The 127,404-nt window shown below is 46.9% G+C and overlaps 1 protein-coding gene across 3 annotated transcripts; it reads right to left on the bottom strand.

The window, feature by feature from the left end:
- Positions 1 to 34,407: 34,407 nt before the first annotated feature.
- Positions 34,408 to 118,689, bottom strand: LOC144124714 (uncharacterized). 3 transcript variants are annotated; one of them, XM_077657562.1, is made up of 5 exons: positions 112,361 to 112,813; positions 77,823 to 78,007; positions 73,789 to 74,084; positions 71,276 to 71,423; positions 34,408 to 36,212 (listed from the first exon to the last, which is right to left on the bottom strand). In XM_077657562.1, the coding sequence occupies exons 3-5, from the start codon at positions 73,952 to 73,954 to the stop codon at positions 35,705 to 35,707; spliced, it is 822 nt and encodes a 273-aa protein (XP_077513688.1). In that variant the 5' UTR covers positions 73,955 to 74,084; positions 77,823 to 78,007; positions 112,361 to 112,813; the 3' UTR covers positions 34,408 to 35,704. The 3 variants fall into 3 exon arrangements, with proteins under 3 accessions (XP_077513688.1, XP_077513689.1, XP_077513687.1); XM_077657563.1 differs by lacking the exons at positions 77,823 to 78,007; positions 112,361 to 112,813 and adding an exon at positions 118,524 to 118,689; XM_077657561.1 differs by lacking the exon at positions 77,823 to 78,007.
- Positions 118,690 to 127,404: the final 8,715 nt, after the last annotated feature.

The following is a 127,404-nucleotide window of genomic DNA, read 5'->3' as shown; positions in this document are numbered from 1 at the left end:
ACTAATTAAATCAGTAGCATGAGTGACTACAAGTTAAAACGCACAGCCTTTGATCGCCCAAATCAGTTGCAAATGGTGCCCTGCGCCATAGCGCCAGTCGTCGCTCAAGAATCCAACCCCTGTAAGGCCTTCTCACGGCTCCTTAAGTCGCAGCATATCGGTAAGACGGCACGGATAACATGTAGATTGTAATGAATGGCACCTTGTGGCCACACGTCTGGTGAGGTCCAACCACACGAGACATACCAAACTGCAGTAGATTCGACAAGGCTTTAAAAGAGTTTAACCTTTATTAGATAGTATAGTAAGTTTCTAACCATCAACAAATCGCAATTTTGTCATTCCGGTGAGCAGCACTGCAAAGACTCACATTGAATGTTGTGATTGGTGCGTAGCACATGCTATCTATTAAATCGCCATCTTTGTAGACATCGTGTTGTACCCAATCGTTCTGCCCTTCCATATGTTCGGCAGCGGTAGTACTGCAGCCGTGGCCAATCAATGCAGCCGGATACGTGGAGGTAGGAGAGCTCGCCTGTTTTCAACGGTCCCTTTTGTCCCTGCGCACTAAGGCGGGAAAGTGACCAAGGCGGATCAACGCGGCCACTAAGGCCGATGAAGACCGAGCGAATGCTACGGTGCGTCATGCAACGAGGGAGGCTGAGCGCACTTCCTAACACGAAAAATAAAAGCGACTGAACGCAGCGGAACGCAAAGCACCGAATGGGGCTACAGAACGCCATCAGCCGTTGAAGCGCGGGTTGGACTGCCAGCAGATGCGGGCCTTCGAAGAAATGAAAAAAACACAGGCGGTGATTCGTAGTTGGGGTATGCAGCAATGTCCATTTACAGCATGTTCTCGCGAAATCTTTGAAATCATTGTACCCGGCATAGGGTCGCATCGTTTCGCTTGCCCCCGTCCCCCCAATTCAGTAATGAAGGTTCCACACACACGCACGCACGCACGCACGCACGAACACGCAAGCACACACGCGCACACACACACGCACGTACGCGCACGCACGCACACCATGCGAGTCAATACGATATTTCTGTGGAGCGATTCTAACCACGCTCGGCATTTGCTACGGTGTTCGAGATTCTCGTCGATATTGTTGGCGCTTTATCTCGAGTGCTCCTATAGTGACCTCTAAATTGAGCGCGGCGGAGAGCGAAGGCCATCCTGATCGTTCACCGGCCATTTCACTTAGTGCTATCGCCGCCGCCGACCTCAGCTGAAGTAGTTCGAGAGCGCTGCCCTGTTGGGAGAGAAGCGGCTGATGGTGACAGCTCCTCAGGACGCGAAAGCGGAGACGCAAAGCAAGCATGGTGCACAGTTTGAAGAACACAGAAGGCAATACAATGTCCAGCTGGAGAGGACGAGGCGGATACCAATTGAACGAGTGCGGCTATTACCATCCATGAGCCACCCCAAATTCACTACGCCTTCCCTACTCTTGATTTAATGCTTACACATACAGTTGACGCGATATATGTTGCAGTGTTCTTTGAATCTGTTCTTTCACTCCCTCCTTTATCCCTTCCCTCACGGCGCAGTTCAGATGTCGGCCGGTATGTGAGACAGATACTGCGCCATTCTCTTTCCACAAAAAACAATTTTCATTTTTCTGTATATGAAATAAATGTGGTACTGTGCTGTTTTATTGGATTTTTATTCTTGCCTGCAGCTAACGTTGTGTGGTTCTTATTCCGCTGCTAACGTTGTGTGGTTCTAAGTCACATTTTGAGCTACTAACTCATTTCTATTGGAAGTTTTGCGGAAGCTGTTGAATTCTGCTTCCCTAATGTGCAGCGTCGGTTGTCACTGCTGCTTTAACTCATGGCTCCTCAGAATTAAAAAACTTTAAATAAACATCCAGGAAGCCAAAGGCCAGGAGGCTGAGGCAACGGTATGCCGCCATTGCGGAAACTACATGCGGTCTTGGTCAAAAGTCTTAAGGTCAATGGCAATTCACTTCAGCCGCAGAAAACAACCATTACGACACTATTACAGCCCGAATGACCTTGAAATGCAGAAGGTTTTTCTTTGCGGTAGAGAAGCTTCGTGCTTGACTTTTGCTCTGAATGATCCGCTACACGGTGCATTCTAGGAACATTCATTTCACTGTAGCCTAATCCTGTGGCCTTAAGACTTTTGAACAAGTCTGCACATTCTAGCTCAGCAGTGTCCTACGGGAATTTTTTCATGAACCTCAATCGCTGATGAGCGGTGCGGGGTCATGAGTGATGCCGGCGTTCGACAGAGCGACCACGGCAGCCAATTGGGATACAAGGTTTTCAAGGCAAGCTTATTGACAGAAGTGTTGGAAAATCTCTTTCAGAGAAGACCACAAATATAAACAAAAACTACAAGGTCTTTACAGCTAAAACGCTATTTTTTCGGCCTCTCAACAATGCGTCTAGAGCGGTAATTCGGTGCTGAACATGAAATGAAATTGCGCAGTATCTGTCACATCTAGGCGGACACCTGCCTCGAATTCAATTTCAGCTCCACAAAACCAAAGCGTCGCTGATTATAGTTTTAAACTGACATCTCTGGCGATCTTCAATTAAAAGTACGTCTTGTTCAAACATTAACACCACGACCCAAATCCTTCACCATGAAGCAATGAGTGAATGTGCCAACAGCAGTTCTAAAGGATCCAGTGGAGCTTGCTGCCACCAAAAACTAAATGACCATCACACCTTCGGTGCACAACGTACGTGGTCAGTTGCTGCCATCTCAACTGAAGAGCGGTGTTACAGCTTATCTTCGAAATTTCCATGCTTTCCTTACTCACTCAAAAGAGGCCTTCGGTACTAGTTATGTTGGTTATATCAGGACAGAAATCTGTCAATACAGCTTAACACATTTCGTGCGGCAGAAGCGAGAAATTGGATGCAGAGCGCATCATATATTAAACGGGGGCCTAGGAATAATGCTCGACCCCGTCATATTTTTGCCAAACAGGAAGATGTCAGCTTGCAAAGTATGTTTGCAACACGTTCCGTTGAAAGCAGCAGCCAGTAGTGGGATCAAATCACGTGACTTCCTGCTTAATAACATAGCGTCATGGCCATTGAGTCCCCTTGGCGGGGATTCCGCTGAGCTTAATGCTTGCCTACAGTTTCTAAAGGCGGTACCATGAGTGCATTCTTTCTTTGTTTTTAGCACCATCACACACGTGCCCTTCGAAGATACCCCGCCGTTTCACCTGTTGTTTTCAATCGTGTTTTGACAACACGATCAATTTCCGACGAACCAATTGTTTTCCCGCTTCATTGTTTTTTCGCGACAGAAGGCACATGCGTTGCAGTGGATGTGCAACATGTGGCGCCTGCTCGTCTTTTGTCACAACTTCACGGAATGGAGCCGGTCCTGTTGATGAAGGTCGCAGCCATGTTTATGTGTTTCATTAGTCCATCTGCTGTCATAATACTGGCCTGGAGGGTAGCAGGATAAAGAAGTTCGAAAAGCGCGGCTTTCACCACAGTGGCTGCATCCCAGTCATTCCGGGTCATACTAAATGCGACTGTGCGAAAACACAGGCTTTAGAACCGAACACGATTGTGAAAGCATCGAAAATAATGCTGTCATAACACAAAGAACTTGGCGCTCACAATGTGTACAAAACGGAAGAAATGACTACTTTAAAAATACGTTACCATTGCAACTAAATGTAATGCCAACGCTTCTATCGTTCAAAATGGTGTGTGTTGCCAGGAGAAAGAATGCGATACTCCCCGACCAGTGCACCCAACAGAGGCCGTAGTCTATTTTTATTATTGTGTCTCGTAACATTAGGTGGCGCTGCTCGGAAAGGGGACTAAAGGCGAAAACGTACACTGTTATCCAAAACTCCCTGTCAGCTGACAATTCGCGAGAACCATAATTAACTTTGGGCAATGCAAATAAACTGAATAAACCGAAATTAAGCGAGCTTTGGCAGTCATGATCTTTCAGTTTTAATCAGCTACGTTCTAATTTCCTACCGCCGTTAGGCGCCATGTTCGGTGGCGCCGTCATTTTCAGTCCCATTTTTTTATTGATTTGTATTCGTTTAATTTATGGCATACTGGAGGCCGTGAAGCCCAAGCAGGAGACAACAAAGAACAAAATTACTCTTATAAAAATTAACGGTGATGAGAAAGAGGGCAATAGCGACGGTTTTGTTCAGTCATTTGTATTATTAGGTATCGTGCAAAACTTTTTTCTCCGTTCGCGGTAAAATAGCGAATGCAGAAATCTTTGGCACAGAAATTCGCACCACGAATGCAGCGTCGGGGGTAAACTGTATTGAGTTAAAGCTTAGGCTCAAACCGTTCCACCGTGTTTCGAAGAAAGTAAAACGGATAGCTTTTGTTTGTATTTTCTAAAGCGCATTTATGTTAGTTTTGGGGGGTTCCACACAATATTATCACCAAGAGCCGGTAGAAAGGCCAGAAGGGCACACCAGCACTAGCACAACAGGCACACTGAGCCAACCCACGCTGGAGCAGGGGAAGACGAGGAATACCAGAGGGTGCTATCGCACCGCATGGCGGGCCAGTATGTGGACAACAGTGTGGCATTGCTCCCCCCTTTGAAACGGCATCGACCCGATGCCTCAGGGAGAGGCAAGGAGGTGCAGTATTACGAGGGGCCGGAACAGTCTATGGCGCCGGAATTGGCCGAAGAAGTAGGACTTAATCCTGGCGACGTGTACATACTGCCTGCCGCCTGGAGGAGCGAACAGACTCTTGCGGGAGCACTTCGTAATTAGCGTCACTAAGTTTCCGCAGTGCCTCGTAGGGGCCGAAGTAGTGGCGCAGAAGCTTCTAAGAGCGACCCCGCAGGCGGAGTATGTGGCCGGCTTCACCGCAGTGGAAGCACAGGGGCCGGTTGTTTGGTCTGCGGCATGCGTGTGCTTTGCGGAGGGGTGGTCGTGCGTGAGAGAGAGCAGGTGAAGTCAAGAAGCTTAGATGCGGTGCAAGAGGAGCAGGGCAGTAAAACACCCGTGCTACTGGCGGAGAGATGCTTAACGCTTCACTGTACGTCATCACATACGACGCAGGCGGCAGCAGGAGACAGGCCATTGGCTGCGTCGCTCGACGGACTTTGTCATGACCGACATCCGAGATGGCTCCGACACCCGGGTGTTGGTCGACGGGGCGAAGCTTCTGTAGCTCTTCCCCCAGAATGCTCCTGACAAGCTCACGGAGGGCGTCACTCTCGGTGCTGTGCACCGGCATGTGGGAGTCCGTTGCTGTTACATGCGCCGGACGGCCTTAATGCCCTAACCTCTGCAGCAAGGCGCGCTCCATGCTCGTCGCCTCCCGAACAAAGTCGACCACAGGCTAGGTGGTTCGCGCACGAGTCCTACGAAAAGCTGCTCTTTGACCCCTCGCATAAGGTGGCGTACCTTTTCGCTTCAGACGCGGCAGGATCTGCGCGGTTGAAGAGCCGCGTCATGTCTTTTACGCCCTTGGCGACGCTCTCATTTGGCCACAGCAGGGCATCTTCAGTTCGCTCCTTCCGTTCGTTGCAGCCGAAAGTGTCGAGCAACTGTCGCCGGAAGTCTCACCAGGTGGGGATAGCAGACTCGTGGTTTTCAAACTACGGCTTGGCGGAGTCTTCCAGGGCAAAATAGACATTGCGTAGCTTGCGGTCCTCGTTCCATAGCTTAAAGTCAGCGACTCGGTCGTAGCTGGCCAACGAGTCCTCCCCGTCATCGAACTTGTTCCCATGAAACGACGCGAGAGTGCGAGGCGCACGGAGCAGCAGCGGTGGGAAACTGACAGCATTCTGAATGGTCTGGCTTGCCGCAGTGGACGTCACTGTGTGGGGTGATGTTGTCAGGGGTCGAAATTCAGGATCCAAGCCCCACAAGCAGCGGCTTGCCTTGTGGGCAGGTGTCGTGGCCACATGGTGTAGCTGGGTGTCGAGGGCTCCCGGGAGCTCTTCGTACACCAGCAAATTACCCAGCACCTGCATCAAAATGTCATCGAGAGCCGGCAGAAAAGACAGAAGGGCACACCAGGACTAGCACAGCAGGCACACTTAGCCAACCACTCTCGAGCAGGGGAAGACGAGGCAGACGAGCGGGCGCTATCACACCGCTTGGCGGCGCCAGTAAATAGACAAAAGTGTGGCAATATGTGCGTATACTTACAAATGCCAATCATGCCCGTCTAACTCTACCCTCTCTCCTATTCACTTATTCGCTGACTAGTGCGTTACTTACCATGAAATCACAGCAACACTCACGTTTTGCAGTTAATGTTCTTTTAAACACTTTTACATTTATTTATTTATATCAGTACCCTCAGAGATCGACGGAATTACAAAGGGGAGTAGGTATAATAGACAAAATAAGAAAAAAGAACAACAGTCACTAATACTACAAAATGTGAACAAAAATATGGCCCGCACAAAACATTAGGTTACAAAAATGCAATGAAACAAATTAACAGCTATTAGCACAAAATTATGAGTAAACAATAAAAGCAGACATGTATACCCCGCAAAAAAAACATAAGGAGCAATTTTTCGAATAGGCAGGAAATAACTGTTGCTCAAATATACTCCCATGCAGAATTTGTAAAAAAAGAAGCAAGGTTTGTTTTAATCACCAGATGAGCTGAAAAGGAATAAACAAATGGCAGCGCGCAAGAATTACATGTACTATGTTACGATCAGGTTAGTTAAAGTAGATTTAAACACAGAATGGTCACATATTTCGACGACCTATCGGGGAAGGTTATTTCATTGTGCCGATGTGCTGGGGATGAATGAGTGGTAAGTTATTTGTTTGGCATGAAAGAATACCAACTTTATGACGATGATCGATCCGAGCTTAAACTTAGCAAGGGGACGTAATAAATTTGCTCTTAAGGATGGGGTTATAGTAAACCTTAAGAAATGGACAAAGGCGGAATATATTTCTACGTTGGGACAGTATGGGCAGTGATAAACTTCATTTCATGGCAGTGACACTAGAGTTACGTTGATTATTCGAGAGAATGGCACAGACCGAATTAACGCTTGTGTATAGATTCGAGTTGGTATATTAGTGTCTCTTGGTATGGGATCCATATGGATGAAGCATATTCCGGTTTAGTACGAACAAACGACTTGTAGAGAAGCAATTTTGCGGAGCTGGAAGAAAGAATAAAGTAACAGCGTATGTAGCCAAGCATGAGGTTACCGTTCATGGTGGGTGAACAGGGCAACAAAGGCGGGACAAAGGCAAGACAAGCGCTTACTAGCAACTGAGTTTATTGAAGAACGAAAAGTGTTAATATAGCGTTGTTGCTTACATGATCTATATGTGCTTTCCAAGAACGATTATGCAAAATAAATACACCTAAATATTTATAAAAAGGCACACACTCAAGTCTATTATTATCAAGACGATATAAAGGTAATGCGGTGTTATGACGAGAAACACGCATGTACTTGTATTTTTTTATGTTTAGTTCCATGTTCCGCTTGTTAGTAGATTCAAGAGCATGATTAATATCCGACTGAAGAAGAGCTAAATTAGAGTCACTGTTAAGTTCGCGGTATATGACGCAGTCATCTGCAAAAAGATGCCTTGTTGAACATAGGTTGTCAGATAAGTTAATGATTATATAAGAAAACGCAGAGGCCCTAGAACAGATCCTTCTGGCACTCCAGATCCGACTGGAGAAGTGAATTAGGAAGGGTTATTAGTGGTGACAAATTGTGAACGATTAGTGAGAAACTAATGCAGCGACCTAAGAACGTTACGATCAAAGTTAAGTTTACTTAGTTCAAGAAAAAGCAGTTAATGAGAGACCTTGTCAAACGCCTTTGAAAACCGAGGAATATGCAGTCGACAGCGGAACCCCTGTCAAGGAATGAATTTAGATTATGCGTGAAGGACAAAAGCTATGTTTCACAAGAAAACAACTTCCGAAATCCATCTTGACTCTCGGTAAAAAAGGCATTAGAATCAAGGAATGATGCAAGGTGAGAAAATAACATGGTCCATAATTTTACACGGAATGGTGGTAAGTGAGATGGGTCGATCACCAGTAAGATGGGTTGATCACCATACCTATGCAAGGGAATCACCTTCCCGACCTTCCAGTCATCTGGTATGCAGGCTGTTTCGAGATATTGCTGAAATAGATGTGAAAGTATTACTGCGTGGTACGCTTTGGTTTTAATCAAGAACATAGAACTAATATTATCAACACCACACGACGAAAAAATCTTTTCTTTTTGACTATTTTTACCACTGCAGCAGGATGAAAGACAATAGAATCCATAGGTAAAAAGTCAGCACTACTATATGCAGGGGTTACAGAACAAAAATTGTTGGAAAAAGCTGAAACGAATACATTGTTGAGGACATTTGCACGTTCATTAGGTTGGATTAGCTCGTCACTGGAGTCTTTAGGGCGGATGGATGAATTATCTTTTTTGTTAAGTATGCTCCAAAATTGCCTATGGTTATTTCTTAAAAGGGAAGGTAATGTGCCATTTCAAATTACATCCTTGACATCCTTGAGTGCACTTTTATATTCAAGGGCCACGGCCTGATAAGCAGTCCAACGTTCTGGGAATCGGTTAGTTTTGCAGAGCGTAACATGCGTTTTTTTCTTATTACAGAGTGCTTTTAACGATTGAGTGAACCATGGTGACTGTCGATCAGGTGATGACTACGCGTGGATCATATTTTTTCAGTGTGCGCATCAACTTTTTGTTTAGACAAGCTTCAGTTAGCATTCACGTAGCGATCATGAAAGTAATCATAAGATAAACAGATAAGATAAGATAAGTAAGTAATCATCTAGATAAACAGACAGTTCACGGTTAATAGCGTCAAAATCAGCTTTTTTGTAATCACGGATGTGTTTCAAGTGGTTACGCTGATGGGGAACTGCGCAGGTCAAAGAAAATTAAAAGAGTAGATGATCACATAACAGTGCCAAGTATAATATGAGCTGAAAAAGATCAGGCGATGTGGTAAGTACCATATCCGGGATATTAGACGCCGTAGGTGAAATTCGAGTTGCCCGCATTACAAGCTGGGTAAGTTGAAATCACTTCACCAATTCAAGAACAAGTCGCATTCACTTGAAAAAGGATCACAATAAGAACTCAAATTAGACCACACTATGTTGGTGAAATTAAAATCGCCCAATAAAATAAAGGTACTGCTCGGATAACGGACTGTAATCATATGGATGACATCATGAATTTCGTTGGCAAATATGAGGGAGGTAGACGGCGGACGATAGGGAACGCCCAATATCAATTTCCTTGAGCACGCGCGAATTTCGACCAATGCGCTAACAACGCGCTTACAAAGTGGATCGGAAAAGACAGAACAGCATGAGTAACAGCTACACATCTAAACCCCCCGTCGCACAGATAAATGTTATAGCACTTTTTACACGTAAGCAGTTCACTGCTATATATCTTCGCGGATAGCCGGGTTCCAGTTAGACCTACAATGCCAGCATCGCAAGCATCGATCACAGAACAAAGATCATCGCATTTAGGCATTATGCTACGAATATTTGTGAAGAAAAAATAAAGTGGGGCAATTGCCGGAGAATTAGTTGCACTGCCCCTTGTGCAGTGCTATTCGATAACAGATTCGGTCGGTGGCGCGGAGGCACTGCTGGTATCATTCGTATAATCCTCAGAACGTTCGGTCGGTAACAGGAAGGGGCTTGGGATTTCATGAACGGAATTATCAGAGTGACTGTGGGTGTAGCACTTGTTTTTTTTTTATGAAAACCTTATTGAAGCGAAGCTTGAATGTAAACGGCTGCGATTTGGCAAATTCGATGTTTTTTTTCTAGCTTGACGAGCGGCGTAAGAATAATTTTCGCTAAACGTAATCTTTTCATCCTTGAGCTTGGAACCATTAAACAGTATTTTCTGCTTTTCCTTGAAAGATGAAAATTTGCCACTAATTGATCTGCAGTTTTTCGATGCGAACCCACCGAGCCCGTGTGCTCTGTCGATCAAAATTTCAGAGGACGGAATTGTCAAGCAGGATGCCAACAGGGATTTTCTCCAACATGAAGCTTCTCCAACAGGGCATTTCTTGAACAGAGAGTTTCTCAAAGAACACTGACTCGTTTTTCTCATAACTGAGCCCAAGACTCTGGCTGCGCGTCAGAGATGCCATAGAATAGGAGGTTGTCGCGTCGCTGCCTGTCTTCAAGCTCAAACAGGCGTGCGCGTAGTAGAGCGTTTTGACTTGAAATTTGGCCGACTGCTGTTAATGATGTACTTTCTTCTCGACTACGTCAACGGTAACAGTTTTGCGCTCAACGTCCGCTAGTCTTTTGTTCATTTCGATCAAAATTTCTCCCAATTTATGTTGGGACTTCTTAAGTTCATCAACAGACTTTGTAAAAGCATTTTGGTGCAGTTGCATTTTCGCAGTTCGCGTGTTCACAGTTTCTAGAATTGCAGACATCTTCCAACTTTTTAGACGACGTCAGGAAGAGAGCCCTGTGGTTAGTGCCTCGCGTTAGCCCCAGGATTGAGCTCGACGTCCCCGGACAACGCTAACAGTTGTTTTCCAGTACCAAAGCATTCACTCAACACAAAAAGCATGACTCCCGGGCGTGGGAACAGCAACAGGCACACGTCATTTGATTTCTTAGCGTACAGAGAAATAACAGGACTAACCTGGACGAAGAAACAAAGCGGATTAGCTAGCCGCGTCCTGGTGCTGTTCTCAAGCACACTAAGGGCGCTGGGGTCCCGCCGACTCTTCATATAGGCAGCATATGATGTCGCTGTTGATCCGGATCTTTCATGTGATGGAGGGACGGCGGTGAAAAGGCGCCTGTCTTGCGCCCATGCGGAATGAGACGGGTCGCTGAAATGGCAGGGCAGCTTGCTGATATCACGGATAGATGACGATAGTGGCGCGGCGCTGAAGAGAGCCCATGCCATAACCTGGACGAAGGGGCAGAGCGAGTTAGCTAGTCGCATCCTGCTGCTGTTCTCACGCCCACTCTTGGTGTGAAACGTGGCTAATACACTTAAATATTAACAAATGAAACCTTATGTGCCTGTCACACATTAATTTTCTCCCTGCTAAATAACTTCTCAAGAAAAGTAACATGGAACCGGTTTTATGACATTAGTATTCATGCGTGCACATAAAACCTGACCTCCTTCACCAAGGCGAAGACAAGTCCGCTTGTCGAAATGTTGGCAAGCATCCTGAGGCCTCCCTTTCCCTTGTTCAACCCATCTACCTGCCCTTTCTCTACCACTAACTTCGAAGTGCCACATGAACTACATTATTAAAAACTCAATCCACAATCTTGGCTATCTGCGTCGGAATTTTGTTAATGCACATGCGGCAGTCAAAAAAACAATGTGCAAGACATTACTTACGCCTAAATTAGAATATTCGCCTTCGATGTTGGACCCTGAACTTCAGACATCTCCAGGACTGGGCATCACCTCTCTTATCGCCCTGAACCCCAACAAACACAACCCACGCATCTCTCGAATTAATTCAGAAGAACCCGGCACGTTTCATGTGGCCCAACTATAACCGTATAAGCAGCGTCACAGCTATAAAAAAACCTTACCGCTTCTACTTCTCAAACGCCGCAGAGAGGTATCCTGGCTCTGCTTACTTCGCAGCGTGCTTTTATATCTCACCGCGCATCGGTATCGTTTAGAAATTCCATGTTGTCACGTGTACCAGAAACTATATACTCATTCATCACGTGCACATCAACTGACTGGAACTTCCTTCCGCAAGACGTCGTGTTAATTACAGATCCCGTTCTTTTGCACAAAGCATTACGTCATCCTTTCATTAGCAGCCTATTTTAGCTTGCCACCATACCTCTGTTTGTGTTGTTTACCCCCGTGGTTTTGATGCTTTTTTTGCAACCTCCTTGCTCAACACGACGTGTAAAGTACCCGTTCTGTTCTTTTTCACAATTGACTATGTCACCTTTTCTGCATTAACCTGTTTTGGCTTACCACTATATTTCTTTTGGTGTTGTTTGTCTTCGTGCTTTCTATCCTTTTATGCTGGAGCCGCCTGCCACAAGAAGCCGTGTCAAGTAAACATGCTGTTCGTTTTCACAGTTGACTACGTCACCCTTTCTACTGTAACCTGTTTTAGCTTACCAAGGCCATGTTAAGCGCTACCTGGACAGCAGATGACTGGATCTCATTGAAAAGCACACAGTCATCCGTATATTTAGGAGCCTGCACAGGTTCATTAAGCGCATTTATAATCTCCTTCCAGAACCCAAGTACTCTTCCCTAAGGGACACAAGATGTGACCAGAGAAACGCCTAAATTTCTGCGCGGATAACTGCATGGCCTTTCAGATGGATTGATACCCAACCGACAAGGACATTTGAGAGTCGGATCTTTGAGATTTTAAATAATTGTTTTCAGGAACGCGTTCTAAACCAAAGAAACCAACTAAACCTTGCCAGCTTTATACACAACGGAAGAAAGAAAGTGATGCGTGGTGCGCAACTGGGTAACTGCCGGCAATGCTTTACTGAAGCCACGCTCGTATTCCCCCGAAACGCTGTTTGCTTCAAGAAACTTTGAAACTCAGCCACAATGTTCTCGATGAACTTACGCGAAGAACATATATAAAAACTTGGCTCTAGGTAGACACAGCTAGTCTATGACCCTTCTTTATGACAGGCATAACACGAGCTGTTTTCTAGTCATCGAGTATAGATGCGTATTTAGTAAAGGCTTGAAGTAGGACAACCAGCAATTATGTCAGTAATTAATCTAAATGTTTTGCTAATTCGCTGCAGCTACATCGTCACATCTTTGGGAAATTTTACTTCAAAGCTTTACTTTGTATCATATTAAATGCTCCTTCATGTGAGATCAAATCAGGAACATTGGGGTAACACAGGTAATGTTAGAAAATTACGGACAAAGATACACGGTTTGAACACTCTGAAAGTGTTTTATTCTTATTGCTCGATTAATAAGGTTTTCACCTGGGGCCAACACGGGGCATATCTCTTTCTATATGATTGTAATAAGTCATAACCATGAATTATTGAGAAACGGGTAAAAAGAAAGGGTTGGGGAAGGCTCGTTTTCTGGTAGGAGTTCACCACGTTTTAGGAGAGTTTTTTCATTTATTCAAGGTACCTACAGCGCCTTGAGAGGCATTATTGTAGGGGGGGGTAAGTACATTAACAGTAAAATTCAATACAGCACAAGAGAACAAAACAGAAATAAAAGTTACAGAAAAATGATAAGAACTTCCAAAAAGATAAAAGCATTCTGATTGCACCCGAGACACAGAACCAACACTGACAGCAGCATAATCAGAATATTGCAAGGTCAATTGCTGCCTGGAAATTCTCGCTCTCAAACACTTCATTAGGCAGCAGATTCCAGTCACTTATTGTGTTGGGAAAAAATGAATATTTAAATGTATTGATCCGGCAGTTATACCCTCTAATTTTCATGGTATTGTCCCTTCTACTCGAAACGTAGTGAGGTTGCCTTAAATAGAGGCTTTTATTAATTCCTGTTTTATTATTGTAAATGTCGTACAAAAACTTTATTCTAAAAACTTTTCTTCGGTGGGATAATAACTTCCAACCAAGAGCTTCCCGAAGTTCCGAACCTCTAACCTTAAAGTTGTAATTCCCAGTTACGAACCTTGCTGCCCGCTTCTGAACTCGTTCTAGCTTGTCCTTTAAAATATTTGTGAACGGGTCCCAACATACGCATCCATATTCGAGAATTGGCCTGACATTCGTAAAGTAAAATGTTTCTTTTAGGCGTGGAGTCGTATGTTTAAAGTTTCTTTTAAAAAGGTTGAGAACGCAGGAAGCCCTGGCAGTTATCGCGTCGACGTGTGCAGTCCAATCCAACTTCGCTGTAAATGTGATACCGGGATACTTTACTCTGTCCTTTGTCTGTAGAACAGATTGATTTAGATTATAGTTGCCCCATATCTTCTTTTTTGTGTTTGTGAACTGCATGAGGTAACATTTACTGGTGTTGAGAGTCATCTTCCGTTTGTCACACCACGCACATACCTTGTCAAGGTCAGACTGCAACCGAATGGTATCATTTGCGCACGTGACAGAACGGTAAAGAACACAGTCATCAGCGTACAGCCTAACACGGGAGCACAGTTCACTCGGCAAATCATTTACAAAAACAAGAAACAACAAAGGCCCAAGTACTGAGCCTTGCGGCACACCCGATAAAACCTGAACAGACTGCGAAGTGACACCGTTAATAAGTACCCGTTGTCGCCGTGCATACAAATAATCTTGAATCCATCCAAGAAGTCTAGAAGGTATACCTAAATACGATAACTTTGTTAAGAGTAGAGAATGCGAAACCACGTCAAAAGCCTTGCGGAAATCAAGAAAAACTGCGTCTATTTGAACACCCCTATCTATACCTTCCGCAACATCATGGATGAACTCGGTGAGCTGAGTTGTACACGATAGGCCCGAACGGAAACCATGTTGAGCGGTAGTGAAGAAATCATGACCATTAAGGTGCTTCATAAGACCAGAATATATTATATGCTCCAGTGTTTTACAAGAAACAGAGGTGAGGGACACCGGTCTGTAATTGCATATATTTGCGCGATCACCATCTTTATGTATTGGCGTTACATTTGCAAGCTTCCAGTCGTTTGGGAGTTTTTTATAATCCAGGGATTTATTGAATATTGCGACCAAAAATGGAGCTATTTCTATTGCACATAGCTTCAAAATATGATTAGATATACCGTCTGGGCCGTGGGCAGAATGGGAATTTAGATTAGACAGCAGCGTCATCACACCCGTCTCAGTTATCATTACATCTTCCATTTCCGGCAAGTGTGTGAAATTTTGCGTGACTAAATTGAGATCTGCTTGATCACTGACAAATACTGAGTGAAAATACGCATTAAAAATTTCAGCTTTACTCAAGTCGTCTGCCACAACGCTGTTATTGTGCACCAAAGACGGAATTCCAATGTTATCTTTTTTAGTATTTTTAATATGCTTCCACACTTGTTTTGGATTAACCCTTATCTTTTCCGATAAAGACGAGAGGTAAAGACGCTTAGCACTTTTCAGTTCTGTCTTAAGCGAACACGTCAATAACTTCAGTTTTGTGAATAAGGAGGGGCTCTTAGTTTTACGATATTTCTTATACAGTGTGGCCTTTCTTCTAATGGATCTACGTAATTCCCTTGAAATCCAAGGTTTGTCAGCGCGTAGTTTCCCTGATACAGTCTTAGAAGGAACGTACGATGTAATCAAGTAGAGAAGCTTGTCCTTAAATGCGATCCACAAGCCATCCACGTCACACGTTACGCTATAACTGAGAAACAAAGGAAAGTAATTTACTAAAGCATTTTTTACAGCATCGTAGTTCCCTCTCTCGTACAGAAATATTTTTCTTGAACGCCCTTTTTGAAATTCGGGTTTCTTGCAAAAAACAGTGGCGGCAACAGCTTCATGGTCACTTATTCCCGGTGCCACTGTAACAGATTCAACTGTACCATTTTGATTGCTAAAAAGCAAATCTAAGACATTTGCACCAGTTGTGCATAAGCGAGTCGGAAAATCCACAAATTGAAAGAGCCCATCGTTGCGGATCATTTCATAAAAGGCTGAGTGTAGCGCTGATCTACTTTGTTCGACAGGAAGCCGGTTGTTCCATACGACATCAGGCATGTTAAAATCGCCTCCCAGAATAATCATATCTGATGATAAGCTTGACAGCGATCTCGATACCCTGTGAAATATTTCCGTGTTGTTTGAACTAGGTGGCCTGTAGAATGATCCCACGGCAAGGCTCTCCCCATTTGACAAAATTATTTTGCACCATACAGATTCTGCACCATCATGAACATCGCTGATTGGTACACTTTGGATGTCGTCGCGTACAAGAATAAACACTCCACCGCCATGCGCGTCTCGATCCTTTCGATATGCTACATAACACGAGGGAAAAACTTTAGAGCTTGTTATATTGTGGTCAAGCCAAGACTCAGTTCCAATAACATGAGCCTGTGTTACCCCTACTAAACTGGCAAAATCAGCAGTCTTGTTCCTAACACTCCGACAATTCACGATAAGAAAAGATAGCTGGCTCATAGAGTGCCTATTATGACGGGGAGGGTACATGACTGCTATTGCACGAATGCACGAACAGAATCAGTAGCGCTGTCAAAAATGTATGCTTTCCCATTGATTATTAGTTTATCGTACTTTAACGCATACTTAGCGTTTAGACCTCGGGTATACGCACTTAACCTGCTCCTTAACTGACGCACACTGGGCGAGTAGTCTTCACTCACTGAGTAACCGGTATCCTTAAACTTAGATGCAACAGAAAGAACCCGCTGTTTGTCCTTAAATAAGTTAAATTTAACAATGATTGGTCTCTTTTTGTTTTCATCATACCTGCCTATTCTATGCGCCCTCTCAATTGCAGCGGGATCAATTTTAACACCCAGTTTTTCGTCGCAGATTGATATGACCTTAGCCTCCGAATCATTCCATGATTCTTTGTCCGTATCTGAAGCACCAAAAAAGAGCAAGTTATTTCTACGGGACCGGTTTTCCATGTCATCTTGTTTTGCTAGCACCGCATTTACAGCACTTGTCATCTGGCTATGTTGGGATTTCAACTCATCCTTTTCAGCGTTGGCTGGCTGTTCAAGCAGACCTTCAATTTTTGAAGATAACGTTCCGATTTTGTTTTCAATTATTTCTTGGTGTTCTCGCAGAGCTCCCAATTCTTTAGGAATATTTTCTTGAACTTCCAGAATTCGTGGTAGGCACTTCACGGCAGCAACAAGTTCACTACTCGTGTCTTGGGGGGTCGGGCCTGGATTTAGCTCCACGTCACCACAGAGCAGCAGTAACAAGAAGAAAAATGCAGCGTTTCTCAACAGTACGAACCGGCGTCTAACTTGATGTCTAACTACGTGAGAACCATGCATGCAACGAAACAACATGTGGGGCGTTACCGGCAAAAAATAAAAACTAAATTTTGCAGAACGTAGACCAACCTGCGTCAGCAGAAGTAAACGTGTGAATCGCAGCACCGACATTTCGCCGGTTCCACGCCCCGATGTCGCTGTGACGCCAGCCGGTATTTGTAGCCGCCAGTCTACCACACCCACCGACAAGGCAGCACAATGTTCGTGGCAAGCAGCGTCGAATCCGTCAGAATAGTCCGTGGGGCAAACTCCGCAGCCGTAGTGATGGAATCCACTTTTCTTCGGGAATGAAGCGTCCAGGCAGCCACTGTCATGCCTAGTTAACAGGAAGGCCTGCGTCAGCAGAAGTAAACGTGTGAATCGCAGCACCGACATTTCGCCGGTTCCACGCCCCGATGTCGCTGTGACGCCAGCCGGTATTTGTAGCCGCCAGTCTACCACACCCACTCCTTAAAAATGCTTGGTGCAAGTTCACTAGGCTCTTTAATGTCACATGTCTATGATGCATAAAATGTGTGTTTCACTGAATAAATCATTAGTTGCGAGTCAGCGCTCATCTGTGCCACCTTCCACTTCTGTCTTTCGTCAGTTTCGCGCTGTACAATACATAATGAATTATTATTATCAACTTGTCTAGCTGTTCACCTTTTATAGCACACATCAGCAGGCATGCTAGACCACATGGTGCACCACAAGACAAAATAGGCTCCCATTAACCCTGTCAAACGAACGTGCCCCAATGGCCTAGGAGCCGAGTGTCTGACTCCCAGCTCAAAGATCATGGGTACGGTTGGCAACCAATTAACCCCGTTTTCTTTTCAGCGTAATTAATTTACCCTACGTATTACATGTATTAATAACCCCTGGGTCATGCTACGACCTCATAATCATAATTTAACTCAATTTTTAATCGTTTTTATTTTACAGCTCCGCGTGGGACGTCAAGACTCTCTCGACCAATCGTGATTTTCTCGACACGCCAACGCCAACAATACTGTGGTTTCTCTCCTGAACAGAAGCTTCACACAGTGGTGTAATATCTGCCAGTGGTGACCTGATATCGCGGCACGAATGGTGGTGCAATCTATTTACTTCTTCATTTTATCCACACAGCTGAACTTCATTGCAGAAGAAAGCAGGTACAAAGCACAAAGCATTTACAAGTACTTAAGGTAATGGAACAATTAGAAGTAGTGTAGCCGAAATGACTGTCGCTCTCACAATGTTGGCCGAAGCGCTCTATAACAAGTGGTGATTTCTTACAGTTGCTGTTTTTGCGCAAAGTGAGTGCACTCTGCGGAAGTGCATGGCAGAAATGACCCAGGAGAGGATATAGTTCTGTGGCATGCAGGAGGAAGGAGGGAGAAGTGGAGGAGAAAAGGTTGGGAAGTTAAGCGGTAGAAAAAGTCAGTTTGCTACCCTGCACTGTGGGAATGGATGAGGGGATATAAAGGTGAGGGAGAAAAAGAAGTGATTAGAAAAAGCAAAAGGCGAAGAAGCTTCGCTAAAATCACAGCCTGTCGTGCAGGCCCTCACTGTCGATGATCGCCGCGCCCAGTGTCCAAGAATCTTGAACTCCGTTAGCGGGTGTGAATCGATGTGCTCCAGCGCACGGCGTAGAGAAGGTGTTTTAGAACTGTACGCTGGGCATTCGCAAAAAATATGAGATATGGTCTCATCGCGGAATTTACAGTTATAGATATCTACCTGACTTAATGAGACACGCACGTAACTTTAAGTTGGCTTACTTTCGCCAGCGCCCAAACCTTTAGGTATCAGAAGGGCTGGGATCCTGTCAGGTATTGAATACGCTGCCATAAATTTTTTATTCGCATATATAAAAAAGAAAATACTGCCGAAGTATTCCCTACCATCCTGGTATTATGCTCAATATGAAACGGACAAATGAAGAGGAACACAGTAAAATTTACCCGAAAGACGCGGGTTCGATCCTGGACGCGGTGGTCGAATTTCGATGGAGGTGAAATTCCAGAGGCCCGTGTACTGCGCGAATTCAGTGCACATGAAAGAACCCCAGGCGGTCGAAATTTCCGAACCCCTTCACTACGGTGTTCCTCATAGCCTAAGTCGCTTTGGGACGTTAAACCTCCGCATACAAAACCAAACAGCAAAAATTAACGCAAATAAAATTTCAAACTGTCCCATTTTGCCACACCCCGTGGGGTATAATGGGACGCCCATCTAAAATCAATATATTGCTCATCCTTTCAAAGAATTCACACGAAGTTGGCTCTACGAACCTCTACAATGTTCGGAAGTTTATTTGAATGACAAACAGCGCACTACTACCGAACCTGATACTATTTTGCTCCATGACCCACTACGGCTTACGCAGCTCTTCCGCCGGGATGTGTCTGTAGCCTGGCTGCGCGATGTTTTGAATTTCCTGTCTTCATGACAACATTTTTTGGGTGTGCTTTAATGTCACAGATGGCACTCTCTTCCTCACCGTGTTAATGGAGATGCGATTTGGTTCGGTCCGTAGCACGTGAAAATGAATGTTTTAGTATTATTGTAGGCGAGAGCAAACAGAGTTGGCTACGTTTAAAAAAGTGTGCCAAATTGCTGTTCCTGGCCGCCAGAAAGAGAGACACTCTGAGGTTAGCGAGAGTTCTTTTACTGGTTCTGTTTTTCATAATCTGTCATTTTCATGTCATGTATATGGTCGGCACTTTTGTGAAACAAAGGCCCTTGACGGCGTCGGCGATGGTTGCACCTCGCCAGATTTTTCATCGCGTTTTCTGCGCGCTGGTCGGCAATCATTGCTCTATTTCGTATATTCAGACCATCACAGAGACCATGAAAATACGGATATATAGAGCTTTAGAGTACGCAATAAAACCAGTACATTTCCTTTAGTCTCTCCACATCATAACGCCGTGTTTTGACCCACATGTGGCCTGGGGCTAAAGTAATTTTCTCACTGTCACGGATCCCCGGAGAACACTCGACCGAAAGAATGTACTAGGCGACAGGTGTACCCACACAGACCCACATTTAATACACCCTACGTGACACAAACACTAGCACACAAAACTAACTACCAAACCTAACACAAAACACAAAGATTAGCAATACCCACTACCAGGGAACACCCAGTCTACTAGCGTTCGACGTTCGTGCTCACGGTTCTGCCCTCATGAAGCGGTTGCATGGGTCCAGTAGCCGGCGTCGAGGCGTCTTTCGAAGTGCTCAGGCTGGCGTCGCTGGCGGCGTCGTACGCTGCGTCGTACGAGCTCCCGGTCCAAGTGCCCTATGAGGTAATGCTGGTGATGTTGGCGTTGTGGGCACCACCCGGATGGTTGGCAACAGTGCTGGAGGCACCCCTGGCCGTAGCAGGAGGTTGCGTCATCCGTTGACTTCCCGGAACGGGCAGGAGGTCCACGGTCCGACGCCATAGAACCCGACGTCACCGGAGCAGTAGCCGGCATTGCTCTCTTCCAGCCAAGGTGTTCCTCACCTACCGGAACCTCCGCTTCTCTGTTCTTCCGCCTCGTGCCACGCTATCTCTCACGCTTTTATAACGTTAGCTTTGGTACACGCGTCATCCTTGTCGTCGTCGTCTTCGTCTTCTCTTCTCCACCAATCACCTCTTCCCACCTCACCGAATACTTCTACTTCATCTTATTTATTATTGGGTTAATACACGTCATGCTTATCGTCACCCCCGTCATCTTTTCTTTAGTTTACACTTCTATTTCAAACTTCCTATTATATATGACACTCACAGTTATTCGAAGCGCAAAAATTATCAAGCTTTGCAAGATGTAAGGCTAATAAGCAAGTTTAATAACTAAACACTTTCCCTAATCTAACACGCCTGGTTAATAGAGCTGCAGAGTTTTTAAATATGTGGCGTTCAAAATTCCGCGTGTTTTGATCGCCTTCTTGCTGACCAAGGTTCATTTCGCAATTTTTTTTTGTCGGCATAGATGCGGTCAGTCTCGTCAACCTATAAAACGTTCGTAGAGAACATGTGGTGGTTGGCACGACCTGAACATCAGGTTAATATAATTTATCATTGAATTGTTAGGGTCACTAAGTAGCAAGATATCTCGTTTTGCCCTCTGTCGCGAATTTCCTCCACTGTCCCCTATTAGACCCACGCGACCGAACTCGGTGCAAGCTCCTGTTTCGGTCCGAAAGATAGGAAGCCGCAAGAATCGTGGTTATTTGCGCTTAAAATAGGCAAAACTGCTAGCTCACACTGTCATGTGTGTAGCAAGCATTTAATGGAGCACGATTGCAGTCATTGAGTTGTCTTTTAACTGTTCAATAAGCAGTAGGCGACGCCAGAGCAGCTGGCTGGAATACACCTCCAAGGATTGCTCTGTGTCGTTTATTACCTGATATTGTCTCCATTACCGTACTCGCCTACTCCAGAATAGCTCGAGGGAGCAGTTTAACGACGCCGCATCTTCCGGCAAAAACTGCAACTGACTTGCCCGCATGTGATTTGTTCTGCATCGGTATGACTTGGCGGTCTGCACAACTCCGCACCTTGAGCGTAGAAATTCTATTTTCAGCGCGATTTAGTGACCTAGTGGCCGGTAACCTCTGTCTATTGGCGGAGCTGCTTCAGTTTTGTCCATAACAGCGGCAACACATGCGTTGAACGACAGCACCGGAAGGTTGGTCGCTGCCCAGCTTTAGCTTCGGATAAATCTCATCGTGCTAACCTGCGACATCTTGTTCACTCGGCGAGAGGCCCTGTCGCCGAAAAAGTAGAATTAATGACCTAGCAAATCTTGGTAGAAAACCACAATGAAGTTATAATCGCCAAGCAGGATGTAAACATTCTCTTTGTACCGTCCCGCTTAGCAAACGTCTAAATTCTCCGCAAACTTCTTTTTTTTTCTGTTCGTAACAAGGACGACCATATTTCACCCGTCCGCCTCCTTTTAATTATGATTATCACGAATTTTTTCTAGGCCTTGGCATCTGTTACAGACTTTCATCGTTAGTTACAAGAGTTTCAGACACAAAGCCTGTAACAGACGGAAAGCTACTCCCAGTGTTGCTGGTTTGTAGACATGTGCTTCATTGCTGCACCAACGGTAAAGTGCTGTCTGTTGTCGTCTACGAGCGCGACACCTGTGGTGTTTCCTCATGGTTTTGCAGCTGCACTCAAATTCTCCACCTGCCAAGTTTCTATAGCTTTTTTTTCTCCTAAAGGTTTTGATGGGACGGATATATGTGCGACTTGCGTTCGTGCGTGCCTATACAAAAAGTACGTTTTACCCCGCGCACGTCATAGCATCTCCCGCGAAACCTTTGCGCTCGCCATTTGGGTTCGCGGCGGCTAGCGAAAGACCAGTAATTTGTACCAAGTGTACAAAATATGTACAGATAAAACACAACGAAACGGAAGTGCATTGGCTTTGAATGACGGTATCCCGGACGAGCGATGTGCGTAAGAGTGACAACAACATTAATGGATCTTCAGGGATCGTTTTATCGAGCACCATCTCCGCTATTTGTGGCGTTCATTCTCCGCGATTCATGTTGTGAGCTAAAACTGTCGCTTTCACTAGATGGCCAAACCAGACCCCAATTCAGGCGGGCTTCAAAGCTGGTGCTCTCGTGGCCACGGGGCTTTGATGTCCCTGACAGTGTCCGTCCTTAGCGCCGAGTAAGGGCATAGAGTAGGGGGAATGTCGGGAGGTATGCGACAAACAGAGCGTGTAGCGGAACAGTCGAATTCTTTTCTCTGTGAGCAGCCTCAACAAGCTGACAAATAGTCATATGGATGGCACTAAGAGACTGGCAACCCTGTTGGCAGTGGCCGACATACTCGTGCGCGAAACATTTTCTGCAAACAAAAAAAAAATGATTCGTTGATGCTCAAAATCAAAGACTGCCAATGAACGTAAGCGACACTCTAGAATCTGATATCGTTGTACTTCAGGCCACCGAAAATTAATGCGTAGCTGCAAATTTTCTCCAGGTAAACGCCTATGTTTTGGGCATGATGCAGTTGGGGGAGTGGGGAAGTAAAATGGAGGAAGGAACGGGACATTGTCCGATCCGGTCTCTTGGGCTCATTCGAAAGTAGCAGTGAACGGTTAAGCTATCTTTTGAAGGCCTAATGAGGATAGATTTTTTTTTACTAGAACTTTGTTGTTCAGAAGAGAGTTTTATGTTGAAGTAGGTCCTCTTACATAAGGGTGCTTGCGATAAAGAGGGCGAACAAAGTCACAAGGTGAGACGAACTTGACAATGTAGAGTAAATTCCCGTCGCTTTTTTGTAACTACCTGTTCTTGGTGCGTTTTTTCATTTGCTGATCCTTTCCGTGTAGAGCATGCCACTCAAAATTATTTCATATAGGCATTAAACGGATCGCATTGGGCTGTCGCATTAAAGGCAAAGAAGAGCTAAAGGCTGCTGGCGAGTTCGTGCCTGTTCATGAAGCGGAAGGGCTGAAAAAGAAACGACACAACACAGTAGACAACACTAGCAGTTATGTTCTCTTCAGGGATTTTTATAGCGCTTAGCTCTACTTCTCGTTTCGGGTCTCAGCGGTGTGCGCTATAACGTAAATCGTAACCCAGTGGTTGCCATGGTAACCGAGGTGGTTACATAACAGCATAAATTAACCTGGCGGGAGCCTGATGCCCGAGCGCCACAACTCGGAACTAAACTTTGTCGATCCGTTATATAGTATATCCCTGTCCGGCAGGCGCCAAAGTCGGGCCACTTAATCCCAACAATCGTGCAAACTTTGTGGGCGACCGTTTGCCGCAGAATGTTCTGGATGGTGTCATAGAATTCACGCAGCATAAACATGCTAGTTAAGTTAGGCCCTTGCTCGCTGCAGGGATTCGAACCGGCGACCTATTTACCTTAAATTCCACGTATTTATGAATTTTCATATCAATATTGCGGCTCAACCGTTTGTCGCAGAGTGCTCGCGGTGGTGTAATGGGATTTCGCGTTTCGTACAGCATAAACGTACAAGCTAAGTCAGAGTCTACCTCGTGGCAAAGATTCGAACTAGCGACCCATGTTAGGTGTGTTAACGCTCGATATTCGATCGCTGCCTCAGCGTCGGCTCACGTTATTCCTTCTGTGGATTATCAATCTGAAACTACGGTAAAGGGGAAAATACAATCCTTGAAATTTTGGGGGGAAATTTACAAATTAACGGGAAAAAGAGGGAATCGTTTTTGACTGAAAGTATTTGGAAAAAAACATACAGATAACGGCCCACAAAATGCGTCAACCGGTTCAAAAACGCAAAAAGAAAAGAAGGAAACAATGCAGTTAATGCCAGCGCGTTTTTCTTAAGACCGCCTTCGAATCTTTTCAAAGTGCGGCAGTTTCTACCATTGCTACAATGCGCAGGTTTCACGCGAGACAGATTCTGAGATCAGACCAATTAGGCGATCATCACTGATCCCGCCGTTCAGCCACCATGCCTATTACGTGTTGCCTCGTTCTTCGATACATTAATGCTGTTAATGTGCGATATAGGTGACGCCGCGGACGTTTACGTTGCATGGCGAATTCTAGCAGCACAAAAAGAATACGGCTCTGTCTCTGACCTTATCTCTCACTCCGCTGTGTATCGGGTCTCGACACTCCTAATTTAGTTGAGCGCAAGCACAGCGCTGTCTTCAGTGACGCGTTTCTCACGGCACCGCTGCATCAGTGCTTTGTTATACGCTCTGCCGGTTCGCTCGGTGGTCCCACGTGTACGACATTTCCATCACAGCTTAAACTTTTGCGCCCGAATATAGGGTGTCCGCCTATGCAACGGATCGACCAGTGTGGGAGTAAGTAAGATAGTATTATTAAGCTGACACTAGCCTGAGTTGTGAAAGTAAGTTGTAAAAGACGTCATGGTAGTCGTTAACGTGATAGTATCGTTTGCCTTCATTAAAAGTGCATTAAGAATGAATAATGGTTTGAAATTGCACTCCTGACAGCTTCTTTTCTAATACGTGCCCTTAGCTAGTGATGGCGGCAACCTTTCTTTACTTGTTGTCCCTGCTTCAAATATGTGATGAATCGCGGTGAAGAAAACACAAAGGTGCACCGAGTTGTCCTTGGGGCATTCCTACACTCTGGCCATCATTAATCAGCACAACAGCAAGGGTTACAGAAAATAAATACTAAATAAACTACCGAAGGAAAGAGCGAAGGAACTTTAGCGCGAAAGCTGTACTTCTCAGGGTACCGCGGTCGCTGTGACGCGGCGAGAATCGGCGAGAATCAGGGAGAAGAGGAGAACGAGGAGAAAACTTTATTCTACTCTGCGGTTTTGCGGCATCTTTAGAGATGTTCTCTCCTTGGTTGCATTCCCAGGAGTATTCTCTGTCGAGCTCGTCCGATTTTCAGAGATCAGCTAGAATCAGCGAGAATCGGCGGCAAAGGCGAATGCCCAATAAGCATGGCCTGCTGCTCTTTCTAGAAGCCCACGCCCCTGGTGCCACCTATTCTCGTCATCAATCGGCGGCCGCTCTTAACGAAACGCGGAGGCCACGCGCTGCCGTGTTCCCTCTCATATTGCTTCTACTTGCACATTAACAAAATATTGCACGGTATTTTGCACGTGGCTTATTCGTCCCTCTCTGCGTCCGACTTCTAGCTGAGAGGGTGAAATGGAATAAAAATTACTTCCTTGGAAATGTTTTTTTCAGGCAGTTCCTTCCTAGTTAGATTGTCATGTTTTTACAATTTTTTGACGTTGCATAGCCTCCCTTTATATGGCTCTAACTTGTTCGTGTGCATCAAGTGGAGAAGTCTGAAAGCTCTTTAATTAAACTACCTCAGCCCTACCGGCTCTCCCTCACTAGTCTGTCGACTTGAAACGCCCCGCCCAGGCCACGAGCCATGCTGAAGCAGACAGTTTCGTTTTAATTTCCGTAACCTTGTGTTCTTTTCAGCGCACCTAGTCTTCAGTTCAGGGGAACTTTTGCATCTCTTTTCTACGGCAGCCTCCGCCGAGTACCGAACCCGCAACCACTTACCTGGTAGCTAAGCACGCAACAGAGGATGGAAACGAAAATTATAAGCAGCGATTATCAGCGGAGATTAGAAACACAAGATGGGTTATTATTCCGATCACCATCAAGCCGAGGTGAGACAACTATTGCACAAACTCCTCTCTTACAGTGTCTATGTCTTCATCATCTGAGCCAGCAGCGAGAAATTTATTTCAGCAAATTTCCTGCGTGGCGATGTAAGTACCTGGAATTACCGATGTGACGCAAGTACCTAGTACCTAGACAACGTTGATTCCTCTGCTGGTGGTTCACAGTCTGTCCTTTGTGTATGCTCTGGGCATTGCATCAGCAACAAGCTGTTTCTCCTGGCAGTACTCGACTGTGAAGTCAAACTTTTATTTGTAGCAGCGCATGGCATACCAACTCGCCCAAGCATCAGTCCTAACGAGCTCAGAAGTCGATTGGGTACCTTGTCAAAGGGTTTATTCTTGATGCTTTGCAGTGATTTGCGGCTGTGCCTGTGAAAGGTATATTGGTGAAACTTGTGTAGGGCAAACACAAAGTGAGCAAAGGAGGAGGAGTCTCAGGGAGCTTGCCAATTAACGTTTCCACATGATGAGTTGTTTTCGTCTGGGCAAAGCTTTCATCACTGGCAGGGTTTAAATAGGGCATTCACTCCGAGAAGGAAGGCCTGGTGATGGGGAAGAAGGCTTAAAGTGAAATGGTGTGAGAATGGGGAGTGTGGATCTTGTACACACGTGATGGCTGCTAAAGAGGATTAATCGGTTGACCTGCAAAACGATGAAAAGAAATACCACAACTCAGCAGAAAGGAATTCGGGGGGTGGGAAGGGTGGAGAGATTGCTAACTTGGTCTTGAAAGGTTCTGTAGTCCACACGTGGGAAGCTGCGGTAGGTGGCATGTTATTAATGGTTGTGCTGACCTGAAAATACTAGAAAAATGCAAATGACCAGTAAGACCGAACGAAATACCGAGAGGCAAAGTTAAAAAAAAAAGAGTGGGGTGCAGGGAAAGAGTGCAAGTTTGGGGGGCAGGGATTGCGAAAACAAAGGGTTCTGAGAAATGGTAGCAGGTGGTACAGCATCATAGCACCTAGGCCTTCCTCACTGGCGTCGCACTGAACTGTGAGTTCTTGTTTGGACTTGTGAGTTCTTTGGAACTTGTGAGTTCTTGTGAGTTTGGAACTGTGAGTTCTTGTTATTTCGCTTTGCTGAATGCTCTCAACTCCTCTGTTGTCTAGGCCCATTCCGTGTTTTTGGCTACGATACTTGCGAATCGCTCGATAATGTAAGATATACCGGCTAGAAATCTTGCAAGGTACTTCACCATGCAGCAGAACCACAGGGCTCCACTTACGTCTGTGAGAGTTTCCAGTTGACAATAGCTGCGGCCTTGTCAGGGTCAGTTTCTAATCTTTCCGTCCTGAGCTTGTGGTCCACGACGACGGTTATCTGTTTTGCATATTCCATTCAATCTTGCCATCATAATTTCACATGCCCTCCTTCTGAAATTTCTCCAAATAATTTCTCCCGATTTCTGTCATGACCTCTCTTTGCGACTTCCATACTGCTGCTCTTGCCATACAATATCATATCGTCTGAAACATATATGATAGTACCTGAAGGCTATTCATTGAAGTCTATAATCGCTTTTGGAGGATTTCGCTGCTGTCTGATCAGCAAAATGGTGCTAGTTGTGCCGTCCAAATGGTGTTCGGAAGGCTGTGAGCATGCTATACTCATGCTCAAGTTTGTAATGTCTGAATGTCTGTGTTAGTTGCGCATTTCAAGTTGGGAAAAGACTTTTCCATCTGCTTGCTCATTCAGGACATTCTGAGGGAAAGGTAGTGGGTACCGCTCCTTCTTCAGAGCTTTGCTCAGTGCTTGCAGACCAATGCATCTACGCAGTTCACCTACAGCGCCTAGAAATTCTAGGCACTATAGTTCACCGTATTTATTTGTGGTGACGACAATGCAACTGACCCACTGCGCGGACTTCAACCACGTTTGTGATGACCTGCTTGACTGTTAGTTTATTTGAGCAGTTTTTTCAACTTCAGTTTGACGCTCGCCGAAGCTCTGCATGGTGCCGACGCCTGCGGTTTCACTGTTGGGTCTACCTTCAGCTGCACTATCTCTGGGAAGCATCCGTGCTCACTACTGAAAACGTCTGGACGCTTTCCCGTGAGTAGGTCATCTTTCTGCACTGTTGTCTCCTGAGCTGTCGAAACGAGGTGATAGTTCACCGGGGTCAGCTCTATCCGATCTGAAGGTTCTCTGCCTCGCAGTCTCGTAAGGTTGCCTACAACATCCAAAAATTCAGTTTTTTTTTTTTTGCAGCACTGGTGGTCAGGTAAAGTCTTCATTTTCCTTTGGACTCAAGAACTTTGTGATTGTTCTCATTTAGCTTTTTGGGAGCAACCTACAAAAATTTCATTCAGAGCGTGAGCTCTGGTATTATGCGCACTGGCGCACCGCTATCAACTTGAAACTTGATAATATTGTCATTTATTGTGTTCTGCAGGTGGTATTGCGGGACCATATTTGTGAACTTTAAGTAGGGGCTTCAGTAAAACGGAAAGCTGAGCTAGATAACACTGGTTCTGCGTGCCTCGAGCGCAAACAGGCGAAGACCGATGTCTTCATCTGTTCGCGCTCTAAAAAAGCAGAACGAAGTACGAACTCTGTTAGTGCAATGTGTTTAAGAGAAGCCCTTCAAGTGGAGTAGATCTGAAATAAGGAAGTAAACACTAACCTCCATGGACGCAACCGCAGTCATGAGCTAACTATAAGGCAAGCTAGGGCTCTATGCAAGATAGCCCGAGTTGGTCAAAACACGTGGTCTGCCCGAGCTCTTACGACGCCCTCAGATGAATTAAATAATTGTAGGAAGGCAGTAATATTCAACACTCGACACGCCTGCAGTTTCACTGGGTTATATATAAAGTCACTCTGCCGAAAACCGAAAGATGCCACACGTCATTTGAGCAGTGGGAGGCACAAGTCAACAGCGATACCCTGGAGGACCAGCAAGACCTCATCCAGCAAGTCTGCCGGGCGGCCAAATTCAGTTGAGTCCTGGAATGAGGAAATCACCCACCAAGCTCAAGAGAAGTCATACCATATGGCCTTAATAAAGTTCCTTCTCTCTCTCTTTCTCTATTCTGCAGGGCGTCGAATATACCTTTCCTCTTGCGTTCATGCAGAGTCAAAACTTCAGAACGGGAGCCGGCTCCGACGAGAGAAGCAGAATTCTTTGACTTACAATGCTCTGCAGAGTGGTTCGCTCGGCCACATTTGAAACATGTTTTGTCCCAGGCAGAAAAAAATGTCTTCCTGAGCAGTTGTACTGCTCCACAATACCTCCAGCTTCTGTTTATTTAGGGCGCGTGCTTCTTGTTTTGTTTGGTGCCGACGCTCCAATTTGAACGCCTTCATCTGCTGTGCCACGGCTTCTTGCATGGTGCATACCTTGGCAGCCATGTTCAAAGCAGCATCTTCTAACATCAACAAGCAGTTTCATGCTTAACTCCTCGCTGGCGACTATGAAGAGTCATTCATCATGGATAATCTTGTCAGGTTGGTCCGAGAAGTTGCATTTTTTCGCCTTCCACTTAAGATCGCTAGATACTGTGTGTTCAGCCCAAAACACGCCCAGAACGTTTTCTAGGCAAGCGTTTTGCCCTCTGTACGTGGTCCCCGATATGATCGTGAACTGCTGTTCTGCGATATATATTCCGCACGACTGTAATGCATGCATAACGAACCGTCGCACCGTATGTGTGATGGAGGTTACACTAATGCTCAGCACATATTAGCGCCAGACAAACGCCGGTTTATGGGCTCTTCGTATTTCTTTAAATTCGGGGCTAGAACTCAGCAACCGCAATGTTAGGCAAGGCGCCCGCGCGAAATTTATGATCAATTTTTATGACGCAAAGGCATCTGTGGCCAAAGAGCACCATGCCACAAGGCGTTTTTCGTCTACTTAGGTTGGGGTCAAAGACCAATTTCTCAAGCTTTCTATCCCAAACAAGGTGAGCGCTAGGCCACAGGAAAGCTTGTCACATTGTATCATAGGTGGGCGTTACTGGGGATCGAAACATGCACCTCCCGCTTGCGAGGCGGATGCTCAAAATACTATAGGCCACCGCTGCGGTGCACCCACGCGTTATTTAATAGAGCAGCAATTGCCCAAAACATGTCATGAGAATATAGTGAAAACGAAGGGGGTCTTGCATCACATTGTGAGAATAGAGCACGGCAGCATTGAAGAGAAGTTATAAAACAATTTTACATTGAAGATCGCATGAAACAAACTGAAGTTTCATCTTGCGGTGATAGGTTATCATTATCTGTGTATCCCACCACGTGACCAGGTATCGGTAAAATATTACTGATTTGTTGTTGAGTGCGGTGTGTTATTACATCACTACGCCGCAACAGCTTTAGGTGTGGAAGCTCGAATAAGCGCTACTCTGTATCAATAGTGTCTAATTACTGTCTGGAGGAAGATTCGTAAGTTTCCGCACATCACGTTGGCGGGCGTGCAACCGCCATCGCGCTCGCTGACCATGGTTTGCAGCATCAGAAGCATAAAATCATCATCATCATCATCAGCCCTACTACACCCACTGCAGGGCAAAGGCCTCTCCCATGTCTCTCCAATTAACCCTATCCTTTGCCAGCTGCATCCACCCATTGCCTGCAAACTTCTTAATCTCATCCGCCCATCTAACCTTCTGCCGCCCCCTGCTACGCTTACTTTCTCTTGGAACCCACTCCGTTACCCTTAAAGACCAGCGGTTATCTTGCCTTCGCATTACATGTCCTGCCCAAGCCCATTTCTTTCTCTTGATTTCGACTAGGATGTCATTAACCCGTGTTTGTTCCCTCACCCACTCTGCCCGCTTCCGATCTCTTAACGTTACACCTATCATTTTTCTTTCCATGGCTCGCTGCGTTGTCCTTAACTTAAGCTGAACTCTTTTCGTTAGCCTCCACGTTTCTGCCCCATAGGTGAGTACCGGTAAGATTATGCTGTTGTACACTTTCCTCTTGAGGGAAATTGGTAAACTGCCACTCATGATCTGCGAGAATTTGCCATATGCGCTCCACCCCATTCTTATCCTTCTAGTTATCTCCCTCTCATGATCCGGATCAGCTGTCACTACCTGCCCTAAGTAGACGTATTCCGGCACAATTTCTAGGCTCTCGCTGCCAATTGTGAACTCTTGTTCCCTTGCTAGGCTGTTGAACATTACCTTGGTTTTCTGCATGTTAATTTTTAGACCCATCGATCTGCTCTGCCTGTCTAACTCGTTGATCATGATTTGCAGTTCACCTCCTGAGTGACTCAGCAAGGCAATGTCATCAGCAAATCTCAGATTATTTAGGTATTCTCCATTTATTCTTATTCCCAACTGTTCCCAATTCAGGCCTCGAAATACCTCCTGCAAACATGCGGTGAACAGCATTGGCGAGATCGTGTCTCCTTGCCTGACGCCCTTCCTTATTGGAATTTTATTGCTGACTTTATGGAGGACTATAATAGCTGTGCAGTTGCTATATATATCTTCCAGTATTTTGACATAAGGCTCTTCTACCCCCTGATTACGCAATGCCTGTATGACTGCTGAGGTTTCCACTGAGTCGAATGCTTTCTCGTAATCAATGAAAGCTATATATAGAGGTTGGTTATATTCTGCGCATTTCTCTATCCCCTGATTGATGGTGTGAATATGATCTATTGTAGAATATCCTTTACGAAAGCCTGCCTGATCATTTGGTTGATTAAAGTCTAACGTTGCCCTGACTCTATTAGCGATTACCTTAGTAAATACTTTGTAGGCAACGGATAGTAAGCTGATAGGCCTGTAATTTTTCAAGTCCTTGGCGTCTCCCTTCTTATGAATTAAGATAATGTTTGCATTCTTCCAAGCTTCTGGTACAGTCGAGGTCATAAGGCATTGCGTATACAGGGTGGCTAGTTTTTCTAGCACGATGTCCCCTCCATCCTTCAACAGATCTGCTGTTACCTGATCCTCCCCAGCTGCTTTTCCCCTTTTCATTGCTTCTAAGCATAAAATAATGGGTATCTACTTATCTAAAAATTTGCGAACAAAAATGTCTACATGTTTCTAACACACCCATTGCGAAATCGACACCTCAGATGGCAAGTTTTGCATTGCGCTAAAAAAAACTGGATGCTTAAATTCTAGTTGTCGGTCCCTTTACAAAAAAAAATGATACATCTTTCTTTGCTCCCCTTTCCTCCAGTGTGGCAGGCCAGAAACGTGCTCCGCCCTTTTTTGTCAATGAAATCTTTTCTATAATTCTTCATCTGGGCGCCGTCATCACTTCCGCCTGCCAGTTGAGCGACGCTTCAAACACGTAACCGATGGCGGCATAGCAACCACTCGGAAATGCCACGGCAATACCACCGGCATCTGTCGCTGTAAAAGGTCGCCCTAAGCCGCCAGTAAGGTTGAGAGCAGATGAGGATATAAAAGCCAAGACGAGAGCGAGAAGTGTAATAGCGCACACCTAGATTTCCTAGATATGCACTCCCAACAGCTATCGCACTGAGCATTTTTTTTCCAGCTGTTCACGCCCTCTGCGTTCACTTTATTCAGTGGCTCAGTAACCATTCCACCATTATCAGGGATTTGGGACAAGCGCTTCTAGTTCCTTTTGCTGCCACCACGCGGCACATGGCTTTGAAGATTGTGCAGGTAAGATTAGGAATTTTACTTGTATAATGTTGTCGTAGCTGGCACAGGAGAGGGGAATGAGGAGGACATTGAGAGGGGCTTTTGTACTCAGTGCACGTAAGTGGGTTGATGATGGTGCTGAGCCTCGTCAGTCAATGTAATTTCGAAAAATTTCGATATCCCAGTTTGTGTCTGATTTCTCCTCAGAAAGCCCACCTAGGCTGGTCTCATTCGTCAAGAATCTCTTTAAATTTGCCATGATCAGTCCGCAATGAACGCCATTCGCAACTCAGGAAGGCACTGAAAAAAACGAAATATGAATTGTTACGCATCAATGTAGAGGTTTGGGATCTGCTTATAGTGTTCAAAAGACGGAATTGGGATGCCCACCGCTGGGGGTCCCCCAATCTGGCCTTCATGAGAATAAGACGACTTCGTAACGTCGTCGGCAAGGCCAGGAATTGCAACATCGGTGTCACACACGTCATCCCTTTCCACATTTTTATTCTATTTTCTTAGCTATTCATTCAGAATGGAGATTCCGAGTTTTTTTTCTTTTGCTCCTCAAGCAGTGAGCTTATGCTTTGTGGCAGCTCATTGCATGGCAAAGTTTCACTGGTCCTCGAAGTAATCGCTTTGGTTTGGGCAGTAGCTTAGAGCTGTGTTTCTCCAATTCCGCTGTCACTTAGTTATTCTTTTTTTTTCTTTTACCCAGTGAATGTTTCCGGCGGAACCAATATACAAAATGATGATGGCGAATTTTTATCACGCATGGGCATCTATTGCCAAAGAGCTCCATGGCATAAATTATCTTCGTCTACACAAGGTGCAGCCAAAGACCCACTTCCCAAGGATTAGACCCTAAAGAAGCCAAGAACCAGGCCATGGGGAAAGCTCCACCCATTGTAACACCGGTGCGTACCCTGCGGCACTGGGGACTGAACCTCGCACCTCCCGCATGCGAGGCGATTGCTCGAATCTCTAGGCCACCCCTGCGATGACATTAGAAATCTGCGTCTGGCACACACGGCTCGTGGTTTGCAACCACGTCATCTGCGCACCCCTAAAAGTAGGTAACAAGATGATGTACAGTCATGGGCAAAAGTCTGCGGGATGCTCATTCGCGGAAAAAAAAATTTATTGTGGAGCGGTTAGGCACAACAGGTCAATGGAAGGTATAGAAGCGTGAGGAGACATGCATGTTTCATCTGGTAGAACAATACCATCAGGATGGCCAGTGAGGCAACACAGAAATTAATTTTTTTCCCGCAAATTTGCATACCGTAAACTTCTGTCCATGACTGTACATTCTTTAACAGCGTCCTACCGAAAAAATATGTCAGCACTGTACAAAAGACACGCACTTGAAAACGTAAGGTGACGTGTTCGCACAATACCTCTCAACACGTCGCAAAACACACCAAAGAATGATGATTACTACTATTTTTCTATTTCGATGAGCGCTGAAAAAAATTGACAGTTACCAAGAACGCAGAGTGCCTCATCCCATTACGACACTTAAAATGGTATAGGCTAAGTTCTGAGATACCTGCAAATTTAAACACAGCCCAACGCGAATTAATTGGGTGTCGTACATCTGTTACAAAAAAGAAAAGAGAAAATGACGAATGTAACACAACTAGCCCATATTTCCGCACAGATAAAGCACACGCCCACTAAGAGGTCATTTCGGCAAGAGACGGCACAAGACGAAGCAAAGAACTGACCACACTCTCCACGTTCCGTATAAAAACTTTTTTATTGCAGGTCACTGCGCACACGTTTAAATTCTTCCAAGGAAGACTTCTTTCCGGACGCGTGGTCCTTTTTGACTAGGGAAAAAATTGTGTCCGCACCAGTAGAGGTCTGCCTGAACTCAAGAAACTTCTGAGAGGCCCTTCGGTGCCTGCAACATTGTCATTTCACGTCACTGCAGTTTCAAATGCCTACACCCTTGCCTCAGCGAAATAGCACTGGCAAAGCTGGCTCCCTTTACTCAATTACCATGGAATACTCCGCCATGGCTCAAGACACCCCTACTTACATCAAAATGTTCGTAGTAAAGGCAAACAGCTAGGGTGGCATAATAATAATAATAATGTGCGAGGGAGCGGCTATAAGCATGACTACCCTTGAGAGCAAGGCAAGTTTTATGGACTGCAGAATATATCCTAGCTCGGTAAAGGTTTTAGTTTAAAGGGCGGTGAAACAAAGACGAAGGAAGGAAATCAACAATCTCATGCACACCATGCCTTTAGGAACTACCACATCAGGTGCATGAGAATCATATCAAGAGTAGCTACATGAAGCGGTGCTGCTGAACAAGCAAGGTGAACCGTTATGTGAATTATGCGGATACCTACCTCCGTGGTCGGTTAATTTCGCATCCCGGTGAACCACGGCCTTGGATTTTTTTTTTGTCGTCCGTCTTTAAGCGCAAAGAGTTAAATGAGCACTTTGTATTGGCCACTCACGCAAACTTTTTTGGAACTCTCACGCATTGAACGCGGTATATGGACGTAAGGCCTTAATAAAGTGCCGAAAGAAGTAGGTATTCCTAGAATGTGCGCGAGCGTATCCCAAATAGTATACCCTCTGCCATACTGCTGCCTAATGAGATCCATTAAAGGAAGGAACAAAAATGTGAACGCAGGTAGAAACTAACTGTTAGATAAGAAGCTTAGCACATTACCCTTAAATCACCTGGAAATCCTGTTTACCAAAAAAAATTACCCTCAAAATTTAACTCGGATTCTAAACTTTCTCTTAGAGAGAGCAAATTTTCCAAAATATTTGATCATCGGCAGCGATGTATCGCACGTGTCTCTGTATGACATAACGTGTTTTCACTGCGTGTCGTCATTTGAAAGATTGCGCCTTTACAGACGCACGGGATTCACTACATGTGAGCCTCGCTCAAAGTGTACAAGCACCGAAGTAATGTTACCGTCGGCAGCATACACAAACAGGTCGAGAATGTCGAAACTAGCGGCATCGCAATGATTATAGGAGAGGGACAGTCGTCACATCATTGCCGCTACCTCGCATTCCTTCTTGCGCACGCGGGGGCGCCGTCGTCATCATCGCCATAGTCATACACCGCCTCTCGACCGAAGCTGGGCTCGACCAGAAAGCTCACCGAGCCACAGCGAACGCGCGACGATTGCGGCGAACTAGACGGCGGGGAAGAAGTTTGCGGAGTTGTCGAGCGGGGAGTGCTGGATCGAGGGCTGGGAGCCTCGAGAAGTTGCAGTCCAGCGGCTGCCGACACAGATGCGGCACGGCTGCTGCGGCGACATCCGCACGGGTTTCCCGAAGCCAGGGACCGCCGCTTGCCGGCAGGCCGGCCCTTCACGGTTTCGTCCACGAAGTAATTGTCCCCGGAGGAGGGAGACGACTGGGCGGCGGGACTCGGGCCACGTGGGTCATCGCAATCGATGCCGTTGGAAGGCCGCCAGCTTGTGTCCCCCGACGAGGAGTCGTGCGAATAGAAAGACGGCCTCTCTGAGCCACGACCAGGGATATCCAACCGCGCCGTGGACATCCTGCAACAACAGATCACATGCGTAAGGTCATTGTAAATTATGGGGCGTAATGGCGGCTTCGTGAATCTAGATTTTTCCTCCTAGTAAAATCTCCAGAGTACCAACGAAGGATGTCTTGGAAGGCTTAAGCAATCAGGGTTATGTGTACTCACAACAGCAATTTCGATTTCCATCCGCTGGCACCGTCTCTACGTCGTCTCTTAACACAACCTAGGGCCCCACCGCTAGCGTAATCTGCATTATAGGAGCTAAACCTCAAAAACATGAACAAACAAATTTCGTATGCTGCTACCAACCACTAGCCTAACTCCGTGAACGAAGTGAACGAGGGTAGGGTGGGGTGGGGTTGGTACAGATAGCTCCACTTTTGCGTAAATAAAGACCATGCTGTCTAACCGAAAAACGACTAAAAATGCAAGACAAAAGCAAGAGTCATACCATAACCGGAGTGCAAAGCAATTTGTAGTATTTCGAAAATGTAGACAGTCTACTCGTATGCAATCACGCATCATTACGGATTCGTTCAGTTCCTAGCAGGAACTCAGAGTGATAGGTATGAAAGATAGAGAAAAGCCATGGTTAAAATTAGCTGCTAGGCTCAGTATCTCGCCCATGGCTTTTACATCCACTAAAGCTCCTCATGTCGTCGACGACTACGTACACTGGTTCATCGGTGACACAAGTTCCTGCGAGGAATATTACGCATGAGAAAATCAGGGTGCTTTTTAGAAATTTGCAGTTAGCAGCATCGGTACCCGCTGACGATGAAATTTTCGCAACTTGAATGAGTTTAGAAATGCCAACCGAGTCGATAAGAAAAGGGTCCATCTGTCTATGAAGAAATAACAGGAAATGTTACTGGTGCAGCATGTAAAAAGGATAATGAAAATGTGTTATTTAGTAGGATACAGCCCGGTCGATCTGGAACAAAAATTCTTGATCGTTCTTCGAGCGAACTTATCCCATATCACGCATGCCAACAACGTTCCAAAATTTCCGTACTTTTGAAATAAATAAAGAAGAAAGGGTTGCATGAATATAACTGTGTTTGGCACGGACGAGGGCATGTTCACACTGCACTGCGGTAGACCGGTAATCTAACCTTGCTCTCTCACTGCTAAGTGTCGTTCAACGACGAAATATGCACTTTTTCTTATGTAATAGGCGTTTTAAATGGGTCTAACCAGGGCTGACGTCTCTTGTCAGACATTCGGCGCAGGGGAATGTATTTAACGATGAGCACTTTGGACCTGCGTTTTAAGTGACCACCATTTCTCATGCACTGTGTGTTCTCAAAACTTCGGAAAGGATGCGTCAGAAAACTTTTCCAAAGCAACATTAATAATCTGAAAGTCTTCTCTCTTGTAAACGCGGATTGTTTCTTACTGTCTTCAAGGGCAACGTGAGCATGATTCCATAGTGAAGTGGATTGTGAAGTGGTCACCTAGACCTGGCAGTAGAGTTAGGGGAGAGACAGAATCGGGACAGTTCATCAGCACAAGGTCGAACACGTTTGCACATGAGGGGGTAACGCGAGTTCGTTCCTTTACGAGCTGAGATAGGTTAAATATGGAACAGAGATCAACAGCTGAGCACTCGGATGAATTAACAGTTATGATGGGGCTAAGATCATTCCAATGAATGCCAGGAAAACGCAAATCTCCCAGAAACAAAAGTAGCGTTTTAGGGTATCTAGACATAACTCTGTCCAGACAATCGTACAGTTCATCACACAATGTGTTGGCAAAAAGCAGAGGCCGATAACACGCACAAGGAATTACATCATGATAATTTAAGTTCAGACATGTGAAAAGAAATTCAAGCTCTGAATGCATCAGGACAAAGTTAGAATTTATGCCTTCAGATATGGCAATCAAAATACCACCCCCTCGTCAGTCACTCCGATCATGTGTGTACACTGTATATTTCTGTTCGCAAGAAAATAGTTCATAACTATTGACGACTTTACTTGACAACGAAGTCTCAGTTAAAACTATGACATCAGCTACGCACGCGTTCACCAAACATGATAAATTATCACGATTGTTTAATATGCTTCTTGCTATGTGAATCTACTTCACAAACGTTATCAGTTTCTTTGCAGAAAATGTACCATTTTCTATTTATGTATAGTCTATTACACCTTAGGTTGCAGAGTTGAGTGTTGGTGGTGGTGATACTTTTATTGTGAGGAATTGAGTTTGGGAGCCACAGAGTGGCCCCGCAACATGGCCGGCGACCCTAGTCCGGGACACCGCATGATGCCCCGTCTCGCGCCCGTTTCACCAGAGCCCTTTGGGACTCAAGCGAGGAGCAGCTGAGGAGGGCAGTCTCCCATGCCTCTCGGGAAGGTGTAGGGGAAGGGGGAGGTGGAGATTCTGAGTACATGCCAACAACATGTGGGAGATAGCACAGGTCTCCCCGCAGTGCGGGCATCCCCCATGCATGTTAGAATTGTAATATTTGATGATTGCAGGGCACAGTAGAGTACCTGTCTGCAGTCCCCTTAAAGTTCGCTACTCCGTCTTAGCCCCTTTGCAGGGGCCGGGAAAAAGCGGTGTTTGTTGAAGTTTAAGTTTAAATTTATTTTTCGCTTTTAGTGGTACAGGTATCACTGGGACAGAGAGGACGCAGGGAAAAGAGCTGCTTGAATGCTGCTTCAGAGGCACCCTACGCCCACATTGCCGAGGCAGCGTATTGCCTCAGTTTTTCACAAGACAGCTACAGGCGAGGCAGTCGAAACAAAAACTAAAGTATCAACATGAATTAAATACAAAATTTCAACATTTAGCATCACAATCAAAACAAAAACAATATAAACACTCAGTACAGAAGGGCCACATCACCCAAGTGTACAACATAAGCAGAATTTACCCGCGTTATAATCTTACAGTTCAGAGCAAGTTCAAAAACGTCTTAAAGGGACACTGAGCAGAACTCTATCGAATTTTTTTTGTTAGCAAAATCTGATAGTTCGGCATTTCATGGCTTTTTGCCGCTTGTCCAGGAGCGAAAGATGCATTTATTTCAAAGAAATTTGGATTCGAATTTGTAAAATTTTTTACCGCCGCTCCGATTCAAACCCGAGAACTCTTATGACGTCATAGGACCGAGTGACGTGAACGTGACGTAAACGCAACTCCGTGATTTCTGGTGGCTAGCGGCGCGGTCTAGCAGCTGCCGAAATGAAGGCTACCGCCGCCGCACGTTGAAGGCATCTATTGGGGGTCGCTACCGTCGCTTAGTTTACGTTTGCACCGGCGTCTTGCCAGCGTTACGATGGATCCCGTTCCCGAACCCGACAACGTAGTTCTCGCAAAAACTCCGGCCTGCATTTCAGCGACCTCAGCCCCAAATAGCGTGCGATGCTTTTGAGGGAGCACGGTTAGGTTAGGCGCCGGCGGGTCGTTTCCCCCTTCCGCCGTGAGCAGCCGTTCCAAACTAAATATCATAACCCCAGTGCGGGCAGTCGCGAGCGGCCAGGACAAGGTCGGCGCGTTGCGCCCATCGGAGGCTGACCGGGGATTTGGGGCCAACGGATTGTGATTCCTTGAGCGGCGCGGTTGAACGGTGCAGCAGGCGGCGTCGAGGCCTACCACGGTTGCAAGGACGAAGTTATTTATTTATTCATTTGCCACAGAAAATGGCTGAGTTCTCAAGGGCGGTCGCGTTTAAAGTAGGCGGGTTGAAACTAGAGCCGACGCACGACGCTTCAACGGCTTCCGCTAGATCCAATGGTTCCACTGGATCGGGCTCTCTCGCCCACTTGCATGTACCTTCAGTTGTATACTGTGAATGGATTAAATTAGCCGAGAGCTCAAAAAGAACAGCTCCACCCAGCTGCCAAAGCTATTGAATTACGTCACAACGCAAACCTCGCCGCGGAGGCGAATTAGTCTGGCCGGGCCGGCGGCTGCTGGCGCACTCGGCGCGAAATAGAGACATGCTCCAAGTCTCCGCCAGTGCTGTCAGAGTGCGTCGAAGCCGCCGAACACGTCGGCGGTCAAGCGCAGTTGGAGTATAGAGGGTCTCGCTTTGGCCGACGTGACGTCGCCGTGCAGCGCGCGCGCGTTACGCCGGAGCATAAACGCGCCTTAACAGAGCCTGCGCTTAAGCGCTAACCAACGTATTCGGTGACGGCATCTAGGGGAGTCAGTGAAACCCGCCGCTCTTTCACTGAATAAAAAAGACCTGCCGTTCCACTGAATAAAAAAAAGTCCTCTGCCGAGAATCGAACCAGGCCCTATGGCGTTTGAGTCGGAGACACTACCACTCCGCCATGACGGCTCGAGTTGTAACTACCAATAAAGGCGCATCTAGTGAATGCACTCTTCCTATTCAGAAATCTCCACGCTTTCGCTACGTATATCCTGGCCTAACAGAGCTAGGCCACCAGCAATTTTTTTTTAATTGCCTTGTACCTTGTCTCCCGTCCCTAGATTTCCGTTAAGTAGTTTGAAAGTTACTGGCACAGCCGCAAATGTTTCGCCGAGCGAGCGTGCGAAGAGCAAAAGTGCTCTTTATACTGCGAACTGCCTTGTACGATCACCGACCATCGTGCCATCATAGTTTTTCATCGACCGTGGCGATCATCTGACCAGCCTTAACAGGCTCCTTCAACGGTTAACTAGCACTTAAAGCGGCACTTGGAGTTCCTCTGCTGTTCGGCGCTTGTATATCGAGGCGCGTCAAAAACAATACCACGGGGAAACCAAAGCTCATAGACGCGAAGCGCCATAACAAATCGAAACTCTCCTGGCCGCCTGTGGCGCCGCCAAACATCGGTTTTCTTTGCTTCCAAAATTCAGGTTATCTTTTGTCTACCTTCCTCGTTTGAGAAAAGTTCACTACGGGTTTCAAAACAAAACTTCCTTCAATATTGAACTGCGCAACCTTCCTTTGTCAGCCTCAGAGATTCGCGGTTACATGTAGGAAGTAAAATTCCTCCAAGGTGGTGTCTCTTGTCTATGACGTCACCACGCTTGTACTTGCAAGATTGGCCTGTGGCGGCGGTACCTGAATTTTGGTTCTTGCTATTTTCTACCTTACAAGAGCTTTGTTTTCATTAAGAGCGGCATTTTTGTGATCAGGAGCTGGTATTCTATCGATACAAGCCAACTTCAATTTTTCCTCAGTGCCCCTTTAAAAAAGGTACAAAATGGTTTCTTAGACCCTTCACTGTGATATCTCTTAGCGATATGTTGTTCTTTTCTATAATGTTCAGGTATTTTTAAAGAATAAAAGACAATGATTGCATACCTTATTTGGTGCGACAAAGAGGAAATGACCAAGAAAAATGAGAGCTGGTATCATACACTGTTGAATAGCGAGATAGTTATAGAAGCGAGAGAGTGGTTTCATTGTTAGTAATAACCGCAGTTTTGTACATTAATAGCAGTCTGAAAGGAAACAAAGAAGAGATCTTTAGAATGCCAAATTTAATGAAGGATGTGTGTGGATATGGCACGATACGATTGCTATTAGTCTAATTGCCCGCTTTTGTGCTGTTATTAGTTTGGTATGTTGTTCTGGGTCGTCGTTCCCCAAACTGTGAGACAGTATATCAGTGATGGGAGAAAGAATGCTTGATAAATAAGGACGTTTACTTGAGACGGAAGAGTGTCCCTATGTTGGCAAATAAGACCGTTCAAGCGAAATCGTTATAATGCGTTATGATCTCCCTGAACCGCAGCAGCGGCTGGATTGTCTCCGAGCCGGGAAAGATGGGATGATGAGCCCGCAGTGAGTAAGCGCTCGGGCAGCCGCATCAGCGGCCTCATTACCTCGTAAGCCCTGGTGGCCAGGAGCCCAGATAATTATTTTTGGTGTTGGATCAGTGGTAATCCGTCTTAGAGTACAAGCGGCTAAGGGGGAGACCTCCCCTGCCAAGTAATGATCACACGCTTCTCGGGAGTCCGTGATGATGATTCTCGAATTGGCGTGGGCGGCCGCAAGCGCTATCGCTACTCCCTCGGCTAGCATTGAATTCTGGGCTCGGGAGGAGAGTCCATCAACGTGCATTTCCTGGTGAACGACAGTGGCCGTGTAAAGTACCGCGGGCGATGGCCCTACTACGTCTACATAGTATACACCAGGTCGGGAGCCGTGTTGTCTCTCAAGAGCCCAAGCCCGCGCTTGTCGTCTGTTTTCGTGCATATCGGTGTTCATGTTACTGGGGAGAGGGGAGACACAGAGCATATGGCGCCACAGTTCTGGGATACGATCCGCCTTTTCTGGAGTATAATCGTGTTGGATGTGTAAGTGGTTTAGCAGGCGGCAGCGCCCGGGGACCGTCCACATGAGCCGCGTGTATTGGTGCACGAGGTGGGCCTCCCGCAGCTCCTGGTAGGAGTTTAGCACCTCCAATGCCTTGAGTATGGCATTAGAGGTAGCCACCGGGAGATCCAGAGCTCGCTTAGTTGCCTTGCTGATGATGGCTGGCGTCTATTCACGCATCGTCTTGCTTAGTAGTGCGAAGGTATGGCACGGCGTAGAGGATCCGGCTAATCACGAAGGCATTGACAAGCCAAAGCGCGTCCCTGCGCCGCAGACGGCCCAGCTTGTTGGAAACGCGGTGGATCATTCGCCCTATCCCGTTCGCCTACTCTCTTGAGTTTCGCAGTAGTGGAGTCCGGTCTGAGTCCGAGGTGAACGAACAGGCCCAGAATCCGGAGCTGCTCCACCTCTCTAATAGGACCTCCTGACAGAGGTATAATGGTGTCCTACCCTTTTGGTTCGCTCTGACATGCAGAAGCTCGGATTTTGCTGGAGCACATTGGAGCCCACAGTCAATAGCATACGCATCGACTAAGGATACGGCCTGCTGAAGCCGGTCCTCCATGTCTCCAAGGACATAACGCGTGTTGAATGCCTTCCACCCGGGCCAGTTGGTTTGGGAGGCGCATGAAGCTATGTTGGACAAGAGCGGTAATAAATATGGAAGCGGCCTGCTGGAAGACTATGGAAGCGTCCTGCTGAAGGCGGTCCTCTGTGTCCCCAAGGACATAAAGCGTGTTGAATGCCTTCCACCCGGGCAAGTTGGCTTGGGATGCGCATCATAGCTATGTTGAACAGGCCTGGAGCGGTGATAACACCGCTCCCTGAGGGGTACCCCGTGTTCCCATCGTGCAAGAGCCATATTCCTCTTCCTCAATCCAAAGAAAAGGCTGGCTATTAGTCAGGAAATCTCTTACATACCCGTAGGCGCTAGCCCCACAATCGGTAGAACTCAAGTTGGCCAGGATGCTACCGTGTTTAACATTGTCCAAAACCCCTTTCAGACAAAGGGCGAGAATGGCTTTGTCATTGTATTGCATAGTTGTGGGTCGTATTACATCCGTGTGCAGTTGGCGGAGGACGTCCTGCGCAGACATGTGGGGGCGAAACCCGAACATAGTGAGTGCAAAGAAGCCCTAGCGCTCCAGGTATGGTGAGAGGCGATCCCGTACCATCGTCTCCATAAGCTCGCCCGCAAACGAGTTCAGTGATATGGGCCTCAGGTTATTCGTATTCACGACCTTACCTGTCTTAGGGATACACTCCCATATTAATTACTGTATCACCTCATGGGGTCGCACATACAGAATTCATCTTTCTATACTCATTTCTATGCAAAAACAAGCACTTAGAATCATCACTTTCTCTTCTTTTACCCAGCCGTCTGCACCTTTGTTCCATTCACTACATGTCCTGCCCCTTGAACATCTTCACAAATTTCAGGTCCTGGTTTTTCTTTTCAAAGTCATCAATAAGTACATATGTGTTAATTTTGTCCCTGAAAATATAATTACAAATAATAACGTCACGCGTTTTGCTTTGTCGAACAATTTATTGTTGCCAAAAGTACGGACTAATTATGGAAAGCAAACTACATCGTTCTTTACCATCTCCACTTGGAATAATTTGCCCCCTTCACTGAAAACCCCAATGTCATTGTACAAATTCAAAAAAATGTTAAAACACCACTTGTTTGAATCCTTAGATGTTTAATAACGTTTTTGTGTTTGCAATCACTATGTAACATTCATTTGCTGTACACTTTTCCTTTTTGTCGCTTTATTTGCCTTCCTTTTTTTTTTACCTCGAATTGTTGTGCATGCGCCGGTTTATGTATTCTGTTCATGTAGCCATAGGAGGCCCTATTTGCAGTCTCGACTTTTGGGCCTCCTGATGTATATACCCCATAATCCATGTACTGTAAATACGAAATAAACTTGATTTGATTTGAAAAAAAAAAACGTCACAAGTGACGTTTTCCATTCGGGAAGGAGTGGACGTCCGCACCAGATTTGGTTCAAGTACTCTAATATATGGAGAGTTGAGTGGTAGCCTTGGAGAAATCTATGAGCCTTTTACGCCACTGCCTAATTGCCTTACAAAAATCTTCCTGTAGAACGACTCCCGTATTTCTCAGTTTAGATCTGCATGCTGAAACGCTCTCTCTCGTTTTAAATGAAGGAAACCACAACCAGAGGACGATTGTTGTCGTCGACAAAAGAGCCAAGTCTATGCGCTCGTGAAATTGCGCCCGCATTAAGTTAAAAAGATAAATTATCCGCAAGAACGGTGCGCCCGTTTTCTTCAGTCTTGGCGCAGGTTTCTGAAGGATTGTTTTTCAGTTTACGTTTTAGGGTTTATGGGAGTTTAACGCCCGAAAGGAACTGAGGCTATGAGGGACGCCGTAGAGGAGGGCTGCGGAAATTTCGGCCACCTGGGATTTTTTGACATGCACTAGCATCGCGCAGTAGACGGGCCTCTAGAATTTCGCCTTCATCAAAATTCGACCGCCGCCGCTGGGGTCGAACCCACGTCTTTCGGGTCATCAGCCGGGCGCCATAACCACTGAGCCACCCCTGAGGCCTTGTCCGCAAAAAAAAATTGTTTTCATGGCGCAATCCTTGCTCAAATTCGTCAAGACGTGTTTGCAACACAGAATTTTCACTTCGCACTACATCAGCAACAACGCGATGAACTTCGGTCGCATCCACATTTTAAGTGCTCTCCAGAGCGCTTACTTTCCTTCGACAGTTGCTAATCTCATGGTGATGTCGGGCACTCGTTCTTCCAACAGTTTCTGACTAGCTTTTACGTCGATAAGGGAAGACATTACTTCAGAATGACGCGCTTCCATCGTACCGGCGACAGCTTTTATGATAGCCAGTACTTCAGCATTACCTTTTTTTACTTCGCTCTTAGATGGACCAGGGTTTAGTTCCACATCACCGGACAATAGAGACCTTTTCAATACATGAGAACAATCTGCAGCCAAAAGTAACAAAACATGGGTGCGTGGAAAGAGTAGCAAGCAGCTATTACTCGAGCGCTTCGAATGCAAGGAATATGAAGAACCAACTTGAGTGAAGAAGAATAAAGGTTTAAACCTGTAATGGCCTCTAAAATAAACGCTGCAGCAAAAGTCGTTTTCTTGTTTTATTTTTCGCTGGTGTAAAGGTTACAAGCTTTAAAAATACGATGAACTAATCTTGAACAATCTGCTGTGTTACTTATACAGGAAACCCGTTTGCACTGGCAGAGTAGCAGGTCATATATTCATTTTTCCGGCCAACATCTCTACCTTTCCCGTCAATAAACCCTCTCTCTCTCTCGATTTGCGCTACTATAGAGCCTACGAAGAGAAACCCTTCGTTTATGGTAACTTATAAACGGCACAGCTGCATACAACAGCACGCACCCTGCAGCTAAGACGAATGGGAGCGGGCTGCCCTTTCCAAGCTCCCGTCAGCCTTAGCGTTTCGCACTTTCCTTACGCCCGAAGCGAAAGGATTCTTTTTCCTGGCGTCAAGTGATGTGGTTTCAGGAGAACACAAAGAGCCAATGCCGGTCCATCTAAGGCCGCTGGTCCCTCCTTCGCGTCCCCAGATCACCGAATTTATGCCACTCGCCGATCACCTTCTCCTCGTCGCCGTTCCCCTTCTCCGATGCTGCGACGTTGTAACTCCTCCCCTGAGGGAAACTAACAGTCGCAGTTCCGGGGGCAGGAACTGCGCTTGTTCCGAGCTGATGAAGTCCTGCGTGTTGGTCCCGTTAATGTAATCGCAGTGTTCATGGAAGGCGCCGCAGTTCTCGTTCTCGTCGACGCGGACGCTGCAGTATCAGCCATCAGTGAAGCTCTCTACCGTCCGCTCCGCAAAGTGACCACCCCGATTTCTGACTTTTCACTTCGCACAGCCTCCTCACAGCGCATGCATCCCTCAGCAGCGTGTACGGCCCGTTTCCTCATTCAGGTTTACTGTTCTGCCTCGCTGCGCACATGACATCATCTTGATGTCACTTCCTTTCGACCCACCGGGCCGTTATTGACTGCGCCCAAACTTAAATTGCCTTATCTCCGCTGTGTAACCCCCATTGTGCGACGTACCTACCCAGTCTGCCAAACTTCTTGTCGCCACTGATACTGACATTCCTCCGTTTTCTGCACCAATCTCCTGTGCATGCGTCACTCATTCAAATGTTTCTTCCCGCCTACCGCAGCTGCTTCTCTCCATCCCTGCCTCCTGTTCCTCTTTGCTGTTCTGACGATCCACAATGGACAAAGTGCAATTTATGCCTCGAACCCATCTCCGTGCCCGTCAGCCGTGCTCCGAGGTGAATGCATTGGGCGTACCGAAGAAATTTATTGCTGCCTTTCCTACCTATTCTTGATACCGTCGATTACTTTGACGTCGACGCGCTCAGCTCTTGTGACGTTGCGACCGATCCACCACTTCATGACTTTTTCGAATGTGCCATTGGCGCTGACCTTCCTCCGCTGCTATGTGATCAACTCGTCACTCTCCTAAAGAGCTTCAGTTCTTCCTTCGATCTTACTCAGACTGTCTTTGGCGGCACGTCTGTCGTTGCGCAAACCATGGACAACGGTACACACGCTCCTCTGCGCCGGCGCCATTATCGTGTGTCGGCTTCTGAGCACCGAGTCATTTCTGTTCACGTGGACGACATGCTTCCTCGTGGCGTCATACATCCTTCCCACAGTTCCTGGGCGTCTGCGGTTGTGCTGGACAAAAAGAAAGATGGTTCCATGAGGTTCTGAGTTGATTACCGCCTGCTCAACATCCCGAACAAGGACGTCTATGCTCTGCCACGCATCGATGACGCCCTGGATGCTTCCAAGGAGCCGAGTATTTCCCCTCGCTCGATTGGCGCTCAGGCTACTGGCAGGTGGAAATGGCTGACGATGATCGCTCAAAAACTACCTTCATAACACTTGATGATTTATACGAATTGAACGTCATGCCGTTTGCCCTTTGCAACGCACCATGAACTTCCGAAAGCATGATGGACGCTATCAGCAGTGGATTCAAGTGGGATACTTGTCTTTGCTGCCTCGATGACATCATCAGATTTTCTTTCTCAACTCCTCCGCCTGAAGGTTGTCCTCTCTTGTCTTATAGACGGTGGGCTTGAGTGGAATTTGAAAAAGTGCCGCTCACTCCCAGACAACCCATCATTTTAGGCCACGTCGTTTCTAAAGACGCTATACTTCCGTGCTCCGCCAAGCTTCGTGCAGTTGCCGAATTTCCGAAGCCAACCTCACTGAAGCAGCTCCGTAGCTTCGTTGGCCTGTGCTCGTACTTTTCCCGCTTCACTTTGAATTTCGCCCCGATTATCGCCCCTCTGACCCAACTACTCGCCGGCAAATCCAATCTCTCCATTTGGACGCCTGCTTGCTGTGGCGCCATCGACACTTCGCGCCGCCTTTTGTTTTCGCCTCCTGTCCTGCGCCACTTTGACGACACTGCGCCTACTGAGATCCACAATGACGCCAGCGGTATTGGACTGGGTGCCGTCCTCACCCAACGCAAACCTTGTTTCCGTGCGTAAGTGGTCGCTTGTACCAGTCGGACCTTGAGCAAAGCGATGGCCAACTATTCTGTTACAAAAAGAGATCGTTTAGCCATTATTTTGGCCATTGGAAAATTTCGTCCCCAGTCTACGGTTGCCTGTTCTGTATAGACATCGACCACCATGCCCTGTGCTGGCTGTCCTCTTCGAAAAAGCTCGTTATACTTAGTGACACGGGCAGGGATACTTCATTTTTCTTTTTTTATAGTCCCACAATAACTTTGGTCCTCTTTGAAAGACCCGTCGCACAGCCTGGATCACTGGGCTCTGTGACTGCAGGTCTATGAGATTCATGCCATTTACCGCTCTGGTCTGGAGCATAGTGATGTGGACACTCTTTCCTGCTCACCGCTACCTAGTGCTTCATCGTCTGACCCGGTGTTTTATACGACTTGTTCTCGATTTCTACAGCCGACATGCCCACCAAGCAGCGGAAAGTCCCTTCTAGACTTTCTTTCGAGTCCCGCTACAGATCATTCGTCCCGTGCACTCCTCCGTCAAGCCCATCACTGTTCTATTCGGGACGGCCTGCTCGATCATTGCAATTACCTGTCCAACGGACTCAAATGGCTGCTAGTCATCCTCCGTCATCTACGCACCGACATTTGCGCTGCTTTTTATGTGGACCCGCCGCGTGCACACGGCGGCGTTTTGAAAACCTGACCTCGCCTGCGTCTGCGATTCTACTGGCGTGGCATGTACCGCTTTGTTCGCCGCTTTGTGCGGTCTTGCCAATCCTGTCAACGGCGTAAAACTCCTCACAACTCGCCTGCTTTATTGCAGCCATTACCCTTTCCTGCCCGCCCGTTTGACCGCATTGTCAATAGACCTCTACAGCCCCCTACCTCCTATTCCCGCTGGTCACCGTTGGATTATCGTGCCCATTGATCATCTCACCCGTTACACTGACGTTTTCACTACCGCCTGCGTCCGCCCGTAACGTCGCTTCTTTTCTCCTAAAGAACCTGATTCTTTGCCATGGTGCTCCTCAAGAACTGCTCAGAGACCATGGACGCATATTCATGTCTGACGTCCTTGAGACACTCCTCAGGTAATGCCGATAAATCTTCCGAGCCGCTTCGTCTTACCACTCTAAGACGAACGGCCTGACAGAACTTTTTAACCGAACCCTCAGTGACTTGCTGACCATGTACGTCAACGCCGACCCCTCCAACTGGGATTAGGTTTTCCCTTCGTCACCTACGCGCATAGCACTGCAACGCAAACACCACTGGATTCTCTTCCTTCTTTCTTCTGTACGGCTGCGAGCTCCCCTCCCCTGCACGATGGATACTCTTCTTCACCTCCGCTCCGACATTACCAAGTTCATTTCACTCTCAGACGCCGCCACGTACGCCAAAGAATGCCGTCAGTTCGCTCGTTCGTTTACCACGCAGAACTAGTGGCAGAAAAAGCATGACCGCGACACCTCCGAGGCCTCTACATTCTATCCTGTCGACTCCCTTGTGTGGCTCTGAGTGCCTCCCACATCTCCCGGCCTTTCGCGGAAACCGCTTGCTCGAAATCGTGGTTTCGACGGGGTTCTAAAGCAAACCTCTATCGACCCCACTTGTGACTTCTGCATGTCACGCAATTTAAATAGGTGTGATCGTAATTCCCTGCACCGAATCGCCTGGACGTTGTCTTCACCAAATTCTATGTTCATAAAATCAGTGCATCAAGTAGCCCTCTGTGCTCGGCATGTGGCTTGCGCGAGAACCTTCAACACATGATCTGCCGCTGCCAAATCGTTAATAACCATTGCAAGGCACCGTTAAGTGCTTTAGGACACATTAAAGACTGCCCCGTGCACCTGGAGCCTGTTCTTGGACTGTGGAGGGATGCGGCTTCGCCTGCGCGAAGGACAAAAACATTATTAGTTTTTTTAGGAACATGGGTTTGGTGAACACTTTTTGATAATCATGTGTGTTTGTGGAAACGTAAGTGTTGAGCGTGATTGATTTCACCTTTCACCCTTTTTTTCACTCTTTTCCTCTCTTTTTCACCCTCTTCTTCTTCTCTTCTTTCACCCTCACCTGGAGTAGCATACCAGGCCAACAACCAGGCAGACCTCTCCTGCATTCATTTAAGTCTCTCCTCCTCCTCCTCTCCTGTCAATCACATCGTTGAGCCCAATGGACACTCTGCGGAGCCGTAGCCGCGAAACCATCCACGTCAACCGACTAAAGCCGTATTACGACCCCTCTGTTCTTTCTGCCCCATAAGTCGCCAGGATATTGCTTCTATTTTACCCAAGGAAACTGTAGTGTACGAACTGTCAGGGGTATTTCTGCCAGCATGAGCCGACACAACACTGCGCATGAAGACGAAGAAGTTGCCCCGCTCTCTTGGTGTTGGCTACGCCTGAATGCGCTGCGAGATCCGTCACAGCGGCTCGTTCTCTCCAGGAAAACATAATAAACGCACACCTACACACGTTCTAATCTATGACTGAATAGTGAATTTGGACATTGTGTTGTGAGGTGCACTACCTAGTTGCCAGATTTGAGTAGAACTAGATGACCCGACTTCCACTCACGAGGAACCGGGCCCTGTACCTCGCACCATAAGGTAAAGCGGTGCAAAATCAACCTAGCGCCTCTTGACCAAGCTGTTCAAGTTCGTAGTGCTTCCCACCACGAAACCCCAGCGATGAATATTACCTGCATCCCGCAGCGCACCTTCTAACTCATCAAGCTCAAGCATTTAAAGTGAGAGATGGTACTTCGAGCGCCAGGGACCAAGTAGAAAATCTGCGCGACAGATGGGGTCTTGGGGTGTGCCTCCCCTGCGCACAAGCCTTTGGCTACCTCGATCTCGGCACGCATTTGGTGCAGTGCAGAGACTGAAAGTAGCGAGGCTTTTGCGATGTTTGAAATCCGCGCACCACATTCCAAATTCGGGACAAACGCTTTCGACGATCAAGGTATCCCGAGAATGACTTCCAAATTTGGACTTACGAGCTTTCATTCGGCACTGCCGTCAGATCGTAACCCAGTTGATTCAGCTGACGCAAAATGTTTAAGCAATAAGAATGTATTGTTTCCCAGGTCATTTTAGTGAACTTCTATTATTGCCTTCAATGCATCACTACATTTGATTGCAAAACGAACCGCTGGTGCCAGCTACGAATATCTGTGGCAGTTTTGCACGTGATATTAGTATGAAGAAAACAAACCATAAGAGCTAGCACGATCGTTATTTAGCTAAGACCAAAAGTGGGCTCCAAAATTTAACGCGCCGTAGTGTAAAGCTGCTGGTTAAGCAGGAACGCTAAGTATACAACATCCACAAATTTACTAGCGATTTACTGCTAGATTTTTGTAGTAAAATGTATATCTTAAGAACCCTGTTACATGGATATCTCCGAGCCAACGAGACTAAAGAGCCGATAAATATCACTGCGTGAGTTCCACGCTGTAGTGGAACTTTGCAACGCCATGACAGTGCAGTTCTTATCAGGCACTCGTCCTATATTTCTAAACAGACTACTTTTCTGGACTAATAAGGGCAACGTAAATATGCAGCGCCCTTTAGCATCACACGCGGCAGAGTACACACGACTAACGGGCACATTTCGAGCGCGGATAATTTTCTGCGTGCATTTCATTCTTATCGTTTTTGTATCTTAGTTGCCTATTCCCTCGCTGTCCCTAGAGTCAAAGCAGACGGGCAGATGGCAAGAAGGGGATGTAATGGAACAAAATTCATTACACCACAGCGGCCTTGCATTCAGTGCTTACGAGCAAACTAAGAAGACAAGCGCGGTTATTTGTCCTCGAGAAGACAGTGCGCGCAAAAACGCAGCCTCATTTTTCTCACTTTCCACCTGCACACTTGACTATAAATCTATATTCTATTTAAATTAGAGCATGCTTAATAAACTTTATGTGCATTAAAAGCGCAAAAGAGTGCAGCTTCATAAATTTATCACGGCAACTTTTTTCGCTTATTTTGTGCAAGGCATAATTACAAATTGACAATTTCTGGGTCTTGCTTACCTGACCTTCTGGATTTGTAATTTTCTCGTTCTGCAACAGCCTTCACCGTCGACGTCAAGGATATTAAATTCTCTCCAAAGTGCGCCTCGAGCGCCTGCCGCTGCGCTTTCACGCGGATTGTTTCAAAGGCCAAGGAGCGATTCTTCTCTTGTCTCTGGTTTATTTATTTTGCGACCTCATGAAAAGAAACGATGGCTCCCACGAGCCTGCCACCATCGACAAACAAGCAGGACTCTATCGTGAATTTTTATAACAAGCGCGATTCTGTCTAAGCTGACCCCAGAAGTAGTCCTCCGTGACGCCGCCATGTTCGATCAATTGAGGCCCCCTCTCTAGGTTCTGAAAATCACCAGTACCAAGCGTGAAAATGAAGGCATTGATATTCTACACAAAGAATTTTCTTTGGCCAGTTGTCCTACTGCTCCTAAAGCTACTGTTAGCGCTCTGTTTACTTGTGTCCTCGCTTTGTCCCGTATTTCTCTACAGGTGTTTCTCTTCGTGGTTATCACGTTCGTCCTTTCAAGATCTTCAAAATCATGCAGTTATTTTGCAACAAGGCGCGGTGGACGGAGCCCTAAGTATACTAGAACATAACTAGAGGCAGTGTGCATCCACCACTGTCCTCCACACAAAAACGTGTTGAGGAAATAGCTGCCTGAAAGGGCGCAAGGTAAGGAAACGCGACCCTTCGTTCATTTGCATGTTTATAAGAGTATTGTGAATGTTGGGTTCGGAAGAATGACATTACAGTAAATTGGGAACATATTCGTCATCTTCGAATCTTCAGTGCCGCTATCCTCGTATGCAGTGCACAATGAGCACATATAATGTATAGGAATGGTACATACGAGGACGGTTAAGGTTACAAACACAGGAGCAAAGCGATGGTCTCAGTCAAGGCTCCGTTGGCTAGATGATTTGATCAGGAGATATGGCGGAAGGAGGGACCTGGAGATTGACATGGATCAATAAAGAAGAGTTGGATAACGGTGGTGAATATAAAACTCAAGGTTGGGAAAATGCCCATGGAGAAAGCACAGGACAGGGAGATGTGGACGATACTCACAGCAAACAGCAACTTTACATACACAAGTGGGATACCATGAAGGAAAATGAAGTGTTCAATAGGCAGTGTGGTACTGGAAGTAGCGAGCAGCTCAGCTATATAATATTATTTAGTGACCACCGATCTGGAGATGAAAAATAAACTACCACAACTAAATAATTGTCATGGACTGCACTTCGCAGGCAGCCTCAAGTTATGGCAGCTGCTTACAGGCATCTTTGAAACTAATATATGCAACAGTTGCATCCGCAAACTACTACTTCATAGGGACAAAAGATGGGGTCTAACGAAACAGAAGTGATACGGACGAGTTGGTGATGCATGATCATGCCACAGCGCAAAAAACGTAAACGTAAGAGGGGAGTACGTAAGATTACCATTGATTCGCAAATGTTGGTTTTTTATTCAGCACGAACGAGTTCACTATACGTAGGGGTTAGCCTTCTTAGTTTAAAGCGGTAAAAAAATGAAAAATGAAGCCTAAATAAATTCTCAACGTTCGGTTTTAACCGGAGAAGGTCAGTGTCCTTTAAATCCGCGCCGCAGATCTCTGGGAAGAAATTAACAAAGCGCGGAAACGAAGGTCGTGGTTAGAAGGTGAACCGCTGGATTAAATCACTCAGTTGCGCCTTTTGAGGTATTTTTTTAGCCACCTCACATGCCTCCACAGACTGGGAGGCTTCACATCATAATCAAACACCGTCTAATTGCTGTTCACTATCACCACTCGCTTAGTGCAGTTAGTTGGTCACCATGTGTCCCCACTGCATATAAAAACACCCGAAACATCCATAAACATCAAGAAGAAGTGTCACGTTCTGGCTATCTCCTATAGTTAGGAGCCAGTTCCATTCGCGACAACAACATGCAGTCACATTGATGCCCCGCCCTTCACTCAACCTAGTGCAACAGCCAGGGTATAATGGCGAACCACATTTTAGAAATCGACTCGCGCTTGAGTTCCTGCCTAACGGTTCCATTATTTAGCCTGCGTCACTTTTTTTTATTGGCGATAGAGTTTCTTTCTGCAAGCAAATCTATAAGTGCATTTACGAGTAAGTAAATACCATTCTCCCTTAATTACTGGTAAATCGAAAGCTTAGGCGGACAAAAAAAAACAAGATAATATCTAAGTGCGTGCTGATTTACAGCAGTACCACATCATATCAAGGGGGAAAAAAGTTCGTTAACAAGTAGGAAATAAAATTCGCTGAAAGAAAAACCCGGAAACTGCGTTCTGAAATAACCACTGAAAAAAAAGTTCGCCAAATATTCAAGAAAATAAACACTGGAAAGTGCAATCGCTAAATATGGCAATCTGCGAGCGAAGATACAAAAAATAAAACCAAAAAAACTTTTTTTTATTTATTTCTGTTTTCTGCTGTTTTTTCTTTTTCTATCTTGGCCCGTGGATTGGATATATCATGCGTGCTCTTTCTGAACAAAAAATCAATTGTGAGACTCCGCGTGCCTAGTGAATATCTTCTTACGTTTCCGTCTTTCGCGCTGTTGCTTGGACAAGTTTAATGAAAGAGTTCAAAATCAGACCCAGCACCACGCAGACAGTTACGGAAAGAAAATTGATTGCGGGAGCGTTAAGGGACGCAAAGAAGGCAGCGTGGATTAGAGAGAGTGAACTCGAGCTAATGATATCCACGCAGATACCGGGAGGAGAAGATAGCAAAGAAAGGATACCCGAAGTCATTTCGTATGACAGCCTAATTAGTGGGACATAGATGACGTAAAGAAGCAGGCAGGACACAGAGCGGATGGTCTGTTCGGGAAGCACACTGGATTTTGAGAGATAAGAAGTATCCCTGGGGCGGCCATATGTAATTTGGAAAAACGCCATTACAAAACTTGTTGGCATAAAAAGCAGTCGCGCTAGCGCAGGACAGGATTAAATGTACACTAAGGCCGGAATGAAACGCGAACACCGCATGCGAACAAAACAAAATATTTAAAACGGGCGCTTTCAGCTGCAGTGTACAACAAACCTGATTCCCGTTTCTGGGTAAATAATCTATCAGAGAGCATAATCACAAACCGGTTACAAAGGAAAATGGCGCTGCAAACTAGAAAAGCACGTGTTTGCGCGTTCACGTTTCATTCCGACCTGACTGTACATCACTGAAAGAAGTTTTTGCCATCCAGCGGTCGTGAGCCGGCTTATGATTATGATCTCCGTAATCGCCATGTCCAGAGGCTTTGCATTGATGAAACCTCAGTACGTCCTTGCAATACCTCGTGAAAGGCGAGCAGCCGGCAACGCGCTTGGATGCAGCGAGCGCCGAGCCATATAGCAGCATCTTCCGTACTCCTCCCGGCTCTGCAAAGCTGGGAACATTCATAAGCGCGGATCTCCTCCCTAAGCAATGCGTGGCAAGTGCGGGAGCACACGAAAGCCTCGTAGCGCAGTTCGGCTTGACCGCCGGTCCTAGGCGCAGAAGGGCTTTTAGCTTTTGCGTTCCTTTTATAGTGAAAAAGCATCGTCTACCACAGATCGGCCAAGATTGCATTAAATAGACATAGCGCTCCTATATCTTGCTTGAAGGCAAACAAAAAAGGGTTGTTATTACTCCCCGGCAAGCGCCGTATTTTATCACCTACGCGCGCGGGACAACTATCCTCGTTCAGGCCGCTGCGACACTGATAACCAGGCAGAATTCCTGGCGCTTTCCCTGGCGATTCACAAAGCACGGCAGGCTGCTCCGCAATTCTGCGAAGGAGGAAGCACGGTCTGATTTATTCCGCCCCCGCATGGCGACAGCCGCTGCTGTACACACTGCGCTCGCCGCGGAACACTCGGTATATATTCTCGCGCTTAACAAAGTGCCGCCTCTTCGCCGCCTACGCGGAAGGGAGGCCTCTTGCGGAGAGCCGCCCTCCAACAAAGTGACGCTCAACGCTGATATATGTCGCGAGTGTCGCTGCCTGTTCCCAACACCGACTTCCAAGAGAAAACCGGTATTTTTGTCCCGCATTAGCCATGGCTGGTTTGCGCGGACTAGTCTCGGCGGCACAGGGAGCTTTCAGGAGAGGGCGCACTGTTTCCCACAGTGTCCTCTGCATTGCGGTGTGTCTCGGGTCGATCTCAGAAAATAACTTCCACATGAGAGCCGCTGCCGACAAATCCTGGCAGAAACAGTTTTTAAGTTTCCACGAAGCTGCACTAGCCCCGGACTGGTACACGGCATCTCCCTCTGAAAACAAAGCCTGCTCTAAATTCCAGCTCAGAGTTTCCCATTCAAACGCATGTGAACTTATTCCAGCTCGCGTGAAGCTGGCGTCATGGCCAATATTTGGCAAGATGTACGAATGTGAAATCACTCCAATTTAAAACAAAAAACAAGCTATGATATAGTTACGCAAAGCACGTTGTAAATTATTATAAATTTTATCGAGAAATTTGCTGCAGTGTTAAAAAACTATCAGACGCTACTCTGCGGTGAAACTTTCACAGTGGCCGGCATGCGTATATAGTACGCCAACGTGCGTTGGATTACGCAAAGAAAAAACTAGCGCGTTCTGCGCACGCTTCTCCGCACTGGACAAGTGATCGAAGCCAAGGAGAGTTATCTATAGAATTAAACTTGCGAAAGTAGTTGTGCCGCCAACGCAAGTGAGAAGTTAACCTACACAAAAAATCGTTTCAACACGGTAGGCCATGGGTTAAATTACCACCCCTCAAGGTGCTTTGACACACTATTGCGCACAATGTCTCCAGCAGCATATACGCTGCACTGAAGTCCCAATTAGCGACTCGAAGCGATTGAGGCCTGTGCCGCAAAGCACAATGCTCACAATCTGCAATGTGACTTCGCTTTATGGACAGGCCTCACCACTACACGCTACGTTTGCTAGGTGAACGCAATGGACGATTCGAACACTCGGCATACGTCATGCTCAAGTCGACGGTACCTTTCATGCATTTACATTTCTTAAAATTGTTTCTCTTTTATGTGTATGGCACTGAGGTTTGCCGCATTGAAAAGGCTACCCTCTCCAGGTGATGAGTCCTTGTTCAAATTTTTCTTTCGTACCGAGCCCGCCAAAGAAAGCGCTTTTTTTTTTATTTTAAAAGCGCCTTCAGGCGTCTTCAGAACTACTTCAGGATGAGAAGAATGCAAAGAGGAAAAGCGACTGATATGGACCACGTAAAGCACTCCGACGACTTAACAGGAATGGGTGTGGACTATGCGCATGCATATAAACACTACCGTATGTTAGAAGGCTAACGTTATTCGCTGTCGATGGAGGTTCATTACAGAAAGGTAAAACTTGTGCCTGCGGCCCGCAGATCATGCACGTTGACCCCTCTTCATGTACGTTCTACTCGATGCTCGCATGATCGACAGTTTGATGGAAAACCACTAGAGGTGTGAATTGAAGAGATTATACATTCCTGTACAGATTATTAGAACCTCCATGATAATTAGTGCCGTGCGATGTGTTCAGTTTATGATGCATGAGGCCACAGCCGGTGTTATATGTCACAGGGCCCTCATACTAAACCTTTGTCTGTAAAGTTCCGAGACTGAGTCCATTAAAAAAATGCGTTTAACATTGAAATGATTTGTGCAGCACCCCTTCGAAATAGTTTCTCTTCTAGTCTATACACAGCTCCCAACGCTTCTTCAGGTCTTGGAAACAGTTGGAAGATGCGCCTTTTGTCAGGGCTGTAAGTTCATTTGTCGCGATGTCTTGAATGGCCTCCATGCTCCCCATCCAGCGACCTTTTAGAGCTGTCTTCACAAGAGGAAACAGGAAAAAATCGCATGGGGAGAGGTCAGGCGAGTATGGCGGGATGGGGAAGTACAGTAATGCTGTTCTTCGCGAGAAATTTTGGCACGCTGAGGGCAGTGTGAGGCCTTGCGTTATCGCGGAGAAGGCTGCATCGTCCAGATGCCCATAAGCCAGGGCGATGGCATCGCAGTGCATCACGCATGTGTTGCAGCACGCGGATATAAAACTCCTGATTCACCGTCGGCCCTTGTGGGACGAACTTGTCGTGTATGATACCACTGGCATCGAAAAAAGCTATCAGCATCGTCCCTGTTTTGTTCTTCTGTCGCCGCACCTTTCTCGACGCCGGAGAGCTTGTGGACCGCCATTCGGCGCTCGGCCTCTTTGTTTGAGGATCGTATTGAAAACACTTGACCGCAGCGGTGGCCAAGTGGTTGAGCATCCGCCTCGCATGAGGGAGGTGCGGGGTTCGATCCCCAGTGCCGCCGGGTTCCCACCGGTGATACAATGGGTACAGGCTATCCCCAGCCTGGTGCTCGGCTTCTTTAGGGTGAAATTCTTGGGAAAATAAGTCTTCGACCCCACCTTGAGTATTCGAAAAACACCTTTTGCCATGGCGCTCTTTGGCCACAGATGTCTTTGCGCCATAAAAATCCACCATCATCATCGTATTGAAAACACCATGTTTCGTCTTCAGCAATGATGCTATCGACGAATACAGCATCCTGCTCTGCCTCGGAGAGCAAATCAGCGCTCACTCATGCCCGCATTTCCTTATGGTCCTGTGTAAGAGAGTGCGGCCCAAGTCTGGCATTCAGCTTTCGTTTCCCCAAGTTCTCACGCAAAATTTGGTGGCATCTTGTCTTCTAATGTCGAGAGCATCTGATTGCATGCGTAGTATTATGATGCGGTCTTCCTGTACGATTTCCCTGATCCAAGTGACGTTGGTTTCATTCGGTGAAGTTGAAGGGCGTCCCTGCCTTGTGTCGTCGTCCACCGACGTTCTCTCCGAAACGAACCTCTTGTTCCACTCGAAAACTCGCGCCCGCGATGATTTATCGTTGCCGTAAGCGTCACGAAGGAGCTCATACGTTTGTGTGGCTCTCTTTCCATGCTTCACACAAAATTTTATGTTTACACGCTGTTCGAGATAGACGTCCATCTCTCCACATTCACTCGCAGTAGAATTCGCAGACGACTAGTGACAACGTATTTTTCTGCATGCAGTGCCATCTAACGGCTGCCGCAGCGATTAACATAAATAACCCAGGTTAGCCCGAAAGATAACGCTACACATAAGCACCAACATCTGTTTTGAGGAATCATTTCTAGAGAACAAAGTAAAGAAGTCTCGAAACTTTACGGACAAAGGTTGCATAACCAACCGCGTGAGCGACGAGCTTACGGGCATGCGCTACGGGCCGTGGGAGCTTACGTTTTACCTTACAGTAATCCACTGACACCTACAGTCCACGGGTCGCGACGTTAGCCTCCTAACACGCGCAAGCGTTTATATGTCGGTGCTGAATTAGGTGTCATCGACAGTGCGCACACCCGTTATTGTTAACTCGTTGGAGTCCTGTAACTGCAGGTCTACTGAAGCACAGTAGGGAGATTGTGCTTTAAAAACTTTCCATTCTGTACACGCAATGCATCAGTATTGTATCGGACACGTGTAGTGATTATTCAGCAGCGATGCGCAGTACGTACTGCGCGTGCTCATGCCTATATAAGCTGTGCCCTAAATAAACGGTGGGTTTTCTTCTTCTGGCCATGCTGATGTAGCGTCGTCCCTGCTGCACATTATTTGGTGTCAGAAATCGTTCCCGCGTCCGGGGCACTATGAACCTGCGGAAGACAACAGAGCCATTGCGTCTTGCGGGTAACGTGGCAGAAAATTGGAAGCGTTTAAGCAGAAATTTGAGTTACTTCTACAGGCGACGGCGGCTACGGATCAACCACAGACTGAAGCAACGAAGGCAGCACTCCTTTTGAGCATTGCGGGCGACGACGCTCCGGACGTCTTCAACAACTTCGAGTTCGGGTTGAATGAAGACAAGAAGAAAAGCCACCGTTTATTGGGAGCACAGCTTATATAGCTACGAGCATGCGCGCAGTACATGCTGCGCATCACTGATGCACATCGCTGCTGAATAATCACTACACGTGTCCGATACATCCTCCCCCGGGAACAAGCAAAATTAGACACAGATAAGTATAGCTATCAGTCACAGCTAGGGCACTTGACTAAAGTGTTCATCATAATGTAACTTCTTTGGGGGCCGGGTGCTACTAGTGGATCTTCTCAGAGGGACCGGCGAAGGGAAGCTCGCACTTGAATCAAGTGACCTAGCTGTGACTGATAGTTATATTTACCTGTGTCTAATTTTGCTTGTTCCCGAGGAAGGACGTATCGGACACGTGTAGTGATAATTCAGCATTGATGCGCATGAGTGATGCGCAGTATGTATTACGCGCGTGCTCGTGCCTATATAAGACGTGCCCTGAATAAACGGTGGCTTTTCTTCTGACCATGCTGCTGTAAGCGTGGTGCGTGCTGCACGTTACAAGTATCAGCTACAGTATTGCCTTTCATCATGGATTAACACAAACGCCACGCGCGTTCAACATCTCCAAAGGCTGCAAAATTAACCACTTTAAGTTCTACCTTTAATAATTTTCCTAAAATACCGTGCCCTTCTTCAATGATTTAGATATACTACCATTACGATATCTTTTTCTGGTATAAGTTATCACTAATGATTTTTAGCATCTTACAAAAACCGCTCGCAACTGCATCAGAGCTGCTTCCTTAGTTACTCATTATAATACACGGCTTATTCCTAATTAAAACATCATTTTACCTAAGACTAAACCCAATACGACAAATTTTTAGCTAGCTATATGTGTTTAAACCTACGTTTAAACCGACATAGGACCAACTGCGGCATTGCATCGGCAGCGCTAATTGGTAATGACGAGGTTTTCCTTCATAGAACCCACATTTGTGTTGCATTTGCCCTGAAGCACTCCACAAGGAGGCGACGTGGGAAGGTTGTGGGTATGCCCACTTTCTAGCCCCGGCACGGCCGGTGTGGCACCTTCAGGATTTTGAGCGGGCAGCATTATTTGCCTATGCCGCATTTTCTCCATCATGGAGCTCACGCCTTTGTATATTCTGAAGCAGAAGGGTACGGTGTAGGCTAGATGTAGGAATGTGGGCTAAGTTAACCTTTATCGTATAAGGTTAATACAGGCTATACTATACTCATTCCTCACAGGGAGCCGACGTAGGCAAGAACGGTTGCTCCAACCACATTTTCCCATGTGGGACCCAAAAGGGCCGGAAACTGTGCGCTTCTTGGGAATATTTGTGTCACTGTATGCTAATCAACGGCACTGTATTTCAACTGTTTGTTAACATTTTTCATTTAACATTGTGTTTGTTGCTGCATTTTGCTTGAAGAAACTATGCAATACTATTTATTTAGATTTGGAAAAGCGCGGCGAGCGATTCGCATTTTTTTCACTCATCAACGCTCCGCAAAAAATTTAAGCTAGCTACATTAGAACAAAAATATCAGTTATGAAAAATGACGCTCCTTCTCTCCCCTTCAACTCATACACGCAAACGTACAATAAAAAACAAAAAACAGGTCGGGACTGCACCCCTCTGAACCTAATCCCGCCCACGTCGCTTGGGCACGCCTATTCAGAAGGCTTGCCCAGATTGTACCACTTTACGTCAACAGCTTAGGGGCGGCTAAAAACGCGAGGTGAGGTGCCGTCTTAAGGCTCCGATCAGCAGTTTTGCAAAATCATTTGTAAATTATAAGGTCTACGTAGAACTTTTAAACTTGACTGGAACACGCATAAATACCCCCCCTAAAATCTGTTACATTAGAATACGACCAGAAATTGTTTGCCGGGTCCCTTTATATTTCGATGCGAATTCTTTACATGAGGTCCTCTTGATGGTTTAGCAACATTGGTACCTCCTTTGATATTTAAGACGCAAGTGAACTGAAACTGAAACCTCAAGCTAGTCACAATCATAGAAGAACGTAAATATTATCTTATTCAATAAGAAAAGGCATGTCAAGGATGTGAAAAATTAAAAACCAATCACCTGACTGTCCACTGCCTACATTACTAAGGTAACTGCTAATAGAACTCAAGCCACCTTAAACTTTAGTCAACCTAAGGAGCAGGCTAGCTTTCGAGAATTTACTCGACGAGAAACCGTACTCACACCATTAGTCAATTGGGAAAAGTTCGGAATAAAAGTTAACGGACACTATCTATTGCCTGGCGACATTGCGCCATCTTCATTGCATATGTAACAGCTAGGTGAAGCCCGACAAAACGTGCGGGTTCCATACTAGAGCTGTGAGGGGCCTCTCCCAAAATGCGGGCCACGGGCGGCGCCGAGAGGAACGAGAATACAAATTTCGATGCCAACACGACTGAGTGCCTTCGGAACCTTCGTCAGAGAAGACGGAAGAGTTTTAGCTCTCGATTTAGTGTCTCGAGGTGGTCACGTGCGTTACGGGGGATATCTGAGTCTCTAGTTTCCCTGCTCGCGTACCGCTACTCGTATAAACACACGCGCAGATAAATTGTGGAAACACCGGCGGCGGCGGTTCGAGATGTAAACTCGTGGGAAGCAGGCTGGGCTCTGTGCGTCGGAGTGTGGACGACTAAGCACGCGAATATCTCTTTCTCCTTACATAGAAGGCCCGTAGTAGCCTGGACACTTCACTTTTCGGACCGTTTGAGCGGCCTCTTGAAGGACGGCGGGGTATGCCAGTGCCTGTGATCGGCGCCGGTTCATCCGTTATTAAACTTGGGCCTTCTGTTTCATCCGACGATGATCAGCAGTTAGCAGTACACAGTCTCTCTGATCTTGGCTTTCGTCTGCGTGCAATCCGGGAGTCAGCTGGCCGCAGTCCCTGTGCTGTGAAGCTTATAAGCAGTCCAAGTCTGAAGTGCGTTTTCTGACAAGATCCACATGACTTCCAGCGTTGGCAGCAAATAGCCCCACCTCGAATGACAAAGGTGCACAGTGGGCAATGAATTCTCTTGGTAACCAACATTGCCCTTAAGAGCCAAAGTTTCTTATGAAGACGTCTCTTGGTTGGAATGTGCAGTCTTTTCCTTGATGCCTCGTTGTTGCAAGTTTCCTGTTCAGCAGCGCTTCACAGCGATTTGTGTGCAATACATCGATTGCTGATTTCAGTTGTTTTCCCAACAGGAGCTGTGAGGCACTTCTTCCAGTTTAAGTACCTCATAAGATACGTTGCTGAACAGGAAGCGTGAAATGTTCACTTCTGCATCTTCTCTACCGTAACGTTGTAGCGTCTTTTTTCTTTCTCATACAAGTCGCTCTACTTGGCCATTTGACGCTGGGCGGTAATATTTAACTCGAGCGTGACGAAGGTTGTTGCGATTCAGAAAAAGCTTCAACTCTTCAGGCACGAAGGCGGGTCCGTTGTCTGAACAATGTGTGGTGCTTATAGCTTTCAACCTTCTCTACGCAGTTTCTTCCTCAACTTCCAGCATTTTGGAATGGAAATAAATGCAAATACAAAATACAATACACCTGGCATTCCGTCATTTGTGAAGAATTTCCTCAGCCCCGATACAATAGCAACAGCTAAGGTGGATGAAACTATGCCATTTCGCCATTTTTTCCATTTCGAGTAGCTGTCCAAGACGAGAATGAATGTCTTAAATTTCCTTGAAAGGGACCTGCGAAGTCTTTTTGCAATATGAACCATAGCTTGCTTGTTGGTTCCTAGGGATGTATTACAGCCTGTAGTGCTGGTTTTCGAGATTGCCAATATGTGCCGCAGCTGCTGACTCGTTGCTCAACGTGCTTGTCCATCCCTGGCCGCCAAACGTAGCTTCTTTCTAATGCTTTCATCTAGACGATACCAACATGCGTAGAATGCAGAATATTCAGCATTGCTTGTCGCATGGCAAGGGGTGCAACCACACTGTTTCGCCACAGGATGCAATCCTTGTACATGGACAGTTCGTCACGTCTTTGGAAATTTAGTTGGTAAGGTTCATGCTGTTTGTCTTCAGGCCTTGCATATACGTCATCCAACCCAACATCCGCGACCTAACTGTACCTTTTCGCATTAAGGAGCGACGTGGGGAGCGTTCACGCTCTTTTTCTTTAGAATCTCTAACAGCAGAACCTCTAGCAGCAGGGTAAGTCAGGTGAAAATGTCTGCATGAGCTGTATCTTTTGTTGGTCTATAGACGTGTTGGGAAAGAAGCAAATTTCAGCTCAGCATACGCGCAGAGAGGACTGCCTGCATCGGCTTGCCATGGCGCAACATACTAATCAAGGGTTTGTCGTCTGTAAAAATGATATCCGACCGCAGAGTTAATGATGTTTCTTCATAACTCCTGCTACCACTGCTAGAGCTTAGCGATCTGTTTACGAGTAGTTGTGCTCAGTAGTCGTCACGGTTATTGAGCCAAACCTGACTGGTGCTTGTCAACCGGCTTGTTCCACATAGTTCAAAGAAAATCATACTGTTAGGTTAAGCACCACCGGCTAACAGCAATGGTTTGTCAAAGTCGTAGAGTGTGAGCACTGCCGAGGACTAGACAAGCTGTTTAGCTTTTCAGAAAGCTCTGGCTTCTTCATCAGTCCATTTCCAGACTACTCCTTCTCTGAGCAAACTGCGAAGTGGTTCAAGGTTGTGGATGATCTGTGCAGAAATTTTTTTATAGAAATCGAGCTGTCCAAGAAACAATTGCCACTTGCGCTTGTCTTTCAGTACCGGAGCTTCGTGAGTCGCCTTGACTTTTTCGGCTGTGGGGTGAGTTTCTTTACTACCAATGCGGTAGTCCAGAAGTGTTATTTCTGCAGCACAGAAGGAGACGAAACCGTCTCGCATCCTGACGAGTACGGAGTTGGGGTTCTAAAGGTGCTCTTCCCCGTATATACTGCCAACAACGATATCATTCAGGTACACTTTCGTCTTTAGCATGCCCGTCAGCAGTGATTCCGTGTATAGCTCTAGAATACAACGGTTGCAAATGACACTCCAGAAGCGAAGTCTTGTTATCTTTCAGAGACCCCGTTGTGCGTTTAAGCAAGAAACAAAGCTGTGGCCTCATCGACCATGAGCTGCTGATAAGCTTGGCCTATGTAAAGACTTGAAAACACCGAGCAGCCTGAGATATTAGAGAACAGTCGATCAACTACCAGATCGATGCCCTTTCCTAGAACACGTAACGTCTTACAAATACCTAGGTGTTTACATAACCAACAATCTGTCCTGGCAAACACATATTAACTCCATTTGCAGCAATGCCAATCGCATGCTTGGATATTTAAGGCGAAATTTTACTATGGCACCGTACTCTCTAAAACTTCTACTATATAAATCACTCGTACGCCCAAAACTGAAATATGCATGCTCGGTGTGGGATCCTGGTCTCGAATGTCACACTCAAACGTTGGAGTTTGTGCAAAATCGCTGTGCAAGATTCATGCTTCACAACTACTCTCCTTTATCTAGTGTATCAAACATGAAAGTCACTTTGAACCTTCCACTACTTTCCTTACGAAGTGTCGCGCTTGTCTCTCTTTCACAAAATTTATCATCACAATAGCCATCATAAAGAAGCGCTTGTCTCTGAACCTGAATACATTTCATCCCGTAGAGACCACCCTCATAAAGGTGGCATCCCCTTTTGTCGCATGAACGCATATTTGCACTCATTTATTCCCAAGACAAGCAATGAATTGAACCACCTGCCCACCTCAATTGCCACAATCACCGATTCCGTTTTGTTCAAATCTGCTCTCGCAGAATGTTTGCTCCCAGTAATCTGCATTTTGCCGCGTTAATGTTGTTCCGATTTTTTGGTCTCTTTATTGCCGCAATTCTTGTGTTATAATTACATACACATAGATATTTTTCATGCATTCCACTCCCTTCTGTAATGCCTCCAAGGGCCTTGAAGGAATTTAAATAAATTAATAAATAATTAATTACCTGTCCGTAGCTAGTACGTTTCACACTGAAGATCGCTATTAGCGTTACGCCTGTAATATACACAAAGCGGATGCTTCCATCCTTCTTGATCACTGGCACGACTGGCTGGGCTCATTGTGGCGATCTGTTTGGATGGATTATACCCTGTTCTGCAAATATGTCGATTGCGGTAACGCTGTGTCCTGTCCACTTGGTTTCTTTGTTATATACTTTCAGCACTGGAATTAAGGCCGAATATGTACCAACTAGCCTGCAATAATGTTGTCGCAATATCGACCTTTGCGCGAAGTGGGAGCGCTACTTTACATGCTTCAAAAAATCGCCGCCAGGCAGTCTGCCCGGAGTCAATGTGCACCGGTGGACAGCGGCTTTTACTCAGTCTCTTTTGAAATAGCTGAATATTTTAAATTATGTCACAACAGCGCTGCCGAACCGCTGAGGGCTTGTGGGCAGTTCCGAAATATGGTACTGTCCCTTTAGCTGGATCAACGGCGCGTCAAACCAGCTTAAATCCAGTTAACTAGTGCCTCGTCTTCTGACGGGTAGTAGAGGAAGGTTCAACGTTTTATCCTTGATCACTACACTGACGATTGCCTCACCCCAAGGGGTCGAGTAACTGCTGCGTATGACTTCAGCCGAAGCGAGGACGGTCGCAAGTCTTGCTCTCATTGTCCAGATGCTTCATTGTCACTAAACCAACAACAGAATAGGCAGATCCCGAGACTAGTTCCAGGGTAGTCGTTCTGCCGCTAACTTCCAAAGTCGCTATTAGCGATTATGCCACATTGCTAAGTAGGTACAATGCTGGAAGGTCGTAGCGGTTGTCTCCAAAGTCTAGGTTATTTTTCTCTGAGGCAAGCTTAATGTCCAGCGGAGATTCCTGTTGCTTCATGCGCGACTCGTTCCCCGCGTCTTACTCGATGATCAAATTGCTGCGCGACTGCCGCTGGTGTTTTCCAGAGCTTTTGTTTCATGACGTTTATTTTCCGCAGCCACTTTATTTTGGACGGATGTAACAACGTGACCCTTTATACGACTAGACCCGCCTTGCGCGTTCGCGATTTAGCAAGTACTGGCTGCGTAGGGATCACTGCAGCTCCAGCAAAAACTTTTGCCTAGATTGTTGGCGGGCTGAGAGTGAGCTATGCTGTTTCATTAAGAATGTGATGTTTGTCGCCTTTTAAAGCAGGGTATTGGGAGGGTTATGATGGCGAAAACTGTCCGGCGTCGTAATCTGTGTAAAGCCTCCATCTAGCAACAGTGACAGGTGCCACCTGTTACACTTGCTAGGACGAAACACAGCTTATAATGACACACTGGTTGTAATGAAATACCGACTATTATGAAACTCCAGCTCTAATGAAACACCCATGATAGCAGCTTAGTAAGGACCCTCCCGTGACAGATGATAGTGATTCCGTTGTAATGATGATAGTGTCATAGTGGTTGTAGTGGTTGTAGTGGTACGGTCCGTGCTCCAGGCTGCAGAACGATCGCACAATTGAGGAGAAGGTTCACAAGTTCAATTCATCGCCCTTAAATTTTTATTTTTCTTCCCTGGTCTCGGCTATCTTTGCGGCGGCCTCCTCTGAAGCTCTGGCAAGCTCTGTTGATTTGGTGAGGGTCAAGTCTGACTCATAAAAGAGGCGGCATTGTATTTTCCGTCCCGAATTCCAAAGCCTAGTCTGTGGCGTAACAGAGAATAAAGTTGCTAGCCGAAATCACAGTCTCTAGAGAGACAAAGCAGAGCAGGGACATAAGCCGGAACGGATTAGTCCACTCTCTATTCATGCCTGTTGAAGCGAAATCGCTTTAATGTCACGGAGGGCGTATTCACAAAGAGGGCGTTCAGTTTGGCCGCGATGTCCCGGTACGGTCCCTCGAGTGGAGCCCTGACTGCGCAGAGGGAGCGAATAATGATTCACAGAGTCGATCACACTTGTCTAGAGCGCGCGAACGGTGTGCTGCGGAGCAAATGAAGTGAAATCTTTTCGCAGCTGCTTTGCTAGCTGTGAGGCGCTGGTGCCTGTGCGTTCACGTGTCTATTCTGCTGCTCTCTAGCGCAACCATTATCAGTGAAAGTCAATACCTGATTTAGAATGCCGCTTTATTTCCCCCGGATGGCACCTCTCGAGCACTCTAGGCAAGTGTAATCGACTCTGCGCGTCTGCAACCTACAGGCGCTGGCGACGAAAGCCATTTTCTTGTCCGACGTTGTAACGTTTTCACCTCGAAAGAGAACTGCAGTCTCTCTAGGTAGACGGGCCAAGCTGCAGGCTGTGCAGGCGTAAACTAATTGAATTTGACGATAGTTGCATACGTCGTCACGGAACGGAAGACGGAGCCTAATTGTTGGCCGACTAATGGTTCACCTTGTTGCCCGTATTATATCCGGGTTTATTAGATACGTAACAGTTTAGAGGTTACGGGCGACAGCTGGGAGGGGACTCTCCTAGAATGCAGACCAGAGGCGGCGGCGAGACGCTGGCCTCCCGAGGCAGTCACGCGCGTTGCGTGGGCTCTCGCTGCCGAGCGCGCGAACCACTGCTCGCATAAACACACGCGCACATAAACTGTGGTCCCGACAGCAGTGGTTCGGGCTATAAACAGACATAACTCTTGGGAAGCGTCGAAACTGGCTGAGCTCTGTGCGGCGGCGGGGGGGGGGGGGGGGGTGGTATGAACGACTAAGTCACGAATATACGACAGTTCGAAAAATCGCAGACTCTGTGCAAGAAATTTCTTCATAACACTTTCCCTACATCTTCTGCATCACCACTTGAGCACTTCCTCAGCTCGGCTCTTGGTTCCATGCGGCTCGTCTGAGTATCTGGGCATGCGGACGCAACTGGTAACGAGCCCGCTTGCTAGAGAGTAGTCGCATGGGGCTGCCGGGGAGACCCACAGCCCACCCCAGGCGGAGCCTTTCGCCTTCCCTGTCCAGTTGGCCAATCCTTAAATTGCTCGCCAGTGTAGCCCTTCACTCCACCCTAAACTTATCCGCAAGTAGGTCGTCGTGTGGCGAGAGCTGCAGACACGCACCTACGCCCCTCACTTGTACTCCCACATCCCCCTATCCCTTAACTCACCGCGGTGTCCTTGTTGTGGAGAATACCCCTCCCTCTGCCGTATGTTCTGGCAATGCCAGGCCATTCCTTATCCCCTATCCAGGTGGTGCTCCGGACTAGGGGTGCCACCTGAGGGGACTTCATTTCCTGTCAATAAAGATGTTTTTACTACTACTACCACTACACGACAGTTCTTTCCTAATTAACTCAAAGGTCAAATATCAAAGCATGATGCAGAACCTAGACAGGGAAAGCAGAACGGCGGGTCTAAAATTAATAACGAGAAACTAAGGTAATGTTCAATAGTTCAGGAAGGGCGCGGCCGTTCACGGCAGGCGGCGAAGCACTGGAAGTTGTCAGGGAATGTAACCACTTCAGGCAGGTGATAACCGCTGACCCGAACCACGAGAGGGATAACACGTGGAGAATAAGAATGTGTGGAGTGCATTTGTCAGGTGCTCACTGATCCTGATCGGCAGTTTACTAGTATCCCTAAACAGAAAAGTATATAACAGCTGTATCTTACCTGTACTCCCCTATGGCGTAGAACAGGGGCTGCTAACGGAAAGCGTAAGTAAAGGACAACGCAGTGAGCTATGTAAATGAAAACGATAGGTGCAACGTTAAGAGACAGGAAGAGGGCAGTGTGGGTGATGGTTAATGACATCCTAGTCGAAATCAAGAGGCAGAAATGGGCTTGTGTAGGGCATGTAATGCGAAGGCAAGATAACAGGTGGTCCTTAAGGGCAACGGAATGGATTCCAAGAAAGGCAAGCGTATACCAGGGGGCGGCAGAAAGTTCGTTGGGTATTTGAGCTTATGAAAATTGAGGGGATAAAGTGGTAGCAGCTGGTATAGGACCGGGATAATTGGAGCGATATTGGAAATGCCTTTGTTCTGCAGTGGACTTATTCAGGCTGGTGAAGATTATGATGATGATGTGTATATTGTTAAGGGTCAATCGAAACAAAAATAAAGACGTGGCAGGGTCAAAAGAGCGAACAGGCAGCAGTGTGAACGTGTATTTTATTCCCGTTCACTCTCTCCAGGTATCTCCACTTCGAGACGCTGTGATAATAGAATTTATTCGCCGAAAATGCCGCATAGATCATCTCATAGCGTCTCCTCTGTCGTATGCCTCAAAGACGAGGCTTAATTATGGTCACGCGCCAGCAAAGTCGGGCTAAAATGCCGGGAATGTTAATCTATGTTCTGCCATTACACAATGTCCATCACTATAACCGATATTATATCGAATGAGAGCTTTTTTTCACATTCATAATTTCCGGCTTTAACTGTTCTGCGCTATCGCGCTTCCAATTTAGTGTTGTCACTTCAATCCTTCATTTTTCTCAAGCGTTTTTCTTTTGCATTCATGCACCTTTCTTTTCTTCAGATATATTTAGATATTTTTATCAGTTTTGTATCACTGTGAATTCTTATTTCAGTTTGTGCCGGCTGAAATTTTCTATGGCTAGCCTCCTTGCAAGCACCTTTTTCTTTGCGTTACCGCAGCGGTGGCCGAGTGGGTGAGCATCCGCCTCGCATGCGGGAGGTGCGGGGTTCGATCCCCAGTGCCGCCGGGTACCCACCGGTGATACAATGGGTACAAGCTTTCCCCTGGTCTGGTGCTCGGCTTCTTTAGGGTGAAATGCTTGGGAAATGGGTCTTTGACCTCACCTTGAGAAATCGAAAATACCTTGTGTCATGGCGCTCTTTGGCCGTAGATGCCCTTGCGCCATAAAAATCCATAATCATCATCATTTCTTTGCGTTGCTTTCTAACACTTCGTGCATTTGTTCCAGGAACATTTATGTGCAACCCACTCCTGCGAAACCCTGATACGAAACCTCACATCAGCGATGGAGTGCGCGTAAATAAAGAACAAATAAATATAAATAGTCAATAAATAAATAAAAATATTTCTTTTTCGTTAAAGGCAGCCACAATACTGATCTCCCGCGTGTACCAGGCATTTCGTTCTGCCAGTTGCGCTTGAGTTTGAGAGAAGGCTGTGTTTACAGATACCTGCACATTTGTCTGCACACAACCAGATATCTTTTCGGGTCATCCAGCCGCTGTTTAGTGTTTCCCGGAAAGTCTCTCCAGGTGGCGACACGTACGCAATGACAGATCGAAACATACAGTGGTTACTTCCAGCCTGCTGACGTCACTTCCAGTCCCGGGAATTGTGTGGCCGACAACGTATTTTGTTTCCAATACAGCTGCTAATTCTACCACATTGAAAACTATTATCCATATTACTGTTAAATCTGATTGGTTGGGCCGCACGTACCCTCCAGCCCGCAGCCGGCGTTGGAGCTCCTTCCGACGCAGCCTCAGCGCCCGGTACCTGAGTGCGCAGATCACGGCCAGGGCCACGATGGGAAAGCACGTCACCGATGAGACGATCGGGATCAGCACGGGCCGGGCATCCATCGACACTGCGCACCGTCGCCAGGAATGTGGTCATACACAACGAACGCTCACGCGATTTTACTTCGGCACACAGCTTTCTCTGCTGCACAGAGAGCATTCGTTTGCATTCGTCAGCACGTAGCGGGTCTCCCTAGCAAGAAGGGACCAGGCACTGTGCAACAGTCTTCATACATGAGGTGACTGTAACAAGACAGGACCAGGCACTGTGCAACAGTCTTCATACATGAGGTGACTGTAACAAGACCCCTTGAAACCACTTTGTCGTGACTCACTAGTTAGCACAAAAATGAACTGGGCCGGAAGGATTGCGCTGCGCAAGAGCTTTCCAATACCACAGCCGCGGAGCAACAGCAAGCACACGTTCATTCGTCTCTCCACACAGCGGTATTGGGAAAGGTAACGCGTACAGCTCTCGGAGTTTCCGCCGTTAGGGCCTTCAGTATATGCGATTTTGCCATTCAGGCGGACAGCGACCGCTGATCTAACTGCCCTTCCCTGAACGACAGAGAGGAACCCAATCGGTCTTCAGCAAACCGAGAAAACTTCGTCTGCTATCTCTTAGTTTAAAAACACCTGTTTCCTTTCTGGCGATTACCACTGACCGACATGTCACAGCTTTTCTTGCCCTGCGGAGGAGGATGCGTGCTCCGCAGGTCGACCAGGACCTTACTGGCATGTTTCGCTGGTCGCTGAGGAGCAATTCATAAGAAAGCGATCTCAGATTTCACCGATGTTTTTCTGTCCGCATTCTCTAGTAGGTGCACCCCCTGCAACGGGGGAGGATGGCAACCTGCCCACCGGGCAACGTGTCAGCAGGCTTTATGGTCAACTATTCAGAACACTCGATGGCCGCGAGTGGGTTTCGCACCCTTGGCGGCGCGAACAGATTAGCTTCGCTGGCCACTGCGTGAGCCCACTACGTCATCGCCGCAGCCGAACATCCCGCCTGTTTAACTGCCAGTCTCTCGCGCTGTGCTTTAGATGTCGTCGTCTTCACCAACTTCCATCTGCGAGCAATGCATCCAGGACACATAGCTATCGCATTTCCCTCTTAAACCGAGCTTCGAACCGAAACCCAAGTGAAAACCTAGTTTCTAGTTCATATCTGGCTTAACCACGTTAAATCGTCCTTCACTGCTTTCGTCTTCCGGGCAGGCGATGTGCGCCGGAGCTCCCAGGGTCAGGTCCCGTCACTTTCGGAATCGTATGGCCAAGTTGACATCTTTCCAGCGTTTTTCAAAACACCGGAAGATGTCTGTGTGTACTCTGAAGTAGAGTATTTTGATCGCACCAATTACGATACTCCCAATACATGTTATACACGAAAAGTCTCTGCCGGTTGTCAGGACGAGGCGACGTCTACAAGCCGTCTGCTCGCCTGTTTGTGACGCCCTGCAACTTCCTTTGTCCGCCACAGGCAAGCATTCAGCAACGATGAGGGATGCTATGAGTGGTGGTCTGGGCGCCCGTTCAGCTGCGGGAGGTGGTTGGTTCGAAACCCACCACCGGACACCCACCGGTAAAAATGAGTACAAGCCACCCTCGGCCTGGCGTCCGGCTTCTTCAAGGGTGTGTGCTTGGAGGAGGCTCCGAAAACCCCGCTGCGCCCTTTCGGGGGCAAACCCAGTTTCGAACACTCAGCCTGCAAAGGCGGTTCGTGTCTCACTGCAAAGTGAAGAGTTCGCAACTCAAAGCTCGTACGCTCTAACCAGCATCAAGTTCAACACTGCTGCAAGCTCCGTCTGAAGCGTCACCTTGAGTATCACTGCGGTCCTGGGCAAGTTCGATTTTTCCGGCTGTCCGACTTTGTGAGAGGTGGAAGGGTGCCATCGGAACAATGGTTCCTACGGGAAATTCCGCAGCCGGTGAGATCAATTCAGAGAGGGGTTAAAGCAGCTCAGAAAGCAACAACGGCGAAAATCGTATGTACAGACGTCCACACACTTCTCTAGAGAGCTAGAGCGGCGCGTCGTGTTGTGCGTTTGTTATATTCTTCGCCCAATGCAAGGCTTGATGTTTAGTGGCATGGGGCCGAACCGCACCGAGCAGGAAGGGCTGAAAGAAATGAAGGCTGGAAAGGTTGCCTCCCCGTTGCCTCCATTTTGCTGGCTGGGCCGCTGAAGGCTGGCTGGCTGGCGGTACTAATCCACCACGCCTGCGGGAGGGCCGCGCAGGGGCTCAGTGAACAATAAGGCGACATTCAGGGAGTAGTTGGTAGCGCCAGGTGAAAAAAAGCCGTCCAGCGAACAATATGGCGGTAATCAGTTGGGAAAGATCTATAGCACACTGTAAGGTCGCCTCCGAAAAGAATTCTGGGTTTTTTCGTATATTTTCAGTTTTTACTTGAATCCCTCTATCAACACGGCTTACCTGTAGGCCTGAGAGGCCGCAACGCATTTCCCAGCCTCGGCGAGGAAGGCAGAGTACTCCGCAGCCATGCCGTGTTCCCCACTGCGGTGGTCGCAGTGGCGGCCCCTGCATCGTTATGGAGGCCACCACCGACTTCATTACTGGTCCTGTCCTGCGCCGTACGCATGGCCAGCCGAGAAGTTTGGCCGAGTCGCCATACTTCATCACGCGCCCTTACTACTTTAGACCAGGGTCGTCTTCCAGGCTGGGTCGCATTGGTTGAAACTCGCTGCTTCTCTTGGTTGCCAAGTCCCAACCTTTAAGAAGAAAGACAAAAATCAGGCCCGTAATTATAGGCCTATCCTTAAGGGATCATTTTTTGGTGTTATTAAAGAAGCTCCTCCTGAAACGATTTACTGGCTATTGAAGTAAAGTTGATTTACTACATTCCGAGGCAGTCCCGCATTTCAGGGAGGCGGTCTAAAAACGCAACCGGTGTCACGGGCACTTTTACAGGCAGTGAAGCACTATTAAGCACTTATTGACACTTGTAACAGTGCGATCACCCTACATGAGAACACATTCGAGGGACGAAGAGGGAGCGAGACCATTTCAGATAAAAGCAGAGATGTCGGTCTGGGAGATCATCTGGACTGCTAGAGTGCATTAGGGAAGGGGAGAAGGAAGTAGGTTATCCTTGGTGACGATATGAATAGAAAAGCGGTCCGAACATATACAACCATATCAGGTGTGTTCCTGGTCGTATCTGTGAGTCGAGACCTGTTTTGCGCAAGAAATGAAGAAGCGCCCACGTTTACCAGAGAGCCAAGTCTCCAGCCAAGTGCCGTTACAAGGTCCTCCGATAGTGGCCCACAATCAAAAGGCGCCACAGAAGCCGCCAACATCATTCATACACCCACATATACAGGGCACATATACAGGGAAGGAGCCGAGCCGGCTTCGAAACGTTGGGTTTGAAATTGGGGTGGAGATGGGCACTTTATTATAAACATATAAAGGGCGTGCCGCGATAACGTTGCCCATAGTTGAGTTGACTTGAGGTGTTGAATGCTACAGGTGGGGTTAGCCTTGCTTATTCTGCCAGCAATCGCTCCACCGTAGCGTCCCTTCTATGTAAATAATGTCCTAGAGCCTGTCGCATTTACCCCGCTATGCACGCAGGCTCTTATAATAGCACACACTCCCCTCCCGCAGTCACCATCTATGCGCACAATCACTCCACACAGTCCACATCACAGTCCACTGCAGAAGTCACCATCTGTGCACATATCAGTCACAGTAGAACATAGGTCATTGCAGTGCCACAATCCATACACACATTCACTCACAGTATAACATAGTGCACTCCAGAAGACACCATCTACGCACACATTCAATCACAGTAGGCCATAGTCCGTTCCTGCTGTCACTGTTTAGAAACAAGATCCGTGTCCTGCAGAAATGTTAAAAGAAGGCGTGCAACCTCCCTTCTACATGTCTGGTTTCCATTAGGGTAGATAATGTCCTGAACTGTACTGTGACGGGTTCCTGTCTTCATGAAGGAAGCGAAAATCACACAACTTTCCGCGTTGTACTCTGGGCAGCACATAATATAATGTTCGATATCCCCATACACACAACATAAAGAGCTAGCGGAGACGATGCTATGCCCGTCTTATGCATACAGGCAGGAGTGCGAGCAGAGGCCGTGCGAATTCGATGTAGTAGTGTCGCCTGGGATCTTCTCAGTTCCTTGGTCACACATGGCTTGTGGGGCGCACTCCACAGGGTACTGAAATGATCGAGCACCGTTTTCCTGTAGAGATTTTTTCCATCTTGAGGTACTTTTATAGATGTTTTTCTTGACAGAGCTTTATGGGCGAGGCTGTCTGCCACCTCATTGCCTCTGACTCCTATGTGAGAGGGCACCTATTGGAAATATAGAGTAAAGCCTCTGCTGTGCAGATTCTGCACTAAGCGTAGAGAGCTTATAGACAAGGCATCAGTAGGGAACCCCCCTCTAACTTCTGGAGGGCAGATTTTGAGTCAGGATGACAACAGGTTAAGCCGGAGAAGACCCTAACTTCCGTAAAGCCGCCTCAATGGCAACACTTTCGGCAATTGTGGAGGTACGACAGCAGCAAAACGTACCGACCACTTACAGTCCAAAGAAGGAATGCAAAAAGCCGTTGCACTAGCATGTTTGACCTTGTCTACAGAACCATCGGTGAAAATTGTAAGATGGCAGGCATCTTCTGTTTTCAAATGTTCAAGTACGAGCGAATGCGTTGATGTCAAAGGAGAGCTGCGCTTTGCGCTCACATGGGGAATTGTGACCTCACAGACTAGGGTCGGAAAAGACCAGGGGTGTTTCAACCATTTCCTTTGCCTTCGGACATTAAGGCCAAAAGAACTAAGAGTATTAAGTGCCAAGTAGGCCTTCGACTCATATCTCTTGCAGAGCCTCTGGAGAAGGGATCACCCAGCTATCGTCTCTCCAAGGCGGCCAAGATGCATTAGTAGTCTCAGAAGGGACAAGGCTAAGAAATATCGATAGAGACTCATGAAGTACTGCCTTGTTCGCAGCCGCCTGAGGAACTCCAATCGCTCTTCTTAGGCCCTTTCTGTGGACAACTTCGAGACGTTCAAGCTGTGATGCAGGGAGGGAAATTAAAGGTAATTGATACATTATGCGACTGACCACCAGTGCCTCATGAAGTTTGACCATTGAAGAAGGATGGTTTACCCATTGCTCACTTGCAGTTCTACGGATCACAATGAGACGCGAAGATAGAGATGAAACAATCGCGTCGACAGCTTTTCGCCACTGCAGACGGGAGTCAATAATGACGCCCAGGAAACGCCTGTGGTTGAATTGGCGGATTCAAGAGTGACCAAGGTCTGTCTTTAACCGCGCTTGACGTCTTCCTGCACCTAGAAACAGAAAAAAGCCGGATTTTCCACTGATAGACCCAATCCCACACCTTGAAGGTAACTTGTATCGAAAGTTGAGCCTGTCGAGCGATCAGGGTTAATCGCTTGTGTTGGTAGCCAGTAATCCAAATACAGACGTCGTCAGCATATATTGACATACGCACTTGCCTGTAATTTTTTTGCAACGAATCGGGAAGGCTAGCCATTACGACGTTAAAGAGCGTGGGGGAAAGAACACTTTATTGAGGCACACCTCGTGATAGAACCCTTTCGGTGCTTAAGGTACTCCATAACCGTACACGAACCGCGCGATCACTTATAAACTTGTAAATGAATCTTAACATATGACCCTGTATGCCCATGCCTTGCAAACTGTTTAGAATTGAGCTCTTAAGCACGTTGTCGTAAGCTGTCGCAACGTCAAGAAAAATGACTAAGGTGGAAAGGCCGAAAGCTCTCTGGTGTTCAATGTGACTGACCAAGTCTAAAACGCTATCATGGGCACTAAGACCTCGGCGGAATCCTGTCATACATGTTGGCAGTGCCTTGCTGTCCTCAAGCCACCACGATAAGCGTTCATTTACTAGCTTCTTCATCAACTTAGCTACACAGGAGGTCAATGACACTGGGCGACACGAGGCAAGGTCCGTGGGCAACGTTTTCCACAGTCACAGTGACGTCAAAAGAAGATAAGTCTGAAGACACCGCGAGTCCGACTGAATGCGTAAAAGCGACGCCCCAATCGTTGTCTATGAAGCGGGCTTTTTCGGCTACTACACTGTCGAAAATATGCGAAACAATGCCAGGAAGGTAATTCTATTAAGAATTATTTTCTTTGTAGGATAGATGCTTGTGTCGCTGCATGTATTCGGATAAGATATATAGCATCAGTACCGCAACGTTAGCTGTCATGTACGCGGTGCCGACGTGAATACAAAAATTATCAATTCACAACTAATGGCACAATGCCTCGGCCCCACAAGCGTTAAGCATAGGAGTAGTACACATGCAATCTTCAACGAGAATCGTGACGTCGCAGGCAAGCCTGCCCTCACGCAGGAAAACATAACCCGGCGTCAACATACAGTTCATAATGTGCGCAAAAATAATTGTAGTTATACCTTAACTGCGTTTGAGAACAAACGCCTCAAGCACAATCACTTTGCATGCCACGATGCTAGTGTCTATGTCTACATCTCCTTGGCTTCTTCGGTTGGCGTACTTTGTCGGAAACCACCATGATTTTGTGACGATTTTCCTTGTTTATTTTTCAAACATGCCAAAACTTGTCCTCGACATCGCAGATCTGTAATGAAAAATGGTCACTGGTGAGAATTTTGTTCGGGTCAGAATCACGTGATAAGTGCTACATAGAAGACGACGAAGAGCGGGTGGTGCAGCGGGACGGAGCGTTCGCGCAGGCGAACAGACAACGAAACTTACAAAGGACGATTTTGCCCATCGGATTATTGTTTACGCACTAAATAGCCTGCATGGTCATCAACATGAAGCAAAATTGTCTGGGGCAAAGCAGCACCATCAGCAATTTGTCATTACTACGAAACTCTTGTGTGCAGAGCGTCTTAGCTGAATGCAGGAGACGATAGGAGTGGTGAACAGCATGTTCTTTGAAGTATTACATGCATGTAAGGCCGATGATGCATCACATTCGCTCTGCTTAAAATATTTATAGCTATTCTCCGACGGTTCGGTTAAGTGTACACCATGCTTTACTTTCGAGTCGGTTCGCGCAGTGAGAGTAACAGTTAATCTGCTGACACAATGTTAATTTACTCAAATCGTGCGCTTCTCTTCATGGTTCAGTCGCAGGCGGATCAATCGCCGATGTGCCCGCACTCGACATTGTTGTCAACGAACAGCTGCTATCAGTCTGACATTTTTGAGGCTGGTTATTTGAGTGCCCGAAGCAACAGTGCGATTATTTTTAAAATGAACGCACGGGACAACTCGAACGCCTTCTCAACAGCAATCTGCTGCGCGGTGAAGCGGGAAAGAAAAAGCAGTAAACTAGAATAGGAGTCAGTCTGCACTTCACTCGCTGCACTAGTCTGTAATCAACAATGTGAACTGTCCGTTTCATGGAGCCTCTTCCCGTGCCTTAGTTTGAGGCTCGCCAGTGACCCGTTCTGGTGAATGCCTTAAGACTCGGCCATACCAATACCGTTTAAACTTGGGGGCCTTCTTAACCACATTCTTGAAGAAGACGGCGGTGAGGTGTATGGGGTTTAGCGCCCCAAAGCGACTCAGGCTATAAGGGACGCCGTAGGGGATGGCTCCGGGTAATTTCGACTACCTGTGCACTCACACTGCACAGTGCACGGGACACTAGCATTTAACCTACATTGAAATGCGAAGGCCGAGGCGGGGATTGCCGCCGTGTCTTTAGGGTCAGCAGCTGAGAACCATAGCCACTGAGCCAACGCGGCGGCGACCCTTGACGAAAATGCGACAGCATTTAGGTTACCTTGTGCCGTCATCACAACCTGCCCGCTGGGCTGTGGGCAAACTGCTGCACCGTGACAGGGGGCAGTTCAATTAATGATTGGTAGCTAGCTTGAGGTTGCTAGGCAAGAGCAACCTGGGTCACACAAGCCCCACCAGAGGCCGCACCTGCCGTCGCAGGGCAGCGGCGCATCGCTTAACCGCGGCACCACTGTGCCAGGATTTGTATGAGGACTCTCAGGCATCTGTGAATGTTAAGCATACAATGACCAATTCTGCATGTATGGTCGTTTACCCATATCGCGTCATACCCTTAAGGCGGAGCCATAAGTGTCCCCTCCAGTTTTTATCCCCGGCCACTCTTCGACTATACAGGTATTGCCACAGCAGGGCTGATACGTGGTGGCATGGAGCAGCGACAACATACACATGTTTACGGTGCGCATGCGGTTCAGCCGTTTCTATGCAGTCGTCTCTGTCCAAATCAATTCCAAAGTCTTGTTCTTGGTCGTCTTCATCCCAGTCCAAATCTCATTAACCGGTCTGCGGTCTTGCTCTACTTGCACGTCTTGTCGTACCGCCACTAGCATGATTTGGTGGTCCGTGAAGCAGTTAGTGGCCCACTTGAGATATGACGGTTGCCACTTGCTGTGGTGGCCAGGTCGTGATGACGCCGCAATGTCACGTGACTTCTCCCGACCAGTCACAGTATTTCGTGACAGAGAAGCCTGAAATTTCTCCATAGACAACTTCCTAAATGCTTCCGCATTAAAACATGCGACGCACCTTCTCCGCTGGCGACTGCCAATTTTCGCACCGAAGGCTCTTGCTATCGGTTTTAGGGTTAAGCTGTTTGTTTCTTTGCTTATTCATTTCTAGTACTGCCAACTCAAAAACACGCCTCTTCATCATCATCATCAAGCTGATTACACCTACTGCAGGGCAAAGGCCGCTCTCATGTCTCTCCAATTAAGGGGAGACCAAGGTCTTTAAAAAATTATTAACGATGTAACTGTTATGCATTCTTCGGGGAATATGTTTTAAATCCTGATTCTAAATATATAACTTCTAGATATATATTTTAAATATGCTGATTCTAAATGTGTAAAACGAGTCATTGTGAACTTATGCAATATATTGTGTAATTTTTTGGAGACAGCTTTCAAGCAAGCTCGCAGCAAGGAAGTTGCTGAAATGTATGTCATTGCTTTTTCTTGGCATCAAGGAGTGCAATAAGGGTAAAATTATCATCCTGCCTATCATAGAACTTGAATTATAAGGCCTGTAAGTTGCCACTCCAGAAACAGGTATACCAAATTTTCTTCCCATTCTTGAAGCGGCAAATTCAAATCCCTATAACTCAGCTTCTATAACAAACAGAATGATAATTTTACCCTCATTGAACTCCTTCAGGTAAAGATAAATCAATGGCATGTATTTCAGCAAGTTCCCTGCAGGGAAACTTTTTTAATGATCTCTCCGAATGACTTGCATAAATTATTGTACACAAGTGTACAAGAACTTTCACTTCAAATTAAATGACATATTTAGAATCAGCACACAAAGATACATACTCCATGTAAATTGCACAATTTTGACTTTGTTAATAAATTTTTTTTTCAAAGAGCAGGGTCTCCCTTCAGCCCAGTCCTTTGCAGCTGCGGCCACCGTATACCCGCAAACTTCTTAATATCTGCCCACCTAACCTTCTGCTGCCCCCTGCTACGCTTGCCTTCTCTTGGTATCCACTCCGTCACCCTTAAGTAGAAGCGTTTTTGCTTGCATTCGCATTACATGCCCACTCTGCCCGTTTCCAGTCCGGAATACGCGACGTCTGCTTTACCTAGCATAGTGATGTTCTTCGCTTCAAAAAATAACAAGTTAAAACAGGGAAATATAAAGAGTTAAAATTAGCTCTTGAGTTGGTTCCTTCCCGCGTCATCTTATTTTACGAGCTTTTCACAGTGCATAGCCGTCACAAACTCAACCATTTTTGAGTTTGGCTCAAGAATATACACAAAAAAAGGAATTTTATATATGAATCAAATATTGCAATAAAACATGAAACCGGATGTAATAATTACACAACCATCGAGAAATAAAAAGACTAGGAAGAAAACATGCAGGAATAGAACATGAGAGAGGACAAACGGTGAGAATTAACAAAATAAGGAGAAAATCACTTCTAAAGCAGAGCTAGCAAGTATACAAAATGATAAGGGGAAAACCGTGGAGACCGAAAACACATAATTACGGCACAAAAGTGGCTACGGTATACCAAACACTGATCTGACGGAGAAATATAGCTATCTCATTTTATTTTTCTTGTTTTCATTTTCGCGCACTGGCAGGAAAGATCTGCGAGCCAATATGAAGGATATCTTGACGACACCGCATCCACTTCACTACCGCACCGACAGTAACATGTTTACAGCCGTGAACAAAACCTGTCACATAATTTATCGCACTGGGAATAAGAAACCATGAGGAGACACGAATGCTGCTTCCGCTGGAACTAATATTATAGCTGACAGGGTATCTAGCCAATGGAGCCACAATTTTTGTTTTGTGTAACCAGATTTCATAGGATTTTCTTCACTGCACTCCCGCGACTCTACGGAGCCCCGTACTTGACGCTTACTGTACTCTATAAAACATTGCTGCTGATGGCCCGCATGGGCTTCTCAACGAAAAGGAAAAAGCGTAGGGTGATCTGCACTTCATTTGGCGGACGGCTGTTGACAAACGTACGACCAACTTCGTGAATGCACTCACCTCATGCCTCTTACCAACGATGAAAAAATACACTGCAAATACGGGGGAACACGCCTATAAAAGGCATAGAATTCATAAAACAAGCAAAATAGTATGAAGTGCGAATCGCAGCGGGCGAGGCAGTCCTGTCCAAGAAGCTTTCGGCAAAACAACATAAGCAGCTCAGTCGATAAACCGCCTCGTTTTGTTCGCGGGTGACGAATCACCTCGACCGAAACGTCGGCCTGACAGAGGCGCCGTGAAGTGCCATCGTGCTAATTCCGCGCTGTCTTTCAGGCTCTGTTTAGACCTCTCCAAGGCATTTGACCGTGGTCCGCCCAGCTTGCTCATAGAAAGACTAAAAGAAATTGGGCTCCCTGATAACTGGATAACTGTGTATATGATATATGCATAACCGCACACAGTTTGTGGAAACTCTCCTGCTTGGGCTGCGGCGCTGCCTACAGTATTGTGAAATAAATTAAATAATAAATAAAATAACGGGCGGGTCTCTACGTTGGCTTGGCCGTGCTTACACCTGCAACAACTTGAGCACGACCACCAATAAGTGTCCAAAATTTTTTTCCTTACAGGTGCCGGTTCAATTATAAATCATAACGTATCACTCACAAAACGCATATACTAACTAGAATAAACGAAGCGTGACCCTGGTGCACAAAGCGACCACGAAAATTTCGCGCAATTCATATAAAACGACAAAAATAGTATTAGGGGTTTAAAGTACCAAAGCCACCCATGGGGATCTACGAGAGACGCTATAGTGGAAAGCGCTGGAATAATTTAGACCAAGCTGGGTTCTTTAACGTTCACTGACATCGCACAAGCACAGACGCAGTTTTGCATCTTGCCTCCATCGAAATACGGCCGCTTCGGTCCGGATTTTATCCCGTGTCTCCGGGGCTCAGCAGCCGAATGCCATAGGCACTAAGCCTCCGCGTGGCTAAAACGACAAACATGCTGCAGGGTGCAGTGCACTTGTGTTTGCTTGCTTCGCTTCTTTGATTTGTTTAAAGGTATTTCGAAACAACCTACAGCGAACATGTCCTCCATCCCGCAGTTTATATTTTTTGTTCAACGCGCAGCAATGAAAGAATACTTTTTTTCGCAATACGTCACCTACCTCCGCCCGTGCAATTAAACCACCAGACTGTGACGCACGAGATAGACGAATAGGTCACTGTGCTGAACATGACCTCAGCTGCGATTGCCTTCGCAGTGAATGCATAATGGAGCGGCGTGCGGCTTCTCGCCCTCCCGACTCTTCGGCTTTTACTCCATGTCAAGCTGCAAGTGCGTGTGCTGCCTCAGCTCGCGATGAAAAATAACCGCCCAGATGGTGCCCTGAGCGATATGAATGACGCAGTGTATATCGACCGCCGCTTTGGCCGTGACCTCAGCCGTGCGAAACAAGCAGCAACGGAACGTCGCTCGGGCCCCTCAGAACGCGAATGCGACCATACGTCAACCGGCAGCGTGTAAGGGGATCACAAAATGCGCCCTCTCTTAACCGAAGCATTAAAGTCTTGTGTACGGGCAGCCGTGTGCATTAAGAGTAAAGCATCCTAGTCTTCTCTGTCGCAGAAAACACTCACATCGGAGCAAGAAATAAAAAACTTGACTGGATGGTTAAGAATCCGTAAAGCGAATACTCCGCGTTAGCCTGGAATGGGAGAATTTCAGAAAACGGGGTTTAGTTTGGGTTAAGTGCATGGAGAGGAGTGTCAGGGGGAGGAAGTGGAAGCTTTAATTTGTCTTCTCCTTCGCGTTGCCATGGCGCGTGGTGGTGACGTCTTGCGTGACATCACTTCGGGCGTCAGCGTGACGCGTGGTCTGTGTAAGTTTAGCGACACAAGCTAAATAACTTGCGGGAGCGTTTTTGCAGGCTTTGTGGTGCATTACTGGAATTGTTTTTTATTTGAGAAAGACACCACAGGAAGGAACGAACTTGACAGGACAGAGCGCTCTGTCCGTCAAGTTTGTTCCTTCATGTGGTGTCCCTCTGCGCTAAAAAAGAATTCCAGCAAGCTAAATACCTGACGATCCAATGCTCGCACATCTACTAAGCTGAGGTTATGCTCCTGGAAGCTGCGCTTGGAGTTCTCCATTATCCAGAGAAATGTAAAGCGCGCGGAACAGTCATAGACTTCTTCAATAAAATGGTAGTCGAACAAAGATGGTGGTGACCACGGCCAACTTCGACTATGTGATGCTAACAAAAAGAAACTCCACCCTGTACGGGGCACACCCACTAGTTGAAGCACTTAAGCATGTTTCCTAAATCAGATTGGTGGTAGAAAAACCACCCTTGTCAAGGACAGCGGTACTCATTACACTGTGCTCCTTGACAGTTAAGTTTTTACTGCCCAAAGGCAACCAGGCCGAAAAAAAACGTTACGACTAATATTACAGCGCAGGCACGCTGATAATTCAAAATGTAAGGGTCGCATTTCATAGTTATGCTTTCATTTTCTTTTTTTCATCATTCCAGGATATGCCGCCGACATTATCACGGTGTTTGAGTGCACCGCCTTTCTGCAGGAGTTATCCGCTGCGGTAGCTCAGTGACCTTGTCGTTAGTTGGGCTGCTGATTCCAAGGCCACGGATTCAATCGTGGCCGTGGCAGCCGCGTTTTGATGGAGTTGAAACGCAAAAGGCATCCGTGTGCTGTGCGATGTGAGCGCACGTTAAGAACCTCGGATGGTCTGCATTAATCCAGAGCCCTCCACTACGCTGTCCCCCAAACCCATGTGAAGTTTCGGAACGTTAAGCACCACAAGTTGCAATTTACACTTCTCTGCAAAAGTTCCCAGACCGACGTGCCCGTAGGCAGGGCGCCACTGCACGCGTCTTTTGACGAAACGCAACAGTTTATTTGGTTCAACGAGAATGTGAGCGATAGCGGAACGCTGACTTGTTATACATGTTGAACAGCAAAACTATAGATGGTACCGATTATGGCGCCACCATGCGGCCACGAGCTTACAACGGTCACGTGCGCCTCTTTCTCGGAATTTTCGCAACAGGCAGTACATTGTTAAAGGCCCATCCACTCAAATATAGAACTGGCATGATCCAAAGCGAAGAGACAGCAATCTTAACGGTGAATTTTATCCACCTTCATACTCGCCAGGTGTCGCCACTTCAAAAACGAGGACAGAAGGCTGTGATAATGGAATACGTTCACCAGAAATGCTGCGTGAAGCACGTCATTGCGTTCCTTCTCTCATATACCTCAATTATGGTCACATGACAACATCTGGATAAGATGTCGGGATTGTTAGTCTGTTTTCCCGTTACACACTGTTCATCATAATAACCGATTTGCTATCAAACGCGACCTCTCTTACGCATGGAAAATCTCCGGCTTTAATTACCATGCTATTTAATTTGCGTTTTCAACATTGTGCTCTCATTTAAAACGTGATTTTTTTTCAAACTTCTGCTGCATGCATGTCTCCATGCAGATATTTATTTCGTTTTCAAAGCATTATATTGATGATTATGGATTTTTATGGCGCAAGGGAATCGATGGCCAAAGAGCGCCATGGCACAAGGTATTTTTCAAATTCTCAAGTTGGGGTCGAAGACCAATTTCCCAAGCATTTCACCCTAAATAAGCCGAGCACCAGACCAGGGGAAAGCTTGTACCCATTGTATCACCGGTGGGTGCCCGGCGGCACTGGGGATCGAACCCCGCACCTCCCGCATGCGAGGCGGATGCTGAACCACTTGGCCACCGCTGCGGTCAAAGCATTATATTGATGTGAACGCTTATATCACTTTTTGCCTTGTGCCATATTCTCTGATTAGCCTGATTACAAGTGCCTTTATTTTTCTGCGTTGTCTTCTATTGCTTTGTGCATTTGTTGTTCCAAGATCATTTATGCATGCATGTACCCCGCCCTTCACGTCAGGTCTCAAATGAGGGGTGGGGTTCATACAAATAAAGAACAAATAAATAATAAACAGCTAATAAATATAAGACACAATTCAGATTTTCCGCAAACGCAGCCCCAATATTGACCTCCCGCATGTACCAATGATTTCGTTTCGCCAGTTGCGTTACCTGCGAATCTATCACAAATATACGTCTCCCTACAAAACTAACTGTCATCTTCGGCGATCCAGTCGTGTAACGATGAATACTGTCTGACGAAAATTGCGCAGTACTGGAGCCAATTTCTTTTTAATGCCTCATTTACAGGACATATACGAACCGCTGTGGTGGCTCAGTAGTTATGGTGCGTCCCTCATATCCTGAGTCGCTTTGAGATGTAAAACCCCCTAAAACAAACAAAACCGAATCAAACAACCTATAGCCACTAAATATCTGCTTACATGACGCCGGTTCGATTCCGACAGCGGCGGTTACATTTCTACGGAGGCGAAATGCTAAAGGCTCGTGGACTATGCGGTGTCAATGCACGCTAAAAAAACCCACGTGTGGTCGAAATTATTCGTAGCCCATCAATATGGCCTCCCTCATATCCTGAGTTACATTGAGATGTAAATCACCATAAAACAAACCAATTAAACCAAACGAAACAACCTATAGCCACTAAATAACTGCATACATGACTGATTAGCTGGCATTTCTAAGTATAACTTGTCATCTGAAAGCTCGCAAAACATTCTAAAAGCATCTTTTGTGTAGTTAAAAACTAAAGACGGGGGATAGTAGCGTTTGAATTCGAATACTGACAGTATCCGTGCTCGTAGTTCTCTCTACACCCACTCCACGGCGCCTGTCGAAATAGCGAAAGTGTGTTTTGCGTTAGTGGACATACAAACACATATTCTGCACTCGGTGCGTCATAGCTTCGTGGACAAAGGCTCCTGGACCACTGCCAGCTTTTCAATGGCGGTGACACGTGCTGCGAGCGGTCTGACATCTCCCTTCGCGATATATAGATCCCCATTATTCACGCTAAGCTTTCCTCCCATCTGCGTCCTCGGAGAACAGACTACTCGCCCAGATGGGACATCTTCTGCACCTTCTACATCCTTGCGGAAAACTTGGTGCTGGCCGGCGTTCCTTCTTATTTTTTTTACGTGTGTGCGGTCTCCTAGTATTCTTTCCCTTCATCTTGCAGCCTTTGGACTCAACCCGGAGGAATCGGCTCACATAGGAACATGAAATTACGTCTCAAACTCCAGCTCAGGGCCAACAAAGACGTAGCACAGCAATAACAGACCTTCGGCTGTACAACAGCGCAAGAAAATGGACGTTCCTTCGGATGCTTCGCCGCTCACCCCAAGGTTACAGGATTCAATTCCGGCCGCTGCGGCGGCCCCACTTTGAATGACGCGAAATGCAGGAGACCCCAAGTACTGCGCGATGTTAGTGCACGTAAGAGCCCCAATTGGACGAAAGCAATCTGGAGGCCACCGCTCCGCACTTTCGCAACCCACGCGCAGCTCTGGGACATCCAGATGCGAGTGTTTCGAATGCGAGACCTTTTCTGAAAAAGCGACCTTCAAACGGAAGGAGAAAAAAAACTTTGCGACCGTACGGCAGATGGGGTGCCTTTGAAATAGATTATTTATCCCGAAAACAAAGAAGTGCGGAAATCGAGATAACATTCCTAACACGTACTAGGCACATCACTTATTGTGAACATCACGGACATGCCGCTACTTTTTCTTTATATTTATACATTTCTGGCGGCCATTGCTGTTAATTCTCTTTGGAAGACAAGTAGAATATTGCTTTGCTTAAATATGGCATCAAGAAGCTCCGTTTTTGCCGTGGGCATGTCATAGGCTCTGTCCAAAATGTAGTACTTGAAATAAGTCTCTGTCTAAATGAAGCGTTTCTCAACCTAGCATTTTGTCTCTAACCGCCAAGTACGCTGTTATATATATATATATATATATATATATATATATATATATATATATATATATATATATATATATATATATATATATATATATATATATATATATATCAGACAAGTTAAAGGAAATGAGGGGCCCGTTTGACAAATTTATGAAGGGAGCCAACAGTCACCGAAACCAAGGTGCATAGGGGAACGTTAATTTTTTTTTTTTATTAATGTGTTATGCTTATCAGTGGGATAATAATACTTAGATTAATAAATCGCTTAAAGAAAATTACTTATAAAGCAGAAGAAAAAACAACCATGCCGCCGGTGGGAGCCGAACCCACGACCTCCGAATATCGCGTCCGGTGCTCTTACCAACTGAGCTACGGCGACGGCTGTCCAATCTGCTGCTCTCGTGGGTATTTATGTTTACTGGGTGTAAGCGAGCCTTATATATATATATATATATATATATATATATATATATATATATATATATATATATATATATATATATATATATATATATATATATATATATATATATATATATATATATATATATATATATATGTTACAGGGTGTGTCCCAGCTAAGTTTAGCCATTGTTTAGAAGTGCTCAGAGGCAGACTAAGACGACGCGACAAAATGCTTGTGGCTATTGCAACAAGTCACACTATGTACTGTATCCTGCTTAATTGCATTATTAGTCGAGATTGATTTACCAACTTCGCTAACAACAAGGTTAGGCAAAAATTTCAACCATAAAGTTGCAGCAAAACGTCCGATTGTACAGTTTCTAACTTTACATCTACTAGGGTCATTCCACGCCAAACGTCCCAGATATTGCACTCGACCATCTAGAATTTCTTCGAAAAAATTCATGTAAAGTTATCCGAACGTTCGTAATGAAAGCCTGAAATATTTTTGCCGAAAAAAATTCATTCGCTTGGTGAGGGCGGTTTGAATATTTAGAAACTGCGAGAAACCAGGCACTGCTCAATAATTGATAAAATATTCAAATTTTTAGAACACAATTCACAATTTATTTGCTTGACATTTGCACCGATTCTACCTTTCGATGTAATTCGGAGCATGAAGCTTTATAAGGCAGAAATATTTTTAAAAATCGAAAAAAAAGCAATAAAGTGTACCATATTTGTCGTTCTTTGTTTTAAATGTAAACTTGCTCTCGGAAATTCAGAAATTACCTTTTTGTTTCTCTATATGTCTAGCATCTATAAAAAAAATAACAGGTGATGAAACTGTGCACATCGAAGTAAAAAAAAAATGCTAAATTTGCGAAAAGTGCGTTTTGAGGCAAAAACGCTCGTTAATTTCACCCTGAGGTGGTCCAAGTAAAAATGCCAATAATAGCAGGTTACGTAGAACAGTATATTGCCTTCCATTGCGGCAATTTTTATCGAAGTAATTTTTGTTTAAAACGGGAAAATAATTTTTGAAGTTGAGGTCTCGCGCCGCAACTTGCGTTGTTTCTTAACGCTTCTTCACCGCAGAGCACGACACTGTGGCCAGGCGAAATGTATAGTTTATGTTCTTAAGTGAAGTTTGCACTGCAGGCAAGCGTGGGAACGTTGAGTAGTCGAACAGGTATTCGTTTGAAAAGATTTTCTTAACGCTGCAGGGGCGGCACAGGCTCAAGTCGCAGTCAGTCATTCTTGTCGGCGCCATGGCAGACGTAAGCACCAGCATAAAAGCTTGCGAGACGCTGACCTGGAAATGACCAGAATCATGCGGTGTTGAAACAATCCGCGACGCAGCATCACCACGTGGTAGTACTTGACCTTTGTGGCTGTCAGAAGCTCATGCCCGGTTGTTTCCGATGTGATGTCTTGGTTGTATTTGATTTAATCAGTGAAATTTCTGCGTTAATACTCCAGCGACAACTGTAGACGAGCCACTATGCTGGCGAACCATTTTTCATCCACCTACCGGCGAGCGGGCCGCGTTCACCTCCAGCGCGTCTCGCGTTACTCGCCGCAACGGTGTGCACTTAGCTCGTTCCCGTGCGCTCCAATAAAGCACTTGTGATACGCCTGCCATGCCAGCTGATCATCCCTCCTCGTGGTCCATGCGAGACAGCACGCTGAATGCCCTCGTTTTTTTTTTTCTGTTCGCTGGCCCGCAGCAAAACGGGTCTGTTAAAAGTTCGAAAGCAAAACGATCTCGTTTATTGCCTACCATTCGCCGAATGTCAGGCGATATTTTCTTTAGCTCCAGCCCTAAAAATGCACGGCAGCGAACGACGAGAAACTGTCGTGCTATGCTAGGTGTCGTGCTCTGCGGTGAAGAGGCGTTTAGAGACGACGCAACTTGCTGCGCGAGAGCTCAAATGCAAATTTTTTTTCTCGCTTTAAACAAAAATTACACCCAAAAAATTCTAGAAATGAAAGGCAATAAACTGTTCTACGTAACCCGCTATTGTTTGTATCTTTACTCGGAATACCCCAGGGTGAAATTAGCGAGCGTTTTTGAGTCAAAACACACTTTTGGCAACTGTACCATTTTTTTACTTCGATGTACAGAGTTTCAACACCTGTAATATTTGTTATAAATACTAGACATCTAGAAAACCAAAATGGCTTTTTTCGAATTTCCGAGAGCAAGTTGATATTTAAAACAAGAAACGACAAAAATGGTACCGTTTTCATATATTTCTTCGATTTTTTAAAATATATATGGCGTATAAAGCTGCACGATCTGAATGATATCGATAGCCAGAATCTGTGCAAATGTCAATGAAGAAAATTGTGAAGTGTCTTCTAAAATTTGGATATTTTATTAATTATTGAGCAGCGCCTGGTTTCACGCCTTTTATATATACTCAAACTGCCCTCACCACGCAAATAAATTTTGTTCGGCAAAAATATTTCAGGCTTTGAATATGCACTTTAGGAAACTTTACATGAATTTTTTCGAACAATTTGGAGATGGTCGAGCGGAACGTCTGAGACGCTTGGCCTCGTATGACCCATTACGTATCGTGTTTTTTCCGCTACTGCAAATGACCCCGAAATACAAAAAAAAATACCCCGTGACATACCCGCCTAGGCACCACGATTGCAGTGCTCTCTAACGCTCCGCCTACAAACAAACAGATCATTTAGCCGGGTGTGCTGCTGCTTGAAAAGTGACAGGGCAGCGACGCAAGCGCTGTGTGTGTGATTTACGCCAGCGCAAGCGATAAGGGCTGAGTCTGCTTGTCGCTATCATGAATCGCCACCTGGGAAGCATACCGCTACACATCTGAATTCATACAAATATCCTTTAAAATCGGTTGCCACGAAAGTCTGACGGGCATTTTTAGAGCGAAAGCTTTACTTCACTATCAAAGCTGCGAAAGTCGTTTCACCGCTGAAGCCTGACCTTGACTTGACCTTGTGAGCCTAAATAACGTAATTAAATACATATTGCAGCCACTGGGTTTCGTACCAGCGATGGCGCGAACAGATCAGCTTCGTTGGCCAGTGCACGAGAGCGCTATGCTATCGCCGTAGCTGATCACGCCTCGTGCTAAGCTCGATCAAACTCTTGCGCTGTGCATTGCACGTCATCCTTTTCATCAACTAATGCTGCTATCGAAATGATATCGTCGTCAGAAGTGCCGACGACCCAGCTAAGCAAAATCATGAGCCAATTAGGCTAATCACATGCTTTCGCACGTCTACTCAGCTTAACTACGTTGAAAGCCTAATTTTTAATTGATACGTTAAAACCCTATCCCTTTTCATTTCCTTTCCAAAACGTTTGATACGGTGATTCTTTCTGCATTCCAGCATAACCTGAAAGTCTCAAATACTCCAACCTTGTTAAACGAGTCACTAATTTCTTTCCTTAGAGCGCGCGGCACTTTTATTTATGTTTTCATTCCTTCAATAATTTCGTTCGCGGACATCAACGTCTTTCATCGCCGGTGCACAGCTGAGATATCCCATGCGCAAGCAACACTTCAGTGCACTAAGCAAGCACATCAAGGATACTACGGCAAGTGGAGGTAGCTGAATTATTAAGGACGTACTGCACGCGTATTACAGATTAATATATCATCGTTTCCAGAAAAATAATGCGGAAATGTACTTCTTTTGCCCGTACTTCAACACATGTGTATTTGAAAATTCCGAAGCAACTAGTCGGTCGGCGTTGACTCTTGTAAAAATGTAAGCATAACTACGACGCTGTCCTTTGTGCAATCTTTTCTCCACGATTTAATCGTTTGCTTCTTTGTCTTTGCTCGAATCAGCCTTTGGTATCCGAGCCGGCAAATGACATTGGTGGCCGTGTAAACATCTGACCTCACAGGCGGCAGCTGCTGACAACAAGGGGACTGAATAAAAAATTGATAGAAGAATGCTTGTAATGTAAGGGCTAGAAATTTCCCTCTTGTGTCCTACTAGACAAATAAACTATCAAGATGGCGCACTTCAACATTCCAAACTGTTAGGCATTATAGCATCCATTCATTACTGAGTTTCATGATCTTCTATGGTTGCCGCGGCGACATATCCCTCTGTCTTCTTTGGCTCTCCACATTCCTTCAATCCCTGTTGTCGTCGGATACGGAACAGCGTTGCGGACGCCTCTTGGTCTCCTGCGTGTCGTGATCTGTTGCGTCCCAAATGACCTTCATGACGCCGATCGTAGCGACCGTTTTTACGATGGCCGGCGTACAGCGCGAAACATCACCAAGGACGAAGAAAAAATGGGACATACATAACGCCAGCAACTCTTGGGTTTATTGCGAGACTTTGTCAGCCACTATGAAGCACCAACTGATCCAATCGTCTACCCGTTTTTACGATCGCGAACTGACACCACCTTCCACAACACTCCCGCAACAAGGCAAAGTCGTCAGTGGCAATAGCAGGCACATTTTGTCTTGTGATGCTAGTAAAACAGCCGTCTCATCCCAGCAGAATAGGTCGCTTTATGACGCATTTTTGTTATTTCTTTCAAAATCACGGTATAAACTTTGCCTTTAAGGCAGATCTGCTGGCAGGAAAGACGGCTGCAAACCGAAGACTGCAACCTATAGAGCACTCGTGTGCACTCGCTACTCCTCTTAACTCTTAAGTCCTGCAAACAAAAATGTGTTTATTGTTTCTTCTGGATAACTGTGATACCATTAACGGCATAATGGTAGCAGACTGAAAACTTCACAGTTCTGCCTCTGTATAGCGCCCAACGTGAAAATGCTCGTCTTCTGACTTCCGAACAGGTGTTCAAGAACTCGCATTTAAGTCCCTTAAACATTTCACGGTTCGGAAGCCTCATTACAGTGTTAAACTTCATTCCTGGTTAGTTGCCTACCGACCGGGCTCATTCTTTGATGCAGATAAAAGTATTCCCTCTACGCCTTCATTTCTTTTCTTCTGTTCAGCACAGTCAACACACACCGCGCCAACTCGCATATTTCAACGCCATGACAGTATGCGTGACGTCATTCCTTTGATTTTATTTTGTATCGCGGTCAAGAGTTACATCAGTATTTAAGATTCTATTTATCATTGACCGTTCCTTCATCTTACTATCTGCGAAAAAAGCCGTCGCGCCATTCCCACCGCTTCTGCTCTACTTTGGGCTACAGCGATAAAGCTTCAAGACTTTCCTTTTTAATGTAGGTGGAATAAGAAAACTTTTCTGCGCCAATCGGTATTCCTAGAGTGTTTACAGCTCCATTAATTTCAAAACAGATTCGGACAGAAAGCAGGGAAAGCGCGTCGGCGCCTAACAACACTAGTTCCCATCCTTTTTCCATAGAGATAGTAGCGCTTTCTATTTTGAAAGCTTACACAAATAAGAGCCCAACAATCACTAAACAATTTGAACTTGGCTCCTTCGACGTACTATCAAAAGCACTTTACCACTAGCGCCAATGTTATGGCCTTTTTCGCTATTGTGCAAGATTTTTGTTCTGCATTCGTGAACATGTGCGAGTAGCAGCCCACCAGACATAACATCTCACTAGCGTTTGCTCGAAGTTGTCGCTCGTATACAGCACCGGTGCCGCAGTAGGAAGCGTCAGTAGAGCGATAAGACTACAGTTTGCCTCTGCCGCCAGGGGGCGTCCCGGTTAGGACAGAAAAAAATAAGACGCACATATCACCCGTCTCAGTCATTGCCGAACCCGCTCTAATCGCATACGTTCCTTTGTCCGACGGGCATGGCCCGAGGCTGCGTTATCACAATGAGCTCAAAAGAGAGTCAGAAATATTGGTTGGAATCCTCGTAATATTTATTTGTTCTGCTCAAAGTCGTCGGCGAGCGGCTTTATCACTTTGCGGCGCGAGGCGCGGCTAGGTTTATCTCAAATACATAGTCACACAAAGTTGCTTCTATATTATTCGAGATTTTCTTATTTACTTTTACTGTCTTCTCTAGGGCCGGGCAACATTATTTTTCTTTATTTTTCTATGCCCACACTAATAAATGTCTTCTCTAGGAACTTCTTTGACAGCTTTAAATTCGGCAAGTCCGAGAAAGAGGGAGGTTCCGTTCCTCAACATCTATCGAGTGTTGTTTTTGTTATCGCCACCACCGGGCGGTTCACTTTTGTGCAGGCAAGTCTGCCCAATGAAGAGTTTTCCTTGGAAGCCTTTCGGTGCCTTCTTGACGGCCCGAGTGTCGTCACTACTGCGTGACATCCGTTGGAGGTTTTAGGTACGTGTGTCCGTTGAATGTCATTCTTGCAATACATCATCTCGATGGGATGCTGAGATGGCCTCGAGCTGTGCACGTTTCTGAGGGCCGCCTCAAGCGGTCTTCTTCAGCTGAGCGGTGAACTGCCCGCTCATTCTGCTCCCTTGTCCACTCAGACAGTGATGTTGGGGCCGTCGATAGTCACCTCCAAGTCGCTAGTTCGTGCACTCGCTTCACACGTCACTTTCGGTGTGATATCACGGCTTGGTAGGCCGTTCCGAATCGTCGATGGGGCGCGTCCTCTTGACAGTACTCAGCGGCGTCGGCATGGCTTTGCTGAGCCCTAACGTGGTGTCCTTCATCTCAGTGCGTGGCGGCGTCATCGTTGGAGTATCTTCATCATTTCGCCGTGAAGCGTAATGCTGCTACCTTAAGTTTCCCCTGCCGGAACAGGGGAATGTCCCACTGGCGGCTGAGTCGTAGATGCGGCGCGCTGATGGATACAGTGCAGATGTTGGTGACATCCACCTAGAGAGCGGCCCGGCGTGTCTCCTCGACTTCGCGCGATCGCTGGCCAGGTTGTGGTCGTAGAGATTTGTAGAAGACCCCGAGGCACATTCTTCGATAGGGGCTATGCTGGAGGATATGGGCGGGCTCACCGCGATGGAAGAATAGCGGGTGGCTGGGGGAGTCCTCCATGAGTCGTACTTCCTAGGGCTTGAGCGCCGCTCGTAGGGTGGTCGGCCGGGGTCTAGGATCCGTCGTTCCAGGACAGCTGGTTCTCGTCGAAGTCGAAAGGGGCTTGGGGGGCCTCGTCGGTTCGCTGGACTGCATAGTGCGGTTACGTAGGACATGGCTTGAGTTTCTGTAGGAGTCGTCAGTAACGGGAGCAAAGCGCATGATACCCTTCTTCGCAGACCATTCCCGTGAGCATCGCTGCTTTAGGTTGGTTGGAAGGAGGTAGCAGACGAAGAAGTTCTTCCTTTACTATGTCGCGGATGATATCCCGCAGGTTTTCTTCGAATGCTGTGCCATCCGAGAGAGTTGCCGGGGTGACTTGAGCGGTCATGGATAAAAGCGGGCTCGTGCTCTCGGAGTTTTCTCAATCGTGACTACTTCGCAAGTGAATTCAGAGACGGTATTCAAGGAATTCTGGATCAGGCCGGAGAAAAGCGTCTCCTTTCTTGTTGTTGTTAGCCTTACAAAAGATGGCCCATACCCACACTGAGGGATCGGCCAAGAATCGGGAGGCAGAGGTTGCTATTCACCTGTACATAATAAAGGCAAAAGAAAAGCACGCGGCTCAGCATCACCGGTGAAATCTACCTCAAGTAGGGCATGGACTGAAAAGGAATAAGTTTTGGGATGGAAAAGAGTGAAAAAAAAAGAATTGTTTAAGTCAAAATGTAATAATGCAGAGAAAAGAAAATATTGCAACATTTAGGAAGGCAGTCGATGAGATTCCAGCAAGAAGTTTTGAACTGCGGTACAAACATATCTGTGGCTGAACCCAAGTGTAGTGGCGCCAAATGATAGCAAGAGCGGGCTGCTCAAACTAAGGCGAAGATGCTGCAATGGCTCTTTCAGCAACCTTCTTCCTAAAGAGGTGATACGGCGGCAATGGAGCCAAAAATGATCGATAGATTCAGGCTCAAGGATAAATGCACACAGGGGAGAAAGCGCCAAAGCAGACCTGTGTAAATAGAAATTTGGAGGAGAGATACGGCATCGGAACCTTGTCAGAGATATTCCTAGCTGCCGAGGTCGACACACTTTCCTGTTCCAGAAATATCTCCGATGTTGATAATCCGCTTATGTTAAGAGTGCTGTGTCTTGCGCGCTTGATAACGTACGTCGCTGAAACCTAGACGCTGCGATATACGATGTAGCCGGGAGGAAAGGCCAAACGGGGCCGCGTAGGGAAGCCTTCGCAACGATATCGGTAATCTCATTTACTGTCACACTGCTGTGGCCGGGTACCCATATTAAATGAACAAGGCTCATATTCGACGAAAGCCGGGATGTGAATGTGCTTAAAATAAGACAGTCAACATGCGATGCTAGGGACGAACACAAAGATAAAGAATCGGTAATGACTGCCACTGCGGTAATAGAGGGCCCTAGCTTGAGTAGAGCAAGCACTACTGCCAGAAACCGTGCTTGAAAAATAGGGGTGAAATTCGGAAGGCGCCGTGAGAAGCACCAGTCTAAACGCGGAGAGAATATTCCCACGCCTGCCTTTTCGTCGCATTGCGAGGCGTCCGTTGGTATTGCAATATTTGTAGGCAGGGTCGTTAAACGATCTTCTAATAGTCCATTTAGAATACGGGGTGGTAAAGATTTTGCATTTTGGGGGAAAGTGCTGTCGAAAACGGTGTGGACAGAGGACCCGCTGCTTAGCGTAGGAAGGATGTTATAAATTTGCGCATCTAAAGGCTCAAGTAATCTTTGCACAAACACTAATTGTGAGGTATGAAAACGAGACCAGAGGGCCCAAAAATGTAGGTCGGCTGGCAACAGAAAATGCTTTGCGAACTGTGCAAATGTGATTCATAGACCCTCAGGTAAGAATGCGCAATGAGAAAGTGAAGTCAATATAAGAAAAGTAAAGTCAAAATAAGAGAGGTGGAATGCGGGCTTTAAGGTACAGCACATTGGTAGCAACGAATTTGGGGAGGCCAAGGAAGATCCAAAGAGCTTCCCTCTCCAAAAGGACAAGAGGACGAAGTTCCTATGTAGCCGAGCCTGAAAACAGCACAGATCCGAATACTAAAATGGGCCCGGCACATATTATGTAAATCACTGGTATCTCATCTCTGCGCATTCCGCACAGGTGACTGCACAGCCTACGTAACATGCTCACGGCACGAGCCCCTTTCACCGCGACATAGTCAATGTGGGGCCCCCAGGTGAGTTCGTCGTCATAAATCGCGCCTAGATATTTTAGGGATGGAACCTGAGGTGTTGGTTGTAACTGACATGCAAGAGAGGCATGTGTAAGCTGGTCAACCAGTGCTCAAGAGTACTTAGATACGATTGCAACTGATCATAGACAGAATCTATATCAGGCGCAGCCGCAAAAAAAACGCAATGTTGTCTGCATAGACGTAAGTGCGAGCATGGCGATGGAGAGGAATCGAGCTCATAGAATTTTAAACAGCACAGGAGAAAGAACAGCTCCATGCAGTACAGCACGCGTTTGTTTATACCTCTCTGAATAGACACCATTATGGACGCAAAACAATTTTCTGTTATAGAGAAATGCAGATATTCAAGCAACTAAATGATCTTGAAACTGAAGAGACTGCAGGATATGTATTAGAATGAAGCTTGCAGGATGAAGCTTGATGAAGTTCTCGTAAGCTTTGGCGACGTCTAGCGTAACCAAAGCCTCGACCTGGCGTTGACGACGAGCAAGGAGAATTCTGCTCTCAAGATCAGCATGTGCATTCCATATCGAACACCGTGGCCGGAAACCGAGTTGACACGGACTGAGTATATTTTTGCTGTCCACGAAGGCTGACACCCGAATAAGTAACACCCTTTCTGTTAATTTTACCATGTTTGATGTAAAAGAAATTGGCCTAATATTATCCAATTCATAGCCTCCACCCTGATTTTTAAGCAACGGGATCACCTTGGCCAGCTTCATCTCAGGAGGTATCCAAGCGTGTTTGATAGAATAGTTTACTGGGTGTAATAAGAACTCGGGAGACTCTTCAAAAAGAATCTTGAGCATCTTTCTAGTGGCACCATCAGGACCGGGAGCAGCAGCTGATAATCTCTGTACAACTTGGGAAAGCTCCGATAGAGTAAATTTAGAGGCATTTTTTGATGTCACTGGCACAAACAACATTGGTCGCAAAGGTAGCAGAGACGAGAAGCGCTTTTGCAAGCCCGTGGCAATGATTCAACCACCTCGATAGCGTCTTTAGGTGATATAACTAATGATTGTAAATTACGAGAGGACGTGAGTTTTTTTTTCGTAGAAAGCCGAATAGTGCACGTCGGCTGCCCGACTTTGGACGATAATCGAAGCGTTCCGAGTAATACTTGTCTTTCGCGAGAAAAACTGTGCGTTTAAAGGTGACTGCAATGAAATTATAATCATTCCAGTTATTTGGGTATTGGTTGTGAAGAAGCTTTTTCCATGCTGCCTTCCTCCGCCTGTAATCTCTCGTACAGTCCGCATTCCACCAGGTAGAAGAATTCCCTTTTGTTGGCCGCACCAGGAACTCCGACTTGTTACGGCACTCTTCTATAGTCAGACATATGCTTGCTGACTGGTGGACCTCGGCGATGTTAGACACTGCCGCAAGGGCAGAGCGCAACGCCGTCTGAAATCTGTCATAATTTACATGTGACCGCAACTGAGAAAACGCCGGAGTAACATGACATATGATATCAAAATGAATAGGTATATGGTCACTTGAGGGGCCGCTATCAACAGTCGACCAATTCGTTACGCCAATTCCAGGACTAATGAACGTGAGATCTAAAACAGATTGAGTGTGTGAGCGAAGATAAGTGGCCGATCCTGAATTTGAGCACATAAGGTTGTGATCAGAAACCCAGTCCCAAAGTGTTACGTCTCGCCTACCTACGACGCGCGGTATAGCCGGCGCGGATGCAACGGACGCCGCGGCTTCGTTCATCGCTGCCGCAACGCCTCCCGCCAAGCGCGTCCAGGCATGTTTCAGTGCCACGTGTCGTCGTGCGTGCGTGTGTGTGTGCTTGTTTTGCCCACGCTTGTCAAAGCGCGGCAGCCGGGGAGAGGAGCTCCTCAACTGGGAGGCGAGGAGGTCTGACCGGCGCCGGCCTGGCGGACGCGCCCGTCACGCCTGGACATGTTCAAGCGTCGCCGTATCGGATGACTCTTCCCAAGCCGTTCCCTCTTGCCCTCGACTCCGAGGGTATATAAAGAGCTGCCCCGGACGCCAACGAGAGCCTTCGATTCCTTCCTTCGAGTAACGTGGTCGCCCTGACCGGCTGCTCTTTTGCGATGCCAGAATAAACAAGTTGTTCTGTTGCCAGTCGACTCTTCCTTTGCCGGGACCTTCGGATGTTTCCAGCTTTGCCCCAGGCCGCCAGGCCAACGCTACCCTTGGGGCTTGCAACCCAAATGCAACAACTGGTGGCAGCGGTGGGATTCGAACCCACGCCCTTTAGTATCTAGACCGCAGGGGAGTCGAATTCGATCAGCTGATCGTGCCTCAGTGCTACCGTCAGGATCTGTTGCGCTTGTCGCATGGCGGTTCGTGGTCCGGACACCTAGGAGTTAAGAAGACTAAGGACCGTCTCTTGCAAGAGTACTATTGGCCAGGGTGTTTTCGTGACGTAGAAACCTTTGTGAGGACATGTGATACCTGTCAGCGGGTTGGCAAACCAGGGGACAAATCGAGGGCGCCGTTGAAGTTGGTGCCTATCATTACGGAGCCTTTTAGACGGCTCGTTATTGATACAGTGGGACCTCTGCCGGTAACAGCCACGGGGTACAGACACATTTTAACTGTGATCTGCCCAGCGACAAAGTTCCCTGAAGCAGTGCCGCTTAAAGAACTCAGCTCAGTTGAGATAGTCAATGCACTACTGTCCATATTTGCGCGAGTTGGTTTTCCTGCGGAAATCCAGTCAGATCAGGGCACAGTGTTTACTAGCGCTTTGACGACAGCCTTTCTCGAAAGGTGTGGGGTAAAGCTGTTACACAGCTCAGTGTACCACCCACAGTCGAATTCCGTTGAGAAGCTCCACTCCGTCATGAAGCGCGTGTTGAGAGCATTGTGTTTTGAGCAACAAAGTGATTGGGAGCTGTGTCTGCCTGGGGTGATGTTTGCATTAAGGACCGCGCCGCATGCGGCTACGGGGTTTTCGCCAGCTGAGCTGGTGTACGGTCGCTCGCTGCGGTCTCCGCTTCGCATGCTTCGAGACTCGTGGGAAGGCAGGGGCGACGACCCAGTCGTGGTCGAATACGTGCTTAGTCTCCTCGAACGCTTAAGAAGGGCACAGGAGTTGTCAAGTGAAGCAATGTCAAAGGCCCAGCAGAGGGCCAAGGTTTATTATGATCGGACAGCCAGGGCCCGTCGTTTTGAGGTGGGCGATGAGGTAATGGTATTGCGCACATCGCTAAAAAACAAACTCGACGTGCAGTGGGAGGGCCCAGCACGGATTGTTCAAAAACTGTCGGATGTTAACTACGTGGTGAGTCTGCCAGGAAAGCGGAAAGCACAGCAAGTTTACCACTGTAATCTGCTCAAACCCTATAGACAACGGGAAGCAGTGGTGTGTATGATGGTAAACGTTCCCGAAGAGCTTCCGGTCGAGCTTCCGGGACTAGGCTCAGTGACGAACAGGGAAGACACTGATCAGGTCATTAGTGACTTACTCAGTAAAGCACCGCTGTCGCCTGAGCAGAAAACCGAACTTCACCAACTCTTACAAGAGTTTCAAGGTCAGTTCTCTGAGAGGCCTGGTAGGACTTCTGTCCTTACTCATGATATAGAACTTACCTCCCCAGAGCCAGTACGATCCAAGGCGTACCGGGTGTCACCCCGCCAGCGCGATATTATGGAGGCTGAGGTAAAGAAAATGCTACAGCTCGGTGTTATTGAGGCGGGTGAGAGTGATTATACCTCCCCCTTGATTTTAGTTGAGGTACCTGGCAAGGAACCTCGTCCTTGCGTCGACTACCGCAGGCTCAATTCCATCACTAAGGATCAAATTTATCCGATCCCTAACATCGAGGAGCGCCTTGAGAAAGTTAGTAGCGCTCAGTTTATTTCCACCCTAGATCTTGTCAGGGGTTATTGGCAGGTTCCACTTACAGAAGAGGCTAGTAGGTATGCGGCGTTCATTTCACCAATGGGAACATTCCGTCCTAAAGTTTTGAGTTTTGGTTTGAAGAACGCGCCATACTGCTTTTCAAGCCTCATGGACAAAGTGTTGCGAGGACAGGAAGAATTCGCATTACCGTATTTAGACGACGTAGCGATATTCTCCGCATCCTGGTCTGAGCATATGGCACACTTGCGGGCAGTGCTAACCCGCCTGCGCGAAGTGGGCTTGACAGTCAAGGCTCCCAAGTGCCAATTAGCACAGGCCGAGGTTGTCTACCTCGGTCACGTGATTCCACAGGGTCGTCGCCGCCCCTCTGAAATAAAGGTGGCCGCCGTGCGAGACTTCCCGCAACCGCGCACGAAGACCGATATTCGGTCGTTCTTGGGTGTCGCCGGCTACTATCAGAGGTACATCCCCAGGTACTCCGATATCGCGGCTCCCCTGACGGATGCTCTAAGAAAAACAGAGCCCCAAACAGTCGTCTGGAGCGAGACAAAGGAGAGAGCTTTTAGCGCCCTAAAGAGCGCCCTAACAAGCCAGCCTGTGCTACGATCGCCAGACTATACCAAAGGGTTCGTTGTTCAGTGCGATGCTAGTGAGCGAGGCATGGGCGTTGTACTGTGCCAAAGGGACAATGGAGAAGTGGAACACCCCGTCCTGTATGCTAGTCGTAAGCTGACCTGTCGTGAGCAGGCGTACAGCGCCACCGAGAAAGAGTGTGCGTGTCTCGTGTGGGCCGTTCAGAAATTGTCATGCTACCTAGCCGGCTCGAGGTTTATCATTGAGACGGATCACTGCCCTCTCCAATGGCTGCAGAACATCTCTCCCAAAAATGGCCGCCTCCTGCGCTGGAGCCTCGCTTTGCAACAATATTCCTTTGAGGTGCGTTACAAAAAGGGGAGTCTCAACGGTAACGCCGATGGCTTAAGTCGAAGCCCCTAACGTAGGAATCCGCCTCAAAGTTGTTGGTTACTGATGTTTTCTTCCTGAGGCAGGATTTTTAACATATTGCTTTTGTTTAGTGTTTCAAAGTGATTATGTGCTTTCTAGTGCAATTTTCTAATTTGTGGACGCGTTCTGAGTGCTGCTTGACTACTGTAAGGAACTAGGCAGTAGTATAAAAGGGGAAAGAGCCTGGCAGAGCTTAGTGAGGGTTGTCTCGTGCTTGCTGACTGAGCGGTTGCGTTTCGGCGTAGTTCTAACGCTTGCTGGGAACGAGCACAAAAATGGCAACTCTCCCGAAGTGACTTTACAGTGTCCTATGTGATCCTGAACCCGAGAACGAGGCCTTCTCTGTGCGCTGCGCTCAAGCAACGTCGAGGGACGATCGGTTTCGGTTACGAGCATCATCGAGCGACATCCCTCTGGACAGCGGATGCAGTCCCCTGACCATCGGGATCTCCTTCTCCCGGCGGGGCGGTCTGTTACGTCTCGCCTACCTACGACGCGCGGTATAGCCGGCGCGGATGCAACGGACGCCGCGGCTTCGTTCATCGCTGCCGCAACGCCTCCCGCCAAGCGCGTCCAGGCATGTTTCAGTGCCACGTGTCGTCGTGCGTGCGTGTGTGTGTGTGCTTGTTTTGCCCACGCTTGTCAAAGCGCGGCAGCCGGGGAGAGGAGCTCCTCAACTGGGAGGCGAGGAGGTCTGACCGGCGCCGGCCTGGCGGACGCGCCCGTCACGCCTGGACATGTTCAAGCGTCGCCGTATCGGATGACTCTTCCCAAGCCGTTCCCTCTTGCCCTCGACTCCGAGGGTATATAAAGAGCTGCCCCGGACGCCAACGAGAGCCTTCGATTCCTTCCTTCGAGTAACGTGGTCGCCCTGACCGGCTGCTCTTTTGCGATGCCAGAATAAACAAGTTGTTCTGTTGCCAGTCGACTCTTCCTTTGCCGGGACCTTCGGATGTTTCCAGCTTTGCCCCAGGCCGCCAGGCCAACGCTACCCTTGGGGCTTGCAACCCAAATGCAACAAAAGGCGCTTGCCGCATAGATTTGTCCTAAAACCCCACGACACATGGTGTGATTTGAAGTCGCCAGTCACAAGAACTGGGTTTTTACTGTCAGCGAGTAGAAAGTTCAGAGGTCCAGTATCCTGTACTTCATAGGAGAAATAACAATTTACTATTAAAAATGGAGAGCACCCAAGAAGAATACAGTCCAATGGCAATATCTCACAGTACGGAGACATTTGCTGAAAAGATACCTTAGCACTGTAGCAAAATTTTGGAGAGATTCGTTTCTAAACCCCGTCCTCTTGACTGCTGATCTAGACGAAATGAACGGTAACATTTAAATTGAAAATGTCTGTCGGTTGAAAGCCAGGTTTCTTGTGAAATTATGGCATCCGGATTAAGCTGGAAAGAAACACAGTGTAAATCTGTGGAAGCTGTAATATAGAGCGAACGTTCCACTATAGAACTCGCAACGACGCTGTGGTTGCGAAAGTCCCGCAACAGCAACTGCCTGCTCTAAAATGGTATCCTTAGGCTTGTGCTAAGCTGCTTCTTCTTGAGTTTCGGCTGGGTACGCGTAGAAGACGATTGAGACATGGGGGATCCGCTGCACTTGAGAACCCGCGCATAAGGCTGCATCATCTGTGAATCATAAATGATTCCAACATAACTTGAAGTACCTGAGGTAAGTACAGCGAAAGGGGCAGTACGTCGTTCCTGCGGCTGAGATGCTTCAGGATTTGTAGACCGAGTAAGAGGAGAGGGAATAGCTGTCGAGACAGGGGCCAAACCGGCCTGCACGGCATGGGTAGGCTGAGTCGCTAGAACATTAGTAAGGCACTCCGATACACCTGCAACAATCCGCTCAACGATTTTAGCCATGGAAGCCTCCACAGCAGCCGCAATTGCCTGGGACAGCGTCGAGTCTAATATGACTCCTTGCCGAGCGGTCACACCGGCATAACCGTAGGTCCGTTCTTTTATCTCTAATAAAGCGTCACGGCGCGAACAGCGTTTTTTGTCAATTATCCCAAGAAATTGGATTTCCTGAGCTCGAGAGGGACAATTTGAGTAGTTTGCAGAGTGGGCACCACCGCAAAGGCAACACTTCTCGTTCTGCTCAGTGCAGGTGCACGTTGCATGACCATCCCCACAGTTGCAGCATTGCAAGTTGGATTTGCGACCGACGGCGCTATGGCCACAGCGCCAGCAGTTGTTGCACTGCAGAGGCCTAGACAATAATGGTTCTACCCGAAAAATGAGAGGCCATGCCTTGATTTCAGAGGGGGGGGGGGGGGGGGGCAGGAAGTGCCGGCAAAGGTAGCAATCACTGATTCAGTGGGCATCCGCAAGTTGTTTACATCCCGGCTACAGCGGTGCACAACAAGACCTGCAGCAGCCAGAAGCTCAAGAGCCTCTGCTGGAGTGAGGGAATAGTGTACACCTCGGAACAATGCCTTCCGTGCAAGCCAGATGTGAAGGAATAAAGGAGCTTACCCAAAGCGAGGCAAAGGATGAAGAGTTTAGCAAATCTCGTACACAGGCGAAGTGTGACGATCTGCACAGAATCCCGCCGCGTCCAAATTGCCGTACCCCTGAGATTGGCCCGTAATGAGAAGCGGCTGACTGGATCGCAGTCCGAACAGCTCCAGAGTTGGTCATCTTTACTGCGCCACTATCCTTAGTCAGCAGCGCAACAGAGGTGCTGCCGACGCCGCTGCGCAAAAAAAAAAAAAACAACTTCCAAAAGCAGGATAACATGGGATACGGAAGCCGACCAGCGGGAGCTCCCCTGGCCGGGAGACTAGGTTGACATACTCCGGGCTAACGGCCTTACTGCGTGCTTTATGCCCACAAAACGAGAAGCGCAAAGGCGCAGGAAGAAAAGGCCACAGCCAGCCACCCGAAACTTAGCCGATCGTTCCCAGAACGGGTCCCGGATGGGTCTCAATAACCGGATCACGCAGGCTGCCTCCGCTGTCCTAAGATATGGACGACAGCGCTCGAGTCTGGAAGCAGGCCTCGAGCAGTACGTGCACATCCACGTCTCCTTAGCAAGTTGCCTCAAAATCTCCAGCCTCTTCTCCTTCTTTTCAGGATTGGTGCGTCGAAAAAGACGTTTCTTCAAAGTATGCAAACACTTTCTCGTTCGGGTATTGGATACGTGACTGCAGAAGCAGATGCGCACTTCGTTTCCAAGCGACGCTTGTGAAAGTATTGAATCCCTAGCCTGAACGAATCCCGCGTCGCCAGAGAAGCTTCGTGACGATATATGGAAGACTGAGGACAGCGTCTGACTAAACAGCAGGAACTAAATCGTTAACCTCTTCCTCTCAATCCTCTATCCAGTCAACATGGTTTTTTGCAAAATCCTCTCGCTCAATTAGGGCTGCCGTTTACTCTTCCCGTCCGCCTTTCCATCGGTGCAACCGTCAAATGGCATGCCTTTAAAGCTGTTGTTCGAGCTTGTTCACAGGTATGTAATCGAAACCGGTAGATTTTTGTGTTAACTCTTCGTTGCCTTTACTTTCCTCTCATTTCTTATTATTTTTTCTTTAAAATTAATTTACTTCAATCTTTTTTGTTTCGTCAATTTTCATTCCAATTTCCTTATGACCTTTCAAAATTCGTTATTTGTTTTCTCAGATTGCTCTATTTTGATTCATGAAAGGCTTGAGATAAACCCGGATAAATTATTCTCCAGTTTGGATGTGCACCAAAACCTGCCCAATCCCCCAACGTGGAGGACTCCTACTGAACCGAAAAAAACTCGCCATGCACGCACCTGCCAGGTCTCTCCACTGATCGTATTTCCTCAAAAATAACTTCCAGCGTTCGTGCTCTTCGTGCTAGCGCCGAGTACTTTCCGAGGAAGGGAGTTCTTAGGCTTAAAGAACTTTTCGTAAAATTCACCTTGAGTTCGGATTTTCTGTCCTGCTAGTACGGCTTCAAGGTGTTCAGTGAGCAAGCTTTCTTCTCTTATATAAATCAGTTTCGTCGTCATATATTTTACAAAATTGAACGAACAACGGCTTTAGAAGCTCATTAATTATCTTCCACAATAATTGGGCAGTGTTTCTCAACATGAGTGCAATCTGTTTTTCTCGTCTACGCCAAGTGGAGTGGCAAAAGGACGCGTACTTCTCGTATGTTTCTTGAAGTGGAACATGCTAAAATCTTTGTAAAAGGCTTACATGAGAAAAACCGTGACAGCCTGCCTTTTCGTTAATCATGCTGTAAGTACGAAACATCGGAAAAGAAAGAGATCTGTTGGATGCATATGAATCCTGCAGTCCATTTCCGCATGAATCCATCTTCTTTAGGGGCTAGCATTATTAGCGAAGCAAATATAATGCCAGCATCGTGTATAATGCCGGATGTATATAATGTCAGTATCCAACATATTTATGGAGCTCGTTCGTCAGCCACGCTTTCTCATCGCGGAAATGGTATGTGGTTTTCATCGTACCACTGCGTAATCTATTTATTTAGAAGAGTTATGCATAAAAATGAGAATCAGCAACAGTAACCCGTACTGAAAGCTTTCCGCATCTCGGGGAGGCTGCCAGGAGGGCTGTGAGTCAGTGTGACGTCATATACATGACCAATATGTTTGCAGACACAGCGGACACTGACAGATTATCAACACTCAAAACAATTGCTCAATAAGAAAGAAGACATACCACTACACATAGTTAATGCGCAGGCTGGGCGGGATATCAGCGAACACATAAAAAATAAAGCGACGGAAAAGACGAAGCTGTACCAAGCGCCCTGGTCACAGAACAAAGCATCAGAGATTGAACATGAAACGCTGCAGGTGAGTAAAAAAAAAAATGAGGGTGGAGCGGTGACAATGTGTTCTGGTAAATTATTCCAGCCATGGATTATTTTTGGGAAGAAAGTGTATTTTAATATATTGACCCTACAACGTTTTCCCGGATTTTCATCCCTTCGAGGAGACACATATGTTGGTGGCTGAATGTATATTTCCTTATCAATGCCTGTTCTGCCCTGGAATATATTATAGAAAAGCCACAATCTCAGATATTTCCTTTTATTTTCAGGTAGCGGCAAACTAAGCTCATTACGTATCATTGTAGAACACCAGACACAAACCGGGCTGCGTGTTTCTGGACACGCTAAAGATCGTTTATGTTTGCTTCGTGTAGGGGTCCCATGCAGGACAAACATATTCCAATTTGGACGCACAATAGTCACGTATAATACTTGATTTCAGTAGGGATCATGCCAGGAATTTCTCAGGATAAAGTCAAACGCGCGGCTAGCTTCTGACGATAAGTAGTGAACGTGAGTGTTCCATGACAGGTCACTAGCAGACATAACTCCAAGGTATCTGTAATCTGAAACTGTAGTCACTCGGGCGCCACCCAGAAAATGCCTATTGATTTTAGGACGCATTTTTTGTGAATGTGATTATGTTGCGTTTTCAAAGGTTAAGGGACATTTTCTAATCCTGACGCCAGGAAAAAATGCAGTCAAGATCCGTTTGGAGCAGTTTTGGAGCAAACAATCTGATCGAACTGGACGCATGTGTTTACAGATGATTGACATAGATCAAAAAGAGAAGCGGTCCTAAAATTGACTTTTTCGGAACACCTGATAACACCGGTGCTTCTGATGAATTCACTCCATCTAGCACTACGCACTGCTTTCACTCACTCAAATTCGCTGTTAGCCATGTTAGCAACTTAATCGGTATTTTAAGGGCAGCTAACTTCTGTATCAAGAGGCTCTGTGATACGGAGTCAAGGGGGGTTTTTTAAGCCTAAAAACATGAAGTCCACTTGATAAGCGCTGTTTATGTGTTCAGCAATGTCTTGGGTAAATTTTCTCAAGTGTGTGTTGCATGAAAAACCAGTTCTGAATTCATGTTGAGTTCTACAAAAAAGGTTATTTCTTTGAATGTGACCAAATAAGTTAGTCTAGATACATGCTCAAGAGTTTTGCAGATTACGCTTGTTAGAGATATAGGTCTGTGGTTGCTTGTGTTTGCATTATTTCCAGTTTTGTGTGTGGGATCTATCAAGTAAAACTCTAGTTTGGGCGAGTTGGTTCATGTTGAAAGAAAAACTGGTAAAGGCGCAAGAAACGGGGACACAGAAGGCACACAAAAGACAGGACTGGCGTCAGTCCTGTCCCCGTTTCTTGCGCCTTTACCAGTTTTTCTTTCATGGAATCTATGTTTGCCCGTTTCCAATCGAGGGGTAGTTCACCCATTTCAAGGGACTGTGTGAATAACGTTATCAGGTAAGGAGAAACAGAAATAGCAAAGTATTTATAAGATGAAATTAGAATTATATCTGGGCCAGGAACTGAAGCTACCTTGATCTTCTGTAGCAATAACATAACACCATGTTCAGTAAAGATTGCGTCACTCATTTGCGTAAAGCTGGAATATTCTTGAGCCTCTGTGACTGTGTCGCTCGGCTGTGAGAGTGCTGAGTGGAAGTATGAATTGAAATGTCCTGTCTTTCTCTTGGGAATTCTGGTATAGTTTATTCCAGGAATAACGTCCGGAATCGTGCTTTTTGCATTAGCACATTCTTTTAGTTTATACATATTTTCGTATTCATTTTGGGCTTGTAATAAGGTAGTAATTACACATTGGCATCCACTCAAGCGCATCCACGCGGCTACAAAAGAAAGCTTTGACCAACGCTGCTCCCACTTCGGGTTATTGATCAATTCGCTCCCGCCCTATCATAAGCTTGCCGTTCGGGTTAGCTCAGTTGGCAGAGCGACTGCTCCGGTGGAGCGGTGGTCGTTTATATAAATGCACGTCTAAATGTGTTGCTTTTGGGAATCACTTTTTTATTCTGAGAGGTGAAAAAGAGGGTATTGGCGGGGGGGGGGGGGGGGGGGGGGGAATCTTATCTGACCTGGGGGATACATTTGAAAACAAACAGTAACGTCGACCATTAAAAAAGATCTTCCTTTACGTTTAGGCGTCCAGCACGGGAGCCTGTTCACAACGAAAGCCATACCAGCAATTCTGGACCAAAGTATTTCTGAGCTGGAGACCATTTATGAACAAAATTTTTTCGTATAATGTAAGATTTCACTCTAACAATCAATATATCCGCAGATCATCCGATGGCAGTCTTGTATTTTTATAATAATAATAATATTATTATTATTAATTGGTTTTTGGGGAAAAGAAATGGCGCAATATCTGTCTCATATATCATTGGACACCTGAACCGCGCCGTAAGGGAAGGGATAAAAGAGGAGCGAGGGAGTGAAAGAAGAAAGAGAGAAAGAAAGAAAGAAAGAAAGAAAGAAAGAAAGAAAGAAAGAAAGAAAGAAAGAAAGAAAGAAAGAAAGAAAGAAAGAAAGAAAGAAAGAAAGAAAGAAAGAAAGAAAGAAAGAAAGAGGTGCCGTTAGTGGAGGGCTCCAGAATAATTTCGACCACCTGGGGATCTTTAACGTTCACTGACATCGCACAGCACACGGACGCCCTAGTGTTTTGCCTCCATAAAAAGCAGCCGCCGCTGTCGGTTTCAAACCCGGGAACTCTGGATCAGTATTTTATTTTTTTCCTATTTACGTTTTTACTATCGTCCAAAGCGTGTCCCCATTTGTTTTCTATGGCAGTCTTAACTGTTCGATGCGATAGACGGAAACACTTTAAAAGAAAGATTTTGCTAGATATCAGAATAATAGACCGTTACATTCAATATTTTCGTACCAGCGTCTTATAATTTTCCAGTTTTCAAAACTTTTGCCCGAGAAAGCTGGACATGGCATAAAAATTAGGTTCATTTTAAATATGCTTCAATATTCTCTGCAAGTAGAGCGCGTATATCGTCGTTTCGATTGTACCGAAACGAAGGAAATCTAAACCCGATGAAGGATATTTAAAGCGAACTTTTCTTGGTGCCGTCTTTGCTGTGTACTAGGCTCCCGTGCTGGGTCCCGAAACGTAAAGAAAGGTCTTCTTTAATGATCTGCGCTGCGGCTTCTTTTCGAACGTTCTGCCTTGCAGACCGAGACATTTCTGAAGATTGAGTAACACTTGCTGTTGGGCTATAGCTCGTCTTCCGTCCACGTCGTCCACCTTCTACGTGTCCGTTCTCGCTTTGCGCCTGTTCGTCAAATATTTCTGCATCGATACATTTGAAACCCCCAACGCGCCTTGTCCACCTCTGTCGTCATAAAAGGTGACATTCTGGTACACACGCGCCAATTTTCGCAAATATGCTCGATTCTACTATGTTGCCGGCATACTTGATGATCGTCGGTCGGAAATCAGTGCTTGTAAGTCCACACGGGCTGCTCGAAAAATCTTTAAAGGGAACTGTACAGACTGCCGTAAGTATTTTGTTATAGCTAAAATTCGAATTGTGCCTTGCACAGTATTATCGACGCAGAAATTGCTCGATTTTTTTTTCTTTCTGAATTTCTCTGTGACAAGAATTAACCTGTCGTTAAAGCTTTTCCTGTTAGCTAAACAAGAAGATAATCACTAGAAGAAATTATAAGCTCAAGAATTCTGGCTCCACTGTCCCCAGTCTAAAAAACTACAAAACCGTGTCGGATACACGAGAAAATGTTTTGTCATTTTGTCGTAACATTTTTTTGTTTTGTAGTATTTCTCTGTATTACTGTAGTTTTTCTGTACTCTTCCGTTCTTTAGTACTTTTCTGTAGTAACTACACTAAATTCTCTCGTTAAAAAAGTTTTTTGTTCTTAGTACAAGTTCATGGGCAAGAACATTACAGAAAATCTGCTGTGACAGAATTTTTTTTGTTGTTTTCCGAATGGGTTGTGATTGGGCAGCGGTGTAATACAGGACGCCGCGGCCCACAGTTTCCAACTGCTATTTTTTTTTAAATTGTGTCCAACTATAGCCTTAATTTTCTGACCAAGTTCTGTTGCTAACTGCCGGGTTTCATCCGACAGACCACTGTAATGGTATAAGCGAATCGTAATATGTGAGCAAAGCTATTACAGGGGCTAGTTGGTTGATCCGTTGATCGCTTGTGCCGTGTGTATGTGTCCTTTTTGTGTCGCTCGTAGCGCATTTGTTCCCAGCGTAATATGTGCTCGTATATACATGTGCATAAACTTATTACCATTATCATCAGCAGAAGTTGTGGGCACATTTTTGGGGACTGTTGGCGTAGCAGTTGTTAATGACTCTAAACTGCAAATTTATTTAATAACTTATTTTTTTTATAATTTCGTCGCCATTATTCTGCGTAAGTATTTGCTACGTTTCTCTGGATCACTTATTTGTTAACTCACTCTTTCCCACACGCAGCTGTAATGACCCTATTGATATTTAGACGTAAGCAAATATACGCATAAACTAAAACAGCTTGCGTGGTAGTAATCTCGCCGCTGCAGCCCAGCAAGCGTACGCACAAGCTTTTCCGGCGCCGTTTCCTCCAAGTGGCGCGCAGATCAACTTATTCCGCTTATTCCGAACAGTGCGTTCATCCCGTTCCGCGATATATATGCGCAGTCGCGGCCATCCACTTACAAGAGCTCTAGTACTCGCGATAAGGGCGCTTAGGCAGCCCACTACAGCACAACAACGGATAATTTCGCTGCAGTTCGCGAGGGCACGCTGAATAAGTAAAAACCAAACCTCCTTATGCGCTATCGATCAATTCCCCGAAAAGCGAAACTTCTCGGCCGCCTAAAGCACCGCTAAAGATAGTAAGGCGATTTCAACTTTTTTTTTTTTTTTGCGGTTAAACTTCGCAGTCGAGAAATGCGTTTCAGGCTTTGGTGACCTATGTCGACGCCTCTTTTTAATATTTACCAAAGGTCATTTTCTTTTTCGTAAAGCTCTGCTGCCCTCCGGTACTCGACACACGGTTGTTCTTTCAAGAGGCCATAATTTCTCTAATCAGACTGACCTGTCGTTTACCTTGAGTGTCCTTTATAACTTCCTGCTGCATCATCGCTAGAGTAACGATTCCAAGTGCATATACCGTCAAAAGAGCGTTCGTGCCTGCGACTTCAGCGCGCATACAGATAAAGATCGCGTAGACTCCAGTAAAAAACGGCCAAGTCAATCTTGTTCGTAATATTCTGCGAGAACCGGCAAGCTTCTCATTTTGTAAGCAAGTCTCAAAGTCGTTTTATACAACTCAATGCAGGAAACAGGCACTCACCTCTACGGTTGATGCTGCCGCGTTGACTACCAACATTCCGGAGATCGTGTTGACTAGCTTCATCATCCAGGGAACGGGCAAGACTCACGCGCATCGCAAAGCGAAGGGCTCCAGAGAAAAGCACAGTCTGCCCCTAAACTAGCTGAAGTAACCCAAGTGAGCTGTCATTAACCGTGGTTGCTCTCGACATCAGGACCAGTTACGAACACGTTGATAATGTTCGAAAGGAAGCACCAGAGCGCCTATTCTCAAACCTTAGCAAGGTCACAAATTCGAGAAAACTTAACAAGGACGCCTTTGGAACGCAAGTTTCCTGCACAAGCAAGGTTTCACGTGCGCTGGCGCCAAGCGCAGTCCACGCATCCAATACGCGCGCACCGTTCGACCAGGGCAGTTGACACTCGCTCCATCTCCGGTCCCACACAGATCTGCGGGCTGGCTTCAGCAACGCCGGCCGCGAGCTCTTACTGCACCCTCTCCCGTTGCTCTTCCATCTCCATCGGTCTTCGCCTCAGAAGAAGCTGCGCATGCGCGGTTTTCCCTGACGTCTACGCAACGAGGAAGGAAAGAGCTGCCACTCTTTCCCGCGCTCCCCGAGGCAACGAGCGCCGGCGGCGTCTGCTCTTTTGTGTCCGTCTGCACTTACTCTGGGTGCCCTTTTGTTGCCTTACATCCTGCAGCAAAGTAATCGTAGTAAAAATATCTTTATTGGCGGGAAAGTATTTCTGATGCGCAAAGAGCCACGGCTCCTATTTAATCAAAAGAGAAGCTAGCTAAAGAGCATCACCGCGTAAAAAAGATCAGTCCTCTGGCTGCTGCAATGCGATAGCGGCGCGACTTGAAAAGGTCTGCTTCGGCACATGACTTACTTTTCCGCGCTGAGCTGAGCGTAGGTTAAATAATAAAAACAACTGCAAAAGTAATTTCCTTTACATGTTCGTCGATCACTCATCTTGTTTCTTACCTTCGCCCCTCTTACCGCGAACTTTCAGACTTCAGCTATTTTATAGGTTTCCCGCATTTATATTTTAGAACCGCAGCGGTGGCCAAGTGGTTTGTGCATCCGCCTCATGCGGGGAAGGTGCGGGGTTCGATCTTCAGCACCGCCGGGTATACCCACCGGTGAATCACCGATGCTCATTGCAGGCGAAAATTGGTACCGAGCACCTTCCAGCAATCTGTTAGAAAACATCCTTCTACTCGCCGCGGTGGCTCAGTGGCTATGGCATCCGGCTAATTAGCACTAGTACATGGGTGCGATCCCGGCCGCGCCACTTGCACTGTCAAATGGCGGTTGCATGCCGAAGATCATATACATGTGCTGCGACTGCAGTCTACGCTAAAGAACACCGAGTGCTGAGAATTGATCGCTCCTCTACGGCGCACAAAACTCCTTTAATGACCAAGTTTTCTTCTAAAAACAGTGTACGCCTGTTTTTTTTTCTTTCTTTGGAATTGTACACAGGGCAAGATTACGCGATTTATCCTTTGAGATTGGATTTCTTCTTTCTTGTTCTAAGAGTAATAAACCTTCGAATAAGTGTCTTAACGATATTCTCAAAAGAATAACAAACAAGGGCGTCAACATCATTAGCAACACTCACCGTCAAGAGGTAATAAAGCAGTCAGCCAGATAGTCAATAACCGAACCAACGTAGATCAGAAGAAAGAGAAACTAAATTCAAGAGCGCATCATTCCGAGTAGCGTCGCTGATACCCAGACCAAGTCCGAATGTTAACGAAAGGCTGAGGAACTCTACACACGCTTGTTCGGTTCTCGGAAAACTGCATCACCGGCCAATGATTTTTGGGGAATTAAAATCCCCCGTGCAGATAAAATTAGATGAACTAAAGTTATTTTCCAACTCAGATTGGTTTATTCTGTATAGGTGGTCAATACGGGAGCAGTGATGTCGAAAAAAAGGCATAAATTACAATAAGATCAGCCTGCCCTCGGCAGGCTCCTAACCTGGGAGAATGGATAAAAGAGCAACCTTAAAGTCAGGTCGCAGAAGTACAGCAACGCATTCGCATTTAGCATAACCGGGAGGAGTGAATTCGAAGTCTTGGGCGCCCTCATGCAACCATTTTTTGGTGGCTCAGACTGTCGTGCATTCGAAGGGCATAGGCGTTCACGCTCCCAAGCCACAGCCCAGCCGGCGCCGGCGCTTCTCAGCAGTCATGTGTGTGGTGTGTCTGTGTTTACATATGCCCGGGCGGACGCCGCCGCGGCTTCCACAATTTATGTGCGCGAGTGTTTATGCCAAGACTGGCGAGCGCAATTGGCAACGAGAAGCCGGCCGGGTATCTTCCCTGCAACGCACGTGACGCCTGTGGAGGCCAGTGTCTCACCGCCGCCATGGCTGCATTCTGGGAAGGTCTGCTCCTAGCTCTCGCCCGGAGCGGACGTTTCGACATAATGCAGATCACATGAGGAGACTATATAGCATTAGACGCCTCATCGGGGGAAAAAAATGCGTCGTCGGTCACAAAGCTCGCTCATTGGCTGGATGTAAATGTCGTCAAGAGACCGGAAATCACGTCACTTCTGGTAAAGACATCTACAGTCACAACGATCCCCTCTTTCCCTTTCCTTGTCAGCTCTATAGATTCTATTACTTTCGCATTAGCAACAAGATGTAGTTACGTGTCCCCGCGAATTTTCATTAACGATGGTTCTGGAATTAACATTTAAAAGGGGAATTTGTTCACCGAAGCTGCAAGTCGGTCAGTGCTGAGTATATCTTGGGGAATGATGACTATGTGAGGAAGGTAAAAGAGCAGCAGAATACCGGAGCCGCAACGTAGCCGGTCCAATGCTGGCTAACCGAAACGCTGAGGGGTCACGCATGGCGTCCCGTGCATTGAGTCACTCCAACACACCATAGCAAGGCGCCAACGGTTTGTAGTCCAAACGCAGTGACATGAAGAGTGACACAGTAGGGACGTCATGCGCACTTCGCCGCATTAGCCGCTTAACGTTACTGCATAAGCACATTATTAGGACACTCAACGTAACTATACCGGTTTGTGCAATGCCGACTAGCACCAAAAGAACGTGGCATACTAAGCAACATTAGTTAACTCCAATATTTGTCACGAATAACACGCACAAATAGCTTTTTTTTTCTGGACTACAACGTTGTTTCCGATGGTTTTGAAAATGAGCTGTAAAGTTTTTTCATGTGAATATAGCGTTTCCTAGGTATTTTCTGTTACTTAATTGTCAATTAGTTTGGAGGCCCTCCCGCTTGGGCCAAAATTTTGCCTAGCAATATGTATAGATAAATGAATAATAAATAAATACCACTTGTTCGGACTTCGGCGCCTTCAAAATCAAGCCATCAGGCTCATGACATTCTGCTCATTGCAATCGCCCTCTTCACCACTCTATCACAGCTTGAACATACTTTCCCCCCCAACAATTATTTACTCTAAAATTATCCATAATTATGTACACGTTAATTCATCATCACACTCACATTGACGGTGTCACTGATGAACTTATTAATACTAACCCTACTAGGTTTCAACAGCGTAATAATTTCCTTTTACCTAAAGTTAGGACTAATTATGGAAAATTTACAACCGTATTTGCTGGCATATCCCATTGGAATTCCTTACCGTGTGAAATTAAAACATCCACTACTGTTCGCACATTCCATCATCGTATTAAAACTTATTTAATTGGCTCGCTGTCTAGTCAACAGATCTAGACAGAAATATCCCAGTTTTTGGTTGTATGTTGTATTATGTAACTAAGTTGTTATTCTACATGCTTATTTTGTTTTCATTACAGATTTTATTGTTACCGTTGCTTTTACTTTTATTGCCACCGTTGCTTTCTGTAGGTTGTATCTTAACACTAATTACGTACTTCACTGCTTCCCATTATTGGTTATTCTACCCCACTTGTTTTGTTCTAGAAGGTCCCCCCGGCAGTCATGTACTATGGGACCTCCTGCTGTACTACTTTTATTGTAGTCATCGTTTTCACATGCATTCCTGAGTAAAATTGAATTGAATTGAATTGTTGCCCGTGTTTGATTTCTGTTCCCCGCTGCACCACGTATTTCGTCCGGGGGCGAGCCGTGAGAAGACTTGGCCGCCATCACAACCCAAGGATACGCAATGGAGTTGTCAAGAATCCACTTCGAAGCAATATGTCACATCAGGACTACGTTCTTATCGTCTCACTGTACTGACAAGCATCTTGCTGTGGCTTGTTGCGCGCGAACACCTTCACAAGGAAATCATTGTGTAGAAGAGCTAAGTCACGGTGCGCATGCTTGTAACATTCGAATTAAATTTATACCGCACTGATGTAGAAGATCGAATAATCGATGCTTTTAAATTTGCGCTTATACCCTAGACAGCGATGAAGTTTCTGATCGATTTTGTATATTTAATGTGAATGCATCTGCGGGACCTGTACTCCGGAGCGGGTTTCCAGTCTTCCTTTCACCAGAGCATAGCCGAAAGCCCCTGAGCGCTTGAACGAGCCTTTGAGCATTTTGCATAGTTTATTTCCCTTCGGTAAGGATCTTTTTACTATTGCCAGCCTTCCAAAGGCAGCCTAAAGGTTAAAATGTTTTCTCGAGAATAAGCAGGCGGTGACACGCAAACGTACGTTCAATTGTATATCTCGTACAGTGCTAATAGGTGTACATTCTTAACAAGCCTATATATTCCTTCTTTCAGCTTGAATACCGAGCTCTGCAAAGCAAACTCTCAGAGAGCACTGTGCAGTCTGTGCAGTTTAATTGACAACGAATTTGGCAAGGAGCGCTAGACACTCAACTTGTTCAAAAACACGCAGCAGGCTGACTGTCTTGTCGACATATTCGGTCCTGTGCCGGCCGTCAGAAGCAGACGAGTAAGCGAGCAGGTGGACATAAGCCGCGTTTACATGAATGCGACAGAAGTCGACCCCAGTCCCCTTTTTGAGGGAAAGAGTAGGTTTTGAGAAGGAAAGGCTTGACTCGTCCTCTACTCTCTTAAGACCTCGACGTTTTTGCGCTTCCCCTCAAAAAGGAGAATGGAGTCTACTTCGGTCGCATTCATATAAACGCGGCTATAGTATCAATGGCGGATCTGGGCGGGGGGGTGCGGTCTCCCCCCTTTTTTCTTTTGTCTGGTGCGTTTCTACCGCGCTGAGGAGAACGAGGCCTTCAGCAAGCCAGTGAAAAAACTCCAGCTCCAGCGCCTAGCTGAAGGAGCAGCTTCCCCGCTGGGGGGACGTCACATAATGTAAGAACCGGTTAAGTTTGCCGTGCATATTTAAGGCCCACGAGGTGCACTGGGCGCATTCAGAGTCTTTTTTTTTTTCTTTGCCTTTCTTGCTGACAGAAGCACAGGGGTAGAGATTTTCTGCCTCGATCGACGACTCTCGAAAGGCAAGCCGGCGTCTAGGGAGGACCGGAACAGGTAACTCCTCGAAAGCGGGGAAGGCGACCGTTCCGGATCCCAACTCCATTAGTCCCTAGACGAATGCAGTAATAAGCTACTCTGGTCTGAATCCGGCTCTTTCACAAAATTTTGCTGTGACGCTGCCCTCAGAAGGGGGCCTCTGGTTACACCTCTTTCATGGCCGGCACCCATTTTGTGTACGCGTGGTCCAGTGCTTGTTCTGAGGCGATGAGTTGCTCTTTCTTGGTGTCAACGTTAGCTATGGTACCATGGTTTAGTGTTCACGCTTGTAATGTTCTTTGTTAGTGTTATATTAAGTCAAAGGGCACCGTGTCACTGCTACCGCTCGTCGACAGGCTACCTGGCGCAGACGTCGCGGCACAGGGGCCGCTTTACGCTTTCCTGTGGCCTAAAAGCGAGCGTTGGACACAATTTATTTATTATGGTCGGTCAGCCCGTGCGTAATGCGCGTTTGTCGGTGCGTCAGTCATAGTGAAGGAGTTCAAGGGGTTGAGGGTTTAAAAAGCTTAACGGCAGGGAGGAGCCCAAAAAGGTAAGAACGAACAGATGGAGTAACAGAAACAACAATACAAAACACGAAACGCGATAGGCGAAAGCAAAAGACAGAAATTACAAAAGTTAACTCATCCAACTATAGGGCAAGAACATTAGAGACATACAATACATTAGAGGTAGGCATAGACAAGGTTACACTAGGCAAGAAAAGGAAATGTCCGGTGGACAGTCCACATACTGGGGCCGAGGTGACGACTCCGGTTCGGGTGGCTGTCGATGCGGCGATGGCTCGAAGACGGCGGGCCTTGTGCGATGGAAGGCGTGCCTCGGTGGTGATAATTCCGCCCTCAACGCCTGCAGACACACCACCCAACAGCTTTCGTTGCCTGTTTCCTCCCGTCTGTCCGCAGCTAACCGCAACTTTGACGGGCCGGCGACTGTCAACGCGGTGACGACTGGGCAGAGGGTCCTCCCGTCTGTCCGCAGCTAACCGCAACCTTGACGGGCCGGCGACTCTCCACGCGGTGACGACGAAGCAGAGGAAACGCAGTCACCCGCGAAGATCCCCCGGAGCGCACCGGACAGCCGCGCCGTACGGGAAGGCAAGAGGGAGCACAAAAGACTTGTCTTCTGTGAGAGCCGTCGCCGCGCCGTACGGGAAGGCAAGAGGGAGCACAAAAGACTTGTCTTCTGTGAGAGCCGTCGCCGCGCCGTACGGGAAGGCAAGAGGGAGCACAAAAGACTTGTCTTCTGTGAGAGCCGTCGCCGAGTCGGCCAGACCTGCACGCCCGAGTTTCAAAACACAACGCATCCGCCTCACCGCCCTTGAAATCGCCACGCTTCCTTGCAACTCCAGTGTTGGTTTCGTTCGCCGATGACCGATTTCTGAGAGGGACCTCGACGGATCACCCGCAAGCAGTAGCGCTGCGACCCTGTTACTGATCTATGTGAACACTCTCCTCTGCTCTCTCCCAATGGGCCACGTCCCGCTGGTCTGTGACACGCCGCTAAATGACTTCATTTCTGCTCGCCTCGGAGTTTCTGAGTTTACAAAGGAATGCTTGTCCCCGAATCTCGGTGGCTTAAAAGACAGGCCTTGGAGACTGACGGTCTTGGCCGCATGGGGCGAGCGTGGGGAGAGCGCTTTTGCAAGGAACGTGGGCGTGTCTCAACGGAGAGGCAAATTACAGGGACTATGAAAGCGGTGACAGGGAATAGCGAACTAACAGCATACCTCGGCACCAGGAGAGGTAGCTCAATCACACTCACGGCCACTCACACCCACACCCACTCACTGGCACTGAAGTCCACTCGCAGTTGAGTTGGTGTTGAATGCTACAGGTGGGATTAGCCTTGCTCATTCTGCCGGCAGTTGCTCCACTGCAGCGTCAATTCTATGTTAATAATGTCCTAAAACCTGTCGTATCTACCCCGCTATGCGCACAGTCTCTTATAATAACACATATTCCCCTCCCGCAGTCACCATCTATGCACACATTCATTCCACACAGTCCACATCACAGTCCACCCCAGAAGTCACCATCTATGCACATATTCAGTCACAGTAGAAACACAGTCCATTGCAGTGCCGCAATCCATACCAACATTCACTCACGGTATAACATAGTGCACTCCAGAAGACACCATCTACGCACACATTCAATCACAGTAGACCATAGTCCGTTCCTGCTGTCACCATTTAGAAACAAGACCAGTGTCCTGCAGAAATGTTAAAAGAAGGCAAGCAGCCTCCCTTGTGCATGTCTGGTTTCCACTCGGGTAGACAATGTCCTGAACTGTACTGTGAAGGGTTCCTGTCTTCTTGAAGGAAGCGAACATCCCATACCTTTCCGCGTTGTACTGTGGGCAGTACATGATATAATGTTCAATATCTCCGCACACACCGCATAAAGAACACTGCGGAGACAATGCCATGCCCGTCTTATGCATCCAGGCAGGAGTGCGAGCAGAGGCCATGCGAATTCGATGTAGTAGAGTCGCCTGGTATCTTCTCAGTCCCTTGAACACGCATGGCTTGTGGGGCGCACTCCACAGGGTACTGAAATGATCGAGCACCATTTTCCTGTAGAGACATTTTCCATCTTGAGGTACTTTTATAGATGTATTCTTTGACAGAGCTTTATGGGCGAGACTGTCTGCCACCTCATTGCCTCTGACTCTTATGTGAAAGGGCACCCATTGGAAATATAGAGTAAAGCCTCTGCTGTGCAGATTCTGCACCAAGCGCGGAGAGCTTATAGACAATACATCAGTAGGTAATCCGCGCTGTAACCTCTGGAGGGCAGATTTTGAATCAGTTAGGATGACAACAGGTTGAGCCGCACAAGACCCTAACTTCCGTAAAGCCGCCTCAACAGCAACATTTTCGGCTGTTGTGGAGGATACGACAGCAGTAAAACGTACAGACCACTTACAGTCCAAAGAAGGAATGTAAAAAGCCGCGGCGCTAGCTTGTTTGACCTTGTTTACAGAACCATCCGTGAAAGTTTTAAGATGGCGGGCATACTCTGTTTCAAAATGTTCAAATACGAGCGAATGCGTTGCTGCCAAAGGAGAGCTGCGCTTTGCGCTCACATGGGGAATTGTGACCTTACAGTCGAGGGTCGGAAAAGACCAGAGGGGTTTCAACCGTTTCCTTTGCCTTCGGACATTAAGGCCTAAAGAACTAAGTGTCAAGTAGGCCTTCGACTCATATCTCTTGCAGAGACGCTGGAGAAGGGATCGCCCAGCTACCGTCTCTCCTAAGCGGTCAAGATGCATTAATAGTCTCTGAGAAGCGATAAGGCTAAGAGGTTTCGATAGGGACTCATGAAGTACTGCCTTATTCGCAGCCGCCTGGGAACTCCAATGGCTCTTCTTAGGCCCTTTCTGTGGACAACTTCGAGACGTTCAAGCTGTTATGCAGAGGGGGAAATTAAAGGTAATTGATACATTATGCGACGACCACCAGCGACTCATGAAGTTTGACCATTGAAGAAGGATGGTTTTCCTATTGCTCACTTGCGATTCTGCGGATCACATTGCGACGCGAAGATAGACATGAAACAATCGCGTCAACAGCTTTTCGGCACTGTAAGCGGGAGTCAATAATGACGCCCAGGAAACGCGTGTGGTTGAACTAGCGGGTGCAAGAGTGTCCAAGGTCTATCTTCAACCGCGCTTGGTGTCTTCCTACACCTGGAAACAGAACAAAGCCGGATTTTTCCACTGATAGAGAAAATCCCACACCTTGAAGGTAAGCTTGTACCAAACGTAGAGCCTGTCGAGCTATCAGGGCTAATCGCTTGCGTTAGTAGCCAGTAATCCAAATACAGATGTCAGCATATATTGACATGCGCACTTGCCTGCAATTTTTTTGCAATGAATCGGGAAGGCTAGCCTTTACGACGTTGAAAAGCGCGGGGGAAAGAACACTTCCTTGAGGTACGTACACCTCGTGATAGAACCCTTTGGGTGCTTAAGGTACTCCCTAACCGTACACGAACCGCACGATCATTTATAAACTTTGTGGTGTTGGTTATGAACCCGTGCCTAAGTGTTAATTGAGTGGCACTTCGCCTACATATCGCGGGTTCGGGCCAAAGCAAGCTGAGGGCGTAGCCAGCGTTCGCCGCGCGCCTGCGCTCTCGCTCCGAAGGAAGGAAAGCGCAGTTATTTGAGAGAACAAGTGTTTATTACACAGGAAGCTGCATTACACAACACTGCACTGATCCCCAGACCTCAGTACAACCCATAGCCCAGCCACAGCACCCGAAAGCGGGCCCGCGGAGACGCGCGTGCAGAGCAGACTACATACGCGCGTGACGGCACAGCTAAGGGCGATCGCATGCCGCACGGCCGACCAGAGGGTTAAAATCGCGCGCGACACAACACGAGGGAGGATGGGGAATGCGTGGAGCCCATCTTGACGACGCAGGTCGCAAGTCGATGGCTCATCGCGCGTCGTCACCGGCAATGGCCGGCGATGACAGAGAACCAGCCAGATGAGGCCCTCCCGAATCCGGAGCACGTGAGCGCCGCACAGGCGGGCGACGGGACTCGGGAGGCTCGGGCCTGAACTCAAGAGTACATACTAGGTGCGCAAGGTTACACCACTCGTGCTCTTGGTCCCCGGCAAAGGCCGGGGCCCCCGGGAAGCGATATCTACGCACCTTTCTGCTGCCCGAATCGGTGGCGGTCTCCCCGTTTATTTCCCGCTCGCGGCCTCTCGCCGAAACAACGCCCCCCAACTGTCACTCGGAGTGACCGAATGGGGACGCCAGGTCGAAGCGAGAAGAACGAAAGGGAGGATTATTTACAGCGCTTCTCGAAAGAGCTTCCCCTGGAAAGGAGGATAAACAGCAGCTGCCCGCATTCCGCTCGCGGACACCCAACAAGGGGGGGGGGGGGGGGGTCTCTCTAATTGGCAAACAGCAGCAGCGGGCGCACATTCCGATCGCTCAAGAAGCCCAATCCCCACAACTTGTAAATGAATCTTACATGGCCCTGTATGCCCATGCCTTGCTAACTGTTTAGAATTAAGCTCTGAAGTACGTTACCATAAGCTTTTGCAACGTCAAGAAAAATGGCTAAGGTGGAAAGGCCGAAAGCACTCTTGTGTTCAATGTGACTCACCAAGTGTAAGACGCTATCTTTGTCACTAAGACCTCGGCGGAATCCTGTCATACATGTTGGCAGTGCCTTGCCGCCCTCAAGCCACCACAATAAGCGTTCATTTACCAGCTTCTCCACAACTTAGCTACACAGGAGGCCAATGACACAGGGCGTTACGAGGCAAGGTCCGTCATGTCTTTGCCAGGCTTCAGTACTGGAACTACATGTGCCACCTTCCATGACGAAGGAACATCGCCAGTCTCCCAAACTCGATTCATGGAGTTTAGGAGCTCCTTCCTGAGTTCCAGGGGCAGATTATGCAGCATTTGGTTGGTGATGCCGTCGAGACCTGATGCACACGGGCGCCGCAGGCTACTGAGCGCGGTTTGAAGGTCACGAAGCGTGAACGGGACGTCCATGATAGAGCTGGAGGAAGCAGGTGGTGCATATATATCCAATCCATAATTAGCACGTACGAGTGCGTCTGCAAATTCCTCTGCCAAACAAGCAATGTGCTTTTCCTTGCGCATTGCAAGATCTTCAAAAGGCTTTGAAGGGCGACATTCTCCAGCAAGGCTGCCAATAACTCGCCATATTCTCGTCATCGGTGAGAACACAGTCAAGCTAGCTCAGAATGAGGGCCATTACGACCTGTAAAGCCTATTGGAGGTCGCCTTCAAGTCCCTGTCGTCTTTCTTCCGCATGAGTTGGCGCTCCGCCCTTCTCGCTGCGCAAAGGTCCCTGAGTTTTAAATCCGGGGTCGGAAAATGATCAGGTAGCTTAACCGCCGTAGTTGCTGCTAGCTTACTAGAAATCATTTTGTCAACAACATCCCCAGAAACACGTTCTGGGTGCTCTCTGTGCTTGTCCCAGTTGACCACATTGCTGATTTTAGGGCAACGCATGCGAAAGTCGGCAGCAAACACAAAAATCGGATAGTGGTCACTTCCCATGCGGTCAGGCGCTGTTGACCACCTCACGCGGAAGTCAGGTGAATGCAGAGTCAGGTCTATAGCTGTCGCTGAGGCTGGAGGCCGGAAGAAAGTGGGGCTTCCGTCATTTGCAACACACAGGTCCAAACTGTCAATAACCTCTACGAGTTTGCGTCCACGGGAATCCGTATTCCTGCCACCCGGCGCTCTGTCGGGATCTTTGGTCAATTTTCAGTTTCGATTCTCGAAGTGGTCACTTATCACGCATATGCCGTGTCCCGAAAATATGTTACGCACGTGTACTCCCGCGCTTGCCGCTGAGTCGATGAGTGCCTGTTTAGCGTCAGCTAAGACGCACGTTTTTGAGCAGTGTGCATAGGCGTGCGCAAGGTTCTCCATTAGGAGGAGCCAAGTTCCAGCGCAGCCTCTTTCCTCCTCCAACCTCCTCTCACCTAAGCCTCTACGGTCGAAACGGAGCGCAAAGATGACGAATGATTATAAAACGTATTTAAATGTGATGGAATTGCAAAATATACAATATATTATCGAGCAGTAGTTTTTACTTTCATCTGTAACAGCGGCAGATGGTTTCTTGACACTCACAAAGTGAACGAGCGAGGGGAAAACCTTAGTGTGCTTGCCAACGGTTCAACAGGAGGACTTGTTTTCACGAAGACAAAGACAAGTCCTCAGACGTAGCAGGTCCGACGTGGGTCCGACAAAGTAGAGGTTTAAGGAACACTTGGCACCTCCTTAGACAACAAGGAGGGAGAGGCGGCCGCCTCCCCACCCCTCTCTGTGCGCAGCTTATGACGGTGTCTAAGTAACAGTAATGAGTTTTGCCTTGACAATGGTCTTGGACGGTGCCTGACTACCAATATTGGGTCTGCTTTAACAATGACGGGCTCGTGAGTCTGCATGAACACAATGGAGGGAAGCGGCGACTATGAATACTTATCCCGGCGTGTGAATTGCAGTGTTTTTGAAAAGATCAAGTGAGTTCCTCACAAAAGGAAAATGGCTGGAATGGGCCCCAAGTACAGATTTGCCCTGCGGAAAAATAGATCCAAAGGGGAGCGGCCATCATCAATCCCTTTGCAACAGCCTTTTGAGCTTATTTTGGGGCGTAGTTAAAAGGAGGGCGAGCGTCGCCTAGACAGAGTAAGTATGCGTGATCGATCTGTGGACTTGCCAGCCGTGCAGTAGTTTGTTTGCGCTGCGCACAATCTCTGTTTGAAGGAGGCTTTAGAAACCATCTCGTTGCTCTCGCTTGAAGCCGGTTCGTACGAAAACCACGTGCGCATCTGCGCGAGTATAGGGGGTGCTAAGATTGCACCTAGTTATTCTTCCGTAGTCCTCTACGTCGTGAGTCGACGACACGTTGTTCGTGGAAGAATGCGTGTGCAGCTAACTTGTGAGACATTTCGCAGCACATCCCCTTCTGCAGCGGTAGGATGTTAGTGGGAAAAAGCCCTCTCCAGATGTTATTAGAGGAAATCGTAGTATCTGGATCGAAGGATTCCTCATGCTGTTCAGATATCAGTTCGGATAGAACTGCTGAAATCGGTGCGTGCAAACAGAACTTATTCCACTTACAGTATTAGCATTGAAAACACAAAAATAAAATGAAATCTCATTTCACAAGCTCTAGTCATTCGCACAGTGTCGAAGATTGAGTGCCACAAATCTGAACCACGCCTTGCATACATGCAGCGGTAGCTTGGATACAGTTGTTGACTTGACAGGGCTGTACGCAGACCCCCAAATTGCCTGCAATGTAGGTCCGCGTACATAACGCTGACAGAACCCTTTTCATGACCCTAAAAAAAACGACTTTTTCGGACTCTGTGAAGACCGTGAGGGAGCTTAATCCTCAAATTTATCCGGTTCTACGAGCACAGTCCAGTGCCCAACATGCCGCACCCTTCGACCTGTTTATGAACAGCTCCTTGCCCCCCTCCCGCCCTCAGTCTTCTGTTCTTGTCACATTTTCGGTTGTGATGTCCGTCGGACGGTTCCTTCTTCGCTTCCTTCTCGGTGCTGGCAGTTCGAACAGCGGTACTCGCTCGCACAATACTTTCAGGCGAAACGAAAAGCTTCGCACATTGATCCCCTGAGGCAATAAAGGTCGTCTAAAAAACTAAAACTGTACCCCCTAGCTTGATTTTTGTTAGCTTTCATTCTCTTGTCCTGCTTTTCTTGTGTGTGTTTTTTTTTGCGAGGGAACAGATAACAATATTCACATACATTATATTTAAGATATCTTCCGCGAGTGTATAAGAATTAAGTTGGAACTCAACGTCCAACCAATCAAAAAGGGTGCGGCCAGTTCGGCTGCCACCTCATATCCACTGCCAAAAATCACCGCAATTCTTCACCACCAGCGGCACTAAATAAGCATTTCTGGAGCAGATTAAAACATCAAACACTTTATACCACTTCGGCTATCTCCTTGACTTCAAGGCATCGCCATATCTGACATGCTATGCATACAAAAAAAATAAAAAACACATGATTGTTTTGTGACCGTAGAGCTCCTTCAAGTATATGATGGAAACAAGAACCTCTGGCATTACCGAAAAGCGCACTTGCTTTTCGCGTCCCATCCGGACTTCAGCCGAGCTTGTGCAGTTCAAGAGCCGGGCCAAGCAGGTCAGGTTCTTCGCGTAGGTCCGACTCAGTAAGAAAAAAACGCCAGAGCACAGAAAAAACCTAAGCGTTCTCCGGAGTACTCAAGATCCCACCTTACGCTAGTTATTGCCGAGAAGCGGAAGTCATATCAGCAGCCAGCATTGTAACTCTGCGTATATGAGCTCGAGACGTGTAGGAGGCGCGACGAGAGAGAAATCTACCATTCTAGCAGTGGCAATACGAAATTGAATCAAAGGATCTGACACAACTCGTAGCGGCTCATTGCATCCGGAGAGGACCTGCACCAGTGTCAACGGTGGGCTAGTAAGGCGAACAGCTACGAAAGATTGCCGCTCCCGCGCCAGCGGAATCCTCTGCTTCGATTGTCCACAGACACTGGCATGATGCCTTATGCTGCCTCGGGCGCCCTCAGCAGTGAATAATTGCTTCGTCAGTTATTAACTATATGAAAACAGCTAAACGAATACCGTCGTGCACGGCGAAGCACACACGACAAACTTCGCTGTCGCGTCCACCTGCACCTCACATCCACTCGCCACTCCCTCACTCACAGTCACACTGATGACAGCCCACACTCACATCCACTCTCTCGCATTCGCGCTCACGTCCACTCACACTCGCACCTACTCACACACATGACTACCCACACTCATATCCACGCATTCACACTCACGTACACTCACAAACACTCACACCCACAGACGTGACTGTGTGCGAGGCGGTATGATTGCACCTATGAGTGTGTCTGCCGATCTATGACTAGCAGAAGCCCCCAAACACCTTCAGAAAGTTCGCGGTGCCTTTCAGGTTGCCCGATCAATCCATGCTGCTTGCAGCTCATACCAAGTGCCGTTGACTGTTCACTGGGTGTGGGCTGAAACACAGATACGAATAGCAGCGCAGCCCATACACTTTCTGGTG

Source organism: Amblyomma americanum, chromosome 3 (assembly GCF_052857255.1).
Source record: "Amblyomma americanum isolate KBUSLIRL-KWMA chromosome 3, ASM5285725v1, whole genome shotgun sequence".
Lineage (NCBI taxonomy): Eukaryota > Metazoa > Arthropoda > Arachnida > Ixodida > Ixodidae > Amblyomma > Amblyomma americanum.
This window is presented reverse-complemented; position numbering and strand designations above follow the sequence as displayed.

Excerpts from the sequence above, each read along its gene's own strand:
- LOC144124714 (XM_077657563.1), bottom strand. The coding sequence starts at position 73,954 with ATGCGTACGGCGCAGGACAGGACCAGTAATGAAGTCGGTGGTGGCCTC. Across the intron at positions 71,424-73,788 it reads GCGGCCTCTCAGGCCTACAG|TGTCGATGGATGCCCGGCCC; the intron begins GTAAGCCGTGTT and ends GACGGTGCGCAG. Across the intron at positions 36,213-71,275 it reads CGCCGGCTGCGGGCTGGAGG|GATGTCCACGGCGCGGTTGG; the intron begins GTACGTGCGGCC and ends CTGTTGTTGCAG.